General features: G+C 39.1%; 2 protein-coding genes and 1 non-coding gene across 4 annotated transcripts; 1 reads left to right on the top strand and 2 right to left on the bottom strand.

The window, feature by feature from the left end:
- Positions 1–28900: 28900 nt before the first annotated feature.
- DHRS7 (dehydrogenase/reductase 7) lies at positions 28901–52049 on the top strand. Of its 2 annotated transcripts, XM_068965074.1 has the most exons (7): positions 28901–29125; positions 39668–39820; positions 41698–41804; positions 42274–42513; positions 45389–45511; positions 47209–47424; positions 51830–52047. In XM_068965074.1, the coding sequence occupies exons 1-7, from the start codon at positions 28993–28995 to the stop codon at positions 51875–51877; spliced, it is 1020 nt and encodes a 339-aa protein (XP_068821175.1). In that variant the 5' UTR covers positions 28901–28992; the 3' UTR covers positions 51878–52047. The 2 variants fall into 2 exon arrangements, with proteins under 2 accessions (XP_068821175.1, XP_068821176.1); XM_068965075.1 differs by lacking the exon at positions 42274–42513 and having other exon boundaries at positions 51830–52049.
- Positions 52050–61536: 9487 nt separating this feature from the next.
- On the bottom strand, positions 61537–101115 carry PCNX4 (pecanex 4). The gene is made up of 11 exons (XM_068965288.1): positions 100933–101115; positions 88645–89388; positions 82597–82776; positions 81985–82499; positions 81649–81749; positions 81411–81533; positions 78712–79072; positions 74827–74930; positions 70833–71869; positions 70303–70489; positions 61537–62142 (listed from the first exon to the last, which is right to left on the bottom strand). Exons 2-11 carry the CDS (start codon positions 89331–89333, stop codon positions 61891–61893), a joined length of 3549 nt encoding a protein of 1182 aa, XP_068821389.1. The 5' UTR covers positions 89334–89388; positions 100933–101115; the 3' UTR covers positions 61537–61890.
- On the bottom strand, positions 85899–85970 carry TRNAW-CCA (transfer RNA tryptophan (anticodon CCA)). The gene has a single exon. It is a non-coding gene; the product is annotated as a tRNA-Trp (tRNA).
- Positions 101116–139608: the final 38493 nt, after the last annotated feature.

The raw sequence follows: 139608 nt of genomic DNA on the forward strand, positions 1-139608 counted from the left end.
GGAGGACGGCGAACGGTGGCCGATTGGAGGGTCTCTTAAGTATAACACTGTTTTACAATTAGACCGGTTCTGTAAGGAACAAGGGAAGTGGGTAGAAGTAGCATATGTGTTGCCCTTTTTCTCTCTGCAAAATATGCAAGACTTAAGTCCTAAGGGTATAGATTTGGGTGTGAAACCTTCAGTTCCCTCCTGTCCTCCTACTTTGCCCCCATACCCGGGGCTCCAAGCTGAGCAAACTGAAAACCTGAGAACCGCCCTCTTAGAAGGGTTGCCTTTGTCTCAGTGGAAATCCAAACTGAGATTCAAACTGCACACGTGGAGGTCCAAACAACTCCTGTCTCAGTACGACTGACCTCAGACTACTCTGGTTTCAGTACAAACTCAGACCATCGAAGTAAGAGATGAGATGGAGGACAGGAGACAAAGAGAAAAGTAAAAAGAAAAACAGGTTTCTCCAGTCTATCCCTGGGATCATATGCGCAGAGCAGCCAGAGAGACTGAGGAACAGCCACCCAAGCTGTTGCCTCTTCATGAAACACCCACCAGGAGAAATAACCAGTCTATGAGAGTTAAGAAGCCCTTTTCTTATCAAGAAATATAAAGAATCAAGGAGGATCTGGGAGACTATTTAGAGGACCCAGAAAAATATATTGGAGTTTTTAAAGGTGTTACTCTGCTTTATGACCTTACTTGGAAAGATGTGATGTATATCTTTGGAAAAACGCTGACTCCCGACTCAAAGACTTGAGTTTTGGGAAAAGCAATTGCTTATGGAGATGAATGGCTTGGTAATGAATCAGTAGGGAAGAGGGAGGACGAGATAGCGGCCCTCCCCACTGGGAATCAGGCGGTCCCAGCTATAGAACCAGACTGGGACTACAACTCAGCTAAAGGAAGATGAGATCAGAGTCATTTTGTCAGATGTATTCTTGAAGGACTCAGGCAGGCGCATTCTAAGCCTTTAAACTATAGCAAATTGGCAGACATAGAACAGGAGGAGAAGGAAGCTCCTGGTAAATTCCTAGATAGACTAAGAGGAGCCCTTTGCAGATTCACTGAGATTGATCCCGAAAGTGAAGAAGGAAAGTGATCTTAAAAGATTTATCACTCAGTTGGCTCCAGATATCCGCCATAAGCTACAAAAACGGGCGTATGGACCAAATCAGTCTTTAGATACTCTGTTACAACTGGCTCAGATGGTCTATTATGGTAGGGAATATGAGGAAAAGAAAGAAAGGCAAAGAAAGACAAAGGAAAAGGCGGAAGCCTTCGCAATGGCTATGAAAAACGCTCTTAAACAGCCAGAGAAAAATGCCCAGAGGGACCCAGGTGAAAAGGGATGGGCTTGCTATTACTGTGGAAGGAGGGGCACCTCAAGCGGTATTGCCCTCAGGCATCTAAGCCACCCCCGGCTCCATGGCCGGTCTGCAAAGGACCACACTGGAAGAGAGACTGCCCTCAGAGGCGTAGGTCTCCGGGGTCGGACTCTCAAGACAATCAGATCTGAAGGTGCCCGGGGGACCCCACGCAAGTTCCCGTCCTAATTACACCTGAGGAACCCCTGGTATTAATAATTGTGGGGGGCCAACCCATCGATTTCCTTTTAGATACTGGGGCAACTTACTCTGTGCTTACTGAAGCCCCTGGCCCACTTTCTTCCCGATCCGCTTCCGTAATGGGACTGTCTAGACGAGCCAATAGGTATTATTTCAGTTATTCTTTATCTTGCAACTGGGATTCTGTGCTATTTTCACATGAGTTTCTGATCGTGCCAGAATCTCCCTCACCCCTTTTGGGGAGGGATATACTGAGCAAGGTCCATGCCTCTGTTTTCGTGAATATGGAGCCCTCCCTTTCTCTCCCTCTAGTTGAACAAAATGTAAATCCTAGAGTATGGGCTGATGGAAAATCTGTGGGTCGAGCACAAAATGCTATTCCTGTAGTTGTCAAGCTCAAAGAGCTGCACTTATTTCCACATAAAAAGCAGTATCCTCTGAAACCTGAGGTTAACGAAGGGTTAAAACCCATCATTGAAAATTTAAAGGAACAGGGACTATTAGTTCCCTGTAACAGTCCTTGCAACACTCCTATTTTGGGTATAAAAAAATCAAATGGTAAATGGAGACTAGTTCAAGATTTACGTGTAATAAATGAGGCTGTAGTTCTTTTATAGCCCGTGGTGCCTAATCCTTATACTCTATTGTCTGAAATTTCTGAATGAGCCAAATATTTCTCAGTAATTGATTTAAAAGATGCCTTCTATTCAGTGCCTTTGGTGGAGGGAAGTCAATTTCTATTTGCCTTTGAAGACCCTACGCAGATAGCTTCTCAGTTAACCTGGATAGTTTTGCCCCAGGGATTTCGTGACAGTCCTCACTTATTTGGACAAAGTTTGTCACAGAATCTACAAAACTTTAATAGCTCTGAAGCGGGGGTGTTACAATATGTAGATGACATTTTGCTCTGTGCTGAGACAGAGGAAGCTTGTTCGCGACCCTCAGAAGATTTCTTAAACTTTCTAGCAGGCTGTGGTTACAAGGCATCAAGAGAAAAGGCTCAGCTTTGTCAATAATCAGTTAGATATCTGGGCCTAATCATATCAGAATGGACTAGGGCCATAGGCCCTGAGAGAATTAAACCTATACTAAATCATCCCCTACCTATGACTTTAAAACAATTGACAGGATTTTTGGGAATCAACAATTTGGATTCCGGGTTATGGGGAACTTGCCCGGCCTTTATATAAATTTATAGCTGAAACTCAACAGGCCCAAACTGACCAACTGATTTGGTCTCCAGAAACTCAAAAGGCTTTTAAGGTTCTTCATACTGCTCTCCTGCAAGTTTCAGATCTGAGCTTGCCTACAGGGTCAGAATTTAATTTGTTTGTCACTGAAAGGAAAGGTATGGCCTTGGGAGTTTTGACACAACCCCGAGGGCCTCACCAGCAACCTACTGCTTATCTAAGCAGAGAATTAGAAGTAATTTCACGTGGGTGGCCCCACTGCCTAAGAGTAATTGGGGCAGCGGCTTTATTAGCACCTGAAGCTTTAAAAATAATTAATGGACGAAACCTTACTGTACTGACTTCTCATGATGTGAGTGGAATCTTAAATTCTAAGGTTAATATTTGGATGACAGACAGTAGTTTTCTTAAATACCAGTCATTGTTGTTAGAAGGACCAGTAACTAAGCTTAAAGTTTGTGGAAATTTAAATCCTGCCACTTTCCATCCTGAGAAGGAAAATGAAACACCTGATCACGATTGTTCTCAATTACTAACTTTAAATTATGCAGCTCTGGAAAAGCTAATGGATATTCTTGCTTTCAAGTTTGGGTAGATACTTTTACTGGATGAATTGAGGCTTTAATGAGATTATAAAGATTTTCTTCATCAGTGGAAGACTTCCCGTGGTGGGCATCTCCACTTCAAGGAAAGGACTTTCTCCAAGTCTGTGAATACCTTCGACAACAATCACATGCGATGCCTCTTCTTCATCTGATGACATCTACCAACCCTAAAATGGACTGGTGCAACACTTTGTACTTTAACTATGGACATAATGTGACTTTTAATTTTGATTATACATAGTCTCCATTCAGTGACTATTTTGCTACATATAAGGCAAATAGGTCTAGATCTAATGGTTTTTTTCCTGACGTTTATCAAATATGGGATGAGGTTATGTGGCTAACTCCTGAAAAAGGACGTTTAATATCTACTGCCCCTATATGCTGGGAACAAACAGCCATCCCCAAAAGTTAGCCAACAACTTAATTACAATGATTGGAAACAATTGGGATTTTTGCCTCAGGAAATATGCAAGGTAATCATTCCCGTGGTTTCCAACCCCAGTTCAGGTTCTCCCTTTGTGTGGCCAGGCATTAATTGGGACTGGATATCTCAGTCATGCTGGCTTGCTCCAAACGGGACTTATTGGATATGTGGCTCTTACTTATGGGCATGGCTTCCCCCTGGTTGGATAGGGAGATGCACCCTGGGTCTAGCCTTTACTCATGGCTTTATTTTTTCAGAGCTCCCAGAAAAGCCTGCTAATTTACCCCACCTTAAAACTCGGTGGGCAAGGTCTGTATTTCACTGGTATGATTATTTGGCTGCAGCCTTTGTTCCCTCTTTGGGAACTACAGATATTATGCTACAAGTGGATGCTTTGACTAATTTTACTCAACAGGCATTACAAGATTCTCAAAAGGCTATTTCAGCTCTTAATGCTGAACAAGCACAAATTAGAAAGGTGGTTTTACAAAACAGATTGGCTTTAGATATTCCGACAGCTGCACAAGGAGGAACGTGTGCTATTATTCATACCCAATGCTGTACATATATACCTGATATGAGCATGACTGTTACTCATTTTACAAAACACATGAACAAGATGATTGAGGCCATGGATACTCCCGAAGCCTCAATTGCCTCACTTTGGGAGATGTTAACTAGTTCCCCATGGTGGACAACTATCTTAATTACAATAATTCTGATTGTTTTGTTTTTATTGTTTGTTCCCTGCATCTGTAACTGTATAACTGGATTTGTTTCTAGCCGCATGAAAGCTTTCAAGTTACAAATGGTTGCTCAAACTCCTGCTACTGCTGCACCTTCCTCCAACTACTATTTGGGGCCCCTGGATCAGATATCCTCAATATGAGGATTAGGAGAACATGTTGCCTCGCCAATTTAGGGACAATGCCCCTTCTCAGCTCGGAAGCAGTTATGGAACCAGAATGACGCCCCTTTTACTCTAGGCAACATAATTCTCCTAAAAGAAAAGGGGAGAATGAGAGAGTCATTTCCTAGGCAGGTTGATAAAAAGTCTAGGGGTTCCCAAGGAGAGAGGGGTCTGGAATTCTCAAGGAGGAAGAAAGAACAAACTTTTTTTTCCTTCTCTACAGTCCTTAGGATTATATAACAACAATGTATTATGCCTAAAGACAGTCTCTGGATTAAACCTTCTGGCTAATTCTGTAAATTATGGGAGTAGACCTGCTCTTTACAAGGATTATATAACAACAATGTATTCTGCCTGAGGACAGTCTCTGGATTAAACCTTCTGGCTAATTCTGTTATCTTAAAATGTAAATTATGGGAGTAGGTCTGGTGAGGTCTTTACAACCTCCTGACATTCTTTTGATTCACTGGAGAGTATATAACTCCATCGTTAACACTAGCAAGGGGGCACTCTTTCTGCCCCCTTCTGATGCCTATGTCAGAAGCTTTCTCTATCTCCTTTATACTTTAATAAAACTTTATTACACAAAAGCTCTGAGCGATCAAGCCTCGTCTCTGGCCCCGGATTGAATTCTTCTCCTCCGGGGGCCAAGAATCCTGGCTTCGTGATTCAACAACAACCTTTCACTACCATCACCAGTCACATTGGAGAAGGAAATGGCAACCCACTCCAGTACTCTTGCCTGGAAAATCCCATGGACGGAGGAGCCTAGTAGGCGAAGAGTCAGACACTACTGAACGACTTCACTTTCACTTTTCACTTTCATGCATTGGAGAAGGAAATGGCAACCCACTCCAGTGTTCTTGCCTGGAGAATCCCAGGGATGGGGGAGCCGGGTGGGCTGCAGTCTCTGGGGCCACACAGAGTTGGACACGACTGAAGAGACTTAGCAGCAGCAACCAGTCACATCCACAACTGGGTATTGTTTTTGCTTTGGATTCATCTCTTCATTCTTTCTGGAGTTATTTCTCCAGTGATCTCCAGTAGCATATTGGGCATCTACCAACCTGGGGAGTTCATCTTTCAGTGTCCTATCTTTTTGCCTTTTCATATTGTTCATGGGGTTCTCAAGGGAAGAATACTGAAGTGGTTTGCCATTCCCTTCTTCAGTGAACCACATTTTGTCAGAACTCTCCACCATGATTCATCTGTCTTGGGTGGTCCTACATGGCATGGCTCATAGTTTCACTGAGTCAGGCAAGGCTGTCATCCATGTGATCAGTTTGATTAGTTTTCTGTGACTGAGGTTTTCATTCTGTTGGCCCTAAGAATAGGAAGCTTATGGAAGCTTCTTGATGGGAGAGACTGACTAAAGGGGAAACTGGGTCTTATTCTGATGGGCTGGGCCATGCTCAGTAAATCTTTAATCCAATTTTCTGTTGATGGGTGGGGCTGTGTTCCCTCCCTGTTGTTTGACCTGAGGCCAAACTATGGTGGAGGCAATGAAGATAATGGCAACATCCTTCAGAAGATCCCATGCACACACTGCTGCACTGAGTGCGCCTGATCCTGCAGCAGGCCACCGCCAACCCATACCTCTGCTGGAGACTCCTGGACACTCAGGGCAAGTCTGGGTCAGTTTCTTGTGGGATCACTGCTCCTTTCTCCTGGGTCCTGGTGTGCACAAAGTTTTGTTTGTGCCCTCCTAGAGTCTGTTTCCCTAGTCCTGTGTAAGTTCTGGCAGCTCTATTGTGGGGTTAATGGCAACCTCCTCCAAAAGGGCTTATGCCATATCCAGGTCTACTGCACCCAGAGCCCCTGCCCCTGCAGCAGACCACTGCTCACCTGCACCTCCACTGGAGATACTCAAATACAGTTCTGGTTTAGTCTCTGTGGGGTCTCTGGGTCTTGGTTTGCACAAGGTTTCCTTGAGGCCTCCAAACGCCTCTGGTGGATAGAGGTTTTGATTCTAAATGCGATTTCACCCCTCCTACCATCTTGCTGAGGCTTTTTCTTTGCCCTTGGATGTGGGGTATCTTTATTTTTTGGATCCAATACCAGACCACCTGACTTGCCTCTTGAGAAACCTATATGCAGGTCAGGAAGCAACAGTTAGAACTGGACATGGAACAACAGACTGGTTCCAAATGGGAAAAGGAGTACGTCAAGGCTGTATATTGTCACCATGCTTATTTAGCTTATATGCAGAGTACATCATGAGAAATGCTGGGCTGGAAGAAGCACAAGCTGGAATCAAGATTGCTGGGAGAAATATCAATAACCTCAGACATGAAGATGACACCACCCTTATGGCAGAAAGTGAAGAGGAACTAAAAAGCCTCTTGATGAAAGTGAAAGAGAAGAGTGAAAAAGTTGGCTTACAGTTCAACATTCAGAAAACTAAGATCATGGCATTCAGTCCCATCACTTCATGGGAAATCGATGGGGAAACAGTGGAAACAGTGTCAGACTTTATTTTTGGGGGCTCCAAAATCACTGCAGATGGTGACTGCAGCCATGAAATTAGAAGACACTTACTTCTTGGAAGGAAAGTTATGAGCAACCTAGACAGCATATTCAAAAGCAGAGACATTACTTTGCCAACAAAGATCCGTCTAGTCAAGGCTATGGTTTTACCAGTATGGTTTTTCCACATCCATACATCACATCATGTATGGATGTGAGAGTTGGACTGTGCAGAAGGCTGAGCGCTGAAGAATTGATGCTTTTGAACTGTGGTTTTGGAGAAGACTCTTGAGAGTCCCTTGGACTGCAAGGAGATCCAACCAGTCCATTCTAAAGGGGATCAGTCCTGGGTGTTCTTTGGAAGGACTGATGCTAAAGCTGAAACTCCAATACTTTGGCCACCTCATGCGAAAAGTTGACTCATTGGAAAAGACTCTGATGCTGGGAGGGATTGGGGGCAGGAGGAGAAGGGGACAACAGGATGAGATGGCTGGATGGCATCACCGACTCGATGGACATGAGTTTGAGTGAACTCCGGGAGATGGTGATGGACAGGGAGGCCTGGCGTGCTGCAGTTCCTGGGGTTGCAAAGAGTAGGACATGACTGAGCGACTGAACTGAACTGAACTGGACATTCTCCTGTTATGGTTGTTCAGCAGCGAGTTGTAATTTTGGAGTTCTCACAGAAGAGCACATGTCCTTCTATACCACCATCTTCATCCACTGTACCTTTACATATATTTGTAAATGACTTTTTAAAAAATTCCAGCCACATTGTGTTTTAAGAATCATTCCTAATATATACAGACACAGAATGGCTTGCCAATACCCTAGTATGGAGGATCGCTCCTGTCCATGAACACTCTCTTTCAACAAACAACACAAGAGAAAACTCTATACATGGACATCACCAGGTGGTCAATACTGAAATCAGATTGATCATATTCTTTGCAGCCAAAGATGGAGAAGCTCTATACAGTCAGCAAAAACAAGACCAGGAGCTGAGTGTGGCTCAGTTTATGAACTCCTTATTGCCAAATTCAGATTTAAGTTGAAGAAAGTAGGGAAACCACTAGACCATTCAGGTATGACCTAAATCAAATCCCTTATGATTATACAGTGGAAGTGACAAGTAGATTCAAGGGATTAGATCTGATAGACAGAGTGCCTGAAGAACTATGGACGGAGGTTCGTGACACTGTACAGGAGGCAGTGATCAAGAACATCCCTAAGAAAAAGAAATGCAAAAAGGCAAAATGGTTGTCAGAGGCCTTGCAAATAGCTGTGAAAAGAAGAGAAGTGAAAAGCAAAGGAGAAAAGGAAAGATATACCCATTTAAAGGCAGAGTTCCAAAGAACAGCAAGGAGAGATAAGAAAGCCTTTCTCAGTGATCAGTGCAAAGATATAGAGGAAAACAATAGAATTGGAAAGACTCTTCAAGAAAATTCAAGATACCAAGGGAACATTTCATGCAAAGATGGGCACAGTAAAGGACAGAAATGGTATGGACCTAACAGAAGCAGAAGATACTAAGAAAAGGTGGCAAGAATACACAGAAGAACTATACAAAAAATATCTTCATGACCCAGATAACCATGATGGTGTGATCACTCACCTAGAGCCAGACATCCTGGACTGTGAAGTCAAGTGGGCCTTAGGAAGCATCACTATGAACAAAGCTAGTGGAGGGGATGGAATTCCAGTAGAGCTATCTCAAATCCTAAAAGATGATGCTGTGAAAGTGCTGCACTCAATATGCCAGCAAATTTGGAAAACTCAGCAGTGGCCACAGGACTGGAAAAAGTAAGTTTTCATTCCAATCCCAAAGAAAGGCAATGCCAAAGAATGCTCAAACTACCACACAATTGCACTCATCTCACACACTAGCAAAGTAATGCTCAAAATTCTCTAAGCCAGATTTCAACAGTATGTGAACTGTGAACTTCTAGATGTTCAAGCTGGATTTAAAAAGGCAGAGGAACCAGAGATCAAATTGCCAACAGTTGATGGATCATGGAAAAAGCAAGAGAGTTCCAGAAAAACATCTACTTCTGCTTTATTGACTACACTGAAGATTTTGACTGTGTGGATCACAACAAACTGTGAGAAATTCTTAGAGATGGGAATACTAGACCACCTGACCTGCCTCTTGAGAAATCTGTATTCAGGTCAAGAAGCAACAGTTAGAACTGGACATGGAACAACAGACTGGTTCCAAATTGGGAAAGGAGTACATTAAGGCTGTATATTGTCACCCTGCTTATTTAACTTATATGCAGAGTACATCATGCGAAATGCCAGGCTGAATGAAGCACAACCTGTAATCAAGATTGCCAGGAAAAATATCAATAACCTCAGATATGCAGATGACACCACACTTTTGGCAGAAAGCAAAGAAGAGCTAAAGAGCCTCTTGATGAAAGTGAAAGAGAAGAATGAAAAAGTTGGCTTAAAACTCAACATTCAGAAAACGAAGATCTTGGCATCTGGTCCCATCACTTCATGGCAAATAGATGGGGAAACAATGGAAACAGCAAGAGATTATTTTTTGGGGGCTCCAAAAATCACTGCAGATGGTGACTGCAGCCATGAAATTAAAAGATGCTTGCTCCTTGGGAAAAAAGCTATGACCAACCTAGCTGAAGCTCCAGTACTTTGGCCACCTCATGGGAAGAGTTGACTGATTGGGAAAGACTCTGATGCTAGGAGGGATTGGGGGCAGGAGAAGAAGGGGATGACCGAGGATGAGATGGCTGGATGGCATCACGGACTCGATGGACGTGAGTCTGAGTGAACCCCGGGAGATGGTGATGGACAGGGAGGCCTGGCGTGCTGCTATTCATGGGGTCGCAAAGAGTCGGACACGACTGAGCGACTGAACTGAACTGAACCTAGACAGCACGTTAAAAGCAGAGACACTACTTTGCCAACAAAGGTCCATCTAGTCAAAGCTATGGTTTTTCCAGTAGTGATGTATGGATGTGAGAGTAGAACTATAATGAAAGTTGAGCACTGAAGAACAGATGGTTTTGAACTGTGGTGTTGGAGAAGACTCTTGAGAGTCCCTTGGACTGCAAGGAGATCCAACCAGTCCATCCTAAAGGAATCAGTCCTAAATAATCATTGGAAGGACTGATGCTGAAGCTGAAACTCCAATAATTTGGCCACCTGATTGAAGAACTGACTCATTGAAAAAGACCCTGATGTTGGGACAGATTGAAGGCGTGAGGAGAAGGGGATGACAGAGGATGAGATGGTTGGATGGCATCCCCGACTCAATGGACATGAGTTTGAGTAAGCTCTGGGAGTTGGTGATGGATAGGGAAGAGTGGCATGCTGCAGTCCATTGGGTCACAAAGAGCTGGACACCACTGAGTGACTGAATTGAACTGAACTCAGCCCAGGTAGTGATGAAAAAGTACATTTCTGACTGTTGAACCTAGACCAATGTGATGTAGACACCACGTTCCCCCGTCCCTGACCCCGGCCCAGTCCCAGCCCCCAATAGTGTCCCTTCATAGACTTTGGCTGGGGACTTGTGCTGGGGAAGATGATTCAGGGTAGCAATGGTACCTGCTGTCTTTAACTGGTCCTCAGGCTCAGTTCAGTTCAGTTCAGTCACTCTCGTATCCGACTCTTTGTGAGCCCATGAATCACAGCACGCCAGGCCTCCCTGTCCATCACCAACTCCCGGAGTTCACTCTGACTCACGTCCATCGAGTCCGTGATGCCATCCAGCCATCTCATCCTCGGTCGTCCCCTTCTCCTCCTGCCCCCAATCCCTCCCAGCATCAGAGTCTTTTCCAATCAGTCAACTCTTCGCATGAGGTGGCCAAAGTACTGGAGCTTCAGCTTTAGCATCATTCCTTCCAAAGAAATCCCAGGGCTGATCTCCTTGCAGTCCAAGGGACTCTCAAGAGTCTTCTCCAACACCATAGTTCAAAAGCATCAGTTCTTCGGCACTCAGACTTCTTCACAGTCCAACTCTCACATCCATACATGACCACAGGAAAAACCATAGCCTTGACTAGACGGACCTTAGTCGGCAAAGTAATGTCTCTGCTTTTGAATATGCTATCTAGGTTGGTCATAACTTTTCTTCCAAGGAGTAAGCGTCTTTTAATTTCATGGCTTCAGTCACCATCTGCAGTGATTTTGGAGCCCAAAAAAATAAAGTCTGAGACTGTTTCCACTGTTTCCCCATCGATTTCCCATGAAGTGATGGGACCAGATGCCATGATCTTCATTTTCTGAATGTTGAGCTTTAAGCCAACTTTTTCACTCTCCTCTTTCACTTTCATCAAGAAGCTTTTTAGTTCCTCTTCATTCTGCCATAAGGGTGGTGTCATCTGCATATCTGAGGTTATTGATATTTCTCTCAGCAATCTTGATTCCAGCTTGTGCTTCTTCCAGTCCAGCGTTTCTCATGATGTACTCTGCATATAAGTTAAATAAGCAGGGTGACAATATACAGCCTTGATGTACTCCTCTTCCTATTTGGAACCAGTCTGTTGTTCCATGTCCAGTTCTAACTGTTGCTTCCTGACCTGCATACAGATTTCTCAAGAGGCAGGTCAGGTGGTCTGGTATTCCCATCTCTTTCAGAATTTTCCACACTTTATTGTGATCCACACAGTCAAAGGCTTTGGCATAGTCAATAAAGCAGAAGTAGATGTTTTTCTGGAACTCTCTTGCTTTTTCCGTGATCCAGCGGATGTTGGCAATTTGATCTCTGGTTCCTCTGCCTTTTCTAAAACCAGCTTGAACATCAGGGAGTTCACGGTTCACGTATTGCTAAAGCCTGGCTTGGAGAATTTTGAGCATTACTTTACTAGCATGTGAGATGAGTGCAGTTGTGCGGTAGTCTGAGCATTCTTTTGCATTGCCTTTCTTTGGGATTGGAATGAACACTGACCTTTTCCAGTCCTGTGGCCACTGCTGGGTTTTCCAAATTTGCTGGCATATTGAGTGCAGCACTTTCATAGCATCATCTTTCAGGATTTGAAACAGCTCAACTGGAATTCCATCACCTCCACTAGCTTTGTTCGTAGTGATGCTTTCTAAGGCCCACTTGACTTCACATTCCAAGATGTCTGGCTCTAGATTACAGTTTCTATGGAGAGAAGGATTTGAGGCTGATAGGATCTGGTAGACTTAAAGGCTAGCTTTGTGAGACTGAGCACAGCGAACAGTACATAAGGCATGGGGGAGGGAGGAAATGTTTTCCTTCCTTCTTCAGGAAACCAGGGACAGTCTTACAGCCTACAGATAGAAACCTTGGAAACAGAAGCCTGGATACCAAACTTGATGTTCTTGTAATGGTGAGTGGAAGCAGTGAGGGTTCCACAATTCATCCTGCAAGAATCATTTAAGGATAAGTGGGAATGGAGGTAAAATATTAGGGCAGATTAGTTGTGATTGTTGCTGACACTGCTTTGTGGGTCCATGTGAATCTCTTTCTTTGGGACACCCAACTATAGGTGAGAGATACCTTCTTTTGGGGGATTAGTATTTCATCATATTTTTAACAAGTTGAGATATAATTATATTAGTTTCAGATGTTGTTCAGAGGCTAAGTCGGGTCCAACTCTTTGTGACCCCATGGAGTGCAGGATGCTGGCCTTCCCTGTCCTTCGCTATCTCCTGGGGTTTGCTCAAATTCACGTCTATTGAGTCAGTGATGCTATCTAACCATCTCATACTCTGCCACCCTCTTCTTCTGCTTTCAGTCTTTCCTGCATCACAGTCTTTTCCAATGAGTCGGCTGTTTGCATCAAATGGCCAAAGTACTGGTGGTTCAGCTTCAGGATCAGTCCTTCCAATGAATATTCAGGGTTGGTTTCCTTTAGGATTGACTGGTTTGATCTCCTTGATGTCCAAGGGACTCTCAAGGGTCTTCTCCAGGACTACAACTCAAAAGCATCAATTCTTCAGCACTCAGCCTTCTTTATGGTCCACCTCTATATTGCAAAATGATCCGCACAATAAATCTATGTACATCCATCACGACACAGTTTTTCTTCTTATGAAAAGAGCTTTAAAGATCAACAGTCTTAGCAACTTATAAATATACAAATATAGCAGTATTACTAACTATAGTCTCCATACAGTACACTCCATCTTCCTGACTTATTTATTTTATAAGTGGAAGTTTCTATTTTTGACTATCTACTGCCTGTTTCTGGTGACTACCAATCAGTTCTCTGTATGTGAGTTTTCTTTTTATTTTAGATTCCACATATAAGTGAGATCATATAGTATTTGTATTTCTTTATCTGACTGGTTTCACTTAGCATAATGCCCTTTAAGTTTCATCCATATTCTTGCAAATGGCAGGATTGCCTTCTTTTGTATGGCTGAATAACATTCAATTGCATTCCATCATATATATATATATATATTCAACTACAAATTTCACTTGCCAAGATCATTGTCAGCTAAACAACAACGACAAGTACATTTGCCATCTGCCTTCTCAGAGATTTAGTCCTGTGATTGCTGCAGCTGCTGACCTTCAGCCACTGAGGGGAATTCAGGGTGGAGAGTGAGGCAGTCTGTGCTTCAGGGAACCTGGTGGAGCAGGACTGCTGCTGTATATAATAGTTTGCATCTGCTAATCCCAAACTCCCACACTTTCCCTGCCCTGTCCTTGGCAACCACAAGTCTGCTCTCTGTGTCTGTGAATCTGTTTCTGTTTCATAGATATGCTCATTTGTTTTGCAGTTTAGAGTCCACACGTAAGTGATATCATATGGTATTTGTCTTTCTCTTTCTGACTTACTTCACTTAGTTTGATTATCTCTGGGTCCATTCATGTTGTTGCTTCCATTCTTTTTAATGGCTGAATAATGTTTCATTGAATGAAGAAGATGTGATATATATATACCGTATTCTTTATCCATTCATCTGTAGATGGACATTCAGGTTGTTTCCATGTCTTGGCTATTGCAAATAGTGCTGCAGTGAACATAGGGGTGCATGTACGTTTTTAATTATAGTTTTGTCTGGGTATATGTCCAGGAGTGGATATGCTGGATCATATGGCAACTCTAGTTTTAGTTTTTTTTAGAAACATCCAGACTGTTCTCCATAGTGGCTGTATCAATTTACATTCCCATGAACAGTGTATGAAAGTTCCCTTCTCCCTGAATCTTCTCCAGAATTTATAGTTTGTGAGTTGTTTGATGATAGCTATTCTGACTGGTAGGAGGTGATATTGTAGTTTTGATTTGCATTCCTCTAATAATTAGTGATGTTGAACATTTTTTCATGTGACTCTTGGCCATCTGCATGTTTTCTTTGGAAAAATGTCCATATAGGTCTTCTATCCAGTTTTTGGATTGGGTTGCTTGTTTTGATGATATTAGGCCACATGACCTTTCTATAAATTTTGGAGACTAATTTTTCGTCAGTCACATCGTTTGCAAATATTTTCTCCCATTCTATGGATTGTATTTTTGTTGTGTTTATGGTTTTCTTGGCTGTGTAAAAGTTTTTGAGTTTAATTAGGTCCCATTTGTTTACCTTTGCTTTTATTTCTATTACTCTGGGAGACAGATTGAAAAAGATCTGCTTTCTTTTGATCTCTATTTCCATAGAATACCCTTTTCCATCCCCCCACTTTCAGTCTGTATGTGTCCCTAGGTTTGAAGTGGGTCTTCTGTAGACAGTGTATATACAGGTCTTGCTTTTGTATCCATTCAGATAGTCTATGTCATTTGGTTGGAGAATTTAATCCATTTACACTGAAGATAACTATCAATATGCATGGTCCTATTATCATTTTCTTAATTGTTTTGGGTTTATTTTGTATATTTTTGATATACAAATTCTTAACTGGTTTGGATTTGTTTTGTATATTTTAACCTCTTATCAGAGAAAGGGTTTGTAAATACTTTCTCCCATTCCATAGGTTGACTTTTCAGTTTTTCAATGGTTTCCTTTGCCATGTAGCCTTTTAGTTTGATGCCATCTTATTTGTCTATTTTTGCTTTTGTTTCCTGTACTTTTGGTGTCATATCCAAAAGAACATTGTCAAATCCATCCTTTTACTTTTAATCTACTGTATCTTTAAATTTAGTGAGTTTCTTATACATAACATTTAACTGGGTCTTGTTTTTTGATCTCCTCTGACAATCTGACTTTTTTAAAATTTATTTTTAATTGAAGGATAATTGCTTTATAATATTGTATTGGTTTCTGCCATGCATCAACATGAATCAGCCATAGGCATACATATATCCCTCCCTCTTGAGCCTCCCTCCCATTTCCCACACCATCCTACCCCTCTAAGTAGTTACAGGGCACCCGATTTGAGCTCCCTGCATCATACAGCAAATTCCCCCTAGCTACCTATTTTACACATGGAAAGTGAAGTTGCTCAGTCATGTCCAACTCTTTGCAACCCGTGGACTGTAGCCCACCAAGCTCCTCTGTCCATGAGATTCTCCAGGCAAGAATACTGGAGTGGGTTGCCATTTCCTTCTCCAGGGGATCTGTATACACACAGAAATGTATACCAAAAGCAGATATAGATGCCACAAAGAAAGAAAATTACAGGCCAATATCATTAACAAACATAGATGCAAATATCCTCAATCTGTGACTTTTAATTTTTATTTTTAGACCACTGAGAGTGCTTACTGATATAATTGGATTAATATCCACCATATCTGTTACTGTTTATTGCCTTACTTATCATTAGTAAGTAACAAAAGCTTGTACTTTTTCCCTAATTTTGTCTTCCATACCATTTCTGCCTTTTTTAACTAAGCATTTTATATGAGTCTATTTTCCCTCTGTGACAGTTAATTTTATGTATCAGCTTTACTGGGCTAAAGGGGATGCCCACATAGCTCATAAAACATTATTTCTAGGTGTGTCTGTAAGGGTGTTTCTGGAAGAGATTGCATTTGAATGAGTAGACTGAGTAAAGAGCACTCTCTCCAATATGGGTAGGTATCATCCATCCATTGAAGACCTAAACAGAACAAAAAAGTAGAGGAAGGGTGAATTTGCTCTCTGCTTGAGCTGAGACATCCATCTCCTGTTCTCAGATATCAGTGCTCTTGGGCATTTGGACTTGGATGCGGACTTACACCATCTGCTCTTCAGATTTTCAGGCCTCTGGCGAAGACTGAATTATACCACTGGCTTTCATGGTTCTCCAGTTTGCAGCTGGCAGATCATGGGAATTCTTGGTTTCCATTTGCATGAGCCAATTCTCATAATAAATTTCCTGTTACACACACACATCTTGTTGGCTGTTTCTCTGGAGAACTGCCTAATACCCTCTCCTTTATTAGCATATCAATTATATGACTTAAAAAAAAAACTTTTTAAAGTAGTTGCCCTAGAATTTGCAATACACATTTATAATCAATCCAAGTCTACTTTCTAATAACACTGTACTGTAGGGCAAACACCTTATAACTACAAAATATTCCTACTTTGCTTTAACATGATTACAGATTCATAGGAAGTTGAAAAAAATGAAACAGAGAAGTTCTGTATATAACCCTTCATCAACCTGTTTTTCCCTACTGGTAACATTTTACGTAATTTCAGAACAATAACTGAGCTAGCAAACTGATATTTGTACAATGCAGGGACCTTATTCAGATTTCACCAGCTTAACATGTATGCAAGTGTGTATGTGTGTTCAGGTATGCATATGTAGTTCTATACAATTTTACCACATATATTTGAGTAACCAGCACCACTGACTAAATCATTTACTGAGATATGTAAAAAGAAGTTTGAAATGAGAGAGAGTGAAAGAGAAAGAAAAACAGAGAGAGGGAACCAACCATATGGTGAACTTTTCATGTTTCAGAGATTCAAGATAATGTTGAAATCAGCTAACCTAAAGAAACAGTTAGTGCATTGATATACAGAACAACACATGGCCAGCAATGCAGTGAGAAGTTCCTATTGAGGAATCCCTTGAGATTATTAAAGAGAAGGAGGCAACTTATATAAGAGATGCAAAACTCTTCAGGTAAGATGTTTGCCTGTAGAATATAAGGATCCTCAACAGTACCCAGTGCTTGTACATGCAATCTTTAATCCAATTTTCTGTTGATGGGTGGGGCTGTTTTCCCTCCCTGTTATTTGACCTGAGCCCAAACTATGGTGGAGATAATGAAGATAATGGCAACTTCCTTCAAAAGGTCCCATGCACACACTGCTGCACTCAGTGCCCCCAGCCCTGCAGCAGGCCACCACCAACCCACGCCTCCACGAGACTCCTGGACACTCACAGGGAAGTCTGGGTCAGTCTCTTGTGAGGTGACTGCTCCTTTCTCCTGGGTCCTGGTGTGCACAAGGTTTTGTTTGTGCCCTCCTAGAGTCTGTTTCCCTAGTCCTGTGTAAGTTCTGGCAGCTCTATTGTGGGGTTAATGGCAACCTCCTCCAAAAGGGCTTATGCCATATCCAGGTCTACTGCACCCAGAGCCCCTGCCCCTGCAGCAGTCCACTGCTGACCCGTACCTCCACAGGAGACACTCAAACATAATTCTGTCTAAGTTTCTGTAGGGTCTCTGGGTCCTGGTGTGCACAGGTTTGTTTGAGCCCTCTGAGTGTCTCTGGCAGGTATGGGGTTTGAAATCTAAAACAATTTTGCCCCTCCTACCATCTTGCAAGGCTTCTTTGCCCTTGGACATGAGGTATCTTCAAGAAAATTAGAGAAACCAGGGGAACATTTCATGCAAAGATGGGCACAATAAAGGACAGAAATGGTATGGACCTAACAGAAGCAGAAGATATTAAGAAGAGGCGGTAAGAATACACAGAAGAACTGTACAAAAAATATCTTCATGACCCAGATAATCACAATGTTGTGATCACTCTCCTAGAGCCAGTCATCCTGTAATGTGAGGTCAAGTGGGCCTTAGGAAGCATCACTATGAACAAAGCTAGTGGAGGTGATGGAATTCCAGTTGAGCTATTTCAAATCCTAAAAGATGATGCTGTGAAAGTGCTGCACTCAATATGCCAGCAAATTTGGAAAAATCAACAGCAGCCATAGGACTGGAAAAGGTCAGTTTTCATTCCAACCCCAAAGAAAGGCAATGCCAAAGAATGCTCAAACTCCTGCACAATTGCAGTCATTTCACACACTAGTAAAGTAATGCTCAAAATTCTCTAAGCCAGGCTTCAACAGAATGTGAACCATGAACTCCTAGATGTTCAAGCTGGATTTAGAAAAGGCAGAGGAAACAGAGATCAAATTGCCAACATCCACTGGATCATTGAAAAAGCAAGAGAGTTCCAGAAAAACATCTACTTCTGCTTTATTGACTACACTGAAGATTTTGACTGTATGGATCACAACAAACTGTGAGAAATTCTTAAAGAGATGGGAATAACAGACCACCTGACCTGCCTCTTGAGAAATCTGTATGCAGGTCAGGAAGCAGCAGTTAGAACTGGACATGGAACAACAGACTGGTTCCAAATTGGGAAAGGAGTATATCAAGGCTGTATATTGTCACCCTGCTTATTTAACTTATATGCAGAGTACATCATGCAAAATGCCAGGCTGGATGAAGCACAAGCTGGAATCAAGATTGCCGGGAGAAATATCAATAACCTTAGATATGTAGATGATACCACATTATGGCAGAAAGCGAAGAAGAACTAAAGAGCCTCTTGATGAAAGTGAAAGAGGAGAATGAAAAAGTTGGCTTAAAACTCATGTCATCTGGTCCCATTACTTCATGGCAAATAGATGGGGAAACAATGGAAACACGAGAGATTTTATTTTGGGGGGCTCTAAAATCATTGCAGATGGTGACTGCAACAATGAAGTTAAAAGACACTTGCTGCTTGGAAGAAAAGTTATGACCAACCTAAACAGCATATTAAAAAAGGAGAGACATTACTTTGCCAACAAAGGTCCATCTAGTCAAAGCTATGGTTTTTCCAGTAGTCATGTATGGATGTGAGAGTTGGATTATAAAGTAATCTGAGTCCCAAAGTATTGATGCTTTTGAACTGTGGTGTTGGAGAAGACTCTTGATAGTTCCTTGGACTGCAAGGAGATCCAACCAGTCAGTCCTTAAGGAAATCAGTGCTGAATATTCATTGAAAAGACTGATGCTGAAGCTGAAACGCCAATACTTTGGCCACCTGATGGGAAGAACTGTCTCACTGGAAAAGACCCTGATGCTGGGAAAGATTGAAGGTGGGAGGAGAAGGGAATGACAGAGGATGAGAAGGTTGGATGGCATCAGTGACTTGATGGACATGAGATTGAGTAAGCTCTGGGAATTGGTAATGGACAGGGAAGCCTGGAGTGCTGCAGTCCATGGGGTCACAAAGAGTCAGACATGACTGAGTGACTGAACTGAACTGAACTGTACATGCAATATGGCCCAGCAGATGCGGAGAGTGTGGAGGAATTCTTCCCTTAAGCAGGGAATAGACCATGAAACCTCTCTCCACCACAGTCAGGCTGTAGTATTTCTGGACAGGAACTGTGGGCATTTGGGGCCAGACACCTCTTTATTAGGTTTGCCTTTATATGCTGCCCGGATTTTAGCACACCTGACCTGTGGCCACCAGGCACTGTGAAAGCAAAGCATATCCAACACGTTTCCAAAAGTATCCAGGGTATTGTAATCATGTCGTCAATCAAAAGCCACAAACCCCTTCTTGTTCTTGAGGAAGAATATTCTCTCCCTAGACTTCCTCAGTCTCAGTTTTCACTCATATTGTCTACATTTCTTTTCTATTCTCCCGGAGACTGCCAATCTTGGATGATCTGGATTTTCGAAGTTATTTTTAATGTATGCTTTTATTATGAAAGGAGACAATTTTCTTATATACCACTGCTTCCATCTTGGCTGATCTATGTTGACTGGTCCTGACCACATACCATCAAAAGTGATCATTACTAAAAGGAGGGAAGGCTGGGTATCATTCTACCACATCTGGAGTAAAAACTAAGGTTACAGATTATGCAAAAGGCCTGGTTTCAAACTTTATTCAAAGTATTTAAATGACACTCAGAGACCTGACCTGAGAATTTCATGGAGGTTTAACTTTCAAAGAAAGGAAATTTTAATTCAATTTGGGTTTATCATTTGTTATCATAGCTAAATATCATAGATCCTTCAAAAGAAACATTGGCTTTGTTACTTTATCTCAAGGAACTTAAAGTTTTGTTGAGGCAATACTATATTAACCCCACAAAAAAACTGGAGCTATCAGACACAATCCCCATCAGAAGTAATTGTAAAAAGAGGTAAGACTAGGGAGGAGGTGACGTGGCTCCAGATAACCAGAAAAAACTTTCGAGAGGAAGACTGAAGTGGGAGGGGTTGGTGGAGGTTTGCGATGGGACTGGAAAGTCAGAAGAAAGAGCTGTTTAAGGAAATTTAATTATTACACGCAACATTCTTCAAAATATTTCAAGAGGAAAGAAAAGGAAGTTTTGTAATTGGAAAATGAAACCTTGAGGAGGGAAGCCACAATCTCACTTTTGTGGTTCTTTTAAAGTTATATTTGGCTCCTACCAAAGAACAGCCTTTGATGTCAGATAATGCAACGCATTGCAGAAGTTAGAGAGAATGGAAGTTCTATTGTATCCATGCCTAGAATATTCTCCATTTGACTATTGTCATCACCTATAACCTTGTTTCTATGCACTAGAACTGGGTCTTCATGAGGCTTGTGAATTGAAAACTCTTTTGCTTTTAAATGCATAAGAATAAGAAAGTTGCTGCTGTTGCTTGTCTAACACTTGTAGGTATCTGGGTGTGTGCATGCTTGCATGCTCGGTCCTGTCCAACTCTTTGCAACCCCATGGACTGAAGCACACAGGCTCCTCAGTCCATGGGATTTCCCAGGCAAGAATATTGCAGTGGGTTGCCATTTCCTCCTCCAGGGATCAAACCCAAGTGTCTTGTATCTCCTGCATTGACAGGTGGATTCTTTACCACTTGAGCCACATGGGAAGCCCTATGTAGGTGTTTAGGAAGAAACAATTAAATGCTTTGAAGCATATTCCCAGTGTAAATTAATCAAGAACAGTATTTTAATGCTTTGTGAATTAGACAGTGGTATATTGATTACTTTCTGTTCTCACTGCACTGTGTGCTCTAGGACATGAATCATGGCTGAAGTAGGGCATGATTTAGTACCAAATAGGATTTATTTGCCGAAACAGATACTTTGGCTGAGAGCAAGTTAGTGTTTGCAGAATCATGTTGTTAGGTGCTGAAATATAGTATATAGCTTGACTCTTTTTTCTTTAATCATGAAAGGCCCCTGACCTATTTGAGGGACCATTGCCTTGGCTTGGACTTAACACTCAGCAGCACTGTCCTGCACTTAACACTCAGCAGTACTCTCCTGGCCTCATAAGACTATACTGAGACTTGAGAAAAGGAGCAGCCACTGCTCTTCCAAAAGGGGGATGGAAAGGGGTCTGAAGTGACAGTAACACTCTCTTTGTCTCTCAACAATTGTTTAAGGTGCTCTGTTCATAGAGGAAATAATGCAGCTTATGTTTCAGTTCAGTTGCTCAGTTGTGTCTGACTCTTTGCAACCCCATGCACTGCAACACACCAGGCTTCCCTGTCCATCACCAACTCCCAGAGTTTGCTCAGACTCATGTCCATTGAGGTGGTGATGCCATCCAACCATCTCATCCTCTGTCATCCCCTTCTCTTCCCACCTTCAATCTTTCCCAGGAGCAGGGTCTTTTCTAATGAGACAGTTCTTCCCATCAGGTGGCCAAAGTATTGGCGTTTCAGCTTCAGCATCAGTCCTTCCAATGAATATTCAGGACTGATTTCCTTTGGAATTGACTGATTGGATCTCCTTGCAGTCCAAGGGACTCTCAAGAGTCTTCTCCAACACCACAGTTCAAAAGCATGAATTCTTCAGCTCTTAGCTTTCTTTATAGTTCAACTCTCACATCCATACACAAATATTGGAAAAAACATAGATTTGACTAGACAGACCTTTGTCAGCAAAGCAATGCCTCTGCTTTTTAATATGCTTCTAGTTTGGTCATAATTTTTCTTCCAAGGAGCAAGCATCTTTTAATTTCATGGCTGCAATCACCATCTGCAGTGATTTTGGAGCCCAGAAAAATAAAGTCAGCCACTGTTTCCCCATCTATTTGCCATGAAGTGATGGGACCAGATGCCATGATCTTAGCTTTCTGAATGTTGAGTTTTAAGCCAACTTTTTCACTCTCTTTTACATTCATCAAGAGGTTCTTTAGTTCTTCACTTTCTGCCCTAAGGGTGGTGTCATCTGCGTATCTGAGGTTATTGATATTTCTCCCGGCAATCTTGATTCCAGCTTGTGCTTCATCAGCTTATATTTAAGTAAGATTTTTTAAAAACACTATTGGAATGTTATATTTCAGTGGTTGAAATTTGGTCAGCTCATGGATGGGCTGCTTCAGGAGAGGCCAGATTTCCACTGCTCTGACTCTATCCCCCACTGGCCTCAGAAGAATGCCTTCATTTGTTCATCTGTCTTTCATTTGCTTTGAATGCTTTGGCTCCAAGTTTTAAGGTAAATTCTGTGCAATGGGAAGAATGGATGTTATTTATGAGAAGAACTTGCTGAGTATCTTTACTGAGGCAGAAGATTCTGAAAGTGAATTTTTCTCACTGGAGAATAGCACAGATGAGGACATTTTATACTGCAAAGATGTTAGTTATAATAGTTATTTTTTCTGATGATGGTTAACTGAATCTTTATACATATACTTGAATTCCAAAAATACTTCTGTTTAGGTGAAATAAAATCTGTGATATGGAAATTTTTACATTAATTTGTTGCTTTCATTTTCCAGTGCAAAAACTGCTGGTGAGATGACATCACTATTTGGTTTTATTATACCTGTGTGTTAGTTAGAGTACTCCATAAAAACAGAACCAATAGGAGATACGCACACACACACTGGTTTGGCCAAAAATTTTGTTTGCTTGTTTTTGGTAAATGGTTATGGAAAAACCCAAATGAACTTTTTGGCCAACCTAGTACATATACATATACCTATGCATATACAGAGAGACAGAGACAGAGAGAGAGAGAGATTTATTTTAAGGAAATAACTCACAATTTTGGGGACTAGCAAGTGTGAAATTTACAGGGCAGACTGGCAGGCTAGAGACTCAGGGAAGAGTTGACATTGTAACCCAAGTTCAAAGGCAGTCTGGAGTTAGGATTCTCTCTTCTCGGGACCTCTGTCTTTTTTCACTTAAGGTCTTCAACTTATTGGATGAGACCCAGCCATGTTATGGAGGCTAGTCTGCTTTATATAAAGTGTACCAACAAAAAAATCCCTTCATAGCAACATCTAGCTGAATGCTTAACCAGAAACTGGGCACCATGGCCTAGCCAAGTCAACACATAAAGTTAACCATTATATCTTGTCAGATAATAAATGTACACAATTTTACAAGTACATACCCTGGAATGAACAAGATATTCACGTGAGACTAAATCATCAAATTAAGAGACAAAGGCATAGGGATAGATTGGGAATTTGGATTAACATGCACACACTACTATATTTAAAATAAAATGCTCTTCCATGAAAAAAGACAAAGGCATATTTTTTCGAGACTTAGATGTTCAGAGCTCATGTAGACTTCTTATTCTCCAGGAATCGACAGAGATTATGTTCTTTGGGCCAGTTTTCCCAATCCTGGGCCTGCTGTCCCAGCTCCCAGTCCAACTGCCATTTGCAGATCTATCCCCTTTCACAACCACCCCCACAGCTGGAGTTTGGGATGGAGAATAGAGTGTACCCATCCATGGGATGATCTAGCTGGGGACACTGAGTCTAACTCAAGCCTTTCATTTTACAGAAGGGGAAAAGGCACAGAGGAAACTTGAATAAAATTTGTTCACAGTAGTGAGACTCAGTGTAGTACTGAAACAGAACAGGACTCTGTGGGGCTCTCCCAGGTACAATAAAGCCTCCATGTTCCCTGTTTCTTACTTGTGGAAAAGCTGTAGTCTCCCTGGCCTCACTGTGTCACAAAAAAGCAGGCTCAAGCAGTTCGTGGTTAGGGTGATAGTGTCACAGAATCTTTAGTTCCTCTCTGAAGGACACAGATAATAGTGCCTGATGTCTATTCCTGAATTGTTTTTTGCAGGATACTAAAACCACCACCACATAGAAAAAGCTAACTGCATGATGACTGGACTATAGCTGTGACATAAGCTTATCCATCTTGCACAATTCCAAGAACTGACTTCAAGGAAAAGGCGACAAACCAACTCTGGAACGGAAGATTAACTGCACTTACAACAATCAAGATGACACTGACCAGACTATCACATGCCCAGTTTCAAGAGAATTGTTGGAGGTGACTGCTGTTCTGCACGCTCCTAGAACTTCCCCCTTTTCCCTTTAAAACTCTTTCCCTCTAACTGAAAACTGGGAGATGGTTTGGGGAGTGCTAGTCTACCATCTCCCCAGGTTGCTGGCTTCCTGAATAAAGCACTTATTTCCACCAACTCTGAGCAAGAGCAGTCGAACCTCAGTTTGGTTCCAGCTCCAGGTGGCAATAGTATTTTTAAGCACCTTATTTGAAAAATCATTTACACTTATCATAAGGAAAAGAACACCTATATTACAAAGGTGACAAGGCCATAAGGGTAACTCTTGAGCAATGTTATTTCAAGTTGTGACTGGGATAAACTATCAGTCAGGGTCAAGGTTTAGCTAAGTAGGGCACAGCTTCCTCCAGGAACACAGAACAATATCACAATTTCTGATTCACACAATGTAAACATGTTTATGGCTTTCAGGTGTAAGGGTGTAACTCTATAGGTGCAGGATATAGAGTTTATAAACAAAGCCCCTGCCTTTCATGTTGGAGTCTAAGAAATTGATAGCTTACAGTGAATGATTCATAATCTCTAAAGAAGATTTAACTTCAGGATCAGGGATCAGGCTCAGGTCTCTTGTGTAGCAGAAGTTTTATTACAGTGAAAAGGGACAGAGAAAGCTTCTGACACAGACATCAGAAGGGGGACGGAGAGTGCTCAACTTGCTAGTCTCAATTTTTCAATTGGTTATTACAGTAAATCAAAGAATGTCTCAAGGTTGTAAAGGTCTTACCAGAACCACTCCCACAATTTACATTTTAAGATAATAGGATTAGAACTAAGAATAGAAAGATCTTACTACACCCACTCCCATAATATACATTTTAAGATAACGCATTAGTCAGAAGGTTCTTAAGGAGAAACAAGTTCTCAAGCAGGATACTTTGTTGTTATATAAACCTTAGTACAGAGTTTACAGTGGAGAAGGGAATGGCAAACCACTTCAGTATTCTTGCCTTGAGAACCCCATGAATAGTATGAGAAGGCAAAAAGATAGGACACTGAAAGATGAACTCCCCAGGTTGGTAGGTGCCAAATATGCTACTGGAGAAGAGCAGAGAAATAGCTCAGGAAAGAATAAAGAGGCTGAGCCAAAGCGAAAACAACACCCAGTTGCGGATGTGCCTGGTGATGGAAGCAAAGTCAGATGCTGTAAAGAACAATGTTGCATAGGAACCTGGAATGTTAGGTCTACGAATCAACGTAAATTGGAAGTGGTCAAACAGGAGATCCATTGGATCATCCATTGGATCACAGAAAAAGCAAGAGAGTTCCAGAAAAAGGTCTATTTCTGCTTCATTGACTATGCCAAAGGCTTTGACTGTGTGGATCACAACAAACTGTGGGAAATTCTTAAAGAGATGGGAATACCAGACCACCTGACCAGCCTCCTGAGAAATCTGTGTGCAGGTCAAGAAGCAACAGTTAGAACTGGACATGCAACAACAGACGGGTTCCAAATTGGGAAAGGAGTATGTCAAGGCTGTATATTGTCACCCTGCTTATTTAACTTATATGCAGAGTACGTCATGCGAAATGCCAGGCTGGATGAAGCACAAACTGGAATCAAGATTGCTGGGAGAAATATCAATAACCTCAGATATGCAGATGACATCACACTTACGGCAGAAAGCAAAGAAGAATTAAAGAGCCTCTTGATGAAAGTGCAAGAGGAGAGTGAAAAAGTTGACTTAAAGCTCAACATTCAGAAAACTAAGATCATGGCATCTGGTCCTATCAGTTCATGACAAATAGATAGGAAAACAATGGAAACAATGAGACTTTATTTTGGGGGGCTCCAAAATCACTGTAGATGGTGACTACAGCCATGAAATTAAAAGATGCTTGCTCCTTGGAAGAAAAACTACGACCAACCTAGACAGCATATTAAAAAGCAGAGACATTACTTTGCCGACAAAGGTCAGTCTAGTTAAAGCTATGGTTTTTCCAGTAGTCATGTATGGCTGTAAGAGCTGGACAATAAAGCAAGCTGAGAGCGAAAGAACTGATGCTTTTGAACTGTGGTGTTGGAGAAGACTCTTGATAGTTCCTTGGACAGCAAGGAGATCCAACCAGTCCATCCTAAAGGAAATCAGTCCTGGGTGTTCACTGGAAGGACTGATGCTGAAGTTGAAACTCCAATACGTTGGCCACTTGATGCAAAGAACTGACTCATTGGAAAAGACCCTGATTCTGGGAATGACTAAAGGCAGGAGAAGAAGGGGATGACAGAGGATGAGATGGTTGGATGGCATCACCAACTTGATGGACATGAGTTTGAGCAAACTCTGGGAGTTGGTGATGGACAGGGACGCCTGGCGTGCTGTAGTACATGGGGTCACAAAGAGTCAGACACAACTGAGCAACTGAACTGAATTAAACAGAGTTTAAAATGAGTTGTTTTATTGTGTAATCATTCAGTTCAGTTCAGTCGCTCAGTCATGTCCACTCTTTGCGACCCCATGAATCGCAGCACACCAGGCCTCCCTGTCCATCACCATCTCCTGGAGTTCACTCAGACTCACATCCATCGAGTCCGTGATGCCATCCAGCCATCTCATCCTCGGTCGTCCCCTTCTCCTCCTGCCCCCAATCCCTCCCAGCATCAGAGTCTTTTCCAGTGAGTCAACTCTTTGCATGAGGTGGCCAAAGTACTGGAGTTTTCAGCTTTAGCATCATTCCTTCCAAAGAAATCCCAGGGTTGATCTCCCTCAGAATGGATTGGTTGGATCTCCTTGCAGTCCAAGGGACTCTCAAGAGTCTTCTCCAGCACCACAGTTCAAGAGCATCAATTCTTCGGCGCTCAGACTTCTTCACAGTCCAACTCTCACATCCATACATGACCACAGGAAAAACCATAGCCTTGACTAGACAGACCTTAGTCAGCAAAGTAATGTCTCTGCTTTTGAATATGCTGTCTAGGTTGGTCATAACTTTTCTTCCAAGGAGTAAGCGTCTTTTAATTTCATGCCTGCAATCACCATCTGCAGTGATTTTGGAGCCCAAAAAATAAAGTCTGACACTGTTTCCAGTTTCCCCATCTATTTCCCATAAAGTGATGGGACTGGATGCCATGATCTTCGTTTTCTGAAAGTTGAGCTTTAAGCCAACTTTTTCACTCTCCTCTTTCACTTTCATCAAGAGGCTTTTTGGTTCCTCTTCACTTTCTGCCATAAGGGTGGTGTCACCTGCATATCTGAGGTGATTGATATTTCTCCTGGCAATATTGATTCCAGCTTGTGTTTCTTCCAGTCCAGCATTTCTCATGATGTACTCTGCATAGAAGTTAAATAAGCAGGGTGACAATATACAGCCTTGATGGATTCCTTTTCCTATTTGGAATCAGTCTGTTGTTCCATGTCCATTCTAACTGTTGCTTCCTGTCCTGCATACAGATTTCTCAAGAGGCAGGTTAAGTGGGCTTAAAGAAAAAAAAAACAATGTTTTATGTGCCTAGAGAAAGCAATGTAGAAAAAAGTTTGTCCTTTTCTCCTCCTCAAGAGCCTCAAACCCCTTTCTCCTCCTCGGGGCACTGGACTTCTTATCAACCTACCTAAGAACTGACACTCTCAAAATGATATTTATAATAGAAATAATAAATAATACTAGTTAATTCTAAGAACACAAAGGAAAGAACAAATATTATTACTGTGTATGAGCCACTATGCCCTTCACAGGCTTTTTTTTTTTTTTCATTTAAATTATATATTCGTCGTGGGTACAGATAAGGAAAAAAAATTAGGGTCACTGAGGGCTGAGCTACCTGGATTCCAACCAAGCTGGAGTTGGCAGAAGTCCTCAGAAAATGCTCCTGGCACTAGGTTCAAGGGCAAGTGTTGCCTAAGCTGCACTTTCCCATTCACCAATCACACTAAAATCACTTGCAAGGTGCTTTCCAAATGTTGGTGGACACAGGGCCAATCCTACTCATATACTTGGTTAATTTGGTGAGGGAGTGGCGATAGCGCGGAAAAAAACAAAACAAAACGGGTGGTCTGTTAGGTCCCTGTAGTTAAAGATTAGAAGGGAAAGGAGGAGGCCGAATTCATAGGCTGGAATATTTGTACAATTCTTGAGCTTCGAACACTATTTGCATCTCAAAACAACTGTAAAAGAATCGGTCTTGAGATTACAAATGCTGTACCTACCTTACGAATAGGAATATCTCCAAATGCTTAAGTGACCCACGCCGTTTGTTCCCACTGCAACCCCTTACTGGGCGCCCTGGCGGACAAAACTTCGGCAGCGATCTCCAGGCTGGGCGCCCCACGCCCATCGCGGGCAGAACGGGGGCGGGCTCCCCGCGGGGGGGTTCGGGGCGCGCCTTGCGGCTCCTCCCTCCTGCCTGCTCTCTGGGCGGGTCGGGGCCGCTGGGCGGGCGGCGGAGCGGAGGCGCGATTGCAGCCAGGCGGCCTAGGCGCAGTCTAGGCGGGGGTCAGTCTATCTTCCTCCCGCGGAGCAGGGCGCGATGAGCTGGGAGCTGCTGCTCTGGTTGCTGGCGCTGTGCGCGCTGCTAGCGCTCGTGGTGCAGCTGCTGCGCTTCCTACGGGCAGACGCGGACCTCACCCTGCTGTGGGCCGAGTGGCAGGGGCGACGCCCAGGTGAGGACCTGCTGCCGCCTCTCTGCACTGGGAGCCCGGGTTCCGTGCGATCGGATTTCCGCTGCTCCTGCGTCCCTCCGGGTGGCGTGGAGCTTCCCAGGCGGCGAGGCTGCGCCTTTCTCAAGGGCTCTGGTTCGGGGTGGAAGGGGCCGGCGCCTTTTGTCTTCTGTCCTGGTCCCTACGGACTTGCCTTTTACTTGCTGAAGTAAAAGAACCTTGTAATGGGCCGGGGGCCTTCAGGTCTCTTGAGTTCTCCGCCTGGCTCCTAGGGATTCTGAAGCCGCGTGGGAGGACAGTACTTGGAGAAACAGTGCGCTTGTAAAGGAGTGTCCTTTGAGGCTACTTCCTGAAGTTGTTTATCTGCCATCTCTCACTCTACTCGAGAGTAGTGAAATGGAATTTGAGATAATACAGTCACCCACAAAGCTGCCTACCCATTGGGATAAAAGTAAAGAACTGGAGTGGGTGATTTGCCTGAAGGAAGGCCGTTATTGGCATACTAAAAGACATTCTACTTTTCTTTTATCTATGCCCAGCTTAATATTTGATGGTCGTTTACTAAACGCATTCTATGTGCTAAGCAGTGCACCAGGCCCTTTTCATTTGTGACTGTTCACCTTTACCCTGACTCTTATAAAGTAGGCATTATTAATCTTATTTTCATAATGCTCAGAGAAGTTCAGTGGGCTGTCCAGAGCTAGGCTTTGGGTCTACAAGGGCCGGCGGGAAGTGGGATTTCCCTGGACCTAGTTTCCCCACATAAAAATATCTAAATCATGTGAGAAGGTTTGCTTGGAAGTGATTAAGTGAAAAAGTGAAAGTGTTAGTTGCTCAGTACAATTCAGTTCAGTTCAGTCACTCAGTCGTGTCCACTCTTTGTGACCCCATGTACTACAGCACGCCAGGCCTCCCTGTCCATCACCAACTCCCAGAGATCACTCAGACTCACGTTCATCGAGTCAGTGATGCCATCCAGCCATCTCATCCTCTGTCGTCCCCTTCTCCTCCTGCCCCCAATCCCTCCCAGCATCAAAGTCTTTTCCAATGAGTCAACCCTTCGCATGAGGTGGCCAAAGTACTGGAGTTTCAGCTTTAGCATCATTCCTTCCAAAGAAATCCCAGGGCTGATCTCCTTCAGAATGGACTGGTTGGATCTCCTTGCAGTCCAAGGGACTCTCAAGAGTCTTCTCCAGCACCACAGTTCAAAAGCATCAATTCTTCGGCGCTCAGACTTCTTCACAGTCCAACTCTCACATCCATACATGACCACAGGAAAAACCATAGCCTTGACTAGATGGACCTTAGTCGGCAAAGTAATGTCTCTGCTTTTTAATATGCTATCTAGGTTGGTCATAACTTTTCTTCCAAGGAGTAAGCGGCTTTTAATTTCATGCCTGCAATCACCATCTGCAGTGATTTTGGAGCCCCCCCCCCAAAATAAAGTCTGACACTGTTTCTACTGTTTCCCCATCTATTTCCCATGAAGTGATGGGACTGGATGCCATGATCTTAGTTTTCTGAATGTTGAGCTTTAAGACAACTTTCTCACTCTCCTCTTTCACTTTCATCAAGAGGCTTTTTAGTTCCTCTTCACTTTCTGCCATAAAGGTGGTGTCACCTGCATATCTGAGGTTATTGATATTTCTTCCAACAATCTTGATTCCAGTTGTGTTTCTTCCAGTCCAGCCTTTCTCATGATGTACTCTGCATAGAAGTTAAATAAGCAGGGTGACAATATACAGCCTTGATGTACTCCTCTTCCTATTTGAAACCAGCCTGTTGTTCCATGTCCAGTTCTAACTGTTGCTTCCTGACCTCCATACAGATTTCTCAAGAGGCAGGTCAGGTGGTCTGGTATTCCCATCTCTTTCAGAATTGTCCACAGTTGATTGTGATCCACACAGTCAAAGACTTTGGCATAGTTAATAAAACAGAAATAGATGTTTTTCTGGAACTCTCTTGCTTTTTCCGTGATCCAGCGGATGTTGGCAATTTGATCTCTGGTTCCTCTGCCTTTTCTAAAACCAGCTTGAACATCAGAAAGTTCACAGTTCACGTATTGCTGAAGCCTGGCTTGGAGAATTTTGAGCATTACTTTACTAGCATGTGAGATGAGTGCAATTGTGCGGTAGTTTGAGCATTCTTTGGCATTGCCTTTCTTTGGGATTGGAATGAAAACTTATCTTTTCCAGTCCTGTGGCCACTGCTGAGTTTTCCAAATTTGCTGGCATATTGCGTGCAGCACTTTCACAGCATCATCTTTCAGGATTTGAAACAGCTCAATTGGAATTCCATCACCTCCACTAGCTTTGTTCGTAGTGATGCCTTCCAAGGCCCACTTGACTTCACATTCCACGATGTCTGGCTCTAGATGAGTGATCACACCATCGTGATTATCTGGGTCGTGAAGATCTTTTTTGTACAGTTCTTCTGTGTATTCTTGCCACCTCTTCTTAATATCTTCTGCTTCTGTTAGGTCCATACCATTTCTGTCCTTTATCGAGCCCATCTTTGCATGAAAATTTCCCTTGTTATCTCTAATTTTCTTGAGGAGATCTCTAGTCTTTCCCATTCTGTTGTTTTCCTCTATTTGTTTGCACTGATCGCTGAAGAAGGCTTTCTTATCTCTTCTTGCTATTCTTTGGAACTCTGCATTTAGATGCTTACATATTTCCTTTTCTCCTTTGTTTTTCACCTCTCTTCTTTTCACAGCTATTTGTAAGGCCTCCCCAGACAGCCATTTTGCTTTTTTGCATTCCTTCCAACTCTTGGGGACTCATGGACTATAGCCCGTCAGGCTCCTCTGCCCATGGAATTCTCCAGGCAAGAATCCTGGAGTGGGTTGCCCTTCCCCTCTCCAGAGTTATCTTCCCAGCCCAGGGATCAAACTCCTGAGCCTCACTGCAGGCAGATTCTTTACTGTCTGAGCCACCAGAGAAGCCCTGGAAGTAATACCTATAAAAATGGAGCCAGAGAGGGAAGGGGAGCCCTATCACTTACATGGGGGTGAAAATTGGTTCTTGGGGACTGAAAAAAATCTTAGATGGTACAAGGTTTTATGCCCCTCCTAAGCTCAACCCTAACTGACAAAGTATTATTGGTTAGTATTTCATTTTTCTTGTTTCTTTTCTTGGAGGAGGGTGTAGCACTTACATTGAGTTCATGGAAAATATGTAAAACATGTGCAAGCTCAGGGTTACAAAACTATGGCAAATAGATGGCTGTGATTGGCAGACTTTCTCTTGGTCATTGGCCCATCTCAGCAGATGGAATGCATGTACCTATTGGCTGCTTGTCGACTTTAGTGTTTGATCCTATTTGTGCTTAGTGTTAACTTGGACTTTGAGATTACATAAAAATACTTTATATTTTACTGTTCTACAAAAGTTACTCAACTGATAATGTCAAGTGCTAAAGAGAAAAAACTTTGACAATATCTAGCAGCTAGTTAAATGAACAGTTATTTTCACATATCAAGCAGAAGTTAAGGTGACTAAAGATAACTTTTAAGAAATTCATTTGGTGTCTTCAGTGTTTTACTTTTTGCTGCAAAAATACCAGTTTCAAAGGATTTTTAAACATTTAATTACTTTGCTATTATTATCGTGTAGTTATATAATTTGCTGATTTACAAATGTAATGTGATACATTGCAATTTATGTAAATACATGTTATTCAGCAAAATAACTTTTGTAAATTTATAGTTGTAAAGTTAAATGTTAATAGCTTTTAAATTTAACTTTTAACTTTTCAATTTCACCATGCTTAAACCTGCACTTATTGAAGAATAAACTTTATAGAACTCCTTTTATGTCTACACCATAGATACATACATGTAAGGACTTCCCAGGTGGCACTAGTGGTAAAGAACCTGCCTGCCAATGCAAGAGACACAAGAGACGCAAGTTCTATCCCTGGATGGGCAAGATCCCTTGGAGGATGGTATGGCAACCCACTCCAATATTCTTGCCTGGAGGATCCCATGGACAAAGGAGCCTGGCAGGCTATGGTCCATAGGATCACAAAGAGCTGGACATGACTGAAGCAACTTGGCATGCAGATATATGAAGATACATAAACATATATTTGTGAAATTAAAATGTTATAGGGATGTTATTAGGAAAAATGACTAAAAAGACTTCTAGGGGCTCTGGGAGGGGAGGATTAGGGGGTGAGAGAGTTGGAAGGGAGGGGAGGGCGATAATGTAATAGAGTTAAAGGAACATGAAGATAGATTCAAGTTCTGAAAACAGGTCAGATTGGAAAGATGCGCAGACTCTATTAAAGTTTTTAAAAAAATTATCCTCTTTTTCATCTTTATGTTGTTGTTGTTCAGTTGTGAAGTTGTGTCCATCTCTCTACAACCCCCTGGACTGCAGCACGCTAGGCTTCCCTGCCTTTTGCTATTTCCCTGAGTTTGCTTAAATTCATGTCCATCGAATAAGTGATGCTCTCCAACCATCTCATCTTCTGTTGCCCCCTTCTCCTCTTGCCCTCAATCTTTCCCAGCATCAGGGTCTTTTTCAATGAATCAGCTCTTCGTGTCAGGTGGCCAAAGCATTGGAACTTCAGCTTCAGCATCAGTCCTTCCAATGAATATTCAGGGTTGATATCCTGTTGGATTGATTGGTTTGACCTCCTTGCAGTCCAAGGGACTCTCAAAATTCTTCTCCAACACCACAGTTCGAAAGCATTAATTCTTCGGCGCTCAGCCTTCTTTATGGTCCAGCTCTCACACCCAAGCATGACTACTGGAAAAACCATAGCTTTGCCTCTATGGACCTCTGTTGGCAAAGTAATGTCTCTACTTTTTAATATGCTGTCTAGGTTGGTCATAGCTTTTCTTCCAAGGAGCAAACATCTTAATTTCATGGCTGCAGTCACTGTCCACAGTAATTTTGGAGCCCAAGAAAATAAAATCTGTTAACTGTTTCCACTTTTTCCCCATCTATTTGCCATGAAGTGTCACTTTAAAAAGTTGACAATATACTCACATAAGGGAAAAATACAAATACAAAATATATGTATTTAAAAATACAAAAAGATACATGGTGACAAGTGACGCTCACTCTCACCCTGTCTCCCAGCTGCCCAGTGTGCTGTTTTGGAAGCAACCACCATTTCCTCCCTTTTATGTATCGGTCTAGAGATCCCTTCTGTGTCTCCAAGCATGTATCTCACATGGTAAAATTTCAGAGTGACCAATTTTAGGTACTGCACATAGATCCAGAAAAATCCATGGCACTAGTCCAGAGTAGGAAAAGTCTCAACAGCAGAATATACGTGAGGAAAACAGCTCTTATTTGAGAGTGGCCTCAATGAGAGTCAACTGTGCAGTGCCAGAAAAGATTAGGCAAGCTTTTGGAGCTGTTTCGTGTCTTATGGAACAAACTGCAAACAAAAGATGTTTTCTGAATTCCTGCTTGTGTTGGCCTCTGTGCTGGGCACTGGGGACACAGCAGTGGCTGAGCCAGCCACTGTCCGGGCCTTCACGGCATGTCCCTTCTGAAAGACAAGGGAAGTGGTTTAGTCAAGTCACCCTACTTGGAGCTGTTTAGACCCCTGGGAATCCTGTATCCTGCTCTGGCCAGCTCCTTTCAATAGAACATTGACCGGTTGGAGCTTGTACAGAGGTGTGAGAAGAAGGGTGAGGAAACCAGATGCCATGTCATCAGAGGGAAAGTAGCAGAAATTGGAGGTGTTTATTTAGCCTTAGAGAAGCAAGAGATGAAAGGACTTAAGGAGGACATAGCAGCTGTCTTCAAACAGATGAGACACTTCATGTGCAAGACAGGCCTGATTTATCCTTCCTGACACCACAAGGCAGAACTGCTGCCAGCTGCTGCTGGTCTGTAGAAGTTAAAGGTATCAGTATAAGAAAATTCCTGAAGCCCTTGAATGATTGTGCTCAGTGCTCAGTCACCTCAGTCATGCCTGACTCTTTGTGACCCTAAGGACTTTAGCCCGCCAGGCTCCTCTGTCCCTGGGATTTTCCAGGCAAGAATACTGGAGTGGCGGTCATACCCTCCTCCAGGGGATCTTCCCAACCCAGGGATAGAACCTGGGTCTCCTGTGTCTTCTGCATCACAGGTGGATTCTTTACCCTGAACCACCCAGGAAACCCATCTTGAATGATTAGACTTACCCCTCCCAAATGAACTGGTGCCTCAGAGGTAACTAGATTACTCATCCTGTGAGGGAATTAAATGGTCAACAGCTTGAGGGGAGCGTTCTTAACCTGGGTTGGGGGTTGAACTCTAAGTTTCCTTTCAACTCTGAGAATCTGCTTTCAGAGGTTCTTTAGGGGAGGCCATGATGTATGCCAGATTTTGTTGAGTTTTTTTTTTTTTGACATTTTATTTATTTATTATTTTTAAAAGTCTTTATTGACTTTGTTGCAATATTGCTTCTTATTTTTTTTGTTTTTGTTTCTTTTTCTGGCCCTGAAGCATGTGGGAACATTGCTTCCTGACCAGGGATCAAATCCACACCCTCTGCACTGGAAGGTGAAGTCTGAACCACTGGACTGCCAGGGAAGTCCCTGTAGAATTGTTAAATAATTGGTGCTAAGTTAAAAAATTTTCTTCTCCAGAGTGGGAGGAAGGGTATCAGAACTGCAGATGTACTAAGGTAAATGTGAGCCTGATAGTTTTCATTGTTGTATTAATATTTGCATATTGGTATAATAGTTAGAATTGGACATGGAAAAACAGACTGGTTCCAAATAGGAAAAGGAGTACGTCAAGGCTGTATATTGTCACCATGCTTATTTAACTTATATGCAGAGTACATCATGAGAAATGCTGGGCTGGAAGAAGCACAAGCTGGAATCAAGATTGCCGGGCGAAATATCAATCACCTCAGATATGCAGATGACACCACCCTTATGGCAGAAAATGAAGAGGAACTAAAAAGCCTCTTGATGAAAGTGAAAGAGGAAACTGAAAAAGTTGGCTTAAAGCTCAACATTCAGAAAACGAAGATCATGGCATCCGGTCCCATCACTTCATGGGAAATCGATGGGGAAACAGTGGAAACAGTGTCAGACTTTATTTTTTTGGGCTCCAAAATCATTGCAGATGGTGACTGCAGCCATGAAATTAAAAGACACTTACTCCTTGGAAGAAAAGTTATGACCAACCTAGATAGCATATTGAAAAGCAGAGACATTACTTTGCCAACAAAGGTCCGTCTAGTCAAGCCTATGGTTTTTCCTGTAGTCATGTATGGATGTGAGAGTTGGACTGTGAAGAAAGCTGAGCACGAAAGAATTGATGCTTTTTAACTGTGGTGTTGGAGAAGACTCTTGAGAGTCCCTTGGACTGCAAGGAGATCCAACCAGTCCATTCTAAAGGAGATCAGTCCTGGGTGTTCTTTGGAAGGACTGATGGTAAAGCTGAAACTCCAATACTTTGGCCACCTCATGCGAAGAGTTGACTCATTGGAAAAGACTCTGATGCTGGGAGGGATTGGGGGCAGGAGGAGAAGGGGATGACAGAGGATAGATGGCTGGATGGCATCACGGACTCGATGGACGTGAGTTTGAGTGAACTCCAGGAGATGGTGATGGGCAGGGAGGCCTGGCGTGCTGCAATTCATGGGGCCGCAAAGAGTCGGACAGGACTGAGATACTGAACTGAACTGATGCAAATGAAGAGGGCTTCCCAGATGGTTCAGTGGGTAAAGAGTCTGCCTGCAGTGTGGTAGACTCAGGTTCAATCCCTGGGTTGGGAAAATTCCGTGAAGGAGGGCATGGCAACTCACTGCAGTATTCTTGCCTGGAGAATCCCATAGACAGAGGAGCCTGGTGGGCTATGGTCCATAGAGTCACAAAGAGTTAGACATGACTGAAGTGACTGAGCACGCATGCATGCATGCACAAATGAAATCTTTCTTACTGCTATGCTAGCTAGTAAATATACAAACAAATTATATTTACCTTGGAGTCTTATATACTGCAGAACTTTGGAACAGTAAGTAGGAGATCAAACAAGTCAATCCTGAAGGAAATCAACTCTGAATATTAACTGGAAAGACTGATGTTGAAGCTCCAATATTTTGGTCACCTGATGAAAAAAGCCAACTCATCGGAAAACACCCTGATGCTGGGAAAGATTGAGGGCAAGAGGAGAAGGGGGTGACAGAGGATGAGATGGTTAGATGGCATCACTGACTCAACGGACATGAGTTTGAGCAAACTCAGTGAGATAGTGAAGGACAGAGACACTTGGTGTGCTGCAGTCCATGGGGTTGCAAAGAGTCAGAGATAACTTAGCTACTAAACAACAATTTCCCCAAAAATCTGCAAGGTTGCTCAGTTGAGCCTTTCCATAAAAGTGCATCAGATTTAGGAGTTCTGTTGGTCTAGTGGTTAGGACTCAGAGCTTTGACTGCTGTGGCCTGGGTTCAATTCCTGGTCAGGGAACTGAAATCTCGCAAGCCAACAAACAAAATACATAGTGCAATAGATGATAGGGAAACGCTGTAGCCCAGACACTGTATTTGGGATGTTTCTGTCCTTTGTTTAGATATTTACATGAAATAGCTTTCCTGATGATATTTTCTTGAATTGCTAAGAGAGTTGGGTCTACAATATTGACCATATTAAAATGTGGCAGCTTAGGCTAGAGGTCAGACATACCTCGACAAATATCCTAGCTCTGCCAGGATTCTTGGATGTTTATTCAACAGTGACTTGTGGAGTCCTTCCTCTAAGCGAGCTTCTGTGCTAGGCACTGAGGACATAGCAATGAATAAAGGAGACAGGGTCCCAGCCTTAAGGAAATGTACAGTCTGGTGGTGTAAATTAATCTCTGTAAACCTCAGTTTCCTTTCTTGTAAAACTGAGATAATTCCTGTTTCATAAAGTTCTTGTGAAGATTTTAATAAGGTAATAAAAAAAGCACATAGGAAGCAATGGAAAAATGTTAAGCCATTGAAGTTAGTAATCCCATTGCCTTTGGCTGGAGAAATTAGAACATTCAATGTTTTGCTGCCCAAATCCATTTGTTAAACAATTTTGCAACAACTAGAGTTGACGTTTTATTAAGCACTGAGTCCCCTGGAGGAGGGTATGGCAACCCATTCCAGTATTCTTATCTTGAGAATCCCACAGACAGACAAGCCTGGTGGGCTACAGTCCATGGATGGCAAAGAGTTGGACATGACTGAAACAACTTAGCTCACACTCCCACACGTGTGTCAGTCACTGTTCTGAGTGCTTTACATGTTTTAACTCATTTCTCTCAACAATTCTATGAAGGAGGTTTTATTATTAATTCAATTTTCCACTTTTGGAAAATGAAGGCATTGAGATCCCACACGGGAGCATTTCATGGCTGTGTGTGACATGGCTGGCACTTGAACCCTGGGAGTTAAAGTACAACACAGCACATACTGACTCACCAACACTTAGACTTTAGAATTGTTTGACTAAAATAGTAAACTGGCTTCCTGATTTTAACTTTTCTGATCCAAAATCATCAATGTGTATCTTAAATAATACCTTGTTTCCTATTTTTGACAAATAACACATTGTAATAAGGTACACAGGAGCATTGCACTGCCCTGACTCGATGGATTCAGGTGGACAGTGGCTATCATGTGCTGAAGTACAAATAAGTTTTTCGCTGAACAATAAACCACTTGTCAGTGCTTTATTTCACATTTTTACAATCTTTTACAAGATGATATCTGGCAAGCAGAGTATAACATTTCATCTCGCTCTCATATGTATTTCATCTTGGGTGAACTACTAGATTCTTCTAAGATGAAGGCTCAGGCATTTGGAAAGCTCTTCTACAAAATGACCTTTAGTTGCTAGGCATCAGATTATGATTGACAAGTGGGGAAAACATGACTTTAAAAATTCAGGGTGATTCTACCATACCATAGAGTAGAACTTGGTATACTCAGATTTATCATCAATACCACCAATGTGAGAAATTAGAATAATAGAATAGAAAACTGGATGGAATCAGAAGTGATCATCTTATTTGAAACCCTCATTTATGAATAAGGAAGGTGAGAAAATGAGTTCAGATACTTTCTATCTACTTACCCTTACTTTTCATGATCAAATATGCAGATAAATAGAGCCTTAGAGTCAGACCATGGAGTTGTAAGGCTTACCTTGAAGTAAAGTCTGGAAAACTGTCAAAGAGTCTAGAATACACAAAATAATACAATTGTAATAAACTGTTACTAATATGATTTCTAACACTAGGTAGAAAGTGTTTCCTTAAGATATTTAATTTAAAAAAATTTTAAACCACTTTATTGAGGTATGATTGTCATATAAGAAATCGTCCATATTTAATGTACACAACTGGATGAGTTTGGGGTAAGTATACACTTGTGAGATCATCACCCCAACAATCAGGGCTGTAAACATAGGATAATTAAATTTTTAAGTTCCACATATTGTATCTTCATATTCGATGATATTGTTTAAAACTATTTTTTTCCTTTGGTCAATCTTTGATTTATGGTTGTAACGCATAGCTTATTTTCTCCCCTCAATCCCCACCCCCTATTCAATAGAATGGGAGCTGACTGATATGGTGGTGTGGGTGACTGGAGCATCAAGTGGGATTGGAGAGGAACTGGCTTACCAGCTGTCCAAACTAGGAGTTTCTCTTGTACTGTCAGCCAGAAGAGTGCATGAGTTGGAAAGGGTGAAAAGAAAGTGCCTTGGTGAGTAAATCTAAAATAGCAGCAGTGCTGCCTAGAACTAAATCAGAGCCCAGAGTCAAAATTTGGGAATTTTAGAGGGAAGAGGGGGATTTTCATGGGCAGTAGACTCTGGTTCCAAATGCTGAATGCTTTGATCCAACTCCTTTCCCTTTTGTCACTTCTTAGTTACCTGGCCTGACCTTTTTCTTCTTTTTCTGCCATCTTTCTACCTTTTTTTTACACTAATTCTTAGCATTAGGGATTGATCGTCAGTTCTCTCAAATGCTGGTTTGGATTTTTAGTGACCACATAAATGTCTTACATTTTTATCTTAGACAAAGAACAATTTGGTTCTTATGAATGACATACATATATGTTACCATAGAAATTAACTTGATATTGTGTTAAAATGCCTGATATTAAAGTCATATGAAATAATATAAGATTTTTGTTGTAAAGGACAAAAAAACAGGAGTGTAATTAAATTTTTTTTCTGGCCACACTGTGCAGCATGTAGGATCTTAGTTCCTTGACCAGGGATTGAACCAGTGCCCCTGCAGTGGAAGTGTGGAGTCTTAACCACTGGACCACCAGGGAAATCCCAGAGTAGAATTAAGTTTGAGAAATGCAAGTTGATATAAAATTTTTCATATATACAGGACAATAGTGTTTTTGTTTATCTGTTTGGGTTTTGGTGTAGTTCACAGTAGAAGCAGTCTCAAGTAATACAGTTATTATTTCTCATAGGAAATTTAATATCTACACTGAAATAATTTTGAATTTTCCAGAAGATCGTTGTTTTTTTTCTTTTTTTTTCTGTCATCTACTTGTCATTCTTTAAAAATCTTTCTTTCACTTTGCTGATGGGACTAATCACCCAGATATGGAGTTAGCATCAGCCACAAGCCCTCTTCACGATATTGCTCTTAAAGGCCTCTTGTGTTTTTCCACTGGGCCACTTCTTTTGACAGTTGCTCCTCTGCTGTTGAGACTTGCACAGGAAGAAATGAACCATAACAGTGTTTCTTAGCTTGAGTAAGATTGTTTTCCTTTTATCTGTCATATCATGGGTACAGACTTTTCTATTGGTTTTAAAAAACAGTTAATATTTCACAATTTACTCCTGTGCCCATAAAGCCTTTTCACCTCTTCTCTACTTACTTGTTTCTCTTACCAAAACACAACTTTGTTGTATTTCAGGGCTAGAGTTCAAGGAAATTCGTTTGAACTGTTGTTTTGATAATAGAAATAGAGAGGCTGTTACAGCCCAACGTGTTTCTTGGTTGGGAATTTCAGGATTGTGTCCTTTTCCTTATTCACCTCCTGGAATCCTTAGCCTCTGAAAGGGATCTTTTCTGTGTTACGTGAGTGGAAGACCCAAATTCTCATTGATTTTCAGCAGAAATTTTTTAAAATTGTGTTTAAAAATCAAGCAATGAACCTATTATATAACAGATGTACAGAAATACCTCTGTACCTCTAAAGGAATTGATCTAAAATGTTTGCTTTTTTTAGTTTGTAGTATAATCTTGATTCCTTCTAGAAGCTGTTCCAATACTGAAGTGGGTAGCCTATCCCTTCTCTAGCAGATCTTCCTGACCCAGGAATCGAACTGGGGTCTCCTGAACTGCAGGCAATCTCTTTACCAACTGAGCTGTCAGGGAAGCCTGGTCTAATGTTAGGTTGTATATATTTAAATAGAAGAAAGGAATTCTGTTTCCTGGGTACCCAGTCAGTTTTTTGTTCGATAAGATCCGCTTCTTGGTCCTTAAAGAGAACCTCATCCACAGGGCTTCACCCAGAAATGAGCTCATTGCTAAGTGTGGTTGTAGGGTGGGTGTTAAATGTAATGTGAATAGCACATGACTTCCATATTAATTTTAAGTGTCTTTATTTAGAGAATGGTAATTTGAAAGAAAAAGATATCCTCATTTTGCCCCTTGACCTGACTAACAGAAGCTCCCATGAGAAGGCTACCAAAGCAGTTCTCCAGGAGTTTGGCAGAGTAAGTAGCGTTTTGAGTGCACGAATCTTGCTCTGAAGTAGCTGCAAAAGAGATTCCCATTTGTGGTGCTAGCATTCAAAGGGCTGCAGGCAAATGGGTTCATGAAGCATCTCACTTCATCTCAAGGGCCCAGCTGGGTCTCTTAATCTCTGAATCGGTGGCTTTATGTATTAATAATTGGAACTTTTCCTACCTTAATAAATTAACTCCTCCATGTAGGACAAAAGAAGCTAAAGATTTACTGTGCCTTTTATTTCTGTTACATTATTTTCCATAAAAAGTAACTTAAGGTGGGAATTTAATTCCATAGGTGTATTTTTGTTTTATCTTTTTCTATTGCTGACCTCTGGAAATGTACTGTCCTGTTCCATTGATTCAAGTTAACAATATAACCAACCATCCCTAGGAATTCCAACAATCCATCTAACGTCATCCCTAAAGTACCCCTTTTCTGATTTTCTTTACTTAGATCGACATTCTGGTCAACAATGGTGGAGTATCCCAGCGTGCTTTGTGTGTGGACACCAGCCTGGATGTCTTCAAGGAGCTAATAGAGCTTAACTACTTAGGGACGGTGTCCTTGACAAAGTGTGTTCTGCCTCACATGATTGAGAGGAAGCAAGGAAAAATTGTTACTGTGAATAGCATTGTGGGAATTATAGCTGCACCCCTTTCTACTGGATACTGTGCCAGCAAACATGCCCTCCGGGTAAGGCTGTCAAAACTCAACTCTGATAGAACTGACCTGAACGTGTGTTTGGAACATTTACTGCAAGAGGTCATTGGAACTAGGTAGTGATGTTTGGAGACAGAGAGACCCAAGAAGATCTTGGGTAGAAGACTTACCCAGAAGATGCTAAAAAGGCTTGAGCCTCACATGCCTCTTCCTAATTCTGCAAACATGCAATGAGTACCTATACTGTGTCATACACTGCAACATATCCTGGGAATATAAAGATGATATGATCCCTGCCCTTACAAACTGTATAGTCTAGTTGACATGACTTGTCCTTTACCTTGTCCTCATGTCTACCACATCTTCATGGCAAATTTGGGGTCTACCCCTGTTTCTTCTACACACATTTCAGGATTCTACATACATTTACTCGTCCTTCTCATTTCTATGACTTTGTTTCCTTCCCCTTTGTTGTTGGTGTTTATTTTACCTGAATTTCTAAATGTACATGCCTATCAGAAATAGAAACTTTCCACTGGGTGATTAGCCCTGAGCATCAAATCCCTGCTGGGTCTAGCCTCGATTCTGTTTACTCTGACTTCATTAGAAGAAAATCTAATTAAGGCAGAGTCTGCTGCTGCTGCTAAGTCGCTTCAGTCGTGTCCGACTCTGTGCGACCCCATAGACGACAGCCCACCAGGCTCCCCCATCCCTGGGACTCTCAAGGCAAGGACACTGGAGTGGGTTGCCATTGCCTTCTCCAATGCATGAAAGTGAAAAGTGAAAGTGAAGTCGCTCAGTCGTGTCCGACTCTTCGCGACCCCATGGACTGCAGCCTACCAGGCTTCTCCGTCCATGGGATTTTCCAGGCAAGAGTACTGGAGTGGGTTGCCATTGCCTTCTCCGGAGAAAGTTTAATTTGGCCTGTGTAAATATGAGATATGAGTACTAGAAATGAATAAATTTTTAATGTTGGCTTAAGAATGGATGAGAAGAAACTGTAACTATATACACTATGCTGCTGCTAAGTTGCTTCAGTTGTGTCCGACTCTGTGTGACCCCATAGACAGCAGCCCAACAGGCTCCCCCCGTCCCTGGGATTCTCCAGGCAAGTACACTGGAGTGGGTTGCCATTTCCTACTCCAATGCATGAAAGTGAAAAGTGAAAGTGAAGTCGCTCAGTCGTGTCCGACTCTTCGAGACCCCATGGACTGCAGCCTACCAGGCTTCTCCGTCCATGGGATTTTCCAGGCAAGAGTACTGGAGTGGGGGTGCCATTGCCTTCTCTATAACATGGAGCAAATTAAATTGTAAGGCCAATAGGAGGGAAAATGATTAATAGAGACATGATTTATAATTAATGCCGTTGAAGGTCAGTTTATGTAGAATGTTTCACTGTTGGAATAATAAGATGCAATAGCTGAATGGTCATCAGTTTCATGAAAATTTGAAGCTTTGCTTCCATAGGATCCTCTTTCTGCTGTGAAGAGCAGACAATTGCAGAGTGATGAAACGAAATACTGCACTGATGATTTCCTCATATTTGGTAATAGGGTGTCAGTTACTTCCAGCAGGGCAGTTGGGCAACTCTCAGGCAGGCACATGAGGGAAGGTAGCCACCCCATCTGTTTGGTACCCAGTATCCCATAAGATATGCAGGATACTTTCAATCAAACACAGTAGAAGTTGTCTGGCCTGCCTTCCAAGACTGTTTTGTACTGGATTTGATTGTCTGATACCATGTGTCAAGTTGAGATCTAGTTATACCAGTAGCTGAACACTGAAACCAGGAGTCTCTTTTTGAAAGGCACATTTCCTTCCCTGATACTCAGCAAGCTAGAGAGTGAACTTACTTGTTGAAAAGTTCACACACTATACTAGATGTGATTTCAAGCAAGGAGAGGTTTTAGTGTCTGGAGTATTGGCTTTCATGGTGTCCTCTCCCCTCTTCTGCTATAGAGGGGCAGAAGGTTAAAGTTCATTCATTCATTTACAAAGCCTTTTTTCCTGTCCATCTGAGTCAGGTACTGTATTAGTCTCGGACAGCACAAACCCTCAAAGGCCTTGTGTTTGTTAGGCATCAGCATTAAAGGCTGGTAACTGTTTAATCTTATTGGATCATAAATGAATTTACCTATGTTGGCTGCTTAGGCTTTTCAAAGTTAACTCAGTTTATCACAGTGTAGTCTTGGAATATTTCCTGATTTAGGAGAAGAGATGAGGAGAAGTAGATGTTTACTTCCTATATGGTTTAGAAATAGGCAGTATCTTTTAAGTCTAGAGGGTCTAGCTTGTTTTTACAAAAGTCATTGAGTAAGCAATCATATTACATTTTTAACTAGCCATGTACTCTCTTACTACACCGAAAATAAAAATTTTTGTTGAAACTAATAGTCTTCAGATAGTAATTGAAAAAACGGAACTGTTCCTCTATGGTAGTTTCCCTTAAGTATTAATTCCAACTTGCTCCCTGTTGCCCTACCATCTGTACTTTAGGCCACTTTGAGGGATCATCAAAAGAAATCCAGCCTCAATGATGCTCAGTGAACATGCAACCCTTTTGGAGTGGGGAGCTGGTGACTGGGTATCAGGCTCTTCAAGGGTAGTCTCTCACTTATCCGGTGCAAAATCACTGATGGCACAAGCTAAACCACTGCCATTGGGAGGATGAACCACTCATAGCTAGAAAGAATTAATGATGCCTGTTATAGATTGCTTGTGGTCTTATGTTTAAAAATGCCTCATCTTGTGTAATTACATTCCCTGTCCTTTACTCAGGCATTTCAGAACACATTTTGATAAAGTGCTGCTATTGTCCTTCATAAAAAGTTGAAGAAAAGTAATTTCATACTATTAAACATGAGATATGTGTCTGTATTTATTTATTTATTTATTTTTTGTCTATTAGGGATTTTTTAATACCCTCCGAACTGAACTTGCCACCTACCCAGGTATAACAATTTCTAACATTTGCCCGGGACCTGTGCAATCAAATATTGTGAAAAATGCCCTAACTGAAGAAGTCACAAAGGTAAAATTTCTAGTTGGGGAATAATTTGAATGCTTTAGTAGTCATACCCTGGCCTTACATCACTATGCCTCAGGATTTTCATGTTAGAATTCCTTATGAATTATTTACATAACTTAACTCAGCATTAGGAAAGTTGTTAAGGTTAGCTGATAGTGCTTTGGCATCCAGCCTTAGTAACAGCTAAAGAAATTACTAAGATACTGCTTATAAGTGATCCACTATTACGTCAGCTATCAATATTTTAAAAACCCAGTTTTAATCAATTCACAAATCATAGCAATGTTGAAAGTTCTGTGTGGCTGAATTTTAGTAAATTAAATTTTACTGGGATTTTAAAAGGGATTATGGTAAAGGAACTTAGCAAAAAACCCCCTGTTGAGATGTAATAGTTTTAGGTTGGCCTCACCCAGGCCTGTGCTTCCCTCAGCTCATAGATTACATGTAATTAATCTACCAAATGAATAATAAATGTCTCATGAAGAATCCAGTATCACTCCATAATACAAAAAACTCCCTAAAGACCATGAAATTTTCCTTCTTCTCCACTAATATTTCTACTGAGATAAATCTATGTTTCCATGTAAATGTTTACATATACAATTTATATTTTACATTTTCTATGGAGGCACTACAGTAAAATAGAATAAGCACAATGTACAGGAATCAGGGGACCTGGAATATAGAACTGGTTACTACTAAATGGTCTGTGTGAGCACAGATAAAAGTTACTGCCTTTCTGGGCTTATTTATTTGTAAAACAGTAGTAGATTAACTAGAGTAGCAGTTCCAAATTTTTTCAATATCAAGAAACCACTTTTATCTTCTTTCTCTATTTCATCCTCATAGACTCCATGTTTTATAGAACTTCATTTGCTAAATGTATTAATAACTTGTTTAAAATTTTTATTATTAAAATGACATAGAGTTCATTAAGTACTTTCAGTTCAGTTCAGTTCAGTCGCTCAGTCATGTCCGACTCTTTGCGACCGCATGAACCACAGCACGCCAGGCCTCCCTGTCTATCACCAACTCCTGGAGTTCACTCAGACTCATGTCCATTGAGTCAGTGATGCCATCCAGCCATCTATCCTCTGTCGTCCCCTTCTCCTCCTGCCCCCAATCCCTCCCAGCATCAGAGTCTTTTCCAATGAGTCAACTCTTTGCATGAGGTGGCCAAAGTACTGGAGTTTCAGCTTCAACATCATTCCCTCCAAAGAAATCCCAGGGCTGATGGTACAATACTAAGCAAAAGTGAATAACTGTTATCTTTTAGTTAGCCTGCACACTTATCTGGTTAAGTATATGAATTCCATTAGGTTTTCTGAAATATATAGCTTATGTGTGCATGCTTAGTTAGGTCTGACTCTGCGACCCCATGGACTGCAGCTCCCTAGGCTCCTCTGTTCATGTAATTTTCCAGGCAAGATTACTGAAGTGAGTTGCCATTTCCTCCTTCAGGGCATCTTCCGGACCTAGGGATCAAACCCCCATCTCTTGCATCTCTTTCAATGGCAGGCGGGTCCTGTGCCACCTGGGAAGCCCATAAATAGCTTACAGGCACCCCTTAGTGCCTATGGGGACTCCTGAAGGGCATGAGGTCACAGTAAAGAAATCACTCAACTGGATGTCTCCTAAAAGTTCTGTGAGATACCCTAGATAAATACTTATCACTCACGAATTTTTCAAAATTTTCTTAGACTACAGGCAGCACTGCAGACCAGTCCTACAAGATGGCAACCAGTCGTTGTGTGCGGCTGATATTAGTCACCATGGCCAATGATTTGAAGGAAGTTTGGATCGCTGATCAGCCTTTTTTGCTAATGTTCTATTTGTGGCAATATATGCCAACCTTGGCCTGGTGGTTAACCAACAAAGCAGCAAAGAGAAGGATTGAGAACTTCAAGAGTGGTGTGGTAAGTCCAATTTATACATTTCTGAATTCATATCAATCTTGTAGGAAAACATGAAATTTTCCAGTGCTTAAACACTTTTCTTACTGTCTGCCAATCTCATGATATATTAATAAATACAAAAGATATAAAAAGTTTTCCATCCTCAATGCATATCTGTCGGTTCACTGTAAATTACTACTGGTCTTGGAGAAAGTTTTCTACAAGGTAAAAATCAAATCAAAGATTGCCATTTTTTTCTTCTGTGTTGCTGTTTGGCCAGTGTATGTGCCAAAATGCTTTTTCTTCACCATGTCTCCCCACAAACTCCAACCCATCCTACAAGTCTCTACATTTTGTGTCACCTCCTTGGGTTGATACCTGGCCTCCCTCCTATTTCTCCCCAGGACTAGGTGCACATCAGCCCTCTGTCAAAGCACTTCCACATTAGTAAGAGATATAGTTTCACCTGTAGTACTGGTTCCTTTGACTTTGTTCCAGAAGGTCAGTTTGCACATCTGAAATGTGCCTAAGTCCATGTTTAGGAAAACTTGCTGATAGCTTATTCTTTCAGCACTCATTTTTCCAGAAAAGTGAGGAATGTTAAATGAACTGGTGAAAAAAGAAACAAAACCCCAAAAACCCAAATGAAATACTTAAAGAGACTTAAAGGTTATAAAACTTTCAATATGCACCAACATGTTTAGAACTTGAAAAATCACGAAGAGGGCTATTCATTTTATACTAACCAGTTTGTTTTGTGTCAAAACATTTATAAGTGATTTCATACTGTTGGAACTTGGTACTGTGGGTTGCTTCTAAAGGTAGAGCTTCATCAAATATTGCATCAGAGTCTGAAATTTAGAGGACAGTTGATAAAGTGGCATTGTGCCCAGTGATAGATAAGAGTTGAGGGGAAAGGCCACCTTACTAAAGAGGTGACCCAACATTCTGGTTAAAAGCATGGAGCAAGGTGCTGGGCTACCTAGGCTGAAATCCCAGCTCTACTCCATACTCATGCTATGATCCCAGGCAAGTTATTTCTCTATATCTCAATCTCCCCATCTACAATACTTTGGCCACCTGATGTGAAGAACCGACTCATTGGAAAAGACCCTGATGCTGGGAAAGACTGAAGGCAGAAGAAGGGGATGACAGAGGATGAGATGGTTGGATGGCATCACCAACTTGATGGACATGAGTTTGAGCAAGCTCCGGGAATTGGTGATGGACAGGGAAGCCTGGTGTGCTGCAGTCCATAGGGTTGCGAAGAGTCGGACACGACTGAGTGAACTGAACTGAACTGAACTGAACCATCTACAAAATGGAAGATTACTGTTGATAGTAGCACCTAGTCATAGGATTGTTATGGGGATTAAATGAGTTAGTATGTGGAAAGCTCTTAAAACATACCATGGTATGTTACACTCATTAAGTATTAGCTGTTACTGCTTTTGTTTTGATGGCAGGAGGATATTTAGCAAACAGACAGGAAAGATTAAAGAATTAAATAATATGGCAGAGGGAGAATGCATTATAGAAATCATTGTTTCAGAGGGGAAAGAAGGATTAGGGGCTAGAGTTTCAGTCCCATTGTAGTAGTTGTTCATAAGAAGGTTATTTTATTTTGTTTACAGAATACCGACAGAATACCTAATGTAAATCTTGGGCTTCCCTAGTGCCTCAGTAAAGAATCCACCTGCCAAGGCGGGAGATGTAGGTTTGATACCTGGGTCAGGAAGATCCCTTGGAGAAGGAAATGGCAACCCACTCCAGTATTCTTGCCTGGGAAATCCCATAGACAGGGGAGCCTGACGGGCTATACACCATGGAGTAGCAAAAATGTCAGACATGAGTTAGCAACTAAACAACAGCAGTGTAAATATAGTCATTGCCTTACATCTAACATTTGCTAAAAATCATGACTTTTCTACCAACATATTTGAATTATTGCTTGTTACATGGTCTCATTGCTTTATCACTTTATGATAAACTGGGCATCCTTTCAACTCCCCAAATCATTCTGAGATATATCTTATTCTTTACACAAAACCCTGGAAACTTTAAAAAGTTGTTCTTTTTTTTCTTTTTACTTCTCTCCTCATTGCTCTTTCCTCCCTACTTTATTTTGTATTGTGTATATTCATCTCCTTATTGAAATTTGTTTGTAAGTATCTCAGTTAAGAGAATGCCACTATTATTCCCAAACTAAATGTTGCTGTTATTCAGTCACTAAGTTGTGTCTGACTCTACGATCTCATAGATTATAGCACCCCAGGCTCTTCTGTCCTTCCTATCTCCTGGAGTTTGCTCATATCCATGTTCATTGAGTTGGTGGTGCTATCTAACCATCTCATCCTCTGTTGCCCCCTTTTCCTTTTGCTTTCAATATTTACCAGCATCAGGGTCTTTTCCAGAGTCAGCTCTTCTCATCAGGTGGCCAAAGTATTGGAGGTGCAGCCTTAACATCAGTCCTCCCAATTAATATTAAGGGTTGGTTTCCTTTAGGATTGATTGGATTGATCTCCTTGCAGTCCACATGATTCTCAAAAGTCTTTTCCGGCACCACAATTTGAAAGTTTCAGTTCTTTGGTGCTCAACCTTCTTCAGGATCCACCTCTAAAATCCATATATGACTACTGGAAAAACTATGACTTGACTATATGGACCTTTGTTGTCAAAGTGATGTCTCTGCTTTTTAATACATTGTCTAGGTTCGTCATAGCTTTCCTTCCAAGGACCACATCTTTTAATTGCATGACTGCAGTCACCGTCCACAGTGATTTTGGAGCCCAAGAAAAGAATATCTGTCAGTGCTTCCACTTTTCCCCTTCTATTTGCCATGAAGTGATGGGACCAGATCCCATAATCTTAGTTCTTTGAATGCTGAGTTTTAAGCCAGTTTCTTCACTCTTCTCTTTCACTTTTACCAAGAGGCTCTTTAGTTCCTTTTTACTTTCTGCCATTAGAATGGTATCATCCATGTATCAGAAGTTGTTGATATTTCTCCCAGCAATCTTGATTTCGGCTGGTGATTCATCCAGCCCAGCATTTTGCATGATGTACTCTGCTTAGATGTTAAATAAGCAGGGTGACAATATACAGCCATGTCGTTTCCCAATTTGGAACCAGTTGTTCAACATCCAGTTCTAACTGTTTCTTCTTGACCCACATCCAGGTTTCTCAGGAGACAGGTAAGGTGGTCTCTTAAAGAATTTTCTGCAGTTTGCTGTGATCCACACAAAGGCTTTAGGGTAGTCAGTGAAGCATAAATAGATGTTTTTTCTGGAATTCCCTTGCTTTCTCAATGATCCAACAAATGTTGGCAACTTGATCTCTGGTTCCTCTGCCTCTTTGAAACCCAGCTTGTACATCTGGAAGTTCTTGATTTGCATACTGCTGAAGCCTAGCTTGAAGGATTTTGAGCATACCCTTGCTGGCACATGAAATGAGCACAGTTGTACAGTAGTTTGAACATTCTTTGGCATCGCCAAATGAACCAAGATCATTCTGTCATTTTCTTGTGCTTTTCTTCTGCTTGACCACATTCAATTTACCTTGATTCGTGGATCTAACATTCCAGGTTCCTATACAATATTGTCCTTTACAGCATTAGACTTTACTTTCACCACCAGACACATACATCCACAACTGAATGTTTTTTCCGCTTTGGCCCAGCCACTTAATTCTTTATGGAGCTATTAGTAATTGTCCTTTGCTCTTCCCCAGTAGCATACTAGACACCCTGTGACCTTAGGGGGCCCATCTTCTAGTGTTCTATCTTTTTGCCTTTTCATACTGTACATGAGGTTGTCTAGGCACAAATTTGTTTCTGTTCTGTAGGCTAGGAACAGTATGTCTGGACCTTTGTTTTGATGAATTGTTATTAATTTTAGGCATCAAAAACAATAACATCATTGAATTTTGTATTATAATTTGTTTTTGTCTTATTTAGTATAAATTCTTGAGAGTGGTAAATGGGTATCTTCCCAGATGAAATGTCACCTCTTAGAAATTATTGAATTGCCTTGTTTTACTCTTTAAGCAATATACTAAAAGTTCACAAATGATTTTGGAGTTATCTTTCAAGTATTTTAATTCTAAAGACTCTTTGTATTTATTAAAGCAAGCCAGTGTAGGTATGACATGCTGATCAGAAGAGTAATAGTAGAAATTTCAGCATTTATGAAATAGCATACTCAGATGTTAACAAATGACAGGGAAATAATGTTGCTAAGCCCCTTAGAGATATTTTGTGTAGCTTGAGAATTTTGGCTATGATTTTTATTCCTATTTAAGTATTTTCCCAAGGATTTCTAAGGATTCTCAACAGTGAATCATAATGATATAGCTCCTCAAAACAGAAGGAATTAATTGTCAAAAACTGGGGTAGAAGGAACTGATTCATGTTTCTGTTATTCTGTTATAGGATGCAGACTCCTCTTATTTTAGAAGCGTGAAAAAAAAACATGACTGAAGGAGTACTTGCATTTTCAAGCCACTGGAAAGAGAAATGGAAAACATGGAAAACAGCGATCTTCTTATACACTGAAGAATAATTTGTCATTTTATTTCTTAATAGATACAACTTTCCTTTCAATATGTAATAAATAACAAGAATGACAGGAGTCTTGCAATAAATATGTTAATACATATTACATTCCTGGGTAACGTACTCTAGTATATATGCTTAAAATCTAGGTTAGCAGAATGCTAACCAAAGAATTACAGTAATCCATTTACCATAAATGCACGGGCTATTACATAAAGCAGAGTGCTGGAGAGCAGGCAGATACAAATAAGTGTCTGAAAAGGTCCTGCCTCCAAGGTGCTCACACTCTCTTGGAAGAGTTCATAGGTACAAATGACTGGAATTTGACACCATAGGTAGGACTCATAGCAGCCATTATTTTTAAAAACCTGTTATGTGTCATTTGCTGTACTGAGGTGGTTTGTAATTAGTTAATTAACTTATTCCTCATAACAGCACTCTAAGGTAGGTGGTATTATCCACCTTTGTGGATGAAGAAAGAAATGCCCAAAGCAAGTATTTATTACTTTCCCAAGGTCACAGAGCTAGTAATGGGTAAAGCCTGGGTTAAACTCAGCTCAGGAAGATTCCATTGGTGACTTTCTTACTTATTATTGTTAATTTTACTTTAACCTTTAGTGTCTTACAGTAGAAAACATGCATAGGCTATAACAGAAAACCAACAAATGTTCCTTGACTATTTACTATCAAGGGAGAAGAACAGGGGAAGAAAAACATGGTTCTCATTGCTAAGTGGTTTACATTTTAGTTATAGACAAGGTTCAGTTCAGTTCAGTTCAGTCACTCAGTCGTGTCTGACTCTTTGCGATCTCACAGACTGCAGCACGCTAGGCTTCCCTGTCCATCACCATTTCCCAGAGCTTGTTCAAACTCATGTCCATCACATTGGTGATGCTATCCAACCATCTCATCCTCTGTCACCCCTTCTCCTCCTGCCTTCAATCTTTCCCACCACCAGGGTCTTTTCCAATGAGTCAGTTCTTCCCATCAGGTGGCCAAAGTCCTGGAGGCATCAGTCCTTCCAATGAATATTCAGGACTGATTTCCTTTCAGTTCAGTTCAGTCGCTCAGTCGTGTCCGACTCTTTGCGACCCCATGAATCACAGCACACCAGGCCTCCCTGTCCATCCTTTAGGATTGACTAAATCCTAAGGTTGGATCTCTTTACAATCCAAGGGACTCTCAAGAGTCTTCTCCAATACCACAGTTTAAAAGCATCAATTCTTCGGCACGCAGGTTTCTTTGTGGTCCAACTCTCACATCCATACATGACTACTGGAAGAACCATAGCTTTGACTAGATGGACCTTTGTTGGCAAAGCAATGTCTCTGCTTTTTAATATGCTGTCTAGGTTGGTAAAGAATCTGCCTGCAATGCAGGAGACCTGGGTCCAATCCCTGGGATGGGAAGATCCCCTGGAGAAGGAAATGGCAGCCCATTCCAGTATTCTTGCCTGGAGAATCCCATGGACAGAGGAGCCTGGCAGGCTATCAATCCATAGGGTCACAAGAGTCAGACATGACTTAGTGACTAAACCACCACCACCACTAGGTAGGTCACAGCTTTTCTTTCAAGGAGCAAGCATTTTTTAATTTCATGGCTGCAGTCACCATCTGCAATGATTTTGGAGCCCAAGAAAATAAAGTCTGTCACTCTTTCAATTGTTTTCCCATCTAATGAGAAACGCTGGGCTGGAAGAATCACAAGCTGGAATCAAGATTGCCAGGAAAAATATCAATAACCTCAGATATGCAGATGACACCACCCTTATGGCAGAAAGTGAAGAGGAACTAAAAAACCTCTTGATGAAAGTGGAAGAGGAGAGTGATCAAGTTGGCTTAAAGCTCAACATTCAGAGAACGAAGATTATGGCATCTGGTGCCATCACTTCATGGGAAATAGATGGGGAAACAGTGTCAGACTTTATTTTGGGGGGCTCCAAAATCACTGCAGATGGTGATTGCAGCCATGAAATTAAAAGACACTTACTCCTTGGAAGAAAAGTTATGACCAACCTAGATAGTATATTCAAAAGCAGAGACATTACTTTGCCAACAAAGGTCTGTTTAGTCAAGGCTATGGTTTTTCCAGTGGTCATGTATGGATGTGAGAGTTGGACTGTGAAGAAGGCTGAGCGCCGAAGAATTGACACTTTTGAACTGTGGTGTTGGAGAAGACTCTTGAGAGTCCCTTGGACTGCAAGGAGATCCAACCAGTCCATCCTGAAGGAGATCAGCCCTGGGATTTCTTTGGAGGGAATGATGCTGAAGCTGAAACTCCAGTACTTTGGCCACCTCATGCGAAGAGTTGACTCATTGGAAAAGACTTTGATGCTGGGAGGCATTGGGGGCAGGAGGAGAAGGGGACGACAGAGGATGAGATGGCTGGATGGCATCACGGACTCGATGGACATGAGTCTGAGTGAACTCTGGGAGTTGGTGATGGGCAGGGAGGCCTGGCATGCTGCGATTCATGGGGTCGCAAAGAGTCGGACACAACTGAGCGACTGAACTGAACTGAACTGAATGCGACCGGATGTCATGATCTTAGTTTTCTGAATGTTGAGTTTTAAGCCAACTTTTTCACTCTTTTTCACTTTCATCAAGAGGCTCTTTAGTTCTTCTTCACTTTCTGTCATAAGGGAGGTGTCATCTGCATATCTGAGGTTATTGATATTTCTCCCAGCAATCTTGATTAACACCCATAAAATAACTGGAATAGTTGTCGGAGAGGCCGGAGGCCACCCTGGTGGCTACCACTGGGGAAATGTGGAAGGTGTAAATGGTAGAGTGACAGCATGGAGTACAGCATGGGGTACAACATAAAGCAAGTAAAAGCAATGGAATAAATGCATACATGGCAACATCCTAGAACATAGCGATGAGTGAAGAAAGCAAATGATGAACTATAAACTATAACACAATTTTGTTTAGAAACACTTAAATTTATGTGCATAGAAGATAGTGCTCATTTTGCCCACAGGGAATCCCAGATAATGGGATTAGACACAGGGTGGAAAACTATGTTTGGTTTATTTAAATATTTTGAAACACAAGATGGAGAATTTCAGCAGCAACCTGTGTCCGCTGATGGATAAAGAAAATGTGGTATATAAATATTGATCCAATGCAATAACTCAGCCATTAAAAAAATCTTGCCACTTGAGACAACATGGATGGATCTAGAGGGGTATTATGCTAAGTGAAATGTGTCAGACAAAACTACCACATAATCTCACTTTTATGTGTAATCTAAAAAACAAAACAATAGACACAGCCACAAACAGGTGACTGATGGGAGGGGGCAAAATAGGAAGGGGATTCAGAGGTACAAACCTCTAGCTATAAACCTCTGTGGGTTTGTTCCTATTGTCTGTTGTTTTTCTTGGATTTTGATCATGTTGTCTTTTCTCCTCAGGTGTTTTAGATTTTCCAACAGAAATATGAAAAATTATAAAAATAATTAAAAGGTCCAGAGCAGATTTATATTTGCTCAGGGTAGTAGCTAGGTACACTACAAATCCAGGATCACCTTAATCCAGTTTTGAAAAGATTTGGGCTTAGTTGTTCAGTCGTGTCTGACTCTTTGCGACCCCATGGACTGTAGGCCACCAGGCTCCTCTGTCCTTGGGATTTTCCAGACAAGAATACTGAAGTGGGCTGCCATTTCCTTCTCTAGGAGATCTTCCCAATCCAGAATCAAACCAGGGTCTCCAGCATTACAGGCAGATTCTTTACCAGGTGAGCTACCAGGGAAGCCCCCTTGACAAGATTGAAAAGATTCAAAATTGATCTATTTTTTTTTCACCCTCCTTCTTTGGAGAGACCTGAACTCCATCTTTAATGCTTTAACTTAGTAGGAAGTCTGCCAAAAGTGTTAGTTGTCTTCCCAGCCACCTCCTCCTGAATCAGCCAATGTTCCTAGAAGAAAAGTAGCTCAAATGCTGAGCTCAGGTCTCGAAGTTTCATTCTGCCTTGGGTCTTGGTGATATAATCCTTCACTGTCTTCTTGATTCACTGATACTTTTGACACAGATTTTAAAATTTTTTGCACAGCTTCCACAGTTCTCTATGTGATGTCTGATGTGAATTATGTGTGTACTACTAAAAGTGGAAGTCAGAGAAGCTGGTTTTAGGGCAAGTTCAATAAGGTCAAGCTACTTGGATTGTTTCAGATGGAGATAAATGGTTACATACACAGGTGCAGTGCTAAGAGAGGTTGAGTACATGTATTTGAACATCATTAATTTATTGATGATATGTAAGGTTTTGGGAGTGAATGCGATTGTCTATGATGAAATGTAGAATAAGAAGAGGTGGCCTGAACCATTTATGAAGAAATTCCAAAATTCAGACAGAGGTCAGACAGAAAAGGAAAAGCAGCAAAGGCGACTGAGGAGTAGTCAGGGAGAAAAGAAGAAAATAAAGATCAAGTGGTGTCAGGGAAGTCCAAAAGAAAAAAAGAAAGTGACTCAAGCAGTTGTCAAAAGTGTCAAGTACTGCAAGTGAAGTCGCTCAGTCGTGTCCAACTCTTTGCGACTCCATGGACTGTAGCCTACCAGGATCCTCTGTCCATGGGATTTTCCAGGCAAGAATACTGGAGTGGGTTGCCAAATAAGACAGGAATATAAAAGTAACTATAGTGAACACTTGAACAGCTGGGGTTTTAATCTATATAATTTATAGTAGGCCCTATGTTTCCATGGAAACAATTTCAGACCTGTAGTAGCTTAGCATTTACTAATGAAAAGAATCCATGTATAAGTGAACCTGCACAATTCAAACCATTGTTCAAGGGTCAACTGTAGTTGGTTTGATAATATGAAAGTAAATGATGGCTTTAATAAAAACTTTATTTTGGGGGAACAGTAGAAATGGAATCCAAACAGGAACATTTTGATAAGTGAATGAAGGTGAGAAAACTTGGCCATGAATGAATGGAGAGACATCGCAGCAGTTTGAGAAGAATCCATGGTAAAGGGAAAGCATGGCATGGCACTATTATAATAGTGTAAATCTTTAAACAACTTAAAATGCCTATTATTTGAGGGATACTCTAATAGTCTTTTATATCTATCAAAGTTATATAATCACTAAAGCAGATAATTAGTGTTTCTTAATGATATGAGAAAATTTCTATCAGTGACAAAAAAGATATATACATAATATATATATGCGTGTGTGTATGTATGTACTGTTGCTGTTTAGTTACTGTCGTGTTTAACTTTTGCGACTCTATGGACTGTAGCCCACCAGACTTCTCTGTCTATATATGTGTATATATATATACATTTTTGTCAGCTAATACATCTCAATTACATAAATCATAAGCCTGAGATCCAAACTCAGATGTAACACCAAATCCCATTTTAATAACTATACTATATTGCTTCCCCCAAAATGACTAACACACAAATCTTGTGAATTCATTAACTTAAATTAGTCCAAAAAAGTATCCTTTAACATTGCTGTACTGAACTGTTTCACATAATAAAGGAATAATAGTAATAAAAACCTAATTGGTACATTTCAAATAATTTCAGTCATTACTATAGAGAATGTATTATTGTACTCCCAACCCAGGAGGCTACTACAGACTAAATAGACCTAACAGAAGCAGAAGATATTAAGAAGAGGTGGCAAGAATACACAGAAGAACTGTACAAAAAAGATCTTCACGACCCAGATAATCATGATGATGTGATCACTCACCTAGAGCCAGACATCCTGGAATGTGAAGTCAAGTGGGCCTTGGAAAGCATCGCTACGAACAAAGCTAGTGGAGGTGATGGAATTCCAATTGAGCTGTTTCAAATCCTGAAAGATGATGCTGTGAAAGTGCTGCACTCAATATGCCAGCGAATTTGGAAAACTCAGCAGTGGCCACAGGACTGGAAAAGGTCAGTTTTCATTCCAATTCCAAAGGAAGGCAATGCCAAAGAATGCTCAAACTACTGCACAATTGCACTCATCTCACACGCTAGTAAAGTAACGCTCAAAATTCTCCAAGCCAGGCTTCAGCAATATGTGAACCATGAACTTCCTGATGTTCAAGCTGGTTTTAGAAAAGGCAGAGGAACCAGAGATCAAATTGCCAACATCCGCTGGATCATGGAAAAAGCAAGAGAGTTCCAGAAAAACATCTATTTCTGCTTTATTGATGATGCCAAAGCCTTTGACTGTGTGGATCACAATAAAGTGTGGAAAATTCTTCAAGATATGGGAATACCAGACCACCTGATCTGCCTCTTGAGAAATCTGTATGGAGGTCAGGAAGCAGCAGTTAGAACTGGACATGGAACAACAGACTGGTTCCAAATAGGAAAAGGAATATGTCAAGGCTGTATATTGTCACCATGCTTATTTAACTTCTATGCAGAGTACATCATGAGAAACGCTGGACTGGAAGAAACACAAACTGGAATCAAGATTTCTGGGAGAAATATCAGTAACCTCAGATATGCAGATGACACTACCCTTATGGCAGAGAGTGAAGAGGAACTAAAAAGCCTCTTGATGAAAGTGAAAGTGGAGAGTGAAAAAGTTTGCCTAAAGTTCAACATTCAGAAAATGAAGATCATGGCATCTGGTCCCAGCACTTCATGGGAAATAGATGGGGAAACAGTAGAAACAATGTCAGACTTTATTTGGGGGGGGGGGGCTCCAAAATCACTGCAGATGGTGATTGATTGCAGCCATGAAATTAAAAGATGCCTACTCCTTGGAAGAAAAGTTATGACCAACCTAGACAGCATATTCAAAAGCAGAGACAATACTTTGCCGACTAAGGTCCGTCTAGGCAAGGCTATGTTTTTTCCAGTGGTCATGTATGGATGTGAGAGTTGGACTGTGAGGAAGGCTGAGCGCCAAAGAATTGATGCTCTTGAACTGTGGTGTGGGAGAAGACTCTTGAGAGTCCCTTGGACTGCAAGGAGATCCAACCAGTCCATTCTGAGGGAGATCAAAACCCTGGGATTTCTCTGGAAGGAATGATGCTAAAGCTGAAACTCCAATACTTTGGCCACCTCATGCGAAGAGTTGACTCATTGGAAAAGACTCTGATGCTGGGAGGCATTGGGGGCAGGAGAACGGGACGACAGAGGATGAGATGGCTGGATGGCATCACTGACTCAATGGACTTGAGTCTGAGTGAACTCTGGGAGTTGGTGATGGACAGGGAGGCCTGGCGGGCTGCAATTCATGGGGTTGCAAAGAGTCGGACATGACTGAGCGACTGAACTGAACTCTAGATGAAAATAATAAAGGACAGAATAAAGGTAGAATAAAGGCACAACAAAGGACAGAAATGGTATGGACCTAACAGAAGCCGAAGATACTAAGAAAAAGTGGCAAGAATACACAGACGAACTATGCCAATGATATCTTGATGACCCAGATAACCATGATGGTGTGATCACTCACCTAGAGCCAGACATTCTGGAATGCGAAGTCAAGTGGGCCTTAGGAAGCATCACTACAAACAAAGCTAGTCGAGGTGATGGAATTCCAGCTGAGCTATTTATAATCCTAAAAGATGTGTAGCACTGTGAAAGTGCTACACTGAATATGCCAGCAAATTTGGAAAACTCAGCAACAGCCACAGGACTGGAAAAGGTCAGTTTTCATTCCAATTCCAAAGAAAGGCAATGCCAAAGAATGTTTAAACTCCTGCACAATTGCAGTCATTTCACACACTAGTAAAGTAATGCTCAAAATTCTCCAACCTTGGCTTCAACAGTATGTGAACCAAGAACTTCCTGATATTCAAGCTAGATTTAGAAAAGGCAGAGGAACCAGAGATCAAATTGCCACATCTTCTGGATTATAGAAAAAGCAAGAGAATTTCAGGAAAACATCTGCATCTTTGATTATGCTAAAGCCTCTGACTGTGTGGATCTCAACAAACTGTGGAAAATTCTTAAAGAGATGGGAATACCAGACTGCCTTACTTGCATCCTGAGAAATCTGTATGCAGGTCAAGAAGCAACAGCTAGAACTAGACATGGAAGAATGGAATGGTTCTAAATTGGGAAAGGAATAGGTCAAGGCTGTATATTGTCACCCTGCTTATTTAACTTACATGCAGAGTACATCATACAAAATGCTGGGCTGGATGAAGCACAGCTGGAATCAAGATTGCCAGGAGAAATATCAATAACCTCAAAACTGCAGATGACACCAGTCTTATGGCAGAAAGTGAAGAGGAACTAAAGAGCCTCTTGATGAGGTGAAAGAGGACAGTGAAAAAGTTGGCTTAAAATTCAACATTCAGAAAACTAAGATTATGGCATCTGGTCCCATCAGTTCATGGCAAATAGATGGGGAAACAACTGAAATAGTGAGAGACTTTATTTTCTTGGGCTCAAAAGTCACTGCAGATGGTGACTGCAGCCATGAAATTAAAAAACGCTTGCTCCTTGGAAGAAAAGCTATGATTACCATATTAAAAATATGACAGCATATTCAAAAGCAGAGACATTACTTTGCCAACAAAGGTCCATATAGTTAAAGCTATGGTTTTTCCAGAGTTGGACCATAAAGAAGGCTGAGTGCCAAAGAATTGATGTTTTTGCACTGTGGTGTTGGAGAAGACTCTTGAGAGTTCCTTGGACTGCAAGAAGATCCAACCAGTCCATCCTAAAGGAAATCAGTCCTGAATATTCATTGGAAGGACTGATGCTGAAGCTGGAGCACCAATACTTTGGCCACCTGATGTGAAGAGCCGACTCGTGAGAAAAGACCCTGATGCTGGGAAAGACTGAAGGCAGGAGGAGAAGGGGATGACAAAGAATAGATGGTTGGATGGCATCACCAACTCAATGGACATGCACTTGAGCAAGCTCTGTGAGTTTGTAAAGGACAGGGAAGCCTGGTATGCTGCAGTCCATGGGGTCACAAAGAGTTGGACGCTACTGAGAGACTGAACAACAACATAGAGGAAAATAAAGGTGTAGAGAAAATTCATCTCAAATGATGCAGATTCATTATTTATCCTCCTTATAATTTCCTGTAAAAAGTTCCTAAGCAGCAAAAGAATGAAAATAAAACCCTGATCACATTATGAAAATTTTTCTCCTACCTGTTTTTGGCTTGTGTTCAAACAACTTAGGACAATAGTAACTGGTAGTCCTATTGGGCAAGTCATTCTTCAGAATCAGTATATTCAGTGGAAACGAAATGCACAATGAGCCAGATCTACAGAATGGCCTCTAACAGTCATAATCAGATTACCTTAATGTTGCTAATTCTGCTGAGTATTCACTTGATGAATGGGATGAACCCTTTTCCCTTTAAATATATCAAAAGGATATTTGAGAAAAAAATAATAAAAATTTTTGGAAGAGATTTTATTCAAAGTTTTTAAGGTTTCTGAATTGAAGTATATGAAAAGAAACTGAATAGATTATATGAAAACATTAAGAGCATGTTAAATGTTAAAATAAATAGCACAAAGTTTGAAAATACTATAAAATTTAATATATTTCAAATAAATATATTTACATTTTGTAACCTTCAGTAGGATCCATTATTATTATGTAAAAAACAATGATATGTATATCTTTTAAGCATGTAAAAATTACATAGTTGTTGACTACTCTAAGGCAAGTCACTTATCACACATTAAAGAAAGCATTAAAAAATTCATTTTATAATCTTATACAAATGTTTTATATTTACCAAAGCATACCACAATCCATAGGGCACAAATATTGGCCAACTAATTCTAACTTTTATGTTATACATAAAGTTGTTGTTTTATACCACTAAGATATCTTAGAAAATCAACTTTATAGAGCTTAGTTTTTCTCAGGCACCTGACTTGTGTGAGGAGAGAGGGAAGTCCAGTGAAGTTACAAGGAATCACAATGTTAACTTTTCCAGAATGTAAAAATAAACACATCTCATTTGCTTACAATACATTTACAAGTCAAATGGCCTCTAAACCAAATGTATATGGAGAGGTTTTGAAGAATAAATTGGATATCCCAGGGGAGGATCAGCTGCTTGTACTGTAAGGTTTCTTAAAAGTAGTGGATGAGCTTGTATACTATAACGTTCCTCATCATCGTTTGTGGCATAAAGCAATTCCCATGAAAGATTGGCCCACTGACCTCTAACAGCTTCAGCATTTAACTTCCCAACATGGATCAATAATTCTTGAAGGGTAAGTACTCTCCCAGTGTAAACTCCCTGTAAAGAAGAAAGGAGGTTGAAGGGAAAGAAAAAGAAGAGAGATTATATTCAGGCCTTTATTTATAAACTTAGAGAAAAACTCCATTGTAGTTAAGCAAACTTAAACAAAAAGTAGTATATCAAAATGTACACAAGTTGCTTGTCTTCAAAATCAAGAATCACTTCTATCTGGTTGCTCTCCAACTAAGCATGAAATAAAAAAATTTCCTGACAGACACTGTACTCACTTCTTTTTACTTTCTTCTCTATTCCCTCACTCCATGTGGCCTCAGCAAAATGTAAGTCATAAATATTAGTCAGTGAACAGTCATCCAATTATTGAGATATAATTCATATTCCAAATAATTTAATGGCTTTTTAGTTATTCAGGTATGTATAACTATCTCCACAATTTCTGGATATTTTTATGACCTCAAAAAGAAACTCGGTACTTTTTAGCTATCACCCTCCTATCCCTAATTCTCCCAGTCACAGGCAACCACTAATGGTTGAGTAGTATTCACATGTGTGTGTGTGTGTGTGTGTGTGTGTGTACTTCTTTATCCATTCAGCTGTCAGTGGATATTTAGGTTGCTTCCATATCTTGGCTATTGGTAAAGAGTGCTGCTATGAACACTAGGGTGCATGGATCTTGATTAGAGTTTTTGTCTTCTTTCAGATATTTGTCCAGGACTGGGATTACTGGATCATATGGTAACTATTTTTAGCTCTTTAAGGAACTTTTGTATTGCTCTCCATAATGGCTGTACCTATTTACCTCCCCACCAACAGTATAAGAGGATTCCTTGAACTCTCCACACTCTCTCCAGCATTTATTGTTTGTGGATTTTTTTGATATTAGCTATTTGACTGGTCTGAGGTGATACTCATTGCAGTTTTGATTTGTGTTTCTCTAAGAAACACAAATTAGTATCAACTGAACATACTGTTCAGTATCAGTGTTGATATTGAACATTTTTCATGTTCCTTGATACCATGAGTATGATGTTAGCTGTGGGTGTCATATGTGGCCTTTATTATGTTGAGGTATGTTCCCTCTATACCCCTACCTTCTGGAAAGTATTTATCATAAATGGGTGGTGAATTTTGTCAAAACCCTTTTCTGCATTTATTGAGATTATCATATATTTTAATTTGTTAATGTAGTGTATCACATTTATTTTTTTGTGGATATTAAAGAATCCTTGCATTCCTCAGAAAAATCCCACTTGATCATGGTATATGATCTTCTAAATGTATTGTTGGGATAAGTGGGCTAGTATTTCAATGAAAATTTTTACATCTATATTCATCATTGATACTGGCCTGTTTTATTTTTTTGGAGGCTAATTACTTTACAATACTGTGGTGGTTTTTGCCATACACTGACATGAATCAGCCATGGGTGTACATGTGTTCCCCATCCTGACCCTCCCTCCCACTTCCCTTCCCATCCCATTCCTCAGGGTCATCCCAGTGTACCAACCCTGAGCACCCTGCCTCGTGCATCAAACCTGGACTGGTGATCTATTTCATATATGATAATATTCATGTTTCAATGCTTTTCTCTCAAACCATCCCACTCTCGCCTTCTCCTACAGAGTCCAACAGTCTGTTCCTTACATCTGTGTCTCCCATATAGGGTCATCGTTACCATCTTTCTAAATTCCATACATATGAGTTAATATACTGTTTTGGTGCTTTTCTTTCTAACTTACTTCATGCTGTATAATAGGTTCCAGTTACATCCACCTTATTAGAACTGATTCAAATGCATTCTTTTTAACAGTTGAGTAATATTCTATTGTGTATATGTACCACAGCTTTCTTTTTTTTTGGTACTACAACTTTCTTATCCATTCATCTGCCGATGGACATTTAGGCTGCTTCCATGTCCTGGCTATTGTAAACAGAGCTGCGATAAACACTGGGGTACACGTGTCTCTTTCAGTTCTGGTTTCCTTGGTTTGTATGCCCAGCAGTGGGATTGGTGGGTCGTATGGCAGTTCTATTTCCAGTTTTTTAAGGAATCTCCACACTGTTCTCCATAGTGGCTGTACAGGTCTGCATTCCCACCAACAGTGTAAGAGGGTTCTTTTTCTCTGCACCTTCTCCCGCATTTATTGTTTGTAGACTTTTTGATAGCTGCCATGCTGTCCGGCGTGAGATGGTACCTCATTGTGGTTTTGATTTGCATTTCTCTGATAATGAGTGATGTTGAGCATCTTCTTTTTATGTGTTTGTTAGCCATTTGTATCTCTTCTTTGGAGAAATGTCTGTTTAGTTCTTTGGCCCATTTTTGGATTGGGTCACTTATTTTTCTGGAATTGAGCTACAGGAGTTGCTTGTACATTTTTGAGATTAATTCTTTGTCAGTTGCTTCATTTGCTATTATTTTCTCCCAATCTGAAGGCTGTCTTTTCACCTTGCTTATAGTTTCCTTTGTTGTGCAAAAGCATTTAAGTTTAATTAGGTCCCGTTTGTTTATTTTTGCTTTTATTTCCATTACTCTGGGAGGTGAGTCATAGAGAATCCTGCTATGATTTATGTCAGAGTGTTTTGCCTATGTTTTCCTCTAGGAGTTTTATAGTTTCTGGTCTTACGTTTAGATCTTTAATCCATTTTGAGTTTATTTTTGTGTATGCTGTTAGAAAGTGTTCTACTTTCATTCTTTTACAAGTGGTTGACCAGTTTTCCCGGCACCACTTGTTAAAAAGATTCTCTTTTCTCCACTGTATATTCTTGCCTCCTTTGTCAAAGATAAGGTGTCCACAGGTGTGTGGATTTATCTCTGGGCTTTCTATTTTGTTCCACTGATCTATGTTTGTCTTTGTGCCAGTACCATACTGTCTTGACGACTGCTGCTTTGTAGCATAGCCTGAGGTCAGGCAGATTGATTCCTCCACTTCCATTCTTCTTTCTCAAGATTGCTTTGGCTATTCGAGGTTTTTTGTAATTCCATAGAAATTGTGAAATTATTTGTTCTAATTCTCTGAAAAATCCCATTGGTAGCTTGATAGGGATTGCATTGAATCTATATATTGCTTTGGGTAGTATACTCATTTTCACTATATTGATTCTTTCGATTCATGAACATGGTATATTTCTCCATCTATTTGTGTCATCTTTGATTTCTTTCAACAGTGTTTTATAGTTTTCTATAGATATGTCTTTTGTTTCTTTAGGTAGATTTATTCCTAAGTATTTTATTCTTTTCATTGCAATGGTGAATGGAACTGTTTCCTTAATTTCTCTGTTTTCTCATTGTTAGTGTATAGGAATGCAAGGGATTTCTCTGTGTTAATTTTATATCCTGCAACTTTAGTGCATTCATTAATTAGCTCTAGTAATTTTCTGGTGGAGTCTTTAGGGTTTTCTATGTAGAGGATCATGTCATCTGCAAATAGTTAGAGTTTTAATTCTTTTCCAATCTGGATTCCTTTTATTTCTTTTTCTGCTCTGATTGCTGTGGCCAAAACTTCCAAAACTATGTTGAATAGTAGTGGTGAGAGTGGGCATCCTTGTCTTGTCTCTTACTTTAGGGAAATGTTTGCTGCAGTATCATATATATGGCTTTTATATGTTGAGGTATGTTCCTTCTATGCCTGCTTTCTGGAGTGTTTTTATCAATGGATGTTGAATTTTGTCAAAGGCTTTCTCTGCATCTGTTGAGATAATCATATGGTTTTTATCTTTTGTTAATGTGGTGTATCACATTGATTGATTTGTGAATATTGAAGAATCCTTGCATCCCTGGGATAAAGCCCACTTTGTTCATGATGTATGATCTTTTTATTATGTTGTTCGATTCTGTTTGCTAGAATTTTGTTAAGGATTTTTGCATCTATGTTCATCAGTGATATTGGCCTGTAGTTTTCTTTTTTTGTGGCATCTTTGTCTGGTTTTGTATTAGGGTGATGGTGGCCTCACAGAGTGAGTTTGGAAGTTTACCTTCCTCTGCAATTTTCTGGAAGAGTTTGGGTAGGATATTTTTGGTAGGATTCAGCTGTGAAGCTGTCTGGACCTGGACTTTTGTTTGTTGGAAGATTTCTGATTACTGTTTCAATTTCTGTCCTCGTGATGGGTCTGTTAAGATTTTCTATTTCTTCCTGGTTCAGTTTTGAAAAGTTATAGTTTTCTAAGAATTTGTCCATTTCTTGCAAGTTGTCCATTTTATTGGCATATAGTTGCTGACAGTAGTCTCTTATGATCCTTTGTATTTCTGTATTGTTGTGATTTCTCCATTTTCATTTCTAATTTTGATTTGATTCTTCTCCCTTTGTTTCTTGATGAGTCTGGCTAATGGTTTGTCTATTTTATTTATCTTCTCAAAAAACCAGCTTTTAGTTTTGTTGACTTTTGCTATGGTCTCTTTTGTTTCTTTTGCATTTATTTCTGCCCTAATTTTTGTGATCTCTTTTCTTCTACTAACCCTGGGGTTCTTCATTTCTTCCTTTTTTAGTTGCTTTAGGTGTAGAGTTAGGTTATTTGTTTTCTCTCCTATTCCTTGAGGTAGGCTTGTATTGCTATGTACCTTCCCCTTAGCACTGCTTTTACTGAATCCCACAGGTTTTGGGTTTTTGTGTTTTCATTTTCATTCATTTCTATGCATATTTTGATTTTTTTGATTTCTTCTGTGATTTGTTGGTTATTCAGAAGTGTGCTGTTTAGCCTCCATATGTTTGTATTTTTAATAGTTTCTTTCCTGTCAGTCAGTCAGTCAGTCAGTACAGTCACTCAGTTGTGTCCGACTCTTTACAACCCCATGAATTGCAGCCCGCCAGGCCTCCCTGTCCATCACCAACTCCCAGAGTTCACTCAAACTCACATCCATAGAGTCAGTGATGCCATCCAGCCATCTCATCCTCTGTTGTCCCCTTCTCCTTCTGCCCCCAATGCCTCCCAGCATCAGAGTCTTTTCCAATGAGTCAACTCTTTGTAAGAGGTGGCCAAAGTACTAGAGTTTCAGCTTTAACATCATTCCTTCCAAAGAAATCCCAGGGTTGATCTTCTTCAGAATGGACTGGTTGGATCTCCTTACAGTCCAAGGGACTCTCAAGAGTCTTCTCCAACACCACAGTTCAAAAGCATCAATTCTTTGCTGCTCAGCCTTCTTCACAGTCCAACTCTCACATCCATACATGACTACAGGAAAAACCATAGCCTTGACTAGATGGACCTTAGTCAGCAAATTAATGTCTCTGCTTTTGAATATGCTGTCTAGGTTGGTCATAACTTTTCTTCCAAGGAGTAAGTGTCTTTTAATTTCATGGCTGCAGTCAACATCTGCAGTGATTTTGGAGCCCCCCAAAATAAAGTCTGACACTGTTTCCACTGTTTCCCCATCTATTTCCCATGAAGTGATGGGACCGGATGCCATGATCTTCGTTTTCTGAATGTTGAGCTTTTTTCCTGTAGTTGACATCTAATCTTACCGCATTATGATCAGAAAAGATGTCTGAGATGATTTCAATTGTTTTGAATTTACCAAGGCTAGATTTATGGCCCAGGATGTGATCTATCCTGGAGAAGGTTCCGTGTGCACTTGAGAAAAAAGTGAAATTCATTTTTTGGGGTGATATGTCTTAAGGATATCAATTAGGTCTAACTGGTCCATTGTATCATTTAAAGTTTGTGTTTCCTTGCTAATTTTCTGTTTAGTTGATCTATCCATAGGTGTGAGTGGGGTATTAGAGTCTCCCACTATTATTGTTTTACTGTTAATTTTCCCTTTCATATTTGTTAGCATTTGCCTTACGTATTGTGGTGCTCCTATGCTGGGTGCATATATATTTATAATTGTTATATCTTCTTCTTGGATTGATCCTTAGATCACTTTGTAGTGTCCTTCTTTGTCTCTTTTCACAGCCTTTGTTTTAAAGTCTATTTTATCTGATATGAGTATTGCTACTCCTGCTTTCTTTTGGTCTCCATTTGCATGAAATATCTGTTTCTAGCCCTTCACTTTCAGTCTGTATATGTCCCTAGGTTTGAGGTAGGTCTCTTGTAGACAGCATATATAGGGGCCTTGTTTTTGTATCCATTCAGCTAGTCTTTGTCATTTGGTTGGGGCATTCAATCCATTTACATTTAAGGTAATTACTGATAAGTATGATCCTATTGTCATTTACTTTGTTGTTTTGGGTTCCAGTTTACAAACCTTTTCTGTGTTTCCTGTCTAGAGAAGATCCTTTAGCATTTGTTGAAGAGCTGGTTTGGTGGTGATGAATTCTCTGAGTTTTTGCTTGTCTGTAAAGCTTGTGATTTCTCCTTCATATCTGAATGAGATCCTTGCTGGGTACAGTAATCTGGGTTGTAAGTTTTTCTCTTTCATCACTTTAAGTATGTCCTGCCATTCCCTTCTGTCTTGAAGAGTTTCTATTGAAAGATCAGCGTTATCCTTATGGGGATCCCCTTGTGGGTTATTTGTTGTTTTTCCCTTGCTGCTTTTAATATTTGCTGTGTTTGATCTTCGTTAATTTGATTAATATGTGTCTTGGGGTGTTTTGCCTTGGGTTTATCCTCTTTGGGACCCTGGGTTTCTTGGACTTGGGTGGCTATTTCCTTCCCCACTTTAGGGAAGTTTTCAACTATTATCTCCTCAAGTATTTTCTCATGGCCTTTCTTTCTGTCGTCTTCTTCTGGGACTCCTATGATTTGAATGTTGGGGCATTTAACATTGTGCCAGAGGTCTCTGAGGTTGTCCTTACTTCTTTTAATTCTTTCTTTTTTCCTCTCTGCTTCATTTATTTCCACCATTCTATCTCCCACCTCACTTATCCTATCTTCTGCCTCAGTTATTCTACTGTTGGTTCCCTCCAGAGTGCTTTTTATCTCAGTTATTGCATTATTCATTATAGACTATTTTTTATTTCTTCTTCTGCTGCTGCTGCTAAGTCACTTCAGTCGTGTCCAACTCTGTGCGACTCCACAGATGGCAGCCTACCAGGCTCCCCCATCCCTGGGATTCTCCAGGCAAGAACACTGGAGTGGGTTGCCATTTCCTTCTCCAATGCATGAAAGGGAAAAGTGAAAGTGAAGTCACTCTGTAGTGTCTGACTCTGCAACCCCAGGGACTGCAGCCTACCAGGCTCCTCTGCCCATGGGATTTTCCAGGCAAGAGTACTGGAGTGGGGTGCCATTGCTGTCTCCGTTATTTCTTCTAGGTACTTGTTAAACTTTTCTTGCATCTTCTCAATCCTTGTCTCCAGACTATTTATCTGTAAGTCCATTTTGTTTTCAAAATTTTGCATCATTTTTACTATCATTATTCTGAATTCTTTTTCAGTTAGACTCCCTATCTCCTCTTTTGTTTGGTTTGGTGGGATTTGATCATGTTCCTTTACCTGCTGAACATTTCTCTGCCTTTTCATCTTATTTAGGTTGCTGTGTTTGGGGTGGCCTTTCTGTATGCTGGAAGTTTGTGGTTCTTCTTTACTGTGGAGGTTCCTCCTTGTTAAGGTGTCCCAGTCATTAACCACCGGAAGAGGGAGAATCTTGTTAAAAGACACCTGTAGTTTTGGGTGAGGTCCCGGAGGTTCTGCAGAGATTCCAGCCCTCTCCTTATGGAGTCAGGGTGCCTTATCCTTCCAGTGCATTGATGAGGTCACCAACCAGGAATCTTGAGTTTTTATTCTGGCCTTTTTTTTATGGTATCTTTGTCTGGTTTGGGTATCCGGTGGTGACCTCACAGAATTAGCTTAGCAGTGTTCCTTCCTCTGCAATTTTCTGGAAGAGTTTCAGATGGATAGGTGTGACCTCTAAATGTTTGACAGAATTTACCTGTGAAGCTATCTGGTCTTAGACTTTTGTTTCTTGGGCATTTTAAAATCACAGTTTCAATCTCAGTTCATAGTTTGTATTTCTGGTTCAGTGTTGGGAGATTGTACCTTTCTAAGAATGTACCCTTTCTTCTAGGCTGTTGATTATTTATTCTTTTAATTTTTGGCTGTACTGTGTGGCACGTGGGATTTAAGTTCTCAAACCAGAGTCAAACCTGTGCTGCCTGCATTGGGAGCATGGAGTCTTAACCACTTGACCACCAGGGAAGTCCCAATATAATTGATATATTTATACCCAGAATGTTATCTCCATCACTGAGGTTAAATACTTTATAACTGATTTCTATTCTTTAAGGTTTACATACAAAAATGTTTAAGAACACATTTTTAACCTTACCATATTAGGATCATATCCCAGAGAAAACAAGTATGGTTTTTCTTGTAAAACTGCTTCCTTCCACTTTTCGTCAGACACCAAACCAATGTACCAGTCACTTTCATATTTTTCAAGGCAGTTAATCAACTCTTTAAAGTCTTCTATTGGACCCAAACTTGCTTTATCGATCATTAGTTTCAGAGTGTACCTTGAAAAATGGAGACACAAAGAATTTTAAGTTTGATCAATATTTTTAAGATATTAAACTACAATCATACATACTTCAGAGAAAAAGAGACATGATAAGAGTTAAAGCAAAAACATCCAGAAAGCCATACAAAACATAGATACTCCGTATTAAAAAAAGAAGTACATATTTAAGTGTACTCCTGATATAATCATAGTACATACCAAGCATTTTTTTTCATTTTTAGGAAAGTGATCATTTTTTTAAATTAAAAATGGAAGAGCATCTCCTTCTAAGTTATTTTTTTTAAAAATCAACATTTTCCCACCAATATTAAAACTTGTATGTAATCAAAATAAATTACCTGAAAGCTTTCAGGGCTAGTTGAAACAGGTCTGGTTTTTCTGAGAGCCAATCCAAGGCAAGAGACCAAGGCAAAACACCACTGTAAACTCTCAATATATGACCAGGACTAGGAATCATATTGTCTCCCCCCAAAAAACTAAAGTAACAAGTCATTACTGCACGAACATAAAAGTCTTTTAGAACTCTGTCCTTTGCAATTTCTTCCACTACATTTGAGGCATTTTCTTTTGAAGGAAAACATTTCAACTGCCTTAAAATAAACTGGTACCAGTCTTCTGGAAATAATGAACTCATCTCCTTCATTTTGGAATTAGGCAAACAGTTAGACATCCACTCTTCAGGTAAGCTTAATAAGTGAGAATGAGAACAACTGAATTCCATGAGAGGGATATATGCCATGGTTTCTTGTTTTCCTTTGTCAATGGCAGGGTATCCAAGTGCAACTGCTTGGTAAAGACTCTTTTCGGTAACTGTGTTTGTAGAATGACTATCAACGTTCTGTGATTCTACTGAACCAGGAATAGGCAAATTTATACCTGGCAATACTTTCAACTGATCTTTTTCATCTTTTCCTTTTTTGATAGTTGGCTCTTCACCAAAAACATCATCAGACCAGTCATCCAAATTTTCTGAATTTAAACTATCTGTATCTTCTGGAAATTCAGTTTGTGGTTCAGTATTCAAAGCAGGCAGGATTATTAGAGATGCTTTCCCTTTACTTTCAGTTTTGTGAACATTCTCTAGCATGCTAGACCTTCTAGAACAGTACTGAACAAGTATCCACACAAGTACTTTAACAAGGTCACCTTTAAATTCCTTTAAGTTATCATGAGAATCAATTATGCCAGACAGGACATTCCTGGCATCAGAATAGAGTTTCACAGGCAAAACAGTACAGGGTGTCAAAACATTTCCAAAGTGTTCATTAATGGAACATAGTTTAACATATTCTTCTTGTTCAAAGGCACTTTCGAAAACTTCGTCAACTGTTCGAGCTTCAGCAGTGTGACAGGATGTCTCTTGCAATTCTAACCCCTAAAGAGGAAATTAAAAAGTACTTGAGCTTATGATCACTTCTTACAAAAAGAAAAGTAACCAGTTTTGTAACTGTTCATGGATTGCATTCTCATAATAAAAATATGTAAAATGAAAAAAAATTATTTAACTTGATAGCTACATCTTAATTCAAACTTAATGACACATTTTATGTTGGATATGAAAATGAAAAATAATACTGCATTTTTAAAGACATTATAGAAATTCCAATAGAAATTGGTGAAACAATTTTAATGAGTATGACCATAATTTTAAGACTGTAGCTCAAGATTGAATCACACTTATTAAAAACTTTTTTAAATTATAAAAATTTGGGAAGGAGCAAAACTGGAAATATACAGTATGCACATAATTTTGTATCCTTTCCATTCTACTTTATAAAGAGCATTATTCTACTATATAGATAAGTCATAATTTATTTAGCCAGTACCCTGTTCAAGTTTTTAAAAATTATAACATAAAAATAATATAGATTTATGTATTTGATTATTTTCTATCTCCTCCAACTACAATATAAACTCCATGTATCAGCTCTCTTTTGGTTACTCCTAATTCCTCAGTGCCTAAAGCAGTGTCTGGCACACAGTAGGTATGCAACAAATATATATTGAAAGAATGAATACTTTGAATACATTCCTATATAAATTTTAAACACATTTTGATTACCTCCCTAAAATGAATCACCTGAAGAGGATACATCAGGTCACTGTTTACTATTATTATTATTGTAATTATTGCTTACTTATTTATACATTTTCTCAAAACTTTACCTGTGTTTTTAATAAAAGGCAATGCTGGTAGTTTGTACTGTGATTCAGGGAAAGAACATGGAATGTGACATTAGAAACTACTTTTAAATAATGGCTCTCTCAGATGCTAGTACACAATCTTGAGTAGGTCACTAACCTTCTGAGATTCCTTTTGCTTTTCTTTCAAAGAAAAATAGCCCTGGCATATAGGATTGTGAAGATTAAATTAAGTAATGAAAGTGCTTTGTCAAATTTTTAAAGTGTTACATGGAGCACAAAAGATTATAAAAGGATCTGCATAATTAGGTATTTTAAAACCATTTAAAAAATAGAACTAAATTAAGCAATGAAAATATCCTCCATATTTTGCATGATTTTTTGCCTTCTCTTACTTGTACATGTTAGACTAGAACACTAGTTCTCAAACTTTAGGTGAGTCAGAAACACTGGAAGGCTTGTTAAAACAGACTGCTGGGCACTGACTCAGAATTTCTGATTCAGTAGGTCTGGGTTGAGGCCTCAAAATTTCATTTCTAATAAGTTCCAAGGAGATATTAAAATCGCTAATCTGAAGAACTGGATTTTGAGAACCACTGGACTAAAGGAACAGCTTTCTAATCACAGAAATTTTATCCAATCTGCGCTAAGACAAAAAAATTCATTCATTCACTATTCATTCAACAAATACTTAGTAAGAGCCTACTATGCGCCAGGCACTCTTCCAGGGGCTTAGGATATAGTCTCCAAATAAAAACAAACATCCTTGCTCTTGTGACTTTTATGTTAGAAAAGTGCGGGGACACAGGTAATCAACAATAAAATTAATAAGTAAATTACACAGTTTGTTAGAAGGTACAAGAGCTATAAAAACAGAGAAAAAGTAAAGCAAGCCAGGAGGATTGGAAGTGCAGTCAGGATGGGAGTGGGTATGCAATTTTAAACAGAATAGTCATAGTAGACCTTACTGAGGTGACATTTGAGCAAAGCCTTAAAGCTGATGAGAGAATTAGCTGTGTGGCTACCTGAAAGAAGGGTGTTCCAGGCAGAAGGAACAGCCAGTATGCTGGAGTGGAGTGAGACAGTTAAAGCAGCAGATGAGACAAAATAGAAAACAGGGAGCTTAACCATTTAGGGCCTTGGCTTTTACTCTGAACAAAATAAGAAATCCTCTGTAGAATTTTGAGTAGAGAGGTGGCATGATCTGACTTAGATTTTAAAGATCATTCTGGGTGGTAATAGCTAGTTGTGGGACCAGAAGTAGAAGCAGAGACCAATTAGGAAGCAATTGCAGTTACCCATGAAAAGGATGAAAGGGGCTGAGGGCAGGGTGGTGAGAAGTGGTGGGATACAGGATGACAAAGGTGGAGGCAATAAGATTTCTTACTGGATTGGATGTGGGGTATAGAAGTAAACAAGGAATCAAATATCACTAGACTAAAGCCCAAATGCTTTTGAGCTGAGCTACCAGAAGGATGGAATTGTCAGCAAGAACTGGGCCAGTCTGATATTAAGAAGTCAAGGAAGAGGGAAGGAACCATCAGAGGAGACTGTCAAGGATTAATCTGTGAAACAAGTGAAGAGATCACTTCACTTGACAAATGCTTCACTGTGTCAAGTGCTTCTGACAGGTCAAACAAGACCAGGTGTAAGAATTGATCACTGGATTAAGCAATCGTCAGTCATTGGAGACCCTGACATTAGTGGTTTTTCAGTAGCGTAATAGAAAGGGTTAAAAACTAGGGTAATTGAAGAGAAAATGGGAGAAATGAAAATTGGAGATATGATGATAAGCAATTCTAATAAAGCATTTTGCTCTGAAAGGAGAAAAACAGAGTGTTAGCAGGCAAGGGAAGTGGGGTCAAAAGAAGGTTTTTATTAAGTTGAGAATGCTTATATGATACAGGAGTGAAGAAAATATTACTCAGTCACCTTTTTGAGATGCTCAATCAGATAAGGATAAAAAGAGTAAGACTGGATAAAAAAGGGGCAAGTGTACTTTGTTATTATGCTCTATCACATAGTCAACACTAGTCTATCAATATGTACAAACTGAAATATACTTTAAAAATCCTAGGTGTTTCACAAGTAATTAAAAGACACTGTCTTTCAAAGTGAGCTATTAAGTCTCTGATGTGTGCGTAACAAAAATTTTAACTTGTAAAAGAGAGATTTCAAATGCATAATGACCTTAATGTTAACACAGCAATAAGTATAGCCACATTCTAGAATCATTATCCATATTAAACGATCCTGAAAACGGCCCAAGTAATGAGACCCAGGTAAGAGGAGACCTAAAACAAATTAGAAAAAAAAGTAAGTAATTGTTCAAGCTTGTTTTATTTTGCCATGTGAATCTTTAAAAAAATCAATAAAACACTTGGAACTAATTCATAACTCTTTCTACCCTCTTTTTATGTCAAAAATACAAATGACTATCCATTGCCTATCAGGAGAAATTAAGCTTTTTACAGAACAGTTGGAAGAAAAAACTATAGGTGATAATTAATAAGAATTTAAGAATATATTTTCCATAAAAACAACAAATGAGAACCTCTTACATAAAATTCTAAATACATGCTAAATATATTAGGAAAACATATATTTTGGACATTTTTATACATGCCTATAAAAATGATTTGTGCTGTTAAAAACTTACATAAAATGCTACCTACCAGGCTATAATACCAATACTCTTAAAACTTAGTTTTTCTCTTAATATTAAGTCTCTGAGATATTTTATTGACTACAAAGCTCATTCACTGTAACCGCACTGAGAATTCACTGTATGAATGTAGCTAAATTTAAATATTTCCCTGTTAATAAACATTTCATGTTTTCCAATTTTTCCCTATTATAAATAATGCTGTACAAATTACTTTGTACAAATCTGTTTGTATTGCTATCAAATAAAAGGTCTGCTTACAAAGTTGGCCCTGGAAACTTGTATTTCACTACCCTAACTGATAAACAGTCTCTCTTGGGCCTAAACTGTGCAAAGAATACAGTTTATACTGAACACTTGCTTTCCTTTTGGGAGGCTGGAATTTTGGCATGTGGTAGGCAGAGGAGCCTACACGACCAGCCTTCAATATAAGGTTTAGGCACTGAGTCTCAAATAAGCTTCCCCAGTAGTCAACATATCACACATACTGTCACAACAAGTTGCTGGGAAATTAAACACGTTCTGTGTAACCCTACTGGGAGAGGATCCCTGGAAGCTTTCATCCAGTCTTCTCACCCCACGTGATTTTCCTTTGCTGTATTTGTTTTGCATCCTTTTGCTATATTAAATCTTAGCTATGAGCACAACTGAATGCTGAGTCCTATGTGTCCTAGAAAATCATCAAACCTGGGACTCCCAAAACACATGTGCAACAGTGTCTCTAAACTGGAATCACTGGATCATAAAATCTAAAACTGAAATCCTTAGGTCATGAGATATGTACATCACTATTACAGACTATTAAATTTACTCATCAAGGTAGCTGTATGAATTTACATTTTTACATTTTGCCAATCAGATGTGTGTGAAATGTTACCTCACTGTTGTTTGTTTGCTTTTTCTCCAGGCAATACTTAAAACACACTTACTGGATGAATATAATTGATTTGATAATAAGTATAAGGTATTTATTATTTCAGATGTGAGTTTAACCTTCAGTTCAGGTAAGTTCAATTCAGTCGCTCAGTCGTGTCCGACTCTGAGACCCCATGAGCTACAGCATGCCAGGCCTCCCTGTCCATCACCAACTCCCAGAGTTCACTCAAACTCACATCCATTGAGTTGGTGATGCCATTCAGCTATCTCATCCTCTGTTGTCCCCTTCTCCTCCTGCCCCCAATCTCTCCCAGCATCAGAGTCTTTTCCAATGAGTCAACTCTTCGCATGAGGTGGCCAAAGTATTGGAGTTTCAGCTTTAGCATCAGTCCTTCCAAAGAACACCCAGGACTGATCTCCTTTAGAATGGACTGGTTGGATCTCCCTGAAGTCCAAGGAACTCTCAAGAGTCTTCTCTAACACCACAGTTCAAAAGCATCAATTCTTTGGCGCTCAGCTTTCTTCACAGTCCAACTCTTACATCCATACATGACTACTGGAAAAACCATAGCCTTGACTAAACAGACCTGTTGGCAAAGTAATGTCTCTGCTTTTCAATATGCTATCTAGGTTAGTCATAACCCTCCTTCAAAGGAGTAAGCGTCTTTTAATTTCATGGCTGCAATCACCACCTGCTGTGATTTTGGAGCCCAAAAAATAAAGTATGACACTGTTTCCACTGTTTCCCCATCTATTTCCCATGAAGTGATGGGACCAGATGCCATGATCTTTTGTTTTCTGAATGTTGAGCTTTAAGCCAACTTTTTCACTCTCCTCTTTCACTTTCATCAAGAGGCTTTTTAGCTCCTCTTCACTCTCTGCCATAAGGGTGGTGTCATCTGCATATCTGAGGTTATTGATATCTCTCCCGGCAATCTTGATTCCAGCTTGTGCTTCTTCCAGTCCAGCGTTTCTCATGATGTACTCTGCATAGAAGTTAAATAAGCATGGTGACAATATACAGCCTTGACGTATTCCTTTTCCTATTTGCAACCAGTCTGTTGTTCCATGTCCAGTTTTACTGTTGCTTCCTGACCTGCATATAGGTTTCTCAACAGGCAGATCAGGTGGTCCGGTATTCCCATCTCTCTCAGAATTTTCCAGTTTACTGTGATCCACACAGTCAAAGGCTTTGGCATAGCCAATAAAGCAGAAATAGATGTTTTTCTGGAACTCTCTTGCTTTTTTCATGATCCAGTGGATGTTGGCAATTTGATCTCTGGTTCCTCTGCTTTTTCTAAAACCAGCTTGAACGTCAGGGAGTTCATGGTTCACGTATTGCTGAAGCCTGGCTTGGAGAATTTTGAGCATTACTTTACTAGCGTGTGAGATGAGTGCAATTGTGCGGTAGTTTGAGCATTCTTTGGCATTGCCTTTCTTTGGAATTGGAATGAAAACTGACCTTTTCCAGTCCTGTGGCCACTGCTGAGTTTTCCAAATTTGCTGGCATATTGAGTGCAGCACTTTCACAGCATCATCTTTCAGGATTTGAAATAGCTCAACTTATAGGTATTTTAAAAAGTGGCACTGCACTAAATAATAAAATAAATTGGAACTGGATAAAGTATTAAAAGTGTAGAATATTTCCTATAAGAAAGGAAAATGACTATTCATGAAAAATTTGTATTACAAAACGTTTTTACTAAATTATTTCACTTAATAGATAATTTAAAAAACTCAACCCAGGGAAACATTAAAATTCCAATTTTAAATTGCTATTCTCTGCCAGCAGAGTCAGTGTGCTAGGAAGTCACTGGCCATATTTAAACCAAATATGGGGCTTAAGTATATGGCAGGAGACAACGAACTATTGTCATTAGTTTGTACCTTCTCTAAAGCCAACCTTGAGAAATAGAAAATAGTTGAATTTACATAGCGTATGATGAATTTAGAAAGCTATCACAAAATTATAATACTAGTCCATTCTCATCAAAAATCTTCCTAATATTCATACAGCACTTCATTTTGGAAGGCTATGCATCATAGACCAAAGTTTTTATGTTACCTTGCCTCTAGCCTTGTCAAACTGCTAAAGTTGGTAGATAGTAACTAGTAAGACACAGCATACTTCTTTAAGTTCTTCAATTTGGTATATAAAACTGGTTTTCACTCTGTGGGCTTAAGCTGTTACTTCTAACTGACATGAACTCATCATAAATTCATGAAAATTTTGGAAAACAAGGTGTTTTCATGCTTCATGGTGGGACTATAACCTGATTTGAGTCAAGAAAATGTTTCTTAAAAATTGTCAAAATTAAGGTGTTAATGAAATTTTCACTCCATATTTTTATTTTATGACTTTATTTACTTCAAAACAAGAAGATATACTTCTTCATATTTAGTCTGTCTGCCTGCAAATCAAAGTCTTAGAATCTGTGTAACAGTTGGATCAAAACACTGTTTTTCTGTGTGTTCATTTTCCTATACTTCAGATATATTACTGAGGATGTTGTAAGCACAACCCATTCACTTACCTAAACTCCCAGCTGCCATCGCAGACTGCAGCGCAGTGGTTAAACCTGGGACCATCTGGCAATAGTACACTGTATCTGCACACACACAGGCTGTGGTGCCCACCACTCCTGGCCAACTCTGAATAGGTCGAGGAAACCCCACCAAGAACAAAGGAAGGGTAAAGAGGGGGACTAAGGGAGAAGAGAGTACTGTAGATAAAACTATGAAGACCAACACGAATGGAGAGAAGACAATGTTGAGCACACCCAAAGTGGTGGCTGATTTTCTACGTTTTTTCTCTGTCCATGATGCCACAAGCACAGTCACAGCAAACTGCAATTTAGCGATGAACTGAATCAGGCGATCACGCATGATACCAACCTGGAGAGACATAAAAACGACTTTTTTATTCTTAAATACTTTTCATGAATTTTCAAGATCATATAAGAAAAACAATATAATTTTATCATTGCCCCCAGATTTTTGAGGAGATTGCCCTTATGTAAGATTCTCTGTTATAATTTTCTCGATTCCCACAATTAGTAAATGAGACTATATTTTTAAAAGTTTAGACTCTCTTAAAAAAAGTAGTACTAAAGAGAAATGACAGCATGCTATATCTATCTTATGTTTGATTAAGCTCTGTGTTACATGCTTGTTAAGTCATAAGAACTAGAAGTAGTAAATAGCTAAGCAACTACACTTAATTTATCCTTATTTTAGAGAACACAGATTAAGAAATCTTAATTATACATCATGCCATAAGACAAATCTCAACTGACTGAAATCATACTAAATATATTTATACAATCATAAAAGTATGTTCTTCAATCAAAACAGAATTAAATCAACAACAGAATGAAATGTGGAAATTAAAAGACATATTCCTAAATAACCAACAGGTCAAAGAAGAAACCACAAGATAAATAAGAAAACATTTTCAGATGAATGAAACACAAATCAAAACTTGTGACATAGCAAAAACAATCCTCAGAGGGAAATTTATAGTTACAACTGTATATATTAAAAGAACAGAAGTATCTTAAACCAGTAACCTAATCTTCCATCTTAGGAAACTACAGAACAAAGAGCAACTAAATCTCAAGTAAGCAGAAGTAGAGAAATAATAAAGACTAGAGTAGAAATTAATAAAATAGAGGATAGAAATATAATAGATAAAATCAATGAAATCAAAAGCTGTTTTTTTTTTGTTTTTGAGGAGATCAACAAAACTGACAAGCTTTTAGCCAGACTGACCAAGAAAAATACACAGAAGATGTAAATTACTAAAATCAGGAATGAAACAGATAACATTACCAGCAACCTCACAGAAAAAAACATAAGAGAATATTATGAAAAACCATATGCCAACAAATTAGGTCACTTAGATGAAACTGACAACTTCTAAGAAAAAGACATAAATTACCAAACTGATTCATAAATTACCAAAACTAATTCAATAAAAAACAGAAAATCTGAATACACATATAACAAGTAGAGAAAGTGAATTAGTAATTTAAAAGCTTCCCAAAGAGAAAAGCTGATAGCTTCAATACTATAAAATACTACATAGTACAAAATAAGATACATACTGAATACTATGAACATTTAAGAATTATTAATATAGTCAAATAATCTTGGAAAAAAACAACAAAGTCATAAGATTCACACTTCCCAATTTTAAAACTACTATAAAGCTAGTATTGTAATCAAGACAGTGTTGTACTAGCATAAGGACAGATATATAGACGAATGGAAAAGAGAATGGGTGTCCAGAAATGAACCCTTATTTTTGTTGCTTGACTTTCGACAAGGTGCCAAGAAAAGTCACTGAGGGAAAAATAATAATTTTTTGAATAAATGATACTGAAACCACTGTACATCCATATATAAAAGAATGGATTTGGAAATTTACCTCATAACATGTACAAAAATTAATTCCAAGTAGATCACAGAATCAAGTGTAAGAACTAGAAGACATAGTAAATCTTTATGATCTTGAAAGCAGTGTTTATTAGATATAACACCAAAAAATACAAGCAACAAAAGAAATAAATAGAACTTCATAAAAATTAAAACTTTTTTGCTTCAAAGGACATTATCAAGTAAGCTAAAGAAAACCCACAGAATGGGAGAAAAAGTTTCCTGATCATATATTTGTCAAGGAACTTATGCAGAATATATGAAGAACTCTTATTAAACGTAACAGTAAAAAGGCAAATGACCTGGGTAAAACTGGGCAAAGAATTTGAATAGACATTTCCTTCAAAAACATACCCAAATGGCCAATAAATATACATAAAGATGAACCATTAGCATTCAGAGAAACGCACTATTAAAATCACAAAAAGAGAGTTCACATTCATGAAAATCCTATAGTGAAAAAGTAAGACAACTGTTGGTATCTTTCACCAAATGCAAAAGACAACATACTAGATAATTTTGATCATGTGAAATGTCCAGAACTGGAAAGTCCCTGGAGACAGAAAGTAGATTAATAGTTGCTGGGGCTGGAGTAGTAGAATGGATGGAGAGTGGAATGGAAATGACTATTAATGTATATAAGATTTCTTTCTGGGATGTTGAAAATTATCTAAAATTAGATTGTGGTGATGGCTGCAAAGTTCTGAATATATACCACAGAACTTCAGACTTCAAGTGAATGATTTTATGGTATATGAAATACATGTCATTAAAGATGTTAAAAAGACATATTCACCAGTAAGAGTTTGATTCCTGTATCCAGGCTTCTGCTCCACCATAGGTCTGTATTGGAGATCAGCAAGTGCACTGCTGATACAATGACTGTCTCCAATAAGGCATTTTCTGTATTTTGCCATACCTGCAGTACACAAATTAACCCTTTTACTAGGCAGAATTTGATAATTTAAGTAAACTGCTGAACAAAATCTTAATTTGGGAACAGGTACATACTATTAAGTGCATATTAGTATTACCATTCTAAAAGCTCTTGTGAATCCAATGGAGACAGATACAGAGTGAAGCCTTTGTAAGGAACTGTCCAATGAAAGAAATGCTATCATAGCCAAAGGTGACACTAAGACAAAAATGAGACAAATTTAATGAAGGCAAAATAATCTTTTACCATATTTAATTTTGGCCTGTATTTTTATGAGCACATTCAAGCAATTAATTAAAAAAGAATAAGCAAACAAACCAAAACATAAAATAATATCTATATGCAATATAACATTATATAAATACAGGAGTTCTGTAATATTTTGGTATACTTCCTAGATATAATGCAAGTTTATTATGTTTTATCTGCCTACCTAGATTTATTAAAATCCGTCTGACAACACCAATCTTCATGAGCTTTGTCTGCTTCTCTAGGAATAAAGTCACAGTTTGCACATCCTTTGGATAGAAAGGGTTCCGGAAAATTCCAAAGATATAGATACTTTGAATTTCTTTAAGTATCCACAGTATTATAAATAATATCATCAAAGTATAGCCAACAACAGCCTGAGGGCTGTTTTTGGAAATCTGTGAGAAACTAGCAAAGTGATGCAACAAACCAGTTTCTAAGAGGGCCAAGACTAATACAACGCTGTAGAAAAGGTATTCCCTCCAAGTAAACCGGATTTCTGAACCACTGGATAAAGCATTAGATTTGGTTCCAACTCTGTGTCTGGTCACACTGTGTTTGACGACAAGAACCATCTCACTTAGGTTAAGACTCAGCAAGAACCCAAGTCCAGTCATGAAAAGAACCACACCAACAGTGCTGGGAATGAAATAAGATGCTACAGCTGTTCCAGCAGAAATGATGAACATTATTAACAACCTGCAGAGGGGGGGAAAAAAAAAGATCTGCTTGAAAAGAAAAAAAAATGTTCCTTGAGAATAAATTACACTATCGCTTTAATACTGAAAATAATTACCGTAGGTGAGTTGACATAGATGAGCCTCCAAGGCCGAACTCTAAAACCTGCTCCATTGCCCATAAGAAAAGTGCATCAGGTGGAGGTAGGGTCCCGAGTGCCCAAAAAAAGGGTAAAAATATAAACAAGATGTGTAAAATCTGATTCATCTGTTCTAGAGCTGGTATATTTACCATAAACCTACAATAAAAAGAAAGTATTTAAATCATATAAAACAACAAATAGTAGATCTTTCCAGAAAAAAACAAAATATATACATTTTCTTCTACACCCTACCTCCGCCCTGAAACAAGAAATACATTTACAAAGAGGTCCTAGTACCAAACTGCAAAAGATCAAAAACACAAATTGTGATCACTGTCCTTCCCCTATACCAGCAAGTAGTCAACTGTATACAAGTGTAGTACTTAGAAAATATATGTATTCAAATGTGAAAAGAAGGACTAAGTAATTAACTAAATAAAACTCAGTTTAGGGATTTGTAAAACTACACTGAGCCCATGGCAAAAATACTTCTCCCTTAAATGTGTAAACATGGCTCCAATTACATTGGCTACAGTTCCACTAAAGAGTCTTTAGAGTTTAAAATTTTTTAATTTAAAATTGCAGGCAACTCTAGAAAAGCCAAAGACTTCCTAGGGTTCATGAATTAGCAGCTAACAAAGAGGGAAAGCTCTTCTTTTCCTCCTACTCTCTCCTGTACTGACTTGCTCCCAGGTCCTAGAATTTCAAGTCAGTACATTCAGTATCAGAGGTCAGAACCTGAGGTTATGAACACATCTCTGTGGTTTAGTCTGGGAACTTAACCAGCATATACTATTTCTATTTTGAATAAACAGTGGTACAGATTTGGGAACAGAAACTTGTACAGCACAATCTCATTAATGAGTGAAGTCTACCTTAAGTGGAGAAAATGGTTTTTGGTACAGCACTTACCATCAAATTGCTTCAAATAATTTGATAAAATCTTTAAAGCACAGAAGAATAAACATTATCTATATGTTGTTAAGTTTTTTGGAATAAGGTTAACCAAACACCTTGCCTGGAAACCAACAATGCTGTAGTACTTACAGAGTTCCAAAGACAATTTTCAGAAGAGAAAACTAAATCTCAAAACTTATAGCATAGTAATTATACTTGAATATCTGAGCTGCTAGGAATCAAAGTTAAGCAGAAAGGCAACTTCAGTAATTATCCACTTTAGTGTGAATTAACAGCCCAGAAACAAATGCATAGCAACTACAATTATAATAATGGTATAAATGTGCTTCCTCACACAAATACCAGGATGATGCAAGCTAATGTACTCTGCTTCATACTGTATGTCCTTCAAATTTTTATAAGCAGAGAGAATTAATGAACACAATTAATTAACAATGTGATGCTACATTAGAGGATAATACTTGCTGTAGTGTAGTTTTAAAATAAAATTCATTTCATTCTGAGATGAAAACACTCCAGTAACAAAAAAGAAAATCAAACCACACACAATATGCCGTAGGAAAACGTGTAGATTTGTACAGCTATTTTTGTTCTTTTTAAAAAAATACAACAGTTCCCTTGCTAACATATTCAAAGAAAGGATAATTTGTGTAAAAATAATGTATACTCAGGAAATATTTACCCAAGTACTATTCCTGCCCCTCCAATCTGTTTTTGTCCTTAAAGTAAACAAGAAATAGTACAGAAGGTATAAATATATCACAAATAAATAAGAACACATAATTGAAGTAACCAAACATTGTGATTACTTTCCTATGTGTATGATTCAGGATAATCAAGCAGATGATTAATGTGGTTCCTTTATACAGAAAAATGTTTAAATCTTAAAGTTTCTGATAACGTAACAGGAATTTTCTAGAGCAAAAAAGAAAAAAAAAAAAATCCAAGCCTGCAAGAAAAAACCCCGTTTTTCTAACAACCATAAAAATATTTCAAGTTCTGTACACTCACTCACAATCCACGAACCTAGAAAAAGATGTTCTTAATACATAGTGAATAAAATGATATAAATATGCATCATTCATTCAAACAGTTCCTGACAGTCTATGAATTAAGAACTGTAGGTTTAACATTTGTCTTTAATAAAAATGTATAGAAAAAATCATTTAAAAATTATTAATATACAACTATGCTAGGTAGAATAAAGGATGAAGAAAGAAGTTTACTACACTGTATGGCTTATCTCTTAAACTTTTTCTTTGAAAGGAAATTAAGATACAACTTGACATATCTGACAACTCTCCAAATTTGAATACACATTTCATATAGTATTTATCTGCAGTTATCTCATCTACAGTGAGATAGTAACTCAATAATTTACATTCTGAAAATAATAATCTTATAAACTTAAATCTTTCAAAAAGGGTCAAATGTGTAAATATACATTTAAACTTGACTTTGTTAACTTCCCAAAATCAAGCAATTAACATATTTTATAGTTAGAAATTCTAGTGGTACTAAGAAATCAATTTTAACAGAATTTCCATAAATTCGCTTTACATATCTGATTAGCTGAATAACTATAAAGCTGTTATAGTGTCCTCTGGTCCATAAATGCAGCACAATTAGAAAAGATTAAGAGCTAAGGAACATCAGACATCCTAAGAATCAGTCTGTTTCAGTACACAAACTGGCTACACATTTTTAAATGCCTTGTTTTCTTTTAGGCTACCATAACAAAGTAGGATAGACTAGATGGCTCAAACAATAGAAACTCATTTCTCACAGTTCTGGTACATAACAAAGTATCCTAAGACAGGGAGCTCAAACAACAGAAACTTATTTCTCACGGTCTGAGATCAGAATGCCATTATGATTGGATTCTAATGAGAACTCTCTTTCTGGCATCAGGAAGCCAATTTCTCACTGCATCTTCATGTGGTGGAAAGAGATGAAACTCTCTAGTGTCTCCACAGGGGCACCAATTCCATGAGGGACTAGGACTACCCCAACTAATTACCTCCCAAAGACCCTCACAAAATATCCCGACACTGGGGGGGTTAGGGCTTCAACATACGAGTTTTGAAGAGACATACAGTCAGTCCATAACATTCCACCCCAGTCTCCCAAATTCACGTTCTTCTTATCTGAAAAATACATTCATTCCTTCTCAACAGCCACAAAATTCTTAACTCATTCCAGCATCAACTCTAAAAGTCCAGGGTGAGGTGAGGTGAAGTGGCTCAGTCGTGTCTGACTCTTTGCGACCCGGTGGACTGTAACATACTAGGCTTCTCCGTCCATGGGATTCTCCAGGCAAGAATACTGGAGTGGATTGCCATTTCCTTCTCCGGGGGATCTTCCCAACCCAGGGATCGAACCCAGGTCTCCTGCATTGGAGGCAGACGCTTTAACCTCTGAGCCACCAGGGAAGTCTAAAGTTATATCTAAATATCATCTAAATCATATACAGGTAAGACTTGAGGTATGACTTATCCTGAGGCAAAATCCTCTCCAGTGTGAATCTATGAAACCAGACAAGTCATGTTCTTCCAAAACCCAGTGGTGGGACAGGCAAAAGATGGACATTCCCATTCCCAAAGGGAGAAACAGGAAAGGAAAAAAGGGGTGTTTGGTCCTAAAGAAGTCCAACATCTGGCAAGGCAAATTTCATTAGATTGAAAGGTTGGAGAAGAATCCTCCTTGGTTTCATACTCTGCTCTCCAGGTCCCCAGAGTGGCATGTGACCCAAAGAGCTCTAGGTGTGGGTCCTACACACCAGAGCTCTACAGAGCAGTACCAGACCCAACACTTCCAGCAGAAACCTTCTAGCCTGCTGAAACCTGATAATCTCAGAATCACTTTTGAGGTCACTTTTCTCTCTTCTTAAAGAAAAACACATGTTCACAGCCAAATAACTCTAATATCCCTGTCCTGTCAAATTTAAGAAGCTGAACAGCCTTCGTTCATTATATCTTTATTTCAAACTAGAAGTGTTTCTACTCATATAATCCCAGAAACTCATTAAATTCAATGAGTGACAGTCTGGCCACACCTTTGGTGTTCCCTTCAGAATATGCTTTCTCATTTTTTGCAATATGGACCGGCTGACAGTTTCCTAAACCTTCAACCTCTGGTTCCATTTTGCTTAGCAATTCCTACTTCAGTTCATCTCTCGCCTTTATATTTTACTATAAGCAGTCAGGAGAAATCAAGCTGTTCATTCAACACTTTGGTTAGAAATCTCCTCAGCTATATGTCCTAACTTATTACTCTCAAGTTCTACCTTTCACAAAACTTCAGAAAACGGTTCAGCTAAGTTCTTTATCACTGTATAAGTTCTTTGCGACTTTCTAACAAGGACTGCCCTTTCCTCTAGTTTCCAATAACCTGTTCTCACTGCTGTCTTAAGAGCTTACCAGAATTGCCTTTAATGTCCGCATTTCTGGCACTCACTTCAAAACTCTTCCAGCCTCTACCCATTATCCAGTTCCAAAGCTGCTTCTATACTTCTAGGTATTTGTTATGGGAGTACCTTTGGTGGCTCAAATGGTAAAGAAACTGCCCACATTCCAGGAAACCCGGGTTCAATCCCTGGGTCAGAAAGGTCGCTGGAGAAGGAAATGACAATTCACTCCAGTATTCCTGCCTGGAGAATTCCACGGACAGAGGAGTCTGTCAGGCTACAGTCCATGAGATCACAGAGTCAGACATGACTGAGCAACTAACACTTCCACTTTCACCCCAGCTTCCTGGTATCAAAATCTTAGCTAGCTCCTAAAGAAATACTATAGTCTGAATGGTTTAAACAACTGAAATTTATTTCTCACAGATCTGAAAGTCTGAGATCAGAATGCCACCATGATTCAGGCATGGTGAGAACTCTTTCTGGCTTGCAGGCAGCTGCCTTCTCCCTTTACCTTCATATGTTAAAGGGAGAAATCAGACTATCTGGTGTCTCTTCCTATAAGGGTACTAATCCCATCCCACTAGGGCCCCACCCTTATTGTCCTATCAGCTCCCCAAAACTCCATCTCCAAATACCACCACAATGCAGGGTAGGGAATTAACATATGAATGTGTGTCACTACTCAGTCACTCAGCAGTGTCCAGATCTTTGCGACCCCATGAACTGTAGCCCACAAGGCTCCTCTGTCCATGGCATTTTCCAGACAAGAATACTGGAGTCAGTTGCCATTTCCTTCTCCAACATATGAATGGAGGGGCACAAACATTCAGTGGTGCTGTAAGTGGCGCCTCTACATTTCTACTGGTGAAAGAGAAAATTGCAAACTATAGAAAGAAATGTCAGATTTAGAAAAGGCAAGCAAAAGAGGTCAAATAATTGTGTTTAAAATTGCTATTTTCTCTTTTTCTGCCACAGTAAATTGATTTTAAAAGATCAGTTATTTTCTATAGTTGCTGCTAAGTCGCTTCAGTTGTGTCCGACTCTGTGCAACCCCATAGATGGCAGCCCACCAGGCTCTTCCGTCCCTGGGATTCTCCAGGCAAGAACACTGGAGTGGGTTGCCATTTCCTTCTCCAATGCATGAAAGTGAAAAGTGAAAGTGAAGTCACTCAGTCATGTCCAACTCTTCGCGACCCCATGGACTGCAGTCCACCAGGCTCCTCTGTCCATGGGATTTTCCAGGCAAGAGTACTGGAGTGGGGTGCCATTGCCTTCTCCAATTTTCTATAGTTACTACAACAAAATTAAGTAAGTTATTTAATCCATTTAAAATCCATTCAATCTATGTATAACATTTACCAGTATCAATTTTAAATTTGTTTTCCCCTCACAGGAAACTTCTGTCTCTTTTCACAGGTTTTAGCCAGGCTAAGTTACAGATTCATGGCTCCTTATTTAAAGTAAAATATAGGAATGAAATTTTACTTATAAAAGATTTTCTTTTTATTCTTCAATAAGATTTAACTACTGCTTTAGAATGAATGTTTAACAAGATTAGTCCTATGAGATTAATTATCAAAACAACTTATCACTCAATGGTTTGGTGACTTAATTCATAGATTCTTTTTTTTTTTTTTAAATACTAAGGATATTGCTTAAAAATAAAGAAAGTTATACAGTATTTGACAGTTTATTACCTGTGTGCAAGATCTACAGAAACGAAGAAAAAAATATAAACAAGTCTCATAAGAGGAGTGATTTCATACGCATCCTGGGTTTGGAAAGTTGCAGACTCTGTAGGTGTGTTTACAATTAATGAATATTCTCCTATACACAGCGTCATCCATCCAAAGACAAAGAGTAGAACCGTGACTCCTGCACTGCCATACAGCAGGGTTATTCTATGTGGGAGCAAATACCATGTCCCAAGGCCACACAGTAATCCAGCAAGAACAGAATGAAAAACTGTGTTGGCTGTATGTTTTTTGCCAGGAATTAGAAATTTGATGGTCTCAGCACCAGCACAACCTGTAAACTCATGCTCATCTTCCTCTGCTAAGATGTCTGTGGTCAGCATTCTCTCCACTGTTACCGATTTGTTTCTGGCGTATAAACTTGTGAACTGGATGACAAATGCAGTGAAAAGCATCAGTCCACCTGAAAGTGCTCCTGTGTAATAGTCTTCCAGGATGCCTAATTGGTACAAAAGTGTTCCTATTCCACCTAAAACCCATGGCATCAAAAAAAGGACAATCTGATTAACATATATGTAAGGAGGGGCACAATAACCCAGTTTGAGTCGAGGGCCTCCAAGAACAGTCTGTGGAAAGCGCTTCAGGAAGAAGTCTTGTTTGTAATTGTTCAGCAGAGGCACATCTGGACTCATCCTTCTCACTCAGATTATTCTGAAAGTCACTTTCTTTTCTGTAACACAGCAGTCACTAAGAAAAAGAAAAAAGTCACTATTTGAAAACGTCATACTTAAAACATAAGGGAGAAAAAAATCCACATTTCCATTAGTTAGTTCCTTAGGGCAGGATTTATATCTTCACTTCTCTAGCTCCTTTCCATTGCCTGACACATACTTGGCACAAAACAAATAGTTGCTAAGTGCTTTTTAAGTGAATATTAAAAAAAATTCACTATTAATTTACACAGAACTTAGATAAACTTAGAATTTCTTAAGTAACTCACATTTTCAGATTCTAAGGTCAAAGGCAAGTTCAAAAAGCCAGTACTCTCAACGCAAATCTGCTAGTGGCTTAACTGATTATTTCCCTGAGTGTTTCTGTTGTTTGTTCTTTTAAACTTTTCTATTACAAGGGTGAGCAAAGTTCTTCTATAAAGGGTCAAACAGTAAATATTTTAGGCTTTGTGGACCATATGGTCTCTGTTTCAGTGACTCAACCCAGCTGTTGTTGCAGAAAAGCAACCATAGATAATATATACATAAGTGGATATTAGTAGTCACATTTCAACGTAACTTTACAGTTTTTACCCAAACAGGCTGTGGGCCAGATGAGCCTGTGGGCCACAGTTTGCCAACCTCTGCTATAAGATAAGGATATTCTCTGTAATTCCCTTGAATTGAAATGGAAATAGAGGTGGAAATTAGAGATACTAAGTGTTAGTAGTCGCATCTCTTAACAATTATAGTAAATTTAGGTTTTCTGCTAATTTAAAAAGTCAAATTCTGCTAAAATAGTAGCATTTCAATAAAAAGCCATTGGCAACTCAACATGTAGTAGGAAGAACAACTGGAAACCAAAGACTCTTAGGGTCACTTTACATGCTTATTATTAACTAGGTTACCACATGCAAACCACTTCATGACTCAATTCATGCACAACAATGTGACTGTACAAAGTACCACTGAACTGTACACTTAGAAATGGTAAAGATGGTAAATTTTATGTTCTATCTATTTTACCACACACAAAAAACTTAAAGCCATCTTAAAGTAACTTTTCTTCTGATCAGTTTAAGACAGTCTTTCTGAAAGTTACTCCTACCCAACCAGTATCAGCCCTGGAGAGAGCTTTTGGGTTACCATTAAGAATTACCACCTTACAGCACATCTTGGGAAGTTGGGAAGTTCTTTATCCTGTAAACACTTATTGTCTTGTATCTTCCAGCTACTGGTCTTAGTTCTGCACAGAAAGTCATAGCTTTTAATCACATCACAGCCCTGCAAGTACTCACAAAATAACAGAACCAGGGAGCCAGATGGAACCTTATTTGCTGATAGTTTAGCCTCAGGAAATGCAGACTGCCTCCTCGCTCTCCGAATGAGCGTATCTCCTGCATACTGATGTCAGTGTACTGTGTTCTGATATGCTTGTTCAGCAGAGCCATGGGTAGGTGGGCAAAGATTCTAATTTCAATTACCTGTGGATGATGCTCTCAGACAGGAAAACGAGCTTGGATGACCAGCTTAGGCATTTAAAAGCTGACCCCTCTTTCTCCACTAAGGCAAGTCAGGAACAATGTGAGATGACTTGCTGGGAAAGAAAGCCAGAAATTGAAAATACCTTATAAACTAGATTATCTAGCTGTTACTGCCCATATTCAATTACCTTTTAGTACTTTTGAGTCTTCTGTAAATATTCTGTGATTATATTCCAAAGAGCAGAATAGTCTAAAGAAGATCTATTGTTGATTTGGAAACTTGGAAAGATGCCTACAATATATTGCAAAGTAAAATAAACACATTGATGATCCCATTTGTATTAGAAAAAAAAAATGCACACTTTCAGGTATACATGGTTATTCCACGTGTGTAAGTGTACAAACACTAGGCTTCATTTGTATTTCACATATAACATTTTGACACCTCTTCAAATTAGCAAATATCCTATAGGACTCTCAACCCATGCCCTGCAAAAACATCCTGTGGCCTCTAAGTGGCCATGCTCATACCCTCTCCTTTGCGCAGGTTATCTTCCCCTTTCTTTCATAGTAATCTTAGTCAACTTTCAAGATTCAGTCTAATCCTTTCTGAAATTTTGCTGAGCACTTAGACCAAACGGTGTCTCTCTCCTCTGTATACTCAAAACATGGCTTATTTGTAATATACTCATCTTCTAACATGTATCAACTGGGGGCATTTCTTGTATTAGTTACCTCTTTACATGGTATCTTTTCAAAATTTTTTTTCTCTACTAATAAATTATTTGTGGGTAAGGGCCAAATCTTGAGATACTTCTGATTCTCTATAATATTTAGTAAAATACCCTGGCACAGAAAGGCATTTAGTACATTAATGGCATAGCTTAACTAAGATTAAAACTGAAGAAAATTAAATATTGCTGTTCGAAAGGGAAGTTGGATGTTACTTATTGTTTCTGAAAATTTCTTCCAGCATATTCTGCCCCATTCAAAATAGTAAACCCATAAACTCTTTATTTCCGGTTTTTAAATGTTTGGAAAGTATCTTAATTTACTTCTCTTATGGACTAAATAATGGCATCTAATGATAGTACTACCAGCTCAGAGAAGATTTTGCCTAGAGCAGTATAGTATCCCAGTAATACTGGAGCAGAATGAGCCTGAAGGAGAAATATGGCTGGGTTTCTTCCATGGAGAAGGGAATGGCCAGAGAATTTTAACATGTCAGAAGTCTAATTTTAATTCACTACATGTTTAATGATATACTTTAATGTCCTTCATTATCAGGAAAGAGGAGTTAGTTCTTACTGGGAGAGAAAAGTGGAGGAAGAACAGCAGGCACAAGGGACAGAACAAGGCAGGAGTGATACTGAAGCGAGGACAGACTAAAAAGTATGAAGAGCACAAGTTCCCTCAAGAAGCCTTAGAAGCATGGGGAGGACACTGGGATGGCGATTTATTTTAAAAGCATACAAAAAGAAAGGCTGAAAGATACAGGACTGTTTGCCCTACAGAATGTTTCTTAAACAGATGTCTATGGTTAAAGAAGTTTGAGAAACTACTATACCAGACTGTCATCTTGAAAAGTCACAATGGATATCAGCAGACCAAAGATTCTGAGACATTTTCAAGTTAAAAACTAAACAAAACACCATTTCAAATCTGCTTAAAATATATCATTTAAGTTTTCCACACTTCTTTGACCTTGGAACCTATTTTCCCCTTGATATCTAATAACGGATCATGTGTGCAGTGTTTTGTGGAAATCGCTTTCAGAAATATTGGCCTGGGCTTCAGTTGGAACCTTAAATATTTAGCCAGGTGGAGTTAAAAAAGATACACCATTTAAAGAAGAATGTCATGAATGAAGGTACACAAGAAAAAATAAATAAATAGAAATTTCATAGGCAGCATGTACATCAGGTTGTTTTTTTCTCATACCGTAAGGATAAAAGAGGATTATATGACAAATGCTGTAAATTCATTTAGGCAAAAATTACGATAAATTAGTACTGTTTGGCTTTTACTTTATTACAGATCCTGGAATACTTTAAAAACATCTTCTTTGTATGAAAGGACAGTTACATTTATATAGACAGATTTTCTAAATCCTAATCTGGATTACTAGCATGAAAAATAAAATCATATTAAAACTAACTCCCTAAATGAAAATTTGGCACACTCTGAGAGACTGCTAAAGACAGACTGATGTATTTATATGGCTGCTACTTACAACATGTTGAAATGAATAATAGCTCAAGGCTTTGGGGGAAAAAAATGTAAAAGCTGTGAAAAGAGAAGTTAAGGGATAAAGATGGTTTCCACAGCAATGATTTAAGCCGTATGCTTTCTTCATGGAGAAGGAAATGGCAACCCACTCCAGTGTTCTTGCCTGGAGAATCCCAGAGACGGGAGAGCCTGGTGGGCTGCCGTCTATGGGGTCGCACAGAGTCAGACACGACTGAAGCGACTTAGCAGCAGTAGCAGCAGCAGCAGCAGCTTTCTTCATATGCTACTCTGAAAGCAGGCCGACAAAACAGTCGTAAATAGGTTGCTTTATTTGGAATCCGAGTCGCATTTTTTACCCATTATCCAATAGGAAACAGAGATCAATTTGGCAGTGATACAGATGGGAGTACTTAGTTACCAAAATCTTAACTTTGGTAATCATGCAAGATATTAGCCTGAAAATTCCTTAAAACAAAGAAAGAGATAAGAAAAAGTGGCACTTTGGGGGGATTATTTTGAATTCATAGTTCTCTATATTTGGCAAAAAGAATTCCTAGAAATAGAAGATTTAGCAATTGCCTGATTTTGGTTAGCAAAGATTACTTAAAAAAAAAAATCTAGCATACTGTTTTTATTGTTGGTTTCATTCACTGAATCCACACATTTATTTTCTATTAGATTAGAATTTTTTTTTTAATGAAAAAGATACTAGCGTAAGATCTACCCTCTTAGATTTTTAAGTGTACAATGCAGCATTGTTAACTGGCAAGGTAATGTTGTACAGTAAGTCTCTAGAATTTATTCAGCTTGGGTAACTAAAACTTGCTAAATAGTAACTTTCCATTTATTCTTCCCCCAAGTGCCTGGCACATCATTCTACTCCCTGTTTCTAGGACTCTGACGATTTTAGATACCTATGTAAGTGGAATCATGTAGTATTTGCCTTTCTGTGACTTGCTTCTTTAATTTATCATGTCTTCCAGGCTCATCCATGTTGTCACATCTGGCAGGGTTTCTTTTTTAGGCCTTATTAATATTCCACTTTATGTACATACCACATGCTCTCTATCCATTCATCAGATGATGGACACTTGGTTTGCCTCCACTTTTTGGCTATTATGAATAATGCTTCTGCTTATTTTACTTCTATGCAGAGTACATCATGAGAAACACTGGACTGGAAGAAACACAAGCTGGAATCAAGATTGCTGGGAGAAATATCAATAATCTCAGATATGCAGATGACACCACCCTTATGGCAGAAAGTGAAGAGGAACTAAAAAGCCTCTTGATGAAAGTGAAACAGGAGAGTGAAAAAGTTGGCTTAAAGCTCAACATTCAGAAAACGAAGATCATGGCATCTGGTCCCATCACTTCATGGGAAATAGATGGGGAAACAGTAGAAACAGTGTCAGACTTTATTTTTTGGGCTCCAAAATCACTGCAGATGGTGATTGCAGCCATGAAATTAAAAGACGCTTACTCCTTGGAAGAAAAGTTATGACCAACCTAGATAGTATATTCAAAAACAGAGACATTACTTTGCTGACTAAGGTCCGTCTAGTCAAGGCTATGGTTTTTCCTGTGGTCATGTATGGATGTGAGACTTGGACTGTGAAGAAGGCTGAGTGCCGAAGAATTGCTGTGTTTGAACTGTGGTGTTGGAGAAGACTCTTGAGAGTCCCTTGGACTGCAAGGAGATACAACCAGTCCATTCTAAAGGAGATCAACCCTGGGATTTCTTTGGAAGGAATGATGCTAAAGCTGAAGCTCCAGTACTTTGGCCACCTCATGCGAAGAGTTGACTCATTGGAAAAGACTCTGATGCTGGGAGGGATTGGGGGCAGGAGGAGAAGGGGATGACCCAGGATGAGATGGCTGGATGGCATCACGGACTCGATGGACGTGAATCTGAGTGAACTCCGGGAGATGGTGATGGACGGGGAGGCCTGGCGTGCTGCGATTCATGGGGTCGCAAAGAGTCAGACACAACTGAGCGACTGAATTGAACTGAACTGAACTGAAACATGAAAGTGCAAATATATTGAAAGACTCTCCTTTCAATTAATTCGGATAAATACCCAGAAATGGAATTACTGGATCACATGGCAGTTCCATTTTTAATTTTTTGAGGACTCTTCATAATGTTTCCAGTAGCACTGTACTACTTTTGTGCAATGTGCCATTTTGTATTCCCACTAACAGTGGGAAGGTTCCAATTTCTCCACATCCTCCCCAACACTTGCAGTCTTTTTTTTTTTAACAGCTATCCTAACAGGTATGAGGTGATATCCAAGGAGCACTTGTGCACTGTACCTCTACTGAAGTTTTGTTGTACTTTGAGGAACATCAAGTTTCAGTAAATCTTTGCTCTCCCTATTTTTAACTTCTAAAAGCACTTTTTCATCCCTAAATATTGCTTTTTATAGAATACTATTATTATTTTATGACTATGCTCTATCTCTCTGAGAATATTCATTACATATATGTATATGTGTTGTGTGTGTAGATAAATGTCACGTATTTTTTGTAATTGCCTCATGTCCTTGGCCTCTTTTCTACTGAAGTATTCACTTTTCTTATTTTAAAAAACTTTTTATATATGAAGGATATCAATTGTGACTTATGTTACAACCCTTTCCCCCCACTATGTTAACTTGCTCTTGAAGCACTGTTAGAAGATGCTGGCAAGGATTAACCATTACATTTTAATAGTTGTTAAAACAGACTAAATTCTTCCTTTCACAGAGAAACAGCTAAATGATAAATTAGTACTTTCCACAAATGTAAACATTGGAATAACTTTTGATGATCTACAATGTGTTAGGTGATAGTACAAAAACTGCTGTCTGACTCAAAGGAGTTTATAACCAAGTAGAAGAGAGATAATTTTCCTCCCAAATAATTGTTACTGTTAAAAGCAATTCTGGAATTATTTTAATTTTCATTATCAAGAACACAGAGTAAGCAAGGAACAGAAAGTTAGTTTACAAGTTAAAAATATTTAAAAAAACTAAATTTGACAAGAAGAAGAAATTCTTGCTCTATTTAAAAATGCCAACACAAACTTAGTCAATAATGAATAGAATGTGCTCATCCATGTTCCAAAAGAGTATTTTTTTTGAAATTTGAAAGGAGGGGCTTCCCTGGTGCCTCAGTGGTGAAGAATCCACCTGCCAGTGAAGGAGACACAGGTTCAATCCCTGGTCTGGAAAGATCCCATATGCTGCGAAGCAACTAAACCTGTATGCCTCAACCATTCAGTCTGTGCTCCAGAGTCCAGTAGCCACAACTACTAAGCTCATATGTGGCAACTACTAAAACCTGGGCACCCTAGAGCTTGCACTCCACAACAAGAGAAGTCACTGCATGAGAAGCCTGTGCACCACAACTTGAGAGTTGCCCCAGCTCTCTGCAACTAGAGAAAAGCCTGCACAGCAAGAAAGACCCAGCACAGCCAAAATAAATAAATTATTTTTAAAATATGAAAGGAAATATACAAAAGTTCTACTTTGCTAAGCATAATCACCTTTACTAATTCGGAAAACCAAAAACTTCATGTTAGGAAAAAGAACTGTACACAGAAAATTATGACACTAATGAAAAAAATCAAAGAAAACATAAACAGATGGAGAGGTATTTCACATTCCTAGGTATGAAGAATCAATTTTGTGAAAACGACTATACTACCAAACACAATCTACTGATTCAATGTGATCCCTACCAAATTACCAATGGCATTTTTCACAGAACTAGAACAAAAAATTTCACAATTCACATGGAAACACAAAAGACCCTGGATAGCCAAAGAAGTCTTGAGAAAGAAGAATGCAGCTGGAGGAATCCACCTTCCTGACTTCAGATTATACTACAAAGCTACAGTCATCAAGACAGTATGGTACTGGCACAAAAACAGAAATATAGACCAATGGAACAAGATAGAAAGCCCAGAAATAAACCCATGCACCTATGCGTACCTTATTTTTGACAAAGGAGGCAAGAAGATACAACGGGGCAAAGACAGCCTCTTAAATAAATGGTGCTGGGAAAACTGGACAGCTACATGTAAAAGAATGAAATTAGAACACTTCCTAACACCATACACAAAGATAACTCGAAATGGATTAATGACCTAAAGGTAAGGGCAGAAACTATAAAACTCCTAGACGAAAACACAGGCAGAACACTTGATGACATAAATCAAAGCAAGATCCTTTATAACCCACCTCCTAGAGTAATGGAAATAAAAACAAAAGTAAACAAGTGGGACCTGATTAAACATAAAAAGCTTTTGCACAGTAAAGGAAACTATAAGCAAGGTGAAAAGACAACCCTTGGAATGGGAGACAATAACAACAAATGAAACAACTGACAAAGGATTAATTTCCAAAATATACAAGCAGCTCATACAACCCAATACCAGAAAAACAAACAACCCAATCAAAAAGTGAGAAAAAGACCTAAACAGACATTTCTCCAAAGGAGACATACAGACGGCTAACAGACACAGGAAAAGATGCTCAGCACTGCTCATTATTGGAGAAATGCAAATCAAAACCACAATGAGATATCACCTCAAACTGGTCAGAATGGCCATCACCAAAAAGTCTACGAACAATAAATGCTGGAGAGGGTGTGGAGAAAAGGGAATATTCTTGCACTGTTGGTTGAAATGTAAACTGATACAGCCACTATGGAAGACAGTATGGAGATTCCTTAAAAACTAGGAATAAAATCACCATATGACCCAGCAATCCCACTCCTAGGCATATACCCTGAGGAAACCAGGATTAAAAAAGACACATGTATCCCATTGTTCACTACAGCACTACTTACAATAGCTAGAACATGGAAGCAACCTAGATGCCCATTGACAGATGAATGAAGAAGTTGTGGTACATATACACAATGGAATATTACTCAGCCATAAAAAGGAATGCATTTGAGTCAGTTCTAATGAGGTGGATGAACCTAGAACCTATTATACAGAGTGAAGTGAGTCAGAAAGAGAAAGATAAATATTGTATTCTAACGCACATATACAGAATCTAGAAAAATGGTTCTGAAGAATTTATTTTCAGGACAGCAATGGAGAAACAGAGAATAGGCTTATGGACATGAGAAGAGAGGAGAGGGTGAGATGTATGGAAAGAGTAAGATGGAAACTTACATTACCATATGTAAAATAGATAGCCAACGGGAATTTGCTATATGGCTCAGGAAACTCAAACAGAGGCTCAGGGGCTCTCTATCAACCTAGAGGGGTGGGATGGGGAGGGAGATGGGAGGGAGGTTGAAAAGGGAGGGGATATATGTATACCTATGGCTGATTCATATTGAGATTTGAATTCTGTAAAGCAATTATCCTTCAATTAAAAAAATAAACAAACTTCATGTTAGGAAAAGAAACAAAATGGCCTACATTGAAGAGTTTTTCAATCACACCAAGCTACTGACATATGAAATGGAAGTTCTGGGGGTTTTTTGTGTGTGAATTGAGAAACAGAAGGATAAATTTGGAAAAGGGGTTTTCAGAGAAGGGTGGGCCTGAGAGAAATCTACAAATGTCAATATAGGAAGCTTTTGTTACCTAAGCCAGCATGGCAATGGCAGGTAGGACTACTTGATAAGACAAACACACATAAGAGGGGCAAGTGTGTAAAAGAAAACGTTCTCTCCATCAAGAAAGTGAAAACAAGGCAGGGGTGGGGGCAGGATGAATTGGGAGACTGGGATTCATCTATATACACTACTATATATAAAATAGATAACGAATGAGAACCTACTGTATGGCCCAGGGAACCCTGCTCTGTGCTCTGTGGTGACCTAAATAGGAAGGAAATCCGAAAAAGAGGAGACATATGCATATGTATGGATGATGCACTATGCTATACAGCAGAAACTGACACAGCAGTATAAACCAACTATAACCCAATTTAAAAAAAGTAAAATAAAAAGTAAAAGGTAATGGAAAAAATGCAAAAATCATTCACAGAATGGGAGAAAATTTCTGCAAATTATATATTCGTTATGGGACTTGTAATGACAATCTAGAAAAATGCCTTACAACTTAATGAAAATATAAATAATTTAAAACTGGCCAAATGATCTGAATAGACATTTCTCCATAGATAATACACAAATGGCCAACATAAGCATACGAAATGATGTTCAACAACACTACTCATTGGAGAAGTGCAAACCAAAACCACAATATCTTCAAATCCACTTGACAATAACAAGTACTGCCAGAGTTATAGAGAAATCAGAACACTCAAATGATAAGGTAAAATGGTCCAGCTGCTTTGGAAACAGTCTGGCAGTTCCTTAAAAGGCTAAACATAGAGTTATCATATTCCACTCCAGTATTCTTGCCTGGAGTATTCCATGGACAGAGAAGCCTGGCAGGCCACAGTCCATGGGGTCTCACGGAGCTGGACACAACTGCGTGACTAACACACACACACACCATATAACCTAGCAGTTTCATTCCTAGGTACTTACCCATGAGAAAAGAAAACATAAGCCTACACAAGTATTTGTACATGAACATTCATAGAAGAAATATTATTAATAGCCTCAAATGGAAACAACATAAATGGCCATCAACAGATGAAATAAAACGTGATATATCCATAGGTGCATGTCCAGTTGCTTCAGTTGTATCCGACTCCTTGCGACCCCATGGACTGCAGCCTGCCAAGCTCCTCTGTCCATGGGATTCTCCAGGCAAGAACATTGGAGTGGGTTGCCATTTCCTTCTCCAGATACAGCCATACATTGGAATATTAACAAGACTACAAACAACAGTGAAATACTGATGCACGCTATTAATACAACATGAATGAACCCTGAAAACAGAATGCTTAGTGGAAGAAGCCAATCACAAAAGGCCACATACTGTACAATTCCATTTATCTGAAACGTCCAGAGCAAATCTATAAGGACAGAAAACAGATTAGGGTTTGCTTAGCGCTGGTGGGGACAGTGAAGACTGGAGGGCAGGGAGAATGGCTGCTAAAGGGTACAGAGCTTTTTGGGGGCGTGATGAAAATGTTTTAAATTTGAATTGTATGGAATGTGAATTTTAATCTCAATAAAGTTCTTACAAAAGAAAAAGAAACAGAAAAGGTCACCCCCCCCCCCCACTTTCTGCGGCAGCTAATAACTAGTAGGCAGTTCTTTAAGTCGGAAATTAAATAAAGTGATGGTCAGGTGTCCAAACAATTAAACGACTAAAATGGCAACATCTTAACTGGCTTTGGATGCTATGATAAAGATGTGGAGATTTGGCATGGGTGATGATAGACATCCAATAATATAAAGGATGGGCTCTGCCCTAATTGTGGGAATGAGAAAAAAATCCACCTAAGATTATACAGCTGAATAAGAGAAAAAAATAATTCAGAGGCCTGATAAGTAACTTCTGGTGGAGTAGACTTCACAGAAGTCAATGTTGGTCCTTGATAAACACAGGATTGTGGAGAGACAGTGCAGATCGGTGGGGAAAGAGTTGTTCCTGTTCAGGAGTCCGTGATTTGACTGATTTAGGGCAAAAGTGGAGAAAAGGAGAAAATTAATACAGTAGCAAGGGCCATAGTTCGTAATCTTTATTTGGATAACAAACCCATTCCTAAACCAAGACTGAAAGGGCCATTTTCCATTTCACAAGTGTCTCTCAGTAATAAAATACTAAAATTCAACAGTCTAAAGAAACCTTACGAAAGAAAGTTAAAGGCACACCAGATTGATGAACTCTAGAGACAGAGCTCATCTCATGTCTTAAAAAATGCAGTCATCACTCTGCACAGGCTTGGAAATTAAGGCGGCCAAGAACTGCCCAGGTGGGTATCAGGGATCTAACGTACCTGGAGTCACCTGAGGGAAGAGGCGAAGCGAAGGCATTCCGGTGACAGCACTTTTGCAGGTATACCCGGGCTGCGCGCTCCCGCCTGAAGGCTGCCTGCGGTCCGAACGCCGAGGCAGAGGAACTGTGGCGGCCACGGCAACCAGCTCACCGCGGTGGCGTCGAGACCGGCACCTCGTTTCCATGGCTAACGTCAACTCCAGCAGGCGCCCCAGGGCGCGGAACGGACCTCGGGGGCGGGCCGCGCGCTCGGCCCGTCCCGCCCCTCGGCCTGAGGTTACATCTGGGCCTCAGCCTGACCAGGCAAGGTCGAGTGCGGGGAGAGGCGCGCTCGGATCGTTCCAGCTCTGAGCCAACGCTCGCCTGACCCGGGACTGTGGGACTTGCGTGGGCTCGGGCGTCGCCTAGGGCCCAGAAGCGGCGGTGGGGGATCGTCACTCTAGCTCTGAACTTTCACCCGCGTCGCGCTGCCACGCAAGAGCGTCGTTGCCCTGGTGACGCGACGTTCCTCCGGAAAGTAGAGCGCTGGGGCTGATAGAGAGAGTTTAAGAGCCGGCGCCATTTTGAGAGCGTGTAGCACTCAGTGGTCTGACTGACTAGTCAGGGTGTAGTGAGACTTCAACCGCTCAGGGTCCCGCGACCTACGTTAACCACAGCCGCACTTTGGCCGTCGCCACCCAATACATTGACGGTAATAAATGCGTTTAAGTGATACTTCATACATATACGTGTTCGCTGTCGCCCCTTTATTGCGTTTTTCGCCCAGGAGTGGATTTGTGACTGCATTTTAAATACTATGAACCAAAATACCCATAAGTGAAACATGCCACCAAGGTGTTTATTAATAAAGTCAGCCAGAGTTACCGTCTTCCATCTTTTTAAAAGAGCTATTTTTTAAATAATGGCGGACTATTATTAGTGGTAGTAATTTTTGGTCTGGCAGTCTTTACAGGGTGGCCTTGAAGTCCCCAGTTTTGGTAGTTTGAAAGTTAAAACATGCCCATCACGACTGCCTACATATTCCACCAAGTTTCATTGCTTCCCTAAGTTTTGGACACCTTCCAAGATGCAAGTTAAGAGCTCTTTAAATTGGTCTCTTAAGGATTTAGAGGTGAACTTAAAGCCAATTTGTAGGTATCTAGGTAGCCTTGTCTCCTTCCTCCCCCGCCCGCATTGATCATCAGTTTTGCATACACAGAGACTCTTGATTGGCTTAAGGACTGTCTGGATCTCCTTATCTCAGAACTATGAATGCATCCTTTTTAGTTTCTTTCTTGGTTTTACTGAAAGTAACGGCTTAGTTCTTAAGTACTTAGGATTTCGGACCATAATGGGGGAAACCTTTTGGTGTTAATTTAAAGAAAGCAACCTGACTCATTGGAAAACACCCTGATGCTGGGAAAGATTGATTGAAGGCAAGAGGAGGAGAGGACAGAAGACCAGATGTTTGGATGGCATCACCAACTCCATGGACATGAGTCTGAACAAGCTCGGGAGTTAGTGATGGATGGGAAAGCCTGGTGTGCCTGCAGTCCATGGAGTGGCAAAGTCGGACAGACTGAGCGACTGAACTGAAAAGAAAGCCAAGGCTTATAAAAAAGAAGATACAAATCTATCCAGAGGAATAGTGTAGTTTATTGAAACCATGTGGAAGAAAACCCTTTGCACCATCCATGGTGATAATGAGGTAGAAATTACTAGGCAGTCAGTGTAGAACTCTGAGACCTCTGGACTTTTTTTCAGTAAATGTCTTGCTCCATTGTCCTGAATTTCTGGAATGTGTCTTTGGTCTGATCAATTATCAGCACCCAGATCCAGGGAAAGTGAAAGTAAAAGTCACTCAGTTGTGTTGGACTCTGCAACCCCATGGACTATACCATCCATGGAATTCTCCAGGCCAGAATACTGGAGTGGGTAGCCAGTTTCCTTCTCCAGGGAACCTTCCCAACCCAGGGATCGGAACCCAGGTCTCCCACATTGCAGGCAGATTCTTTAGTAGCTGAGTCACAAGGGAGCGCAGTAATTAGCTTCTGTTCCATATGTCTGAGGGAAAAACAACTGGTGATCCTTAATCTTAAACCCATACATCTGGCCCATTGTAAAATGGCCAGGGGGCGTGAAAAAGAGAGGTGACTTAATCCAAGGATCAGTTAAGTTGCTCAGTCCTGTATGACTCTTTGCTACTCCATGGATTGCAGCACAACAGGCTTCCTGGTCTCTCACAAACTTCCAGAGCTTGCCCAAACTCATGTCTGTTGACTCGGTGATGTCGTCCAACCATCTCATCCTCTGTTTTTCTCATCCTGCCTTAAATCTTTCCCAGCATTAGGGTCTTTTCCAGTGAGTCAGTTCTTCTCATCAGGTAGCCAAAGTATTGGAGTTTCAGCTTCAGCACCAGTGCTTCCAATGATTATTCAGGACTGATTTCCATTAGGACTAACTGGTTGGATCTCCTTGCAGTCCAAGCAACTCTCAGGAGTCTTCTCCAGCACCACAGCTCAAAAACATCAATTCTTTGGTGCTTAGCTTTCTTTATGGTACAACTCTTACATCCATACATGACTACTGGAAAAACCATAGCTTTGACTATAGGACCTTTGTAAATAAAGTACTGTCTCTGCTTTTTAATATGCTGCCTAGGTTGGTTACAGCTTTTCTTCCAAGGAGTAAGCGTCTTTTAATTTCATGGCTGCGGTCATCATCTGCAGTGATTTTGGAGCCCCCACCCCCACCCCCCCAAAAAAATCTGTCACTGTTTCCATTGTTTCCCCATTGGAGGATAAAGAGAAGTCACAAACTTGTTAAGTATCTTGACCTTTAACTTGATTGGTTAGAAATAACATGATTTAAGGAAGGATATAAAAACTACTGTAAGTCTGGCCTTGTGGGGAACTCTTTACCCCCTCTCAATGTCTATGCTGAGAGCTTTGTACTTTCTTTCTCTTTAAAAAATCCTATTCACTTGCTACTGTGAGTGTTTGTGGATTTCCTTCGGATCTGAGGGCAAGAACTCGGTTCCCATTTGAATAACATACATACATACTTGCTTTCAAGGATATAATTTGAAAATAGAACTTTTCCTAGTTTGTTGTGAAGAGGAAGCGTGTATTTGTTTCATCCCTAATCTTTTCCAGTCTTTTGGGGAAGATATAACTTCAGTCATCGTGGGTCATGGTACCACATTAAGCATTTTTGAAGCATATCAGCTACTCCTAAGAAGTCAGTATAGAGTGGTAAAGAGTAGATGCTCTGTGATCCAGAAACCTGAGTTAAAACTACTTGGACCTTGGGCAAGCCACCTCAAAATATGCCTCAATAATAATATTGATTATTTTGAATTAAAGTTACTAAAGGAATGGTGGGTGCCAGAGGGACCTTTGAACCTCCTCTCAGTGTCCCTGAAACCAGGAACTAAAGGTCCCATGTGAAAGGTACCCTACCTGTACTAGAAAGTAGAAAGACATCCTTATCACTAAAGACAGGCAGAGAAATCTATATAAACAAAACTTGTTATTTAACTTACTACCTACCTTGAACTCAGAGCTGACTGTGGCTAAGATCATGAACTCCTTATGCCAAATTCAGACTTAAAGAAAGTAGGGAAAACCACTAGACCATTCAGGTATGACCTAAATCAAATCCCTTATGATTATACAGTGGAAGTGACAAATAGATTCAAGGGATTAGATCTGATAGAGTGCCTGAAGAACTCTGGATACAATTCGTGACATTGTACAGAAGGCAGTGATTGAGACCATCCCCCAAGAAAAAGAAATGCAAAAACAGAAAATGGTTGTCTGAGGAGCCTTACAAATAGCTGAGAAAAGAAGAGAAGGGAAAGGCAAAGGAGAAAGGGAAAGATACACTTCATGCAAAGATGCCCTTGATAAAACGCAGAAATGGTATGGACCTAACAGAAGCAGAAGATATTAAGAAGAGGGGCAAGAATACATGGAAGAACTGTACAAAAAAGATCTTCACAACCAAGATAATCACGATGGTATAATCACTCACTGAGAGCCGGACATCCTGGAATGTGAAGTCAAGTGGGCCTTAGAAAGCATCACTACGAACAAAGCTAGTGGAGGTGATGGAATTCCAGTTGAGCTGTTTCAAATCCTGAAAGATGATGCTGTGAAAGTGCTGCACTCAATATGCCAGCAAATCTGGAAAACTCAGCAGTGGCCACAGGACTGGAAAAGGTCAGTTTTCATTCCAGTCCCAAAGAAAGGCAATGCCAAAGAATGCTCAAACTACCACACAATTGCACTCATCTCACATGCTAGTAAAGTAATGCTCAAAATTCTCCAAGCCAGGCTTCGCAATACGTGAACCATGAACTCCCTGATGTTCAAGCTGGCTTTAGAAAAGGCAGAGGAACCAGAGATCAAATTGCCAACATCTGCTGGATCATGGAAAAAGCAAGAGAGTTCCAGAAAAACATCTGTTTGTGCTTTATTGAGTATGCCAAAGCCTTTGACTGTGTGGATCACAATCAACTGTGGAAAATTCTTCAAGAGATGGGAATACCAGACCACCTGACCTGCCTCTTGAGAAATCTGTATGGAGGTCAGGAAGCAACAGTTAGAACTGGACATGGAACAACAGACTGGTTCCAAATAGGAGAAGGAGTACATCAAGGCTGTATATTGTCACCCTGCTTATTGAACTTCTATGCAGAGTACATCATGAGAAACGCTGGACTGGAAGAAACACAAGCTGGAATCAAGATTGCCAGGAGAAATATCAATAACCTCAGATATGCAGATGACACCACCCTTATGGCAGAAAGTGAAGAGGAGCTAAGAAGCCTCTTGATGAAAGCGAAAGAGGAGACTGAAAAAGTTGGCTTAAAACTCAACATTCAGAAAATTAAGATCATGGCATCCGGTCCTATCACTTCATGGCAAATAGATGGTAAGAGACTTTATTTTGGGGGGCTCCACAATTACTGCAGATGGTAACTGGAGCCATGAAATTAAAAGACACTTGCTCCCTGGAAGAAAAGCTATGACCACCCTAGACAGCATCTTGAAAAGCAGAGACATTACTTTGCCGACTAAGGTCCATCTAGTCAAGGCTATGGATTTTCCTGTGGTCATGTATGGATGTGAGAGTTGGACTGTGAAGAAGGCTGAGCGCCGAAGAATTGATGCTTTTGAACTGTGGAGTTGGAGAAGACTCTTGAGAGTCCCTTGGACTGTAAGGAGATCCAACCAGTCCATTCTAAAGGAGATCAGTTCTGGGATTTCTTTGGAAGGAATGATGCTGAAGCTCCAGTACTTTGGCCACCTCATGCGAAGAGTTGACTCATTGGAAAAGACTCTGATCCTGGGAAGGATTGGGGGCAGGAGGAGAAGGGGATGACCCAGGATGAGATGGCTGGATGGCATCACGGACTCGATGGACGTGAGTCTGAGTGAACTCCGGGAGATGGTGATGGACAGGGAGGCCTGGCGTGCGGCGATTCATGGGGTCGCAAAGAGTCGGACACGACTGAGTGACTGAACTGAACTGAACTGACTGAAACTTACTTTGTTATAGAAAAAAGTCTCAGACCACATAAGTATTTATAAGTAGAATCATCAAGTAGTATGTAATCATAGCTTTGCCATTAATTGATTTTATGCTTTGTTATAAAAGACAATGCATTTTAAATTATAGTTCTGAAAATCTTACAGTAATTCCTGTGAGAAATGTAGAATGGATAGTTTCTCAGGTTTTGATTTTGATGAAGAATTTTGAATTTTATTATGCAGTTTTTAAATTTAATTATTTCAATCAGTAACTTCAGCTTAGATTTTTAAAATTTTAGAACTTTTCAATTAATATTATTTTTAAAAGTTATCACCACTGGAACTTATTTTCAGTTCAGTTCCGTCGCTCAGTCGTGTCCAGCTCTCTGCAACCCCATGAACCGCAGCATGCCAGGCCTCCCTGTCCATCACCAACTCCCGGAGTTCACTCAGACTCACGTCCATTGAGTCAGTGATGCCATCCAGCCATCTCATCCTCTATTGTCCCCTTCTCCTCCTGCCCCCAATCCCTCCCAGCATCAAAGTCTTTTCCAATGAGTCAACTCTTCCCATGAGGTGGCCAAAGTACTAGAGTTTCAGCTTTAACATCATTCCTTCCAAAGAAATCCCAGGGCTGATCTCCTTCAGAATGGACTATTTGGATCTCCTTGCATTCCAAGGGACTCTCAGGAGTCTTCTCCAACACCGCAGTTCAAAAGCATCAATTCTTCAGTGCTCAGCTTTTTTCCCAGTCCATTTCTCACATCCATACATGACCACAGGAAAAACCATAGCGTTGACTAGACAGAACTTTGTTGGCAAAGTAGTGTCTCTGCTTTTCAACATGCTATCTAGGTTGGTCGTAACTTTTCTTCCAAGGAGTAAGCGTCTTTTAATTTCATGGCTGCAGTCACCATCTGCAGTGACTTTGGAGCCCCAAAAATAAAGTCTGACACTTGTTTCCACTGTTTCCCCATCTATTTCCCCTGTTTCCCCATCTATTTCCCACGAAGTGATGGGACCAGATGCCATGATCTTCATTTTCTCAATGTTGAGCTTTAAGCCAACTTTTTCATTCTCCACTTTCGCTTTCATCAAGAGGCTTTTTAGTTCCTCTTCACCATCTGCCATAAGGGTGATGTCATCTGCATATCTGAGGTTATTGATATTTCTCCCAGCAGTCTTGATGCCAGCTTGTGCTTCTTCGTGCCCAGCGTTTCTCATGATGTACTCTGCATATAAGTTAAATAAGCAGGATGACAATATACAGCCTTGATGTACTCCTTTTCCTATTTGGAACCAGTCTGTTGTTCCGTGTCCAGTTCTAACTGTTGCTTCCTGGCCTGCATACAGATTTCTCAAGAGGCAGATCAGGTGGTCTGGTATTCCCATCTCTTTCAGAATTTTCTGCACTTTATTGTGATCCACACAGTCAAAGGCTTTGGCATAGTCCATATAGCAGAAATAGATGTTTTTCTGGAACTCTCTTGCTTTTTAGATGATCCAGTAGATGTTGGCAATTTGATCTCTGGTTCCTCTGCCTTTTCTAAAACCAGCTGAACATCAGGAAGTTCACGATTCACGTATTGCTGAAGCCTTGTTTGGAGAATTTTGAGCAGTACTTTACTAGCGTGTGAGATGAGTGCAGTAGTTTGAGCATTCTTTGGCATTGCCTTTCTTTGAGAATGGAATGAAAACTGACCTTTTCCAGTCCTGTGGCCACTGCTGAGTTTTCCAAATTTGCTGGCATATTGAGGGCAGCACTTTCACAGCATCATCTTTCAGAATTTGAAATAGCTCAACTGGTACCTTAGAGTCATTTAAAAAGAGAACAATTTTTGGTAGCCTGAAAAGTCACTAAATTGAAGTATATAAAAGTGTTTTCAAGTTGTTAGTTTTTGTAAAAGTTTGTGAATATAACTTCACTGAAAGATCAAATTTTAAGAGTAACCAAACTCTGTTTAAATATTGATGGGCATATTTATGATTTTACTCTTTATGAAAATTAAATTATATGCCACATGAATTAATAATGATTTTCCTTTAGTTTGACATATATAATTAAGAGTTGACTGTGCAGATTTCAAAATCTTTATCCCTGTTCTCCTGTATTAAATTTGGAATGTTAGTTAACCTCTTCTATTGACAGTTTTACCAGCAATTACAGTGTCCTATTAGTAATATTAATATCTAAAGCTAGAACTGAAGTTGGTAGCCTTGAAAAAGTGTCCTTTTCCTGGGATTTGCCTGCTAACTTTTTTGCTTATAAGTGAACCAATTGTTTAGAATTTTGTGAACATTGTTTTCAGTTTCCTAGAATGAATATTGGAGAAGGCAATGGCACCCCACTCCAGTACTCTTGCCTGGAAAATCCCATGGATGGAGGAGCCTGGTGGGCTGCAGTCCATGGGGTCGCTAAGAGTTGGACACGACTGAGCGACTTCACTTTCACTTTTCACTTTTACGCATTGGAGAAGGAAATGGCTACCCACTCGTGTTCTTGCCTGGAGAATCCCAGCGATGGGGGAGCCTGGTGGGCTGCTGTCTATGGGTCGCATAGAGTTGGACATGACTGAAGCAACTTAGCAGCAACAGCAGCAGCAGAATGAATATAGTATAAGGAAATGCAGTAAATAAATTCTCTGATAAAATTTCCATTTGAAGTTGTAATTAAGTAAGAATGTGACAGTGGGGGAGAGTTGGGTATAATTTGTGTAAAGGTAATATACTCTGTCATAGTGTCTCCAGACTCATGATACTATTGCTGTTGAATGGAAATGTCCACTGGTTAGAATTACTTCCTAGAGCTTGCATTGTGATGACCTCTTCAGGTTTAAAATATGCCCTCTTAATATTTAAAACATGAAAATTGGAGGTTACTCACAGATAAATAATTTAGGGGAAATAACAATATCAGCAATAATCAACTTTGGTGGGATGGCATTTAGAGGTACATATGAGATTTTGCTCTATCAAGCAAAATTTTAAATGCAATTCCCTTTGACAGAAGTTTTATCTATAGAAATACCTTACAGATACCTTCCTTTACAGACATCTCACCTAAGTATGTAATGATATTTGTACAAAGATATCCTTAGAACATTTGCAATAGCAAAATGCAAAACATTCTTAAGTAGGAGATAATTTTAAATAAATTTAAAAGAATGTACATTTTTGGCATGTCCACTTCTACTAAGTAAAAATTTTTTAAATTATTGTGATCTTATATAAAAACTAAATGTATGCATGAGCATGCATTGCATATACTTACCTTTAATAGACACATAGGAAACTGATAGAATTCAACCTCTAAAGAGGCTAACTGGTGTTTGATAGGAAAGGGACTTTTACTTTTTACCATTACTCTTGTGCTGGTAATATATTTTTTATCAATATGTGTAGCTTTGATAATCTTAAAATAATAAAATAGCCAGCAAACTAAAATAAATTGACAATCAAAAATACCCACTCTACCCTCCCTCAAACCCATCAACCTGCTATATAACTAGAAAACTGGCACAGTGGATTTTTGTTTTTATAATAACACTTTTATCCAGATAATAATTTAAAAATATAGTTACTAGTTTCTGTGAATAAATTACAACAATGATGCTTTCATAGGGAGAAAAGCTATATTAGTTTTTAGTGTTATGTTACAGTTAAAAGTTACAATAAGTCATTTGGTATACTGGTAAATTTTGAGCTCTGATAACCAGAGACAGCCTAGAATATTGACCATTTTGGTGTTATATCAATAGGAATCCTTAAAGTTAGTTCATTTTATGCTAAATGAGAACATTTACTGAATTTAGAATACATGCTTAAGATTATTAGGATTTCTTTCTAATGTTAGATATAAAATCCTAATTTTAGTATATACATGAAATATACATATATTAATTAGTGTATACATACAGATATAGATATAAAATACTTATATATCAAAAGTATATGTTGTATATAACTTATAAGATAAAATACATGGAAATCCTATTTTACTGAACTAGCAATGACTAGGTATTAATGGAAGAAACTTTCATATGGGTTGTCTTTAGCAATATTATTTTAAACATAACAATTTTTAATAAAATTTATGTTAATCATTAATATATTATTCAATCTGCTTTTTAGGTTCTTGGTTTAAATGAAAACCAAGTGTATAGAAATGAATATCAAAACAATTATTAAAAAATTCTGTCTATAATTTTCAAGCCAAATACTAGATTCATGTTTTTACATAGAAATTTTTCTCCTAAAAGACTTGGTAATTAGTGAGAAATGTCTACATTAGTAAAGAGCAGCATGCAAGAAAGAGATGCATTTACTTGTGGAAATAACCATTTATTAAGGAACAATCATTTTTATTGTGGTTTTTATATAAAGCTAGATCATGGATTTTTTTCCTTATAAATTTTTCTCCAGGCAACAATAATGAATAAAATTTTAGAGATAAGCTTTCTTTTAAATGCATATATGGGCTTCCCTGGTGGCTCAGAGGTTAAAGCGTCTGCCTCCAATGCGGGAGAGCCGGGTTCAATCCCTGGGTCGGGAAGATTCCCTGGAGAAGGAAATGGCAACCCACTCCAGTATTCTTGCCTGGAGAATCCCGTGGATGGAGAAGCCTAGTAGGTTACAGTCCACAGGGTCGCAAAGAGTCGGACACAACTGAGCAACTTCACCTTCACCTTCACCATGCCCTTCCTAACACATGTAGTAAAACCAAGCAAATACTCATACTCTCTATTAAAAAAAATTAAATGAAACTTTTTTTTCCCCTAAATGGCCCAGTTAGTGTAGAGGCATCCACTCTGAATTCCACAATCCAGGATCCCTTGGCCACTTGTTTCTGTATGCCCAAAGTTACATTTACTCTATAAAGACTTCCTTTGTTCATATATGTCTCTTTTCTCCAGTATACATTTTCTTTAAAATTATAGTACATACAAAATACAAACCTGAAGGTAATATGGATTCTTTCAGAAGCAGAATTTATTCCTGTTTCTCCTGATACATGCAGTGAATAGGTTTGCCTTATTAGACTGAACAGTCTTTAAGAACAATGAGGAGGGTCTTGAGCTGGTTTTCTCCTCCTTTCAATTATAGCACCAATATTCCATCCATTACTGCCTACTACCAGAGTATGACTCCTATTCAGAAATAAAAGCAGTTCTACCTGACAACATTCTGAAATATTTTGCCCTCTTCATAACCTCCATTTACTAAAGCAATATTTTCCTTGCTCCTTACCAAAGCATGAACTCAATATCTGCTTTCTTCTTCCATGTTGGATAAATGGATGTGGGAACTGTATTACAGATTAAAATAGTGGAAAATTAAGAAAACAGTGCTCTTAGTGTGAAGGGCAAGGCCAGTGATTTTCATGAACTATAGAAAGCATATTTAATCAGAAATAATGAGATCTGAATTATAATTCACTCTCTGTGAGAAACTCAATAACTTGACATTGAACAAGTCATATAAACTCTCCAGACTTCACTTTCTTCCTTTTAAGAGATTGGGCTGCATCTCTTATATTTCCATTTAATTCTGTATTTCTGCTTTTGTGTTATTTATGTGTTAAAATTGTCTCATGGTATGGGTGGAAATAAAGACAGGCGATGATAATTTTATGTGTGCATTTTGTTTTAAGCTATATGAGTTTTGTAGGTAACAATGCTTTAACAAAAGAGCAAGTTTTATTTATTGTTAAGCAGACCTAAGCAAACATAGTTATCATTGGAAAACTAAACTAAATTATCATTGGAAAACTTCATTATTGACCACTTTTCCTAAAAGAGAGATTTCTGTCAATGTTAACATCGGGTAACATGTCACCTTTATCAGAGTTCATTAAGTGCCAACAGTTTACTTTCTGAGGAATATCTCTTTAAGGTCAATTAAATAAAAATGTGAAAGCCAGTGTTGTTAGGATTTTTGCCACATAATAGTCCAATTATTTTATGTTTAGCCTCTTTGATTAAAAGCAGTGGTCAAAAGATTTGAAATCCTTAGAGGTGATTTTCAAGAAGGAGAAGTGCTGGAGCTACCCAGGCAGCAATCAGAAACAATTAGGAAAAATTTACCAAATGTTTCATTCTTTCTCTAGGTTGTATTGCAAATTACATTAAATAGTTCAGGCTTATTGCATTTAAAAATAAAGTCTCCAACTAAGCAATTTTCAAGATAGTCAAAAGATATTGCTTAACATTTTCTTATTGCTATAGAAATGAAAAGGGTGATTGTCTATGTTGATTAGCTTGAAGATTGCTTTGGGAAGAATTTGACAGTTCTAGTAACATTCCCATTATAATTTACAGTCTATGAAGAAGAATTGAATACTACCTTGAGTGTTAGGAGAGTTTAAAGCTTCCTTTTCATCTGATAATTTTATTTTACTACTTTAACATAAAGAGGGGATCTTTGTCATGTATTTTTTAATGCATATATAATTTATTTTTATCTTGATTCTTTAAAACTATTCTCAATTAGATCAAGTAGAAAATATATAGCATAATAAATATACCAGAATATTTATTGATACTTACTATGTGCAGATCCTTTTTTTGCACTAGTCAGTTTTGCAAATAGAAAGATAGAAAGATAGAAAAAGCATCATTTAATGTCAAAGGACTCAACCGTTTACTCAATAGAAAATTCACAAGGCAAAAGAACAAACAAAACTTAGAGCCAATTACATTTTGGTCATGATAAGTTGAGTGTGGCTGATACTATTTCATTTTCTTATACATAAATGCTGAAATAGAATCTATTTCTACCTAACACCATAAACAGTGGGAAGTTAGGAAAGTGGTCCCACAATAATATTTTATGTTTAGAAAAGAAAGGTTATAATTGAGTGGAATTATATTACATTTAGAAATGTATAGGAAAATGTTTAAATACCAAGAAGACTTACATATTGGAAATGCATAGAAAAATGTTTAAATGCCAAGAAGGCCTACATATTGTCATTTTTTTATGGACCACCTGACTTGAAGGCCGAATTTTTAATTGTGTTGCTGCTGCTGCTGCTGCTGCTAAGTCGCTTCAGTCGTGTCCGACTCTGTGTGACCCCACAGACGGCAGCCCACCAGGCTCCCCGTCCCTGGGATTCTCCAGGCAAGAACACTGGAGTGGGTTGCCATTTCCCTCTCCAATGCATGAAAGTGAAAAGTGAAAGTGAAGTCACTGAATCGTGTCCAACTCTCAGCGACCCCATGGACTGCAGTCTACCAGGCTCCTCCGTCCATGGGATTATCCAGGCAAGAGTACTGGAGTGGGGTGCCATTGTTAAAATAGTTTAAACCAGTCCAAAATGTACTAGTGTAAAGTGAAAGTCGCTCAATCGTGTCCAACTCTTTGCGAGCCCATGGACTATATAGTCCATGGAATTCTCCAGGCCAGAATACTGGAATGGGTAGCCTTTCCCTTCTCCAGGGGATCTTCCCAACGCAGGGAGGGAACCCAGGTTTCCCACACTGCAGGCAGATTCTTTACCAGCTGAGCCACAAGGGGTTTCTCTTAAATTACCAAACAAAATAAGATTCAGTGATAGGATTCAATTAAATGGCATTCTCATTTATTTATTCATGAAAGCCATTAGTAAACATGTATTATGTGTTTATAAGGTGATAAATCTTAGAGAATTAGTGATACAAAGAAGGATAACAATACCACCCATCACAGCTCCTTCTGTTGAGAGTGCTGGGGTAATGATAAAGTATATAATCCCCTTGTAAAAAAAAAATTAGTGATATTTATCAACACTTCTATAAAAAATACATAACTTTTAGCTGATTAATACCTTCCTATGGAAAATATTCCAGAGAAGGCAATGGCACCCCACTCCAGTACTCCTGCCTGGAAAATCCCATGGACGGGGGAGCCTGGTGGGGTCGCACAGAGTCAGACACAACTGGGCGACTTCACTTTCACTTTTCACCTTCATGTATTGGAGAAGGCAATGGCAACCCACTCCAGTGTTCTTGCCTGGAGAATACCAGGGACGGGGGAGCCTGGTGGTCTGCCGTCTATGGGGTCACACAGAGTAGGACATGACTGAAGCAACTTAGCAGCAGCAGCATGGAAAATATTCAACAGAAGAAAAAGGATTTATATCTGTATGTGTTTATTGCATATTTCTTGTGATATAAAATTGGAAACAATTTGAATATTCAAAGGTATGATTAAGAAAATATTTCTCTTTAGTTTAATATAATTCAAACATTAAAATGCTAATTGTGCTCTAATATGGAAAATGCTTAGATTTATAATGTGAAAACAAAAATTATGTAAAGTGTAATTCTGTACAAATATACAAGTGAGAAAACACTTGGATTTTTAAAAATGATAGTTATATTAGCATGGTGGTGTTTTAGATGATCATTTCAATGTTTGTTTTGGAAGCACTGTATATTATCTTAAAAATAATTAATATTTTAATGTATAAAAGTATTCCCAAGCTGGAGCCCTTGTGCATTGATGATTGGAATATAAAACGGTGCAGCTGCTCTGAAAAACAATATGGTGGTTCCTCAGAAAAATTAAATTTGGAATTACCATATGATTCAGAAATTCTGTTTCTGGGTATAGTCCCAAAATAATTGAAGACAGGGACTTGAACAGATACTTTTACAATAGTGTTCATAACAGCATTATTTCACAATAGCCAGAAGGTAGAAACAAACCAAATGTCCATCAATAGATGAATGGATAGGCAAAATATGTTCTATAAGTAAAATGGAATATTATTACAATGGAATATCAGTTTTGCAAGGTGAAAAGAGTTCTAGATAGATGGTTGTGCAACACTGTAAGTGTACTTAATGCCACTGGCACTGTACAATTAAATATGGTTCAGATGGTAAATTTTATGTATTTTTCACCACAATTAAAAAATTAAAATGGTTAAAATGGTAAATTTCATGTTGTATATTTTACTACAGTGAAAACTTTTTAAAAAGTGGTCCCAAGTTATGCATGGATTCCTAGATATGTATCTGAAGTTGAAAAGAGAGTTAGTTTGTAGAGTTAGTAGATTTAAGACTACATGACAATAAAAAAATGAAGTGCATAATGTAGTTGGAAAAATAATTTTTAAAATGAACATCACCAAATTCTACTCAGTATTATTCTCAAATTAATGATTTGAAATCTATCCTGCTTATTTGTCATACTTTTCTAAGCACATGTATGTTGGTAGTTTACAAAAATGTAATTGTGAGACCAAAATGAGCTTTGAATGCTCAGTCACAATTTTAGAGGTGAAAGAGATGCTTGTGTTAGAGGTGAAAAACCAGGGGTACAGAGAACTTAAGATCCTGTAGCTAGATAATGGCTGACATGACTAGAATGGATGCCTTTACTTTTTGTGCTGTGCTAAGTCGCTTCAGTTGTGTCTGATTCTTTACTTTTATGACAGTGTTACTTAAACTTTATACTATGTCAAGCAAGCCAGATTCTAATCTTTTTTTAAAAAAGTTAATCTTGTGAAACATTCAGTTATTTATTTTCTACTAGGAAATTCTTATATCAAACATGAATTTCCTGTGTGCTGTGTGCTAAGTCGCTCGTCATGTTTGACACTTTGCAACTCTATGGACTGTAGCCCACCAGGCTCCTCTGTCCATGGGATTCTGCAGGCAAGAATACTGGAATGGATTGCCATGCCCTCCTCCAGTGGATCTTCCCAACCCAGGGACTGAACCTGAGTCCCTTTTGTCTCCTGCATTGGCAGGTGGGTTCTTTACCACTAGTGCCACATGGGAGGCCCAGGAAATTCTTATATCAGACATGAATTTCCTATGGTATAGCTTAAATCTAAGTCTTTACTTCTGCTTTTGACTTATTCAAGCAATTGTTAACTTCACAACTTTTCGCAAGCCTAGTTCCTTTGATGCTTAGGGAAGATGCATTTCCTTTACTTTTAAAACTAATCTACTTTTTGAACTGTTTTTTAGTGCTTCATATTTTATGAATTGATGCCCAAATATCCTTTCTACTTCCCCGATAGGAAGAGAGGGAGTTACATTTTTCCAAATTACTCTTTCTTTGTAGGACTCAAAATAGAGACAATATTATCTTCTAGATCTTTTGTACTACGCTTGGGACACTTCTGGTTGCAAATGAGAGAAACTGAACCCCTAAAAGGATTTATTGGACTTCCCTGATGGCTTAGAAGGTAAATAATCTGACTTCAATGCAGGAGACCCAGGTTTGATCCCTGGCTTGGGAAGATCCCCTGGAGAAGAGAATGGCTACCCACTCCAGTATTCTTGCCTGGAGAATTCCATGGTGAGAGGAGCCTGGTGGACTGCGGTCCATGGAGTCACAAAGAATCATACATAACGGAGTGACTTTCACTTTCACCTATTCACTTTCAAAAAGATTTATTGGCTTATGTAATTGAGAAGTCCCAGGGTAGATCTTAAGGAAAGACTGCAACCAGAGACTCAAATACCACTGTCAAGACTTTATCCATCTCTTGGTTTGCTTAATTTTATTCTTCAAATAGATTTTCTTCTAGTGGCAAACAAATACCTTCAGAGGCTTCAGACTCACATCCTCATGGTTAAGCAATTGATGTGGAGGAAATAAAGAGCTCTCTCTTATTGTCTGTATCTCAATTTCAGGTCCTGTGTACCCACCCCTATGATCAGCATCCCCAGTAGTAACAGAGTCAAGGAGCAGTTCCCAAAGGAATCTGAAGAAAGGGGTGGGGGGAAGTAATTACCTGGGTAGACAAAAGGAATAATGCTCATAGTCTACTATACCCACTTTAAAGTATGTTCGGTTAGTTCAGTTGCTCATTCGTGACCTACTCTTTGCAACCCATGGATTGAAGCACGCCAGGCTTCACTGTCCATCACCAACTCCCAGAGCTTGCTCAAAATCATGTCTATCCAACCATCTCATCCTCTGTCACTCCCTTCTTCTCCTGCCTTCAATCTTTCACAGCATCAGGGTCTTTTCCAATGAGTAAGTTCTTCACATCAGGTGGCCAAATTATTGGAGCTTCAGCTTCAGCATCAGTCCTTCCAATGAATGTTCAGAACTGATTTCCTTTAAGGTTGACTGGTTTGATCTCCTTGCAGTCCAAGGGACTCTCAAGAGTCTTCTCCAACACCACAGTTCAAAAGCATCAATTCTTCAATTCTTCGGTGCTCAGCTTTCTTTATGGTCCACCTCTCACATCCATACATTTGCTTAGTTGCTCCGCCATGTCAGACTCTTTGTAATCCCATGGACTGTAGAGAATTTAAAGTGGTGAATTTAAGTATGGTTCCTTTTTCATCTTAATGTATTTAATAGATTGAAATTCTAGAGATTATTCTTCTATGCCCTCTCCTCCGTTATACTGATACTAAGGGACTTTGCAGTGACCTTCTAATATAGCTCATTTATGCTATTCCCTAAGATCTACATTTCTTCTTTTCTTTCTTTCTCAATTATCACTGAGTCATATTTGTCTGCTAAAATTTGAATATAAAAGTCCTTCGCATCTCTTTTCTGGTAATGTTCCTGAATCAGTTAGTAATAGGTTGAACTTCATATAACAGATAAATCATAGTGACAATTGTTTAATAAGGTATAAATTTATTTCTCTGCCATATAGAATAGATCTGGGTTTAGGTGTTCCAGGATTACTATGGCAGACATTACTTTGCCGACAAAGGTCTGTCTAGTCAAAGCTATGGTTTTTCCAGTAGAAATGTATGGATGTGAAAGTTGGACCATAAAGAAAGCTGAATGCTGAAGAATTGGTGCTTTTGAACTGTGGTGTTGGGAGAAGACCCTTGAAAATCCCTTGGACAGCAAGGAGATCATACCAGTCAATCCTAAAGGAAGTCAGTCCTAAATATTCATTGGAAGGACTGATGCTGAAGCTGAAGCTCCAATACTTTGGCCACTTGATGCAAAGACCTGACTCATTGGAAAAGACCCTGATGCTGGGAAAGATTGAAGCGGGGAGGAAAAGGGGATGACAGAGGATGAGATGGTTGGATGACATTACTGCCTCAGTGGACATGATTTTGAGCAAGTTCTGGAGTTGGTGATGGACAGGGAAGCCTGGCGTGCGGCAATCCATGGGGTCACAGAGTCAGACATGGCTGAGCAATTGAACTGAGCTGCACTGAACATGGGCTGGTGGGTCCATCCATTTTATTATGCCATCCTCCCTATAGTCTTTTCTCTCCTTATCCAACTAGAGCTCTTCCATCATATTCTAATTATATACCACAGGATGGATGAAAGGGATATTGTTTTCCTTTTTAAGGAGACTTTCAGGAAATTTCGATACAATGCTAGCCCATGTATGTCACTGGCCAAAACAAGTGGTCACACTTAACTGCAGGGGAAGCACTATGCCTATCTAATAATGAGTTCTTCTACTAAAGAAGAATGACAGAACAGATGCTGGGTGGTAACTAGCTGTCTCCTCCACAATTACCACTTCTTCTAAGCTATGTCACTAACTAATTTCTCATCTTTGTAGCTAAGACATAGTTTGGTTTTTGTTCTAGTACTACTTTGTACATTTTTAGTTCAATTAATTAGTAGAGTAAAACCTTGAAACAAACCCCAAAATAGTGCTTCTTTTGTAATAAAAAATTTTTTTTGGTAATTATAAAGGTTTTAATTGCTTAATTATATTTATTTCAGTTCCCTGAATAGAGTGGTTAAATTTCCTTATCAAAAATTGCTAATCAATTTTTTTCAAAATATCATGACTTCATGAGTTAAGTTTTCATGAAAGGAAGGCATATTTTAAAATAAACTGTATTCTTGATTCTGATACGAAAATAAAATTCAGAAGATCCCTAAGACCTTCCTGAACCCCCAAATTCATGAAGAATGTGTGAAATACAGTGGTAATTTGGCTTAATTATAGTTTTACTCCTACACATAAGCATCAAATAAAATGATAATTAAGCATTAGTAACACTGTCCAAAATTTACATTTCAAATTTCTCATTATTTTTTTAAGGAATAATTTTAAAAATACAGTAAAGTTGCAGAAATAATGTACTTATTTTCATTCAGCTTCTCCTAATGTTAACATTTTACACAACATTTTATACAACAGAATAATTGAAACTGAGCAGTCAAGAATGATACTGTTAACTAACCTATAGACTTTATCAGATTTCACCAGTTTTCCCATTAACATCGTTTTTCTCATTCAACACCCAATCCAGAACCCACATATTACACTTAGTTGTGTCTCCTTAGTTTCCTTCAATCTGTGACAGTTCTCCAGTTTTTGTCATTCCACACCCTTGACCTTTTTGAAGAGTTATTGATCATTTATATATAGACTGTTTCTTAGTTGGAGTTTTTCTGATATTTTCTCATGATCAGGTTATGTATTTTTAGCAAGAATATCACAGAACTGATGTACCCTTATTAGTGTACCATATCAGGATATTGACATATCTTATTATTGGTGATGTTAACTCTGACCACTTAAAGTGGTTTTTATGAGGTTTTTCTACAATAAAGGTTCATTTTTCTATTTGTAATGAAAAAGTATCTTGTGGGGAAATTCTTAGAGACCATTCAAATATACAAATTTGTTCTGCTATCTACTAATTTTAGTATCCATAGATGATTTTTACCTAGAATAATTGTTACTGTGGTATTTGGATAGTCTTCAGTATTCTTCACATGTTTCAATATGTTTTTTTCCCCCATACCACCAAGGATTTCTGTCTGGAGACACTGACTAGATGTCCTACAAATTGAAATCAATTCTGACACTGTCTCTCTGGAGATAGTATCAGGTGCCACAGGGTAAGGGCTCAGTCTCACAAGACTGGCCCCACTTTAAACACCAATTGTTATTTCAGGTTGTTACCTGTGCTTCTGACCCACTGCCTATAAACTGGAGGTTCCTACAACCCTCTTGTCAGGCCTGATCAATTTCCGAGAGTGGCTCACAGAACTCAGAAACATTTATGTTTGCCTGTTTATTATGAGAGACATTATAAAGGATACAGATGAAGAGGTACATGGAGTGGGGTCCAGAAGGGTCCCAAACACAGGAGATTCTGTCCCATGGATCTGGGTGGCATCACCCTCCCACCACATGGAAGAGTTTACTAACCTGGAAGCTCATCAAACCCTCATTGTTAAAGCATTCTTGTAGATCTTTAATCTCCAACCCTCACTTCTCTTTCTCTCCCAGAAGTTGGAGATGGGGTTGAAAGTTCCAACTCTAACTAATTACTTGGTCTTTCTGGTGACCAGTTCCTAGGTCATCACCTTAAGTTATCTCATTAGCATAAACTGTCTAGGACTCAGCCCCAAGTAATCTTTTAGTATAAACTCTGGTGTGCTCTAAAGGGGCTCTTTATAAATGACAAAAGACACTCCTATCACTCAGGAAGTTCCAAAGGTTTTAGGAGCTTTATGACAGGAACCAGAGAGAAAGACTAAATATATTTCTTATTATGTCACACAGTCTTTTGAATGCAGGGGAAAATTATATACTCTGATTAGAAACAAACATCTGTAAATATGAACCTGATTGAAAATTCTTTTCATCAGTAGGTTGAAAAAATGATTGAGATGCTTGTTTCTCAAGATACAGGAAAAATTGTGTGCAAATGTTAAATTGTGGCATTTTCTACTTCAGCTGAGAAAAAACAGATATATGATTCAGTTATCTCTATCTGGGGAGTCAGTATGATTCTTGATGGGAGCCAGGGACTTCTGTGTTGACTCTTAGTTCTAATCTCACTTTTCTTTTTGTGCAGAATAAAACTTCTTGGTCCATAGCAATGTAAGAAACAAGGAATTAGAATTCCTTGAATTTCCATATCTTTTTTTCCATCCGTCTGTTGATGGGTACTTAGGTTGTGAAAGCATATTAGCTATTATATGCTAATTAGCTATTTATAATAATAATTAGCTATTTATAATAGCTAATTAGAACATATTAGGTATTATAAATAATGCTGCCTTGAACATTGGGGTGAATATATCCTTTCAAATTAATATTTTTGTTTTCTTCAGATATATACCCAGTAGTGAAGCTTCTATTTTTAATTCTTTGAGGAAACGCCATACCATTTTCCATAGTGAGTACAATTTACAGTCCCAACAACTGTGTACTAGGGTTTCATTTTCTCCATGTCCTCATCTCATTTTTTATTTGTAGACTTCCTGATAATAGCCATTTTGACAGGTATGAGGTGATATCTTACTGTGACTTTGATCACAAAGAAAGAGTCAGACATGACTGAGTGACTGAACTGAACTGATGATTAGTGATATTGAACATTTTTTCATATGTCTTTTGGCCATCCATATATCTTCTTCGGAAAAATGTCTACCTAGGTCTTTGGCCATATTTTAATTATGTTAGTTTTTTTTTTTATATTGGAGCTGTTCATATATTTTGTATATTAACCCCTTATTAGTCATATCATTTGCAAATTCCTTCTCTAATTTCACAAATTTTTAATTTTGTTGTTTCCTGTGCTGTGCAAATCTTTAATTAGGTCCCATTTGTTTATTTTTACCTTTATTTCTTTTGCATTAGGAAACAGAGTCAAAAAATATTGCTACAATATACATCAGAGTGTTCCACGTTTATTCTCTTCTAGGAGTTTTATGTTTTCACGTCTTACATTTATGCCTCTAATCAATTTTGAGTTTTTTTTTTTTAATGTGAGGAAATGCCCTAATTTCATTGTTTTACATGTAGCTGTCCAATTGTCCCTGGGCTTCCATCATAGCTTAGTTGGTAAAGAATCTGCCTGCAGTACAGGAGACCTGGGTTTGATCCCTGGGTTGGGAAGATCCCCTGGAGAAGGAAATGGCAACCCACCCAAGTATTCTTGCCTGGAGAATCCCATGATAGAGGAGCCTGGTCAGCTATAGTCCATGGGGTTGCAAGAGTCAGACATGACTTAGCAACTAAAGAGAGTCCAGTTGTCCCAGCACCGTTTACTGAAAAGACTGTCTTTTCTCCATTGTATATTCTTACCTCTTTTGTTGTAGATTAGCTGACCATTGTGTGTGGGTTTATATCTGGGCTTCTTGTTCTGTTCCACTGATTTATGTGTCTGTCTTTATGTCAGTACCATACTGTTTTGATTACTATAGCTTTGTAGCATAGTGTGATCATCTGAAAATTTGATGAGATTGTATGTAACTGATTGGTTTCCAAAATGATGATGTGTCCATCTTTTATAAATATAAAAGAATAATAAAACTATGATGTTATGAAATAGAAGTGATCCAATGTAGTCAGTTTTTCTATTTATATCATTTTTTTTCTTAGTGTATATCCTCTATTCTCTGCTATAACATTACTCATGTGTTTAATTCTTTAATACATAGGCCATTTAGCTATAGTAAGCTCAATCACATACCCAAACATATAAGCGGATTTTTTGGGTTGGCCAGAAAATTAGCTTTTTTATGTAAGATGGCTCTAGTAGTGCTTAGCTGTATAATTTCATTCAAAATAATTTTGTTACATTGTACTGTGATAACTGTCATATCATTGTGCATTTAAAAAGGATCTTATCAAAAATTGGTGAATTTTTGTGTAACTATTATTGAAGATAGAAGAAAAAAACTAAATTTTTTGGCCTATTATGCTTCATTATTTCACAAAAGGTAAAAACACAATTGAAACCCTAAAAAAGATTTGTGCAGTGTATGGAGAAAGTACTGTGACTGATCAAATGTGTCAAAAACAAACTTTCATGCCAGAGATTTCTCAGTGGATGATGCTTCATGGTCAGGTAGAACAGCTGAAGTTGATAGTTATCAAATCAAGATATTAATTGAGAACAGTCAATGTTATACAACTCGGGAGATAGCCAAAACACTCAAAATAGCCAAAGCAAGCACTGAAAATCATTTGTGCCAGGTTGGTTATGGGTTTGGGTTTGATGTTTGATGTTTGGGTTCCACATCAGTTCAGTTCAGTTCAGTCGCTCAGTCATGTCCGACTCTGTGCGACCCCATGAATCACAGCACGCCAGGCCTCCCTGTCCATCACCAACTCCAGGAGTTCACTCAGACTCGCATCCATCGAGTCAGTGACCATATAAGTTAAATAAAGTAAAACCTCTTGACCACATTTCCACAGTGCAATTCTCTACTTAAATGTAATGAAAAGATTCTATTTTTAAAACCCATGTGACAGGTGATGAAAAGTGGATACTGTACAATAATGTGAAACAAAAAAATTGTGGGGCATGCAAAATGAACCACTAACAACCACACCAAAGGCTGGTCTTCATCCACAGAAGTTGATATTGTGTATATGGTAGGATTGAAAGGGAGTCCTGATCATGAGCTCCTTCCAGAAAACCGAACGATTAATTCTAAAAAGTACTGCTCCCAATTAGACTAACTGAAAGCAGCACTCAGTGAAAAGCATCCAGAATTAGTCAACAGAAAATGAATAATCTTCCATCAGGATAACTCAAGACCACATGTTTCTTTGATGACCAGGCAAAAACTGTTACAACTTGCCGGAGAAGTTCTGATTTCTCTGCTGTGTTCACCAGATATTGCACCTTCAGATTTCCGTTTTATTTTGGTCTTTACAGAATATCCTTAATGGAAAAAATTTCAATTCCCTGGAAGACTATAAAAGACACCTGGAACAGCTCTTTGCTCAAAAATATAAAGTTTTGGAAAGATGGAATTATGAAGTTGCCTGAAATATGGCAGAAGGTAGTCAAATAAAATGGTGAATATGTTGCTCAATAGGTTCTAGGTGAAAATGAAAAATATGTCTTTTATTTTTACCTAAAAACTAAAGGAAGTTTTTGGCCAACCCAATATATCAGAGGAATTACATAAATGTTTTAAAACTTTTAAGTTTTTAATATTTTTACATAATTTATACCTTCATATAAACTAGTGAGTAGATTGATTTTGTTATTTTTTAAAAAGTCATTTTTGTTCTTTCCCCCACAAACATCATGAAAAGACTCATAAACATAGTGAATGAAATTATAAAATTCAGTGGGAAATAAAACAGTATGTAACTATCAATAACTGATCTCAAGACAAAATAACTTAAACATATATGATGTAGTAAGGGAATTCAAGCTTCTTTATAAGCAACTGGGCTTCACTGGTGGCTCAGATGGTAAAGAATCTGCCTGCAGTGCAGAGACCTGGGTTCGATCCCTGGGTCAGGAAGATCCCGAGAAGGGAATGGAAACCCACTCCAGGATTGCTGCCTGGAGAATTCCATGGATAGAGGTTCCTGGGGGGCTATAGTCCATGTGTTCCCAAAAAGTTGTACACAACTAAGCAACACACACACCCCCCCACACACACATACATAAATAACATTACTTTGGATACCAATAATATGCTTTGTTTTCATTTGATTTTTCCCATCTAGGCTCACAATAGCATTCTTTATTGATTTTTTAATATAATAGAAAATAACTGATCAAAAATATATAGGATTGAATAGTAGAAACAGATCCCTCACTTTTTTAAAGGTGTTTTTGAGTTTCGAAACTTCTAACCACAGCCTAATTTTTTATTTTGTTTCCTGCATGAAAATACTACTACTCTTTAAAAAGTAAACTTGACATTTATTATCTTTAATAGCTTATGATGGTGTCTCTCCTAAGTATTGAAGTGACTGAAATATTCATGTGATATGTACATATTTCCATTCTTCTTACAATGTATTAGAAAAAAGTCTGAAAATAATAGCACTGTATTAAAACAGTTCCATGATACTAGGAAGTCTTCACTCCTTCTGAAGTCTGTTGCAGCTGTTGTCTAAATTCTTGATAATGTCCATATTCAGTTCAGTTCAGTTCAGTCGCTCAGTCGTGTCCACTCTTTGCGACCCCATGAATCGCAGCACGCCAGGCCTCCCTGTCCATCACCACCCCAGAGTTCATTCAGACTCACGTCCATCGAGTCAGTGATGCCATCTAGCCATCTCATCCTCCGTCATCCTCTTCTCCTCCTGCCCCCAATCTCTCCCAGGATCAGAGTCTTTTCCAATGAGTCAACTCTTCACATGAAGTGGCCAAAGTACTGGAGTTTCAGCTTTAGCTTCATTCCTTCCAAAGAAATCCCAGGGTTGATCTCCTACAGAATGGACTGGTTGGATGTCCTTGCAGTCCAAGGGACTCTCAGTCTTCTCCAGCACCACAGTTCAAAAGCATCAATTCTTTGGCTCTCAGCCTTCTTCACAGTCCAACTCTCACATCCATACATGACCACAGGAAAAACTATAGCCTTGACTAGATGGACCTTAGTCGGCAAAGTAATGTCTCTGCTTTTGAATATGCTATCTAAGTTGATCGTAACTTTTCTTCCAAGGAGTAAGTGTCTTAATTTCATGGCTGCAATCACCATCTGCAGTGATTTTGGAGCCCCCCAAAATAAAGTCTGACAGTGTTTCCACTGTCTCCCCATCTATTTCCCATGAAGTGATGGGACCAGATGCCATGATCTTCATTTTCTGAATGTTGAGCTTTAAGCCAACTTTTTCACTCTCCTCTTTCACTTTCATCAAGAGGCTTTTTAATTCCTCTTCACTTTCTGCCATAAGGGTGGTGTCATCTGCATATCTGAGGTTACTGATATTTCTCCCAACAATCTTGATTCCAGCTTGTGTTTCTTCCAGTCCAGCGTTTCTCATGATGTACTCTGCATAGAAGTTAAATAAGCAGGGTGACAATATACAGCCTTGACGTATTCCTTCTCCTATTTGGAACCAGTCTGTTGTTCCATGTCCAGTTCTAACTGTTGCTTCCTGGCCTGCATACAGATTTCTCAAGAGGCAGGTCAGGTGGTCTGGTATTCCCATCTCCTTCAGAATTTTCCACACTTTATTGTGATCCACACAGTCAAAGGCTTTGGCATAGTCAATAAAGCAGAAATAGATGTTTTTCTGGAACTCTCTTGCTTTTTCCATGATCCAGCGGATGTTGGCAATTTGATCTCTGGTTCCTCTGCTTTTTCTAAAACCAGCTTGAACATCAGGAAGTTCACAGTTCACGTATTGCTGAAGCCTGGCTTGGAGAATTTCGAGCATTATTTTACTAGCATGTGAGATAAGTGCAATTGTGTGGCAGTTTGAGCATTCTTTGGCATTGTCTTTCTTTGGGACTGGCATGAAAACTGACCTTTTCCAGTCCTGTGGCCACTGCTGAGTTTTCCAAATTTGCTGGCATATTGAGGGCAGCACTTTCACAGCATCTTCTTTTTAAATAGCTCTACTGGAATTCCATCACCTCCACTAGCTTTGTTCGTAGTGATGCTTTCTAAGGCCCACTGACTTCACATTCCAGGATGTCTGGCTCTAGATGAGTGATCACACCATCGTGATTATCCGGGTCGTGAAGATCCTTTTTGTACAGTTCTTCTGTGTATTCTTGCCATCTCTTCTTGATATCTTCTGCTTCTGTTAGGTCCATACCATCTCTGTCCTTTATCGAGCCCATCTTTGCATGAAAATTTCCCTTGTTATCTCTAATTTTCTTGAAGAGATCTCTAGTCTTTCCCATTCTGTTCTTTTCCTCTATTTCTTTGCATTGATTGCTGAAGAAGGCTTTCTTATCTCTTCTTGCTATTCTTTAAAACTCTGCATTCAGATGCTTATATCTTTCCTTTTCTCCTTGGCTCCTGAAAGATGATGCTGTGAAAGTGCTGCACTCAATATGCCAGCAAATTTGGAAAACTCAGCAGTGGCCACAGGACTGGAAAAAGTCAGTTATCATTCCAATCCCAAAGAAAGGCAATGCCAAAGAATGCTCAAACTACCGCATAATTGCACTCATCTCACACGCTAGTAAAGTAATGCTCAAAATTCTCCAAGCCAGGCTTCAGCAATATGTGAACCGTGAACTTCCTGATGTTCAAGCTGGTTTTAGAAAAGGCAGAGGAACCAGAGATCAAATTGCCAACATCCGCTGGATCATGGAAAAAGCAAGAGAGCTCCAGAAAAACATCTATTTCTGCTTTATTGACTATGCCAAAGCCTTTGACTGTGTGGATCACAATAAAGTGTGGAAAATTCTGAAAGAGATGGGAATACCAGACCACCTAACCTGCCTCTTGAGAAACCTATGTGGAGGTTCAGAAGCAACAGTTAGAACTGGACATGGCACAACAGACTGGTTCCAAATAGGAAAAGGAGCACGTCAAGGCTGACATTGTCACTCTTATTATTTAATTTATATGCAGAGTACATCATGAGAAATGCTGGGCTGGATAAAGCGCAAGCTGGAATCAAGATTGCTGGGAGAAATATCAATAACCTTAGATATGCAGGTGACACCACCTTTATGGCAGAAAGTGAAGAAGAACTAAAGAGTGTCTTGATGAAAGTGAAAGAGGAGAGTGAAAAAGTTGACTTAAAGCTCAACATTCAGAAAATGAAGATCATGGCATCTGGTCCCATCACTTCATGGGAAGTACATGGGGAAACAGTGGAAACAGTGGCTGACTTTATTTTGGGGGGCTCCAAAATCACTGCAGATGGTGATTGCAGCCATGAAATTAAAAGACGCTTACTCCTTGGAAGGAAAGTTATGACCAAGCTAGACATCATGTTAAAAGCAGAGACATTACTTTCTCAACAAAGGTCCGTCTAATCAAGCTATGGGTTTTCCAGTGGTCATGTATGGGTGTGAGAGTTGAACTATAAAGAAAGCTGAGTGCCAAAGAATTGAAGCTTTTGAACTGTGGTGTTGGAGAAGATTCTTGAGAGTCCCTTGGACTGCAAGGAGATCCAACCAGCCAGCCTAAAGGAAATGAGTCCTGGGTGTTCATAAGAAGGACTGATATTGAAGCTGAAACTCCAATACTTTGACCACCTGATGGGAAGAGCAGACTCATTTGAAAAGTCCCTGATATTGGGAAATATTGAAGGCAGGAGGAGAAGGGGACGACAGAGGCTGAGATGGTTAGATGGCATCACTGACTCAATGGACATGAGTTTGGGTAAACTCTGGGAGTTGGTGATGGACAGGGAGGCCTGGCATGCTGTGGTTCATTGGGTCGCAAAGAGTCAGACACGACTGAGTGACTGAACTGAACTATACAATTCTCTTGGCTATATTTCTCTAAAATTGTAAATCATGTATAACTATCACCTCAGACACTATAAATCATTGAAAATAAAAATTTTCACTTACTCTGATCACTAAAACAGGAAAGTATGTCAATACATTTAATAATAGTTTTCTCAAAATATAGAAAACAAATCTGATTGTCCTCCAGCTAACTAAAAAAATATATTCCAAAGTATCGTATCCTATGAGTTGTATGTTATCTAGATTAGCTTTCTTTTTCAAGTTTTTCTAATTGTACACTTGCACCTTTGCCACTAACTTTAAGTTCAGTTCAGTTCAGTCACTCAGTCGTGTCCGACTCTTCGCGACCCCATGAATCGCAGCATGTCAGGCCTCCCTGTCCATCACCATCTCCCGGAGTTCACTCAGACTCACGTCTATCGAGTCCGTGATGCCATCCAGCCATCTCATCCTCTGTCGTCCCCTTCTCCTCCTGCCCCAAATCCCTCCCAGCATCAGAGTCTTTTCCAATGAGTCAACTCTTCGCATGAGGGGCCAAAGTACTGGAGTTTCAGCTTTAGAATCATTCCTTCCAAAGAAATCCCAGGGTTGATCTCCTTGCAATCCAAGGGACCCTCAAGAGTCTTCTCCAACACCACAGTTCAAAAGCATCAGTTCTTTGGCGCTCAGCCTTCTTCACAGTCCAACTCTCACATCCATACATGACCACAGGAAAAACCATAGCCTTGACTAGATGGACCTAGTCGGCAAAGTAATGTCTCTGCTTTTGAATATACTATCTAGGTTGGTCGTAACTTTTCTTCCAAGGAGTAAGCGTCTTTTAATTTCATGGCAGTAGTCACCATCTGCAGTGATTTTGGAGCCCCCCAAAATAGGCTTTTTTTTTTGGAGGATAGGAAGTTTGACATAGATAGTGTCCTGAATGCTACAGACCACAGTATTAAATTGCTACAATTATATGAGACCTATATGTTGTAGTTTTAATTGTATGTATCTATGTACATTTATCTGGTGTTGGGGCCATCCCAAAATATGCTTCAATGGCATATATACTATTTTGAATTAAAGTTACTTAAAAAAAATGAGCCATGCAAGAGGGACACATTTACCTCTCCTCTGTTTCTCTGAAGGTAGGAAATAAATTTCCCATGTTAAATGTGCCCTCCCTGTACCAGAAGGTAGAAAGACAGGGAGTTCAGGGCCTAGAGCTTTTATAAAGAAGCCTTGTTACTTCCTTACTAACTTACTACCCAAGTCTAAACTTTGCTTAAATTCCTTACTAATTAAGAACCTAAGCCTGAGTTTGTCCTATCAAATCCTCACAAATTTTCTTCATGTAAAAGACATACAAAAACTACCTGCTTTTGGTTACTCTGAGCATCATTTTATGATCTGTGTGCATGAAATTAAGTTGCTTTTTCTACTGTTATCTGTCATGTGTAAATTTTATTATTAGTCCAGCCATAAGAACTCAGGAGGCGTAGTAGGGGAAATTTTGCCCTTGTCCCCAAAGACAGTTGTATGTATACATTAAATTCACAGATGTACACTATGCTGTTGCTTAAAACACCAATGTTGGCAATTTAAAGACTATTTTGTTACTAATAATGGCTTAATATCTAAAACTGAACAGAGTTTGTCACAAGGTAAATTAACCAGGGAAATATGCCAATTTTGACTTCATTTCCATCCTATTGAATGACTGCATTCATTCTCTTTAGATTTCAAGCTCTTCATTCTACTGTTCCTCAACACTCTTTATAGAATTCCAGCTTCCTTTCTACCTATCTTTTAACAGTTTAACATAGATGGCTGGATCAAGTCCATTGTTCCAATTGTATGTAGCTTAAAAAGCTCTGCAGTATTTACTCTTTCCATTGTATCTGGCTTCCCTGAGCGCTCTGCTCACTGCATTTTACTCCTGTTCTCTGTTTTCTAAACCCATTTATGCCTATTCTTTCTGAAGACATTTGTTCGTCTGGGCACTCAAATTGACTTCTCCCCATTTTGTTTTCTTAACTAAAAATGTACCATTAAGGTTGATTGAAATCATTTAAGGAACTTCATAAAAAAGTGAAAGGCCATAGGAAAGTAGGCTACCAGTGTTTGTAAATATGTTTTCAGCCACACTGATAGGATGAAATAATAAATAATTGGAAACTTTAAAATGTTATTGATATTTTTTTTTACAGATTAGTTTTTTTTGGTTATTCTTTGAGAAACATATTTGTAAAACATTTGAGGGCAGGGACGGAATGGGGAGCATTATGTTATAATTAAAGATAAGACAAATAGTAGAGCCAAACTACTAAAATTATTTAAAACATTTTAATGTTTTACAGTAAGCTAGATGTAAAACATACAGGTCCATAATTAAAATCCATAGTTTTAAACCACATGATCTTAATTATTTTCTATTTAAAGGACAGATATTGTTATTTAAAAATAAATGTAACCATAATGGTTTGCAAATCTATAATCTATAAATGATTCATTTAAGATCATCACTGACCTTTTTTCCTATTTGCAACGTTCAAAAATGGAACTCTGTTGGTAAGACATACTTTAAACATTTGGAAATTCATTAGAATCATAAAATTAAAAACTGGAAGAAAATGTACAATATTATTTGTGAAAAATACTTCACATCCATTTTCATTTTGTTTGATCAAAATGAAATTAATCTTTGAAAATTATCAAAATGTCATTTCAATGGATTTTTATTCAGAGCATTTTAGAAATAAATACTCTTATTTTTAGTGATACAATATAAGGAAAATTATTCTAATTTTAAAATTAGCATTTCAGAATCACTAGCATTTTATATGGAAATGATGCTGATGATTTGCTTTTGTTTGTTTTTGAATTTGCTTTTTTATTTACCTAATAATAGATTACATGTGAATAATAAATAACTATTTCAGGCAATTAACACTTTCAAAGTGACTTTTAATTTCCTTTGAATGTATTATTCTGTTTTTAGGTTACAGGATTTTTGCTATAAAATCATTTATTTTACTTAAAGGAAAAATCATCACTAAAACAAAATTTTGAGTTAAAAAATGCACAAATTGGGCCAGAGAAATATCTTTTCTGTAGTTAACAAAATAATTTTATCCATAAATCAAAGAAAAAGAGGAATAATATAATATTTAAATTCATATTTTTATAAGATTAAAAACTTCAGAAATAAAACAGTTATAAAATAACTATGTACTTTTGCTGCCCTAGTTCCAAAAGGCAACTGAAAACTAAAACTGCAATTTGGTATAGTTTTTTTCTTTAAAATACTTCAATAATGTGGGTGTATCTAGAGGGTATTATGCTAAGTGAAATAAGTCAGGTAGAAACAGAAAAATACCATATAATCTCATTTATATGTAGAATCTAAAAAAAACCAAAATGAAAACAGATTCATAGATACAAATAATGGGTAGTTGCTAGAGGGGGAGGCAGATAGGAGAAAAGTGTGAAAAAGGTGAAATAGATTTAAAGGTACAAGCTTCTAGCTGTAAATTAAATAAGCCAAGTGATGTAATATACAGTATAAGGAATATGGTCAATAATACTGTTAATAATTTTGTATGGGGACAAATGGTCACAAATCTTATAGTGGCAAACATTTCATACTGTATGTCAATGACAAATTGCTATGTAGTACACCCAAAACTAAACATAATATTGTACATCACCTATATTTCAATTTTTGAAAAAAGAAACAAACTTTCAATAATAGAGGAAAGTATAGAGAGATGATGGCTTCCCTTATAGCTCAGTTGGTAAAGAATCTGCCTGCAATGCAGGAGATGCCAGTTCAATTCCTGGGTCAGAAAGATTCACTGGGGAAGGGATAGACTACCTGAGAGGGTAACAGGCAGAAATCCTGGGTCGGAAAGATCCCTGGAGAAGGGGTAGGCAATAGGCAGGAAGGCGAGGCTATGGTTTTTCCTGTGGTCAGCTATGGATGTGAGAGATGGACTGTGAAGAAGGCTGAGCGCCAAAGAATTGATGCTTTTGAACTGTGGTGTTGGAGAAGACTCTTGAGAGTCCCTTGGACTGCAAGGACATCCAACCAGTCCATTCTGAAGGAGATCAGTCCTGGCATTTCTTTGGAAGGAATGATGCTAAAGCTGAAACTCCAGTACTTTGGACACCTCCTGTGAAGAGTTGACTCATTGGAAAAGACGTTGATGCTGGGAGAGATTGTGGGCAGGAGGAGAAGGGGACGACAGAGGATGAGATGGCTGGATGACATCACTGACTCGATGGATGTGAGTCTGAGTGAATTCTGGGAGTTGGTGATGGATAGGGAGGCCTGGCGTGCTGCGATTCATGGGGTCGCAAAGAGTCGGACACGACTGAGCGACTGAATTGAACTGAACTGATACAAAATTAAAAGGAGGTTTCTCTTAAAATTCTGTGTTGCCATGATGACACTTGAACTTAACTTTTCTCAAACCTTGCTCTAACCAATGTGTTTTTCTTACGGAAATGTTTGTCTTAAGCTATGTTAATGAAACTATATATTTGCTTTAGAACTTGCCTTTCTTCAAAATGGTTCCACCTAAGACTAACTTTTTTATTTTCTCAAACCTTGGGCTGATAATAGTTCAACAAACCAGTATTCATATCAATTGTTTTATGGCTGGGGAATGACACACCTCTTGCCATCCTATCTGAAAAATCCATATTGTGGGAATGGGGACTGGTGAAACTCCCTCAGCCTTGAGGTGTCCCTCTTATCTGATTAATAGCTTTCTAACAGACACAACAGCCATGAAATTAAAAGACGCATACTCCTTGGAAGGAAAATTATGACCAAACTAGACAGCAGACTATTAAAAAGAGAGACATTACTTTGTCAAAAAAGGTCCGTTTAGTCAAGTCTAGTCAAGTTTTTCCAGTAGTCATGTATGGATGTGAAAGTTGGACTATAAAGAAAGGTGAGCGCTGAAGAATTGATGCTTTTGAACTGTGGTGTTGGAGAAGACTCTTGAGAGTCCCCTGGACTGCAAGGAGGTCCAACCAGTCCATCCCAAAGGAGATCAGACCTGAGTGTTCATTGAAAGGACTGATATTGAAGCTGAAACTCCAATACTTTGGCCACCTGATGGGAAGAGCTGACTCATTGGAAAAGACCCTGATGCTGGGAGAGACTGAGGGCAGGAGGAGAAGGGGATGACAGAGGATGAGATGGCTGGATGGCATCATCGACTTGATGGACATGAGTTTGGGTAAACTCCAGGAGTTGGTCATGGACAGGGAGGCATGGCATGCTGTGGTCCATGGGGTCGCAAAGAGTCAGAAACGACTGAGTGACTGAACTGAACTCAAGTGAACAGACATAAAACATCTTGTTAAAGAGTAGCAGGGGGGCACCCTTTCTGCCCCCTTCTGATGTCTATGTCAGAAGCTTTGTCTATCTCTTTTATACTTTATTAAAACTTTATTACACAAAAGCTCCGAGTGATCAAGCCTCGTCACTGGCCCCGGATTGAAATCCTCCACTTTGGAGGCCAAGAATCCTGGCATCTTTCATGGCTCAGCAACAACTTTTCATACCCACTCCAGTATTCTTGGGCTTCCCTTGTGGCTCAGCTGGTAAAGAATCCTGCCTGCAATGTGGAAGACCTGGGTTTGATCCCTGGGTCGGGGAGATCCCCTGAAGAAGGGAAAGGCTACCCACTCCAGTATTTGGGCCTGAAGAATTCCATGGACTGTATAGTCCATGGGGCTGCAAAGAGTTGGATGCAACTGAGCGACTTTCACTTTCACTTCACAGAGATGAACAAGAAAAATAGTTAAAAGGAGGTCATCCAAAAGTCTAAGTTTTATAGCAGAGTAATTTTAAAAAGTCAGCCAGTTTCTATACCAAAACAAACCAATATTAAATTCATTGACTAACAGAAGTCAGACACAAGTGCTTGCTTCTACTCTTATAAAATTATAATTTACTTCTTTTTATGTAACATTTAATTGAAGCTAAGAGCCTACAGCATGACTAAATAGTAAGAGCTAATGTTTTAAAACATTAAACACGTCTCATAGTGTATGATAGCTTATGAGTAAATAGTGAAATGACATGTTACTTAAATATAATGACTATTTTAAAACTAGTCATGCATGCCTGCAAACATACACACACAGAGAGCCACACTAAATATTCTATGCAAGGGTATGTTCACAACCATAGTTAATTTTGTGTAAGCAGTAGAAAATAAAGTAAATAATAAAGTTCTAATTAACATTTACAGTCAATCTTCATAAAAGTCAGAAGATTACTTCATAAAAATCAGATCACTTCGACATCTATATACTGTTCAGCAATGCAGGTTCCTTGCCTATAGTTAAAAGGCCCTAATTTTTTGCTTTACAGATTGTTTGTAGAATTGTCCTTTAATGTAAAACGAATAATATAATTATGCATTTGACTGCACTCAAACTTATCAAGACATTTGCTAGGGGGTAAAGAACTAATTTTGGAGTAGCCACCATGGTCAACAAAACAGTCCAAAATGCAGTACTTGGATGCAATCTCAAAAACGACAGAATGATCTCTGTTCGTTTCCAAGGCAAACCATTCAGTATCACAGTAATCCAAGTCTATGCCCCAACCAGTAATGCTGAAGAAGCTGAAGTTGAATGGTTCTATGAAGACCTACAAGACCTTTTAGAACTAACACCCCAAAAAGATGTCCTTTTCATTATAGGGGACTGGAATGCAAAAGTAGGAAATCAAGAAACACCTGGAGTAACAGGCAAATTTGGCCTTGGAATGCAGAATGAAGCAGGGCAAAGACTAATAGAGTTTTGCCAAGAAAATGCACTGGTCCTAGTAAACACCCTCTTCCAACAACACAAGAGAAGACTCTACACATGGACATCACCAGATGGTCAACACCGAAATCAGATTAATTATGTTCTTTGCAGCCAAAGATGGTGAAGCTTTATACAGTCTACAAAAACAAGACCAGGAGCTGACTGTGGCTCAGATCATGAACTCCTTACTACCAAATTCAGACTTACAGTGAAGAAAGTAGGGAAAACCACTAGACCACTGAGGTTTGACCTAAATCAAATCCCTTATGATTACACAGTGGAAGTGAGGAATAGATTTAAGGGGCTAGATCTGATAGATAGAGTACCTGATGAACTATGGATTGAAGTTCGTGACAATGTACAGGAGACAGGGATCAAGACCATCCCCATGGAAAAGAAATGCAGAAAAGCAAAATGGCTGTCTGGGGAGGCCTTACAAATAGCTGTGAAAAGAAGAGAGGTGAAAAGCAAAGGAGAAAAGGAAAGATATGAGCATCTTAATGCAGAGTTCCAAAGAATAGCAAGAAGAGATAAGAAAGCCTTCTTCAGTAATCAGTGCAAAGAAACAGAGGAAAAGAACAGAATGGGAAAGACTAGAGATCTCTTCAAGAAAATTAGAGATAACAAGGGAATATTTCATGCAAAGATGTGCTCGATAAAGGACAGAAATGGTATGGACCTAACAGAAGCAGAAGATATTAAGAAGAGGTGGCAAGAATACACAGAAGAACTGTACAAAAAAGATCTTCATGATCCAGATAATCACGATGGTGTGATCACTCATCTAGAGCCAGACATCCTGGAATGTGAAGTCAAGTGGACCTTAGAAAGCATCACTACGAACAAAGCTAGTGGAGGTGATGAATTCCAGTTGAGCTGTTTCAAATCCTGAAAGATGATGCTGTGAAAGTGCTGCACTCAATATGCCAGCAAATTTGGAAAACTCAGCAGTGGCCACAGGACTGGAAAAGGTCAGTGTTCATTTCAATCCCGAAGAAAGGCAACGTCAAAGAATGCTCAAACTGCCACACAATTGCACTCATCTCACATGCTAGTAAAGTAATGCTCAAAATTCTCCAAGCCAGGCTTCAGCAATACATGAACTGTGAACTTCCTGATGTTCAAGCTGGTTTTAGAAAAGGCAGAGGAACCAGAGATCAAATTGCCAACATCTGCTGGATCATGGAAAAAGCAAGAGAGTTCCAGAAAAACATCTATTTCTGCTTTATTGACTATGCCAAAGCCTTTGACTGTGTGGATCACAATAAAGTGTGGAAAATTCTGAAAGAGATGGGAATACCAGACCATCTGACCTGCCTCTTGAGAAATCTGTATGCAAGTTATGAAGCAACAGTTAGAACTGGACATGGCACAACAGACTGGTTCCAAATAGGAAAAGGAGTACGTCAAGGCTGTATATTGTCACCCTGCTTATTGAACTTCTATGCAGAGTACATCATGAGAAACGCTGGACTGGAAGAAACACAAGCTGGAATCAAGATTGCCGGGAGAAATATCAATAACCTCAGATATGCAGATGACACCACCCTTATGGCAGAAAATGAAGAGGAGCTAAAAAGCCTCTTGATGAAAGTGAAAGTGGAGAGTGAGAAAGTTGGCTTAAAGCTCAACATTCAGAAAACAAAGATCATGGCATCTGGTCCCATCACTTCATGGCAAATAGATGGGGAAACAGTGGAAACGGTGTCAGACTTTATTTTTTGGGGCTCCAAAATCACCAAAATTTCATGGTGATTGCAGCCATGAAATTAAAAGACGCTTACTCCTTGGAAGAAAAGTTATGACCAGCCTAGATAGCATATTCAAAAGCAGAGATATTACTTTGCCGACTAAAGTCCGTCTAGTCAAGGCTATGGTTTTTCCTGTGGTCATGTATGGATGTGAGAATTGGACTGTGAAGAAAGCTGAGCGCCAAAGAATTGATGCTTTTGAACTGTGGAGCTGGAGAAGACTCTTGAGAGTCCCGTGGACTGCAAGGAGATCCAACCAGTCCATTCTGAAGGAGATCAGCCCTGGGATTTCTTTGGAAGGAATGATGCTAAAACTGAAACTCCAGTACTTTGGCCACCTCATGTGAAGAGCTGAATCATTGGAAAAGACTTTGATGCTGGGAGGGATTGGGTGCAGGAGGAGAAGGGGACGACAAAGGATGAGATGGCTGGATGGCATCACTGACTTGATAGACATGAGTCTGAGTGAACTCCAGGAGTTGGTGATGGACAGGTAGGCCTGGCGTGCTGCAATTCATGGGGTTGCAGAGTCAGACACGACTGAGCGACTGAACTGAACTCAACTACAAGAACTAATTTTGCTGTAGAATTTAAACATTTTCCCTAAGCTATATACACTGAAAGAAAATGAATAGTTTTCAGTTTCTACACACATTAGGGCTCAACGACAGCTGATTAAACAGCACATTGGGAATGGTTACATGTCAGTTCATCTGCAATAACTGAAAAAGCAATGAATTTAGAGTTGAAAGAATATAAAATTTGGTGTGATATCTTTTCCTGTTAGGGCCATTTTTTTTTTTTAATCTATGAATGTAGACAGTGCATATTGTATCTACTTCATAAGCTATTAGGATTGTTATTATTTGTTGTTTAGTCACTAAACTGCTTTGCAACCCCATGGATTATATAGTCCACCAGGCTCCTTTGTCCATGGGATTTCCTAGGCAAGAATACTGGAGTGGGTAGACATTTCCTTCTCCAGGGGATGTTCCCAACCCAGGGATCAAACCTGAGTCTCCTGCATTGGCAGACAGATTCTTTACCACTGAGCCACTAGGGAAGCCAAAAATATGGACTAGTGGTTTATAAAAATAAGTACTACTTGCTTGTTTTAATTGGTGGTGAAGTGTATTATGAATAATGTAAAATTTCACAGTTGATTTACTTAAAAAACATCATTTAGAGCAGATCTAAAGCAGATCTGTAAAAACATCTCTCATGTTCAATCATATTTTCATTTGTTTTGTTGAATAGGAAGGGGATGAAGTTATAAATATTGCTTTAAGAACTTCACATAGCCAACAACTTAACCTGTCTGGGCAATCCTAGGGGAGTATTTTGTATCATCATCTGCTTTCATGGTAGAATAATCTTCAGAACTACTATGCCAATTATCTTAGTAATCATCCCCTCATTGCTTTCATATGGAATTATTTATTTATATTAAAATGTTCTTAAGGTTGAGTCAGTGTCTGTTTCTGTACAGCACCCAGAAATGCCTAAATATGTATGTTATTATTCTCAGTGTTTGTTACTATTAAATTATTACAAATTTACTTTCAGGAAGAAATTCAGATTTAATTAAAATGTTATAATAAAAATATCTCAATTGAACAATGTGTTCATAAAAAATCAAATGGTAGATCTCAAATATATTAGAAATGCATAGAAAAAATGGCTAAGAAAAAAAAATTTCAAACATTAAGTGGATGCTGAATAAGATATGTTTTTCCTGCTTTATACTTTTCTACTCTTGTAAATTTTTCTCCAGTGAAAACCTGTTTTTCCCATTCAGTTTATTATTTACAAAGACACTTTTTACTATAAAAGTAGAACATACTGAGCATTTCACTTACACATAATCATGAGAGGAAGAAAAAGCAAATGATGTCAAGTTAGTAGCAAATAATAATGAGCAGATGCTTATCACAACACTAGTGAAAGCAGTTTTCAAAACTAAAGGGTGACAAAGACATCTTCTGGACATCTTAAGAACTGCATAGTTCCTTTCTAAACAAAGGATCTTATTTGTACCTTAGAGTAATAGTTTAAACACCATGCATTAAGAAGGGTAAAATCAATCTGTATTAGGTTTGAAATTTTAAATATTACATGATTAAGTTACAAACATACAGCATTTAAAGACACAAAATTATTGCATGTACATTGGAATTTCCAAAATATCCTTACAACTATTTCCAGATAGATTATAAAATACAAATATTTCAGTAAAAATAATTTATTTTCATGTAAGGAACACATAAAATAATATGAAAATTATATGCAATGTTGAACTGCTACCTGAAAAATTTAAACAGAATACTTCATGAATCATGGGACCTTTTGATATAAAAATATGATTGGCAATTTAATCATTGAAAGAACTGTGTTTAATATTCAAAACCACATTTGATTGATTTGAGATTTGTCCTAGTAGTCTGCAATATAATTATTTTAGAAAAATTATTTCCAGTGAAATATGAGTCCAAATTTTAAATGTGTCCACTCATTTTGAACATCTGTTTACTTAGCCTACAAC

Source organism: Capricornis sumatraensis, chromosome 2 (genome assembly GCF_032405125.1).
Source record: "Capricornis sumatraensis isolate serow.1 chromosome 2, serow.2, whole genome shotgun sequence".
Taxonomy (NCBI): Eukaryota; Metazoa; Chordata; class Mammalia; order Artiodactyla; family Bovidae; genus Capricornis; species Capricornis sumatraensis.

Bases quoted from the DNA above. Each gene is read 5' to 3' on its own strand.
- PCNX4 (XM_068965288.1), bottom strand. From the start codon at position 89,333: ATGAGTCCAGATGTGCCTCTGCTGAACAATTACAAACAAGACTTCTTC. The intron at 82,777-88,644 runs GTAATAAACTGT...TTTTTATTGTAG, and splicing joins TCTGTAGATCTTGCACACAG to GTTTATGGTAAATATACCAG. The intron at 70,490-70,832 runs GTAATTTATTTT...CCATTTTTCAAG, and splicing joins CTAGCCCTGAAAGCTTTCAG to GTACACTCTGAAACTAATGA.
- DHRS7 (XM_068965074.1), top strand. From the start codon at position 28,993: ATGAGCTGGGAGCTGCTGCTCTGGTTGCTGGCGCTGTGCGCGCTGCTA. The intron at 29,126-39,667 runs GTGAGGACCTGC...CCTATTCAATAG, and splicing joins GTGGCAGGGGCGACGCCCAG to AATGGGAGCTGACTGATATG. The intron at 45,512-47,208 runs GTAAAATTTCTA...AAATTTTCTTAG, and splicing joins TAACTGAAGAAGTCACAAAG to ACTACAGGCAGCACTGCAGA.